This window comes from Sycon ciliatum, chromosome 1, assembly GCF_964019385.1.
Source record: "Sycon ciliatum chromosome 1, ocSycCili1.1, whole genome shotgun sequence".
Lineage (NCBI taxonomy): Eukaryota > Metazoa > Porifera > Calcarea > Leucosolenida > Sycettidae > Sycon > Sycon ciliatum.
The window spans coordinates 96,639,420-96,779,556 of NC_088643.1; the positions used below are offsets into that span (position 1 = coordinate 96,639,420).

General features: G+C 48.0%; 5 protein-coding genes across 6 annotated transcripts; 1 reads left to right on the forward strand and 4 right to left on the reverse strand.

Moving 5' to 3' along the window:
• Positions 1-10,077: 10,077 nt before the first annotated feature.
• On the reverse strand, positions 10,078-16,694 carry LOC135807189 (uncharacterized). 2 transcript variants are annotated; one of them, XM_065321203.1, is made up of 12 exons: positions 16,338-16,694; positions 15,898-16,027; positions 15,333-15,689; positions 14,888-15,044; positions 14,220-14,593; positions 13,764-14,066; positions 13,462-13,558; positions 12,567-13,117; positions 12,104-12,328; positions 11,687-11,853; positions 11,097-11,426; positions 10,078-10,881 (listed from the first exon to the last, which is right to left on the reverse strand). In XM_065321203.1, exons 1-12 carry the CDS (start codon positions 16,679-16,681, stop codon positions 10,602-10,604), a joined length of 3,315 nt encoding a protein of 1,104 aa, XP_065177275.1. In that variant the 5' UTR covers positions 16,682-16,694; the 3' UTR covers positions 10,078-10,601. The 2 variants fall into 2 exon arrangements, with proteins under 2 accessions (XP_065177275.1, XP_065177276.1); XM_065321204.1 differs by lacking the exon at positions 15,333-15,689.
• Positions 16,695-28,266: 11,572 nt separating this feature from the next.
• On the reverse strand, positions 28,267-30,633 carry LOC135807190 (uncharacterized). The gene is made up of 2 exons (XM_065321205.1): positions 30,111-30,633; positions 28,267-28,776 (listed from the first exon to the last, which is right to left on the reverse strand). Exons 1-2 carry the CDS (start codon positions 30,622-30,624, stop codon positions 28,766-28,768), a joined length of 525 nt encoding a protein of 174 aa, XP_065177277.1. The 5' UTR covers positions 30,625-30,633; the 3' UTR covers positions 28,267-28,765.
• A 6,923-nt stretch (positions 30,634-37,556) lies between these two features.
• On the reverse strand, positions 37,557-107,885 carry LOC135807192 (uncharacterized). Its single transcript, XM_065321206.1, has 6 exons — positions 107,315-107,885; positions 96,725-97,090; positions 57,644-57,955; positions 53,226-53,318; positions 41,289-41,437; positions 37,557-38,567 (listed from the first exon to the last, which is right to left on the reverse strand). Exons 1-6 carry the CDS (start codon positions 107,424-107,426, stop codon positions 38,559-38,561), a joined length of 1,041 nt encoding a protein of 346 aa, XP_065177278.1. The 5' UTR covers positions 107,427-107,885; the 3' UTR covers positions 37,557-38,558.
• An 18,728-nt stretch (positions 107,886-126,613) lies between these two features.
• LOC135809214 (uncharacterized) lies at positions 126,614-131,863 on the reverse strand. The gene is made up of 2 exons (XM_065322510.1): positions 130,910-131,863; positions 126,614-126,619 (listed from the first exon to the last, which is right to left on the reverse strand). Exons 1-2 carry the CDS (start codon positions 131,861-131,863, stop codon positions 126,614-126,616), a joined length of 960 nt encoding a protein of 319 aa, XP_065178582.1.
• A 4,325-nt stretch (positions 131,864-136,188) lies between these two features.
• Positions 136,189-139,029, forward strand: LOC135809222 (uncharacterized). Its single transcript, XM_065322521.1, has 5 exons — positions 136,189-136,706; positions 136,799-137,294; positions 137,769-138,053; positions 138,281-138,583; positions 138,760-139,029. The coding sequence occupies exons 1-5, from the start codon at positions 136,189-136,191 to the stop codon at positions 139,027-139,029; spliced, it is 1,872 nt and encodes a 623-aa protein (XP_065178593.1).
• The last annotated feature ends 1,108 nt before the right edge of the window (positions 139,030-140,137 follow it).

Genomic DNA, 140,137 nt, shown 5'->3' on the forward strand with positions numbered 1-140,137 from the left:
CGGTTGTTGGGTGTTGTTGTCGGTTGTTGGGTGCTGTTGTCGATTGTTGGGTGTTGTTGTCGGTTGTTGGGTGTTGTTGTTGGTTGGTGTTGGTTGGTGTTGGTTGTTGTTGGTTGTTGTCGGTTGTTGTCCGTTGTTGTTGGTTGTTGTTGGTTGTTGTTGGCTGTTGTTGGTTGTTGTTGTTTGTTGTTGTCGGTTGTTGGTTGTTGTTGTGTGTTGTTGTTGGTTGTAGTTGGTTGTTGTCAGTTGTTGTTGGTTGTTGGATGTTGTTGTCGGTTGTTGTCGGTTGTTGTTGGTTGTTGTTGGTTGTTGTTGGCTGTTGTTGGCTGTTGTTGGTTGTTGTTGGTTGTTGTTGTTTGTTGTTGTCGGTTGTTGGTTGTTGTTGTTTGTTGTTGTTGTTGGTTGTAGTTGGTTGTTGTCAGTTGTTGTTGGTTGGTGGATGTTGTTGTCAGTTGTTGTCGGTTGTTGTCGGTTGTTGTCGGTTGTTGTTGGTTGTTGTTGGCTGTTGTTGGCTGTTTTTGGTTGTTGTTGGTTGTTGTCGGTTGTTGTCGGTTATTGTGTTTTAATCGTTATTTTGTTCATTATCCAGGAGGATGTTGCTATGATCCAGTACCATTTTTTCGCATATATGAGACAAGTTTGTGTAACGTTAGTGTGACGTGGGGTATGCTGATTGGATGTGAGGTGGTGAGAGTATGCTGATTGGCCGATAACAATTAGTGGAAGGGATAAAGTAATGCGCTGCTCGTGCAGCGTAACCAAACACATGGTCTGTGGGAAACACCCTAGTAAAATAAAAATAATAATAATAACATGAATTGCCACCAGCACTTGAGAGACTCGAGCCTCGCCACCTTGTTCAAATCGGACTTGGTAGCTTCATACTGGAACTTAATCTTCTTCTTTTTGAGGTATGACCGTACAAAACGCGCTTGGATTTTTTCATTTTATTTTATTTTTTTATTTTTATTTTATTTTTTTTCATTGCAACTTTTTAGCAGATAGCAACTTTTTTAGCAGACTCGTGAAACAACGGTGAATCTGGAACGAATAAATGGTCCATGTCAAAGGCATGACGAGTCTCGAAGTCTTCACATTCACGATGGAACCTTGTCATGATTGACGCATTCCTTGATGGTGCGCACATGAAATCACCCTGGCTCATCTTTTCCAACTCCATTCTTTTCACATCCTGCAACCCATACCCTACTAGTATCAGTGGGGATGCTAGAATCAGAAGAGGCAAGGCAGCACTCTTCCGTGTATGTATTACTCGACACAACACCACCCATACTTGTTTTCTAGAAGTTTTGACTATAATGATATAATTATTGCAGCAGGAAGTAGTATACAGTCAAATAGGATAGGATAAGAATGAATGATCAACTGTCTGATAAAGAATGCAGTTCATTAAAGACTTATTGGAAGGTCTCTACCAGCTGATCGTCATGTTGGACGGCGACACTGCATAATGATATGAAGCTCTCAGTTAGCTGTTTCAGTTCCGTGGTAGAAAGTGTCATGTGTGCGTCCAGAGAACGATGAAAACATCTGGGGTCCACGTTGATGCAGACGATTGGAGCAACAGCAAGACGTACCTTCAACGCTTGCTCGTCAATGTCGAGGGAGACTGCCCCGGGGTAGATGAAAACATCTTGTTCCACATCCAGTTCGAACCAGCTGGTCGGGACTAGCTTGCTTTCACCGTTGATGTACACCCGACATTGACCGTAGGACGAACGTGATGGGTAGAAGTTGGTCTTGATCTTCTCCACACGTCCTCTTCGGAGAGTGTCACGGAGCGATGGACAAGTCTTGATCAAGTTCGTAATGATGAACTCAGTGGACTCATTCAGTTCGATGTAAACCTGTCCTTGAGCAGCTTTGCGAGCTGTTGCCGTACTACCACAGGCTGGTAGAGCTCCTGAAGGGAAGTACATCTTATAACCAGGCTTGTAGAAGGATCTACCTGATGACTTGTAGGACAGTTGCATGTCCTCCTGAAACCCATCTACCACAATCTCTTTGTGGAGCTTGGTAGGAGCAGGTGACACATAGCGACGCTTAGCCGGTACTGCCTTCGAAGAGAGCACAACTTGAGGAGGGTCAGCAGGAAGAGCGGAATTCTTCCTCACCCGCCGCTCGTATAGGTTATCCATCTTCCAGGAAGCGAAGGGAGAACAACTCATCAGCACTGTATTCGATGAACGAATGACTCGACTACAGGACAACCACCCGTATTTATACAAGGCAGAGACGGAGGCGGGTTGAAGTGATAAAATATGTGTCAGCTAGGTCAACCAATCACCATCAAGCCCGCCAAAAACATTTGACCACTCAGCATTGAGCCCACCAAAAACATTTGACCAACCAGCATCAAACCCGCCAAAAGCATTTTGTCCAATCAGCGGCATGCCCACCAAAATCATATCTCATCTTAAAGATTCCTTACATGATACCGCCACTTTAGTGAACTGATACAGTATGGAAATAAGATCAGAGTCAAACGTGTGCAAGTTCTGAATCACGTGATCAAGTGAATAGGTTTCCCAACAATAGGCATCAATCAATGATACCATAAGAGATGTATCAGATGCAGATAAAATCAGCAAATTCGTACGCAACGTGGACAGTTGAGAAGAAGACACCATCCTGGTCGACTCCATGAGACGCAGTACATATAGGAGTGGAAAATGCTGAGGAAGAGGTTTCATGATTCGACTGAACCTCAACCATGATACATTGCTACGAGGTAAGTAGGAACGCAGTTTACGTAGTACATCCACATTCGTATCGTATACTATGCAGGATAATGCTATAGCATAGTTTATACTCTTGTACAAACAGGATTTTTTCATCGCAAGTATCTGCTCCCGAAGAGTGAGTACGCAAAGCTGATCGGATAAGAGTTCAGTTTTCGAAAGAAAATGCAAAAGATGACGATCCACACCGCTTAACCGCTCATGTACCGCGTAAGGCTTCTTCATCAAACTACATCTCCTATGCACATCATCTTCAGGGAAGTAAATCACCGCCATGACAAGTCCACACGAAGAACACACGTATCTTCCTTCATGTAAAACATGATCAAGATGTTGACACTGTTTTTCCTCCACGTATTGCTCTTCTTCTTCTTCTTCTTCTTCTTCTTCTTCTTCTTCTTCTTCTTCTTCTTCGCGTTTTGTACGGTCATACCTCAAAAAGAAGAAGATTAAGTTCCAGTATGAAGCTACCAAGTCCGATTTGAACAAGGTGGCGGGGCTCGAGTCTCTCAAGTGCCGGTGGCAATTCATGTTCTTATTATTTTTATTTATTTTACTAGGGTGTTTCCCACAGACCATGTGTTTGGTTACGCTGCACGAGCAGCGCATTACTTTATCCCTTCCACTAATTGTTATCGGCCAATCAGCATACTCTCACCACCTCACATCCAATCAGCATACCCCACGTCACACTAACGTTACACAAACTTGTCTCATATATGCGAAAAAATGGTACTGGATCATAGCAACATCCTCCTGGACAATGAACAAAATAATGATTAAAACACAATAACCGACAACCACCGACAACAACCAACAACAACCAAAAACAGCCAACAACAGCCAACAACAACCAACAACAACAGACAACAACCGACAACAACCGACAACAACTGACAACAACATCCAACAACCAACAACAACTGACAACAACCAACTACAACCAACAACAACAACAAACAACAACAACCAACAACCGACAACAACAACAACCAACAACAACCAACAACAGCCAACAACAGCCAACAACAACCAACAACAACCAACAACAACCGACAACAACCGACAACAACATCCAACAACTGACAACAACTGACAACAACCAACTACAACCAACAACAACACACAACAACAACCAACAACCGACAACAACAAACAACAACAACCAACAACAGCCAACAACAACCAACAACAACCAACAACAACGGACAACAACCGACAACAACCAACAACAACCAACACCAACCAACAACAACCAACAACAACACCCAACAACCGACAACAACACCCAACAATCGACAACAGCACCCAACAACCGACAACAACCGACAACAACAACCAACAACAACCAACAACACCTGACAACAACCGACAACAACCAACAACGCCCAACAACAACCAACAACAACCAACAATAACCAACAACAACCGACAACAACCGACAACAACATCCAACAGCCAACAACAACCCACAATAATCAACAATAACAACCAACAACCGACAGCAACAACCAATAACAACCAACAACCGACAGCAACAACTAATAACAACATCAACAACGACGACGATAACGACGACAAGAACTGACAACAACATCAACAACAACCAACAACAACCAACGGCAAACGACAACAACCGACAACAACCGACAGCAACAGCCACCAACAAAATCAACAACAACGACGATAACGACGACAACAACATCAACAATGACGACGACGATAACGACGACAACCACAACAGTGTCCGGTAATGTGTGGTAGAGAATGGCAGTCAGCCAGACTGAGTACAGTTGAACATGTATAATAATAATAACACATTTCGCGTAGTTGAGCACTAAATAAAGAAATTCAGTGTTTTTCCCACTTCTGTCTTGTGAGCATCATCAGCAAGGTGTAGTAGCTGCTGATACTGATTTGTCCTCGAGTGTCGAGCTGCACAGTTTCTTCCAGTCTGTCTTGTCCTCTGCTTGTTGCCGGCACCTGGAAAGGTCTTCCATGGTCTTCATGGGCACACCCAGCTTATTCAACTGAGCGACCAGACTTGTGGCTAGTGTCAACCTTGGCCGCCCACGGGGTGCTTTGTTGCCCTTGTCCAAAGAGCCGCTCATGGCTACTTAGGGTGGCGTGTCCGTGTCCGTCTGTAGCACATGACTGGTCATTCGTAGTCGCCTACATGCAGCTGTGTCATGTATTACTACAAGAACTCAACCAAGTCCTCAGCAGTCATGGAGTAGCGGCAGGTTAGGCAAGTAGGGCTGGGGGCAGAACTGATCCACTCCTTGATGCAGTGGAAGTGAAATTCATGACCGCACTCCAACTTGGATAGAGGACGGTCCAGGGTATCCTGACAAATCACACAAATGGACTCATGACTTATTGCTGACGAGTCTACCTTAGTAGGCACTATATTGATGTACTGCAGCTCCATGGGGTGTATTGCCTGGTCTTGATGGTGGCTACCGTAATACACCCCGTTGAGGTACCACTGATAGATACCCTCCTCCTCCTGAGAGATGAAAGCAGGTCCATCTTCCCTATGCCGAAGGTTGTATCGGTACCACTCCCGTACACGATTGTTACCTTCCCTGCGTATCACCGCTGGCGCATTCTCCCTGTGGAGCCTTCCGTGGTGATACCACCGTAGAATACAGCATGTGGCGTCACAATAACTGACTGCAGGACCGCCGGCTCTAGACGCCGTTGAGGTAGTACTCGATGCTACCCCGTCCTATCCAAGCAGGTTCATTAACGCGATGAAGGCGACCTCCATAGCACCAGGCGGACACTCCCCTACTATCAACAAGAGCTGGTCCGTCCTCCCGATGGAGTCTACCATCGACGTGCCAAATTTCTTGCTGCGCGTTTTGATCTGCCAAGTCCACAACAGTTCTTATTAGCGTCCGCCTTTCTATTAGTAAAGGACCCGTGGTGAGAGACCACGACCGGTCGTCCACGTCTACACCGAATGTATCAGCCATATCTATTTACTGAGAATAATGTAACAACTCCTCCACAAACGCTTCTACAACTGACGTCTTCTTCATCCCCAGATAGGCGTTAGCCTTTGGGTAATCCTGAAACAAAGATTATTATTATTATCCTGGTTTTTTTTTCTTCCTCTTGGTGGTTTTGGATAAGAGTTGAAAAGTCCAAAAGGTCAACTGATGACCTTTGCATTACTTGGTATGATTGGATTTTAGCGGATGATGTCGGTATGCAGCTGGGGAGCGAATTCGACAGGAAGAAGGTAAAGGCCTTGCTTTGCGGTTCACACCTTCACTTCAGTATCATTACCCTGAAAAGAGTCCAAATGACGTTCACTTGTCACTGCGGTATCCGACTGACAGGGGTAATACCCCTATTCCAGCATCTGAGGCGGTGCGTCAAGCGCCGCCTCTTTCTCATAATATATTGTGACAAATGGTAAGTGTGCAGTGCTCCTAGCTCTCTCCCCCAACAAAAGAGCTCTATGACACTGTGCTTTCTGCGGTTTCTTTCGTTTTTACAGTGGAGAAAGGCTGGTGGGAGGCCAAGCCGTGGCCGCACATCTGGCGGGTGCGGCCCATCGAACCCGTTACTGGGAGGGCCGGCAGGTCGGGCTGCTGTTGCAGTCCGACTACCGGGACGCCATGGAGCGTATCAGGACCCTGTAAGTAAGCACTGCTCTGTCTACATGTATACTTATCCCCCTCGTTATAGCGATACTTACTTGTTTCGTATCCTCTTGTCTTACCCTGCTTCCGTATTCGTGACACTAATAGTGTTTGTGTGCGCTCATGCTTGGTTTTACAGATGATGATGATGTATGTATGAAGGTCTGGAGCTAGCTGCCGTCTTCGGGATGTGCCATTTGTTTCAAAATTATTTGTAAGTACTTGTAACAGGCGTAGTGTAGTAACTGTGTGTGTAGTGTAGTAACAGTGTGTAGTGTTTTGTGATGGTCCTGTGCTATAGCAGTCGTAATGTGTTGGGCTACTGAAGTACACTGCATGAAGGGGTATGTGTGGGTGCTTCGACACATTCTCGTGCTTCCTAAACCCTAGATACGTGTATAGCACTATAACCTAGATGTGTGTGCGCGCGTGCGTGTGTGTGTGTGTGTGTGCGTCCGCGCATGCGTGCGTGTGCGTGCATTGTGTTCTCTTCTACAGACTCATCCAAGTCCATTTACTTAGTAAATAAAAGTGTATTATAGTAAACAGTATTGTGTTTTGTTACGGTGAATATGTGGGGAATGGTGGACATGCCTTAGTGTGACTGGATACCCGCGGGTTGTGACTCTTTGCTGGCCACTCTGGATTCTCCAGTATAGATTCGGTACAGTGCAGAGGGGATTTGTGGTGCGTAGCAACACTGCTTCACTGTGACACCCCTTCAATAATTGTTTTGATGCATGATACTGCGGGCGTCGCCGGTTGATTCTAACTGAATTCCGATCAAAATAGAAATATGCATCTATTGCACCTGCATGGACAGTAGGCATTTCCCAAATCGGCCGGCCGAAAAATTCGCCGAAAAAAGTGGTTTTGAAGAAATTACCCATCTTTTCGCCGAATGTTCAAAAATTCGCATGTTGAATTCGCCGAAAACCGATGCTTCAGTGCTTCAACAGGGTGTATGTAAATGTACATGACGTAATGGGACCGGTGACTTCAAGTACTATGTCGAGCCGAATTCTGATCTTGGAGCTCATAATATGGCCGAATTTGAACATTCTCTTAACCGATCGAAAAACCGATTAGGCATGCTCTGTATGGGCAACTTGTCAGTGCACATCTACGATGTGCGAATAAAACGAGTGCATGGCACGTGAACTAACTAACACTTACTTGTTTGCTGCACATCTACGAAGTGCGAATCAGGAAGTAGTATAATGACACGTGTACTAGTACACCTTGTGTTGTACTGCGTCTTTCCCGCAAGCAGGGTCTCTGAAGGGTCACACGCTCCGCGTGCGTATGCACGCATGCGCAATATGTCATGCAATGCACATCTACGATGTGCAAATCAGGGAATAGTACGTATTTTACTACTCCCCGGTGCGAATGCACCGAACGTGCACAAGTGCACGTTCGCCACGGAAAAGAACCTTTATGGCACATTTATGGCATGCCAGGGGTCAAAGGTCAAACTCTGGGGGTCCCGGGGCCAGACCAAGCACGACCGACACAGTGTGCCTTATTTAACCCAAAGGTCAAAGGTCAAACCCTGGGGGAGTCCCGGGGCCAGACCCAGCACGACCGACACAGTGTGCCTTATTTGGCCCAAAGGTCAAAGGTCAAAAAGTGGCCCAGAACCTGCCCCGCACCTACTACTGACGTTACCCTACGGTCAAGGTGAGCCAGGCTAGGTTGGCGTCTTCGAGAGAATTGCTCGTGTGGCTGTTCAAAGTTGGCTCTACTAACACGGACAGAGAGGCCAATAAGATGGTGGTCGGACAGGCCATCGACGCTGTGAACAAATGTACTATGAAGAGACATGGGAGAGGAAGACGGAGCAGCCGTTGTCATTGTTGTCGGTATGAGTGCAAGGTCTAGGCATGACTGACTAGGAACTCTGGTGGGCTGTAGTATGACGTTTTGTAAGCTGTGGTCAGCGCAGAGGCCTTGTACATAGCGGGCGTTTGGGTGAGGTGGGACAGAGAGCATGTTGACATTGTAATCACCGAGGAGGAGGATGTCCGGACATGTTGCGGAGGCCATCTGCACGCTATTGTCGAGCTGCTCCCAGAAATCCACATGGCTGTCGGGAGCGCGGTATACGCAGCCGATGGATAGAAATGGATTCGTTCGGCTATGGGTGTGCAACCCAACGAATATGGTCTCGAGCCTGTCGTTTACTTGAAGTTGCCTGGATTTCAGTTGTTCCTGCACATACATGGCAACGCCGCCACCCTTTCTGCGATCAGCTCGGTCCCGGCGATAGAGAGTGTAGGCTGGTATAGCAAGATCGCAATTCATCACAGTAGAGTCCAAGCATGTTTCACTGATTGCTAGCACATCGATTCTCTACTTGTACATTATGCAATGGATTTCATGAGTTTTATTTCTTAGGCTACAGATGTTGATGTGGGCGATGGTTAAGCTCTTGATGGGTGAAGACGGACAATCAGGCACTGTTTGACTGGATGGATAGTTACAAGGATTTCTTAAAATGTGAGGTGCTGGGTCAGCGACGACATCTGTTGCTCGGAGATGAGGTGAAATAGCTGAGAGGGAGTGTTGCTGGTGATTACTTGGAGTAGTATAGTGCCGTAGGGGTTCTGATCCAAAAGTCACCTTTGACCCCTGGCTGCCTAATAAGGAAGAATAGTCCATATATGGCAGATGACCTTTGACCTTTGAGTTGACCTTTGACCTTTGAGGTACCATATAAGGCAGAATAGTCCATATATGGAAGATGTCATTTGACCTTTGACCTTTGGTGTTGACCTTTGACCTTTCCATATAAGGATGAATAGTCCATATATGGAAGATGACCTTTGACCTTTGACCTTTGGTGTTGACCTTTGACCCTTCCATATAAGGATGAATAGTCCATATATGGAAGATGACATTTGACCTTTGACCTTTGCTGTGACCTTTGACCTTTCCAAATACGGATGATTGGTCCATAGAAGGAATGTGACCTTTGACCTTTGGGATTGACCTCTGTGCTTGATAGAAGTGTCCTTATAAGGGAGGTGCACGTGGTTCAGGTCATATAAGGCATCTTCCATAGTGGGGAGAAGTGTCCTTATAAGGAAGTTGTACACGGATGACGTCATATAAGGCATGTGCCATAGTGGGGTGAAGTGTCCTTATAGGGAAGGTGTACACGGATAATGTCATAGAAGGCATGTGCCATAAAGGGGTGAAGTGTCCTTATAGGGAAGGTGTACACGGATGATGTCCTATAAGGCATATTCCATAGTAGGGTGAAGTGTCCTTATAGGGAAGGTGTACATGCTGTAGTTTTTAAATAAGGCATATTCCATAGTGGGTGGAAGATGCCTTATATGGCATGCGTATCCTGGCCAGGTCATATAAGGCATGCAGTTGAAACAATCATTGAGGTCCTTTCTGTCTGAGGCTTTGAAGAAAAGAAGCATCATGTAACAAAGCTGGGTTCGTACCCGCAACCTCTCGTACGGAAGGCATGAACTGTACCAAACGACCAGGACGACTACACACAAGACCCAAGGCTCAAATCGCCTATTTATACCCGGACCGTAAAGAAGAAAAAACGCATCATGTAACAAAGCTGGATTCGTACCCGCAACCTCTCGTACTGAAAGCACCAACTGTACCAAACCACCACGGACGACTATGCATAAGAGGGAAGGCTCAAATTGACTAGTTATACTAGGACGTATACATACATGTACATCCTCAGAACACTCGTTAACTATAATGTAGGGAATAAAAGAGGCAGAATGAATTGGCTACAAAAAAAAGTAACCCACACATACACACGCGCGCATGCGCGCACTCTGAAGCAACTGAATATACCATATATCATCTATCAAATAAATGAGGCAGACACACATACACATACACACACACACATACACATACACACACACACACACACACACACATACACACGCGCGCGTGCGCGCACTCTCAAGCAACTGAATATCCCATACATCACCTATTAAATAAATGAGACACACACACACACACACACACACACACACACACACACACATACACACACGCGCGTGCGCGCACTCTCAAGCAACTGAATATCCCATACATCACCTATTAAATAAATGAGACACACACACACACACACACACACACACACATACACACGCGCGCGTGCGCGCACTCTCAAGCAACTGAATTTACCAAGTCACTTAGGGATTAGCCGATGGCCGTAGGCTAAAGTTGTGATCCCATCATCAGCAATGTACCTTTTAGAATCAAAAGGAGACAGTGCCGTTTTCTTCATAGTCTGACCATAAATGTGGTGATGGTCACTTCGAAGACTTGGCATTGCTCTTGATATCGATGCCCCCTCCGTCAGGCACCTTCTGTAGTCTTCAATCGTCACCGTATCTCGCAACACATTCGTCTTCACTCCTTTTGCACGTTTGCCGCTTTCTTCGCCGTCGTAGGCATACATTTTCGAACTGCCGAAAAAAAAAAAAAAAAAAAAAAGAAGAGAAGAAAGAAAAATAGCATTTAATAGAAAATCTTTCAAACCCCCCAAAAAAGAAAAAAAAAGGCATTCTTATACCGAAATACATCGTGCACGACAGAGAGAGAGAGAGAGAGAGAGAGAGAGAGAGAGAGAGAGAGAGAGAGAGAGAGAGAGAGAGACAGAGTGAAAGAGACTTTAACTCACCGCAATCCGACAAATTCCGTGAGAAGTTTCCCGCCCATCTCATCCTTGAATTTTCCCAGCACTTTCTTATTTTTTTCTGTGTGGAGTGGGTGATCAGCCTTGAAGTTCGAGGTGTCGTAGTGATGTAGGTCTGTCATCATATCGTCCTGCATGCTCTGGGTCTGAATCTCAATGATCACACTATCAGTATCAGTGTAGAGCAGACGAATATCCTCACCATACCTCTTCTTCAGTACATGGTAGTAGAATGAAAACATGAGACACTTAGATAGGTCTAGAACACTCATGCCAACGTAAACCGGCTTATCCAACCGGACGCTCACTCGGTGGCTGAAGAGCGATATGAAAAGAAAGAAGAAACAAACACAAACACATACACACACACACACACACACACACACACACACACACACACACACACACACACACACACACACACACATATACGCACATAGGTGAACACCTGCTTGAATAGTATTCTTAAAGATGAAAAATATGAAAAAGAAAGAAGGAACTACAAGTTGGTGTAAGCATTATAAATATTCAATAAAGATCTAGTTTTTTCTTTCAGATGCATCAGAAATCCTCACCTACACACCCCCAGAAGATCATTGTCGTAGATAACGACACGGTCGAAACTAGGCTTAGCGACAGCTTTCAAGAGCCGGTGTTTCTCGTCTTCGGCTCTCATCAGATTCAAATTGACACGTTTCCTAACGTTCTCCATAGTCTTCCCGAATACTGCATTATTTAGCAACTGCAGTTGACACACACACACACACACACACACACGGAGAACAAAACTATTTTAGAAAAGCAGCATCAAAGAGAGAGAGAGCGAGATAGAGAGAGAGAGAGAGAGAGAGAGCGAGAGAGAGTTAGCGAGAGAGAGAGAGAGAGAGAGAGAGAGAGAGAGAGAGAGAGAGAGAGAGAGAGAGAGAGAGAGAGAGAGAGAGAGAGAAAGAGAGAGAGAGACAGAGACAGAAAGACATGCAGAGAGCACCCACCTTATACAAGTCTTTCTCGAAATCACTTGACGCCTGTTTTCTAAGCTCCGTATTCTTGCGGATGTAAGGCTCCATCCAAGGCTCTTGTTGGAACGATAGCACTTGACTCACACTAGTCACCTTCAGACCAAGCTCGATATACAGCTGGAGGTTTCTATAATGTAGTACATAGCTGGCTTTGTTGCATAAGTTTGGTACGAGCTTTGGCACGTTCAACCCCGTCACCTATACGGCATCACATGAGATAAAGAAAAGAAAAAGAAAAGACCCATCAGCACATGAACTCACGCGCATACATCATATATCCTGTATCATATCCAGGCAACAGACGTACAAACAACCTCAGTCATGAAAGCTATATAGTATCGATACAGTAGCACACGCACACACACACACACACACACACACACACACACACACACACACACACACACACACACACACGCACACACAACTATTTTACCTTCAACTTCTCAATCAATGTCCGCTGATATGGCGACATCATGTCTTCCGTCACAATCATTCGCTCTGGTGCTGGTGGATAATCGTTCAGATAGTCATGAACCTCCTCTGGCACGACTAGATCAACTTGCAGGAAGTAGCCGCGAGGTGAATCTATCGGTGACTTCAGGATAGTGTCCAGGAGTTCCTCTGTGGGCTCTTCCCACTGGAAGTCGGACACGGGCAAGTGCTGGGACATGGCCCAGCCATAGAGATTATTAGCATCTAAATACTGGATGTATGTCGTTGGTTTCGAATCATCGTATTCTTTCACTTCAGGGTTGTTCGCCCTGACATGACGGTGACTGACCATGCTGATTCCTCCTCGCATTCCACTTTCGACAAAGTTATGCATATCCACGTCTGTTAGTAGCTCCAACGACGTTTTTGTTGTCTTCAGCAAGGCATCCCATGCAAACCCAGGGAGCGTGAAATAATGTACGGGGTCCAACCCGTATGTCTCAAGAGCCATATCCCTGAAATGTTCGAAAACATCGCAGAGCAGAAGTACATCTGAAACATAAACACACACACACACACACACACACACGCACACACATACATACACAGAAGCAGATCATCTTTTTTAGTCTCCATGTCTTAAACAAGCCATGGGCGACCTATTTTCCAAGAGTCCTGGAATCAGGGTCTATATCAAACCTGTAAAGTATCAACTGGATCACAGGTGACTCTGTACTATATTTTCAACCCGGTCCAATCACCACCCAGCCGAGTCAATTACCCGGCTCACCCACCTCTGGAGCAGATACTGGGTAAGTGGAGAAGTAGACTATGACAACAAACAATTTTTTTTTTTTTCAAAATAATCGGTATTGTAATCGCTATTGTACTCTCACCTGTTGTCAAGTACAGATCATGATAATCTCCAAAGTTGTTGCAGTTGAAAACATCCCACACACTCCTGGCATGTGCATACTCATCATCGCTGACTCCCTGGATTTATACACATACGCACATACACATATACAGACACACGCACGCACGCACGCAAACACAGATGTGCGCATACACAGAGCCATATCAATATTCAAAGACCAGTCCATGGATAGGAACAAAGAACGACCACCAAACAAGAGAGCAGAGAAAAAGCAGGAAAAAACAAGTATCTTAGTTCATATGAAAACTTAATAATCTTTACCTTTCCAGAAAGAGTCGAGTGAAATGCTTCTTTCGGTGGTAAGGATAGCTCTTCGAAAGTGTCGAATGATGTGACATGTTCATATGGGTACACTCCTTTTCTCATCACCAGGGCGCGCTGCTCAGCTTGAGTAAAGTAGGCCTCTGTATGATGAAATGCATCCGTCGGAGTGGACTGTACGAGTTTGTCCAATGATGCATTCAGAAATGCTAGACTATCAAGGAATGTGAACTGACGCCACGTAAATGCAATATACTTCTCCGTGTTGGATGGAATTACATCAATCTTGCCGAGGTGTCTCGTCTAATTTTCAAAAAACAAGAAAGAAAGAAAAAACAACACGAGAAGAAGGACAAGCATGAGGTTGAGAGAAAGGTTTTTGATGAATGTCATCAAGAGCAACAACCATGAGAATAAGGAATTTTTTTCCAGCACAAAGGTATTCAATCAACTTACACGAATGCGTCCTTTACTGTCCGGATACGTTACAATGTCCGTCGTAGTCTTTCCGAGAGTTGATATGATGTGGTGAGCATCATAACCCTTGAGGTTGTGAAAGATGACTGGGATTCTAATCGTTTGAGGGCAAATTCTAAGTCTCAAGTTGCATCTATTATGAGCAGCTCCACGAAATTCACCCGTGATATGATCATGATCGGCCACACGATCGGCCAGGAGAGGCTCATCGCAAATCCAGCAATTAGCAGCTTCTTGGAACTGTTGTCTCTGCGCTTCAGTCATAGTCATAGGTAGAGGAGTGGATAAGTCATCTCTGATAGTTTCCTCATCACTTTCTAGCTCGAGGAGAAATCGTTCAATTGCATCAACGCCTGAGATGCACAAAAGCACATGCACGAACAAATACACACACACACACGCGCGCACGCACACGCACGAACACACACGACCGCACGAACACACGAATGCATACACACACACACACACACACACAGATCATTTGATCATTAACCATTTAACACCCATCGTCGGAGGTGATGATAGCGATGCTACAGCAGAGAGAGAGAGAGAGAGAGAGAGAGAGAGAGAGAGAGAGAGAGAGAGAGAGAGAGAGAGAGAGAAAGAGAGAGAGAGAGAGGCAAAAGAACATAAAGAAATAATGTTACCTCTGTAGAAGAAGCGTTTCGTTTGAAGTCCATCAGATCTGACAATGACATAACTGATTGAACACGGATGATGTTCGCTTTCACGCACCGTCTTTGCACCATGCTGGGTGTGAGGTATGATCGGAGTAATCAACGACTCACAATCTGCATAGATGACCTAGGATAGTAGTGTTCACATCACATCACATCGCATCATACACCCACACACACACACGCACACGCACACACACGCGCGCACACACACAAACACACACACACACACGCACACACACACACAAGAATCTGTGTTTGTAACCACATCAATTGCACTGGAAAGTGTCCATCTATATCAAGAACATATCTAGGGATTATAATGTACTTGCATGTCTATACTATGTGCATGTTGACTCAAGGAACTAGATGATACTAAACAATAGCACATGCAAGGCTTTAAAGAATAACTTACATAGGGGCATTTCAGTTGCTTGTGATAATTCTTGAAGCAAACGTGTTCGCCTTTCTCTGGCAATATCGTCCTTGCAATGTGATGATTCGAGCAATAATTGAGATGCTTGGCCAGCATTTCCTCAGAACCATGGCCCGATAGGCAGCGCATACAGTAGTGTGTTTGACTGTTATACTTGGTGCGATCAGAACACAGGCTGTTGAAGTTCTTGATCCATACCCAATGTCTTTTCGTGCCACTACTTATCAACATCAGGTTCACAGCTAGTTCCGGGCTTTTGCTTAGTTGCAGAGGATACACCTTTTCATCATCGTCCACCCCGAACACATTGATGAGCAGCCCATTCATCTTCTCTACCTGCATGCATGAAAATAGAAGTATGTTCATGCACCAAACAAACACACACACACACACACGCACCGCACGCGCGCTCGCGCACACACACACACACACGCACGCACACACAAACACACGCACACACACATGCATATCAATGAATAGTACTCTTACACTCCTCATGAACTATAAAAAAAAAACACCTCAGCTAAGTTTGATATTAACTCACCTTCTTGATATCTGACAATTTTGCAGGGAAATCCACACCTGTAAAGTCGAGATCTTGCGCATAGGGAGCATACTGGCTGACACGCTCAGTATGTAGCTCTACTGGATGCAGCGCTGAAAGTAGGGCCCACCTTCAAATAGCAATGCACGCACACACACACACACACACACGCACACATGCATACACGTGCGCATGCACACACATATACACATACACACACACACACACACACACACACACACACACACACACGTAGGTGTACAAGCATGAGTAGTTACAGTAAATCTGATGTAGTACTTGGACTTGACCATCATCACAACCACATACATTACGAAGAAACTCTTCTGGTCACAATTGCATTGGGAAGAACAGCTCGTACTCGGATTTATCATGTACACCAGGTAGTGATCACGTGTTTACATATTCCTACTCGTACTCACTTTAGACACTGCTCATCATCATTTCTCACGTTTACAATGGCCTTCTTCAACTGGAGATAGCGTGGTAGAGGGAAGTAGGAACTACCTCGAAGTGGGCTGTATTTAGCCAAGTCGACAAACATCCTGATAACTCCATCTATCACCCACCCAGATCCCTCATTCACCCACGTATCGAGCTGTAAGAATAACAGGATAAGAAAAAAGAAAAAGACATACGAACAACGATCCACCAGAAAATATGTCGAGCACACTGCGAGAACTGATTCCGAACAATCGCTCTCTCTCTCTCCGTCTCTCTCTCTCGCATAGTACATCAGCATCCATAGAGTGGAGAGCACAAGCATGCACACTGTTATTATTCACACTCAGCTCAAGTCGAGAAACAGCTGGAAACAAACAACCCATAATGTTTTTGTTCACTGCAAACTATCAACAGCATGCAAGATACCATGCACACGCATACAGAACTAGAAGTAATTTTTGAATTTCTTTTGAATTTTATTTCTCTCTTTCTTTCTTTTTGCGGATCGTTCGATGAGTAACATTACGTAATTACGTGTCGCCCGTCGGCGTGACGGTGACGTCGCGATCTCCCATGCGCAAACATATCGAAACCAAAAACAACGGTGAAAGAAAAACAACAGCTCCAGAACGAATGCCCATTTTGGCTCTGCGTACGACATACAAGCCAGCCGGTTGTACAAACAACTACAACTAGAACGGATACGGTCTGTGTGTGTGTGTGTGGGTGATCCTTTCTTCTTCATCATAGATTATGCATATATGACAATCCGGTATCTCCGGTATAGACGGTACCGTACTCACTCGTCTTTCGATGTCGGCATAGGACGAGTCTAGCGCATCACGAATCTCGTGAGTGTTCAGCACGGTTATCGTCGTGTTTCTGAGATACGGCTGTGCATGTTTAACACCTTCTTCGCCCTTGTCTAGTTTCAGCAGAATCTGTAACAGTTCCCTGTTAGCGCTAACCTTATCTGCCCTCTAGCTCTGTATCTTGCACCTTTCCCTATCCTGTCAGCACGCGCGTTATCACCTTAGGGCACGAAGTGCCCTATATCAGTTGTGTTGCCTTGAGCAAGCATTGTCTTTTCCAAGAATACCTTCAAACGGTTACACTGGTAGCGGAGGATGGTTAACATGGTGTTCTTGGAGCTCGCCATTGTCGTGGCGATCCTTGTTTTTTCTGTGTTGCTATTCAGGTTGGCCAGCGAGGTCCGTGAAGCCAGTCGCCAAGTCAGCGCCCGTCTGAGCAACCGACAACAACCGCTCCCTGTGCCGCCCGCTCATTCGTCCGGGAAGCCTCGGCACGCTAAGGAGCCGCCGATCTTCGATGGCAAGCCCTCGCAGTTCAAGGAGTGGGCTTTCTCCATTGAGCTGGCGATTCGGTCACTGGGAATCACCGACTCATCGGTGATGGTGGATTACGCAGCGGGCTTCCTGAGCGGCAACGCCAAGCTATGGCTCATCGCATCGTTGGATACGGGTGTGGAGTTCTCGACGTGGCCAGCGCTGCGTGAAGCCCTCGCCAAGGTGTACGGTCCGTTGCATCATCAAGAGCGGGTGCGACTGGATCTCTTCGCTGTCAGGCAGCACTCAAGCTTGGAGAGCTATGTCACCGAGTTCTCGCGCCTAAGCCTACAAGTGCCTGAGATCGACGAGCTGACCCGAGGACTGCTGTTCGTAAATGGACTGCACCCATCTGTCAAGACCCGGGTGCTGCGAGAGCACCCCACTGATCTGAGCCAAGCGATCAGGTCAGCGCAAACGGCGGACCAACAGCCGAACCTGATTCAGCACCGAAGTCAGCCCGTACGACCCCAAAGGCTAACACCGGAGGAGAGGCGTCACCTGAGTCGGCAGGGTGGATGCTTCGCTTGTCGGAAGCCAGGTCACCTAGCTCGGGATTGTCCCAGCAATCAACACCCAAACGCTGGTCGCCAGTGAAAAATGGCGTGCGCTCGCTGGCGACCAAGCGGAAAGCACCCAACGGTTACCCGGTTGACATACGCAACCGTTACAGCGTACTAGAGCTGGAAGAACCGACGCTGCAAGCTGATTCGGAAGATGTTGCCGAACAGGAATCCCATGTCAGCAACGTTGATATCGCAGTACAGGACACGGAGCTTCCTTTGGAGCATGACCTTCTCCGTGTTGAGGGCAGGATCAACGGCCGCCGGGCAATTATGCTTATTGACTCGGGATCGACGCACGACTTCATATCGGAAGCTTTCGTGCAAAGAAACGGCCTTGTTACGGAGAGCAAGGACGAAACACTGAAGGTAACCCTGGCTGATGGCTCATCGACATCATCGGAACTGCAGAGGACCGGTCCGGTAAAGGTTATCGTGAAAGACTTCAGCGACACCCAATCTTTCACAGTTTTTCCGTTGAGCCGCTATGATGCTATCCTGGGCAAGCCATGGCTGACCAGACACAACCCGGATATCAACTTTCAGACCAACGAAGTCAAACTGAACGGAGAGCCGCTCATTGCTAAACCCCCTTCCAGCCAAAATAGTGATACGGAGCGTCAGGAGTCGCCGCCAATTGAGAGCATGCTCATATCTGGTTCTCAGGCTCGCCGCGAGTTGAGGAAAGGCGCGCAGGGAATCCTGGCGTGGGTCAACGCTACTGACGACGAGGAGGAGGACAGCAAGCCATCAGCCGCCAGACAACACCCAGATCATCAAGAGCAGCTGGCTAACCTTCTGCGGCGGTACTCGGACATCTTTCCAGACGACCTGCCGACCGAGCTTCCGCCAGAGAGGGATGTCGACCATGAGATTGTGACTGAGGAGGGTGCCGTTCCTCCATCACGGGCTGCCTACCGTCTCCCCAAACCCGAGATGGACGAATTGCAAGCCCAGCTCACGGAACTCCTCCGCAAGGGCTTCATCGAACCCAGCAAGTCACCATACGGTGCCCCAGTCTTTTTCGTTAAAAAGTCTGATGGCTCATTGCGCATGGTTTGTGATTGGCGGAATTTGAACAGGATCACCATCAAAAACAAAGCTTGCCTCCCAAACATTGATGACCTGTTTGATACCATTCAAGGTAGCTCATACTTCAGTAAGCTGGATTTACGCTCGGGATATAATCAGCTTAGGATCCGTCAGGAAGATGTACCTAAGACGGCTATCAATACTCCCTTCGGTCATTTCCAGTTCCGGGTTATGGGCTTTGGATTAACTAACGCCCCTGCCACGTTTCAGTCATTGATGAACAGTATTCTCCAACCGTACTTACGGCGGTTTGTGGTAGTGTTTCTGGATGATATTCTTATCTTCAGCAAATCCTGGCAGGATCATCTTGAACATATCCAGACAGTTCTTGAGACGCTCCGGAAAAATAGGCTATTCTGTAAGCAGTCGAAATGTGAGTTTGGTGTCAAGGATGTTCTGTTTCTAGGGCATCGCATCGACGGTGAATGTATCGCTCCAGATCCAAAGAAGCTTAAAGCAGTGAGGGAATGGCAGCCACCGACGACAGTTACGGAGGTGAGACAGTTCCTTGGTTTTGCGAACTACTTTAGAAGATTTATTGAGCACTACTCTACTATATCGCGGCCATTAGAGGAGATCACTGGCAAACATGCCAGGTTCGAATGGAGTGGCCCCCGTCAGCATGCATTCGAATCCCTGAGACAGGCCTTGTTGAGTGCACCGCTGTTGAAACTAGCAAACGTGCAGAAGCCTTTCAGAGTTGCAACAGACGCAAGTGATTTTGCAATAGCAGGCGTCCTTCTCCAACAGGGGGAAAGCGATAGTGCTTGGCATCCTGTGGCATATGCCAGTCGTAAGCTGTCACAAGCGGAGCGAAATTACACTGCTGCAGAACGCGAAACCCTGGCGGTGGTGTTTGCACTGCGATCCTGGAGAATTTATCTATTCCAGCATTTTGAAGTGTTCAGTGACAGCATGGCCGTAGTCTACTTGAGCACAAAAGCCAATCTCACTAAGCGCGAAGCTAGATGGGTTGAATTTCTTGCAGACTATGACTTCACAGTTAATCACAAACCCGGCAAGGAAAATATGGCTGATGCGTTATCCCGCCGCCCTGATCTGCGCGGGTCAGCAATTGGCAATGTAGTTGAGGAAAAGGATTGCCCACCCATCCTACCAGCACCCCATCTGAATACGATTGAGTTTGCTTTGGAACTGAGTGATAGGGTTGCTGAGATGATTTCGGAAGCATATCAGAATGACGAGCAGCTTTCCCCAATAATTCAGCGGCTGCGCGGCGATTCCTCTGATAATCTACACGAGCGGTACTATTGGGATGAAGAGTCCAGGTACCTATACCTCCGTGCAGCACCAAACAATCGCTTGTGTGTACCCAAGTGTGCAGTAAGGCTTCAGCTCCTGCAGGAGTACCACGACTGTGTTACGGCAGGCCATCAGGGACGGGATCGTACATATTTCCGGCTTCGTCAATTCTTCTACTGGCCCAAGATGGGCCTTGACGTGAAGAAATTTGTTAAGTCTTGCGGCATATGTCAGCGCACTAAGGGTGGGTTGCCTAGATCCGGTTTGCTGCAATCGCTCCCAGTACCAGACACCCCCTGGAAAGATATTTCCATGGACTTTATCGTTGGCTTACCCCAGACCCCTCAGGGCTTTGATGCAATTTATACATTTGTTGACCGGCTTACAAAATGTGTCCATTTAGTCCCCACGACTTCCAAAATTGACGCTAAGGGTTCTGCTGATTTGTATCTCCAGAATGTGTTTAGATTACACGGTTTGAGTTCCACTATTGTTTGTGATCGGGACCCAAGATTTACTTCTGAATTTTTCCGGGAATTGTTTCATCAATTGGGTACCACCTTGTCGTTTAGTACTGCCAATCACCCACAGACCGATGGGCAGACTGAGAGAATGAATAGAGTAATTGAGGATGTGCTTAGAGCGTTTGTTAACCACAAACAAGATAATTGGGACAAGCTTCTGCCTCTTTGCGAATTTGCAATTAATAGTTCATATCAGTCTTCCACTTCTAGCACGCCGTTTTATCTAAATTATGGACTTAATCCCAAGTCCCCGCCAGATTTCCTGGCACGGAGGGGAGGAGGGAGTGCCCCAGACTGGCTCCAGGATCGGGCGGATGCCGTCAAGTTGGCAAAGGACGCCATGATTGCCGCTCAGGCTAGACAAGCTCAGTATGCAGACAGGGGAAGGGTGCCCAGCAACCTGAAGGTTGGCGACATGGTGCTGGTGTACAAGGATTTCCTAACAACCGCAGAAGCCCGGGATCAGCCTTCACAGAAGCTACGCCCTAAGTGGTTCGGGCCCTACCCAATCATCAAGAAGATCGGACCCAACGCCTATCAGCTGGATCTACCCAGCGCTATTCGGTGCCACCCTGTCTTCAATGTCACTGCTCTGCGCCGGTATGAGCAGAATACTATTCCCGGCAGGCGGCAGCCACCCCCGCCACCGTTCACTGACTTGCATGGTCAGACCAGATACATGGTGGAGAAGATTCTTGACGATCGCCAGCGAAGGCATCAGACTCAGTACCTTGTCAAGTGGCAAGGGTACCCAGACGACGAAGCGACCTGGGAGCCAGAAGAGAACTTGCTGGACGAGGCCGGTAGGCCGATAGTTGCTCTGAGGCATTACAGGGCGTCCAGGGCATGTTAGTGACACTATGGTTACAGCGAAATGTTACTCGCTCAAATTCAATTGCACGTGTACCTTGAGAATTCCCACTTGATCCTTGTTGTGTTAAGCAATCCATTCCCCTCCTGTTTTAGATTTTCCCCATTTCCGTTATCTTCACTCGCCTGACTGTCCTTGGTTACCTTGCACGGTGCTTCAATTAGATGAGCGTTGTTGGGTTGACACGATTTCATTTTGATTATTCCCTTTCCACATATTCCTCGACTCCCTGGAGGCACATGTGCCTCGCTTAGGAGGGAGGGATGGTGTAACAGTTCCCTGTTAGCGCTAACCTTATCTGCCCTCTAGCTCTGTATCTTGCACCTTTCCCTATCCTGTCAGCACGCGCGTTATCACCTTAGGGCACGAAGTGCCCTATATCAGTTGTGTTGCCTTGAGCAAGCATTGTCTTTTCCAAGAATACCTTCAAACGGTTACAGAATCTGTACGGTCAGACCCAATTTGAATTGCATCGTGTCCAACTCTTGCTCGAGCAGAGAGACAAGCGTCGCATCCATGTGGCTGAAGAATTGGGAAAGATCTTTCCAGTCATCATTAGGTCTATACACTAAAGACTTGATACTGCTGCTACGATGCAGTTCAATGAAAGTTGGGGGTCTCCTCTTAGCTGGAGGTCCCCCGGGCTCATAGTCAGGCTCCATGATTCATATGAGCGCTGACGAGCGTGTGGTTCATATTAAGTAGTGTAACTGTAGACTCGTAAAGGTATGGCTTGTGGTGGAGACGTGTATCAACTTGTCTCAATACGTTTCAACATGCCATCAAGGCTATGGACTCTTGATGTCATGAGAGTTAGATCAAGTCGTCAGTTTATGGAGAGGGACTGGCGCCGATCCTCTGGGAAGAGATAGTGCACTATGTGCATGGTACAATAGTTCAACAGCGGCTGATGAACTCAATGTATGGTAAGAGTTAGTGCACTATGTGCATAGTGCAATAGTTCAACAGCGGCTGATGAACTCACGAAGAATGTAGCTGCTTCTCGCTGATTGGTGGAGAAGAAATGATCACCGCATGGAAGAAATAGGGCTATGTATAGTGCAATACTTCAGAACAGCATAGTCATTCTATTACAGTTATTACGAGAGTTGTTACAGTGTTTTTCCCATATTTCTCATTATGCTTCAGTGTTATATTGTTCATACCATGCCTGTGGGCGATGGGAAACTGGCCACAACACTGTCGAGGGCAAGTGATGATGCTCGTAGACGGATTCTGGAGCGTGCCGAGCAAATTAGAACGGCACAATTGCTGAGTGCGAGTGAGGCGGAGGAGATGTTCTGCGGTTTGAGCAGAGGCGTATTGGAGTTAGAGGACAGGAGCGCGTACGTCCCGCGTGTCAGTCTAGGTTCCGGCAGGTTTGCGCAGTTCGATGAGAGATGGACCTTCATGATTTTAGTATCGCAACCTGCCGGAGCCAGGGAATGGCGGGCGTATGCGCTTCATGGCTCTTTGGAGCAACGGATTAGAGAAGTAATGGATGAAGATGGAAGCGGGACACTATGTTCCCCAATCTACTATGTGGAGATGGCAGCAAGGTTGAGCAACTCGAAGTACTGTCTGAGTGATAGTCAGAAATGTAGCACGGCAATCATGGCACCATCAGGGTGCCTGATAGTGAAGAAGACCCTGATGGTGCAAACCATACAAGTCAGAGAAGATGGCACAACGGTGAGCGACATGACCAGCGTGCAGGTGGAGAGCACTGAGCTTCTGGAGGCTCCACAGGATACGGAAGATGTTCGCGTTGATTTCTTTGTGGAGCCTTCAGGAGAACCACTTGCACGCTGGTATCCGGTTCTGGAACCGGAAGAAGATGATGTCGAAGAAGAAGAAGAAATGGAACAAGAAGAAGGATACGAAACAGAGTAAGACTATATGATAGAAATTGTTTTTTTCTTCTTCTTCTTCATCATCTTCACTCACCGTTGTACCATCTTCTCGAACATGTATGCCGTGCTACATTTCTTGCTTACACTCAGACAGTACAGTCGTTTTCCTTGCTGTTATTCTCCACATAGTAGATCACTTCCTTGTTCATCCATTATTTCTCCAATCCGTTTCCCTACCTCCAACACGCCTCTGTTTATTCCGCATCTCTTCTGCCTCATTTGCACTCAGCAATCGTGTCGTTCTAAACGACACGCTCCAGAATCCGTCTACGTGCATCATCACTTGTTCTCGATAGTCTGGACACCAGTTTCCTATCGTCCACTTTTTTTTTTTTTTTCTTTTTTAAATTTACATTTGTGTGTGTGTGTGTGTGTGTGTGTGTGTGTGTGTGTGTGTGTGTGTGTGTGTGTGTGCGATTTCTCTCTTCTTGTCGTTGTCTCCCGCTTCTGGGAGCGGCGTGATCCGATAGGGTAGCTGTATATAGTAGTAGTAGTGTGTGTGTGTATGTGCATGTGTGTGCATTTGTGTGTTTGTACATATTATGTATGTTGTTTTTATTCGAGTTTGTGCTGAAGAGAATAGTAATATAAAACCTAAGAACAAAGGCATACAAAGAGAGAGAGAGACACACACACACACATACGAATACGGATGTGGTTTATTGGGATATACAGATACCACGATGTTTGGTGTTGTTATAGGGAGATATCAGTTGAGGAAGCACATTGATGTAGGCGTTAGTGGAGGGTGCTGTGAAATGCTTCCACAAGAGTGATTTTAGCATTCGGTTGAAACGCTCCACCACTACGGCTTTGTCTTGATTGTACGTCCTGTACATCTCGACGTCGTTCTCCAACAACTATCATTTCATGGGTTGATTATAGTAGTCTTGTGCTTACCGTATTATCTCTAATATAAGGACAGGCTGCAATAATAGCACGTCTCCAATACTACTACTAGTAGAACACCTTGGGGACAGCATTTCAAAATAAATAAATAAAGTTCTCAGTCTCCATCATAAGCACATTGTGCAGTGCTGTGAAAACAACCGGAGGGATCCAATAAAGGACATCGTACAGTAGTATATATCCGCATATGGTATATGCATGTACATGTTATCACTATCACTTGCGCGATCGCGCGCGCGCGGTGCACGAACTCTGAAATGAGTGTGAACTAATAATAGAACAGATCCCAATAAGGACCGTCTCCATTAGATAGCACGGGGCAGCGCGTGGAGGTACATTGAAAAAATAAAATAAAATAAAGGACCGTGCTTATTAGAGATTACGATAGTTTTGCGCTTAGTTTTGCGCTTAGTTTTAGGCTTAGTTTTGCGCTTACTTTTGCGCTTAGTTTTAGGCTTAGTTTTGGGCTTAGTTTTAGGCTTAGTTTTGCGCTTAGTTTTAGGCTTAGTTTTGCGCTTAGTTTTAGGCTTAGTTTCAATCTTGGTGAGCTTTTTTCTTATTTCTTTTTTCTTTTTCTTTTTTTCTTTGTAGGAATATTATAATCTCAAACTCTTCTTCCATCCTTATAGTCCGCAGAACTCAATTACCAACTGAACACTCAACCAGTGTTTATCTTTCATTTTATAACCTACTGCTGCATCTCTACAGATCCAGAAAGTGTCACAACAAGACAACCATTTATCATTTGAACAGCCTCTTGTACGGGCAAGGAAAAAAAAAAGAAATATATCAAAATTCAATTAGAATTATCATCATAGAGAAGGGCCTGTTTTACGACCACTTCAGAGAACATCATAATATGATTGTATAATCACCCTCACATTTGAATAAGTAATGGCCAATGTTTGAGACGTGAAATAGAGTAACAAAAAAAAAAAAAAAAAAAAATCAAGTGAAATACATACTGTCATCATCGTCTTCAGAGTGGACATCTTTGGAACAGGTATGCCACTTCTTCATGAAGATGGAATTCAGAAGTGCTAACTCTCGTGGAGGGATGTGTAGGAAAGAGTCGTTCTCATCATCATCATCTTCACACAAACGACTGTCCACAAATCCTTCCGGGACAGCTGCCAGTCGAATCTTGCCCACTTTCGTGTCATGGTTGTAGGAGAATGTGCTTGGGAAGATGAAGACATTCCTTTCAACATCCAGTTCGAACGCTGATAATGGCACAGACGATGTGTCGGGAAGATAAATCTTGCTTCCACCTCCTGATGCTGGGTAGCAGTTGGTTTGGAGTTTTAGGACTATGTCGTTCTTGATAGCCCGGCGTAGCAGGGGGGAAGTCTTGATAGCATTCAATATCAACTCTTCATTTGAACATGATACGTTTAGAATAAGATGACCATATCGTCCTTTCTCCGGTGTAGCCAGGACACGCGATGCTGGTAGAGAGTCTTGGGTGTAGTAGAAACGAACACCTGGCGCCACGTTGTTGTATTCACGAAAACGACGACCATATTTCACTTGCATACCTCGATCTGCACCATCACTGACGATTTCCATCTTGTGCAGAGTTGTAGGAGCAGGAGATACCTTCTTCTTCGTGAACATCTCAGTTGAAGTGGAGGAGGAGGAGGAGGAGGAGAGGTAGGATGAGGTCGCCATCTCGAAAAGAAAAGGGGTTGCAAATGATCATCAAACAGGACATCTTATCCTTTTTTAATGTAACGCCATTTACCTTCCAGTATCTGTCAAAACATGTCAGAACGTGTCCCTAACAAGTGACGACCTGCCCAGATAAGTCAGAACGTGTCAGGAAAGAAACAAGAAAAGTGACGACCTTGGAGAACACGTCATCTCGCTGCTGATTGGTCGATTCTAGAATTGCAGGAAACAGAGGGTGCTGATTGATGAATGTATCTATCAAAACATGCCAGAACGTGTCCCTAACAAGTGACGACCTGCTGAGATAAGTCAGAATGTGTCCGGAAAGAAACAAGAAAGGTGACGACCTTGGAGAACACGTCATCTCGCTGCTGATTGGTCGATTCTAAGACTAAAGGAAACAGAGGGTGCTGATTGGTGAATGATAAAACAAAAATTACACAGCATAGAAGATATATAAAAAAGAAGATAGCCCATCAACCATCATTTCTTGTTGTTTGTCAGCTATCAACTTAGCCATCATCATCATCCGCTGTTCATCGTCGTCATCATCGGCTTCATGAAAAATGGATCTCCAGCTAGACGCCGACTATGACCTGCTGATCACCTATGCAGCAAGACGGGCGATCAGACGCGGGAATACAGAAATGCTGGAGTATTTCTGTGAATGCTGGTTGTGTGAATGCTGGTGGTTGAAAACATCGATCGACAAGAACGAACAGCTTTCGAGAATTTGGAAAGAAGCAGAAAAACAAGCTATTGACAACAGAGAGGAGTATAGACAAGCAACGGACTACTTGATGGGACACGAGAGGAACTTCGCAACGCTAGAGAGACATCTAAAGACCGTGCTGGAGAGGGTTCATCAAAAAAAAGGCATCGTTCGGCACAATACTCGTGATGATCGCACTGGCCATCGTCCTTTTCGACGAAATGCATTCGGAGGAGAACATGGACGATGAGTACATCTGGGAAGCAGCTCGCATCGTCAAGAAAGAGCTAAGCGAAACAATAAACAAGATGATTCAAGCTGAGAGGAGGAAGAGTATGAAGAGGAACATCATCACAGCCGGCATCGCAACACTTGGTGTAATTCTTGTAATCAAAACCTACGTGTGAAATCGCAAGATATACTGTAAGTCTCTGTAAGTCTCATGTTACTCTTTTTTCTTCTTTTTTTTTTTCTTCTCTTTCTTCTTTCTTTATTTTATTTTATTTTATTTTATAGCCAATTCACTGTGTCTCCTTTATTAGCTCCATTTCAATATATTTTTTCGACTTTTCAATGAGGATAATTATCTCATATAATGGTATGTGCCTTATACAAACCTTTTCTATAAAGACTATCCTACTATACATTAATTCAGCATTAAATGAACTAATCAATTTAAAAAAAAATAAATAAATAAACATTTCCTTATAAGGACAAGTCTGACATGTGTGAAATGGGACCTGTCTAGACAAGTGAGAACGTGTCCGGAAAAGAAAAGAAAAAAGTTAAAAACGACCTTGGAGAACACGTCATCTCGCTGCTGATTGGCCAATTCAAACAATACAGGAACCAGAGGGTGCTGATTGGTGAATGAGAAAAAAACCCACACACACACACAAATATAGAAGATATAAGAAGAATATAGACCATCAGCTAACATTCCTTCTTGTTTGTCAGCCCTCAACTTAGCCATCATCGTCTCCTATTGAACATCATCTGCTTCATGAAAAATGAACCCCGGGCAAGACGCCGACTTTGACCTGCTGATCACCTATGCAGCAAGACGGGCGATCAAACGCAGGCCACCAAGGAATACAGACATGATGGATCATTTCTGTGAATGCTGGTGGCTGAAAAGATTGATCGACAAGAATGAACAGCTTTCGACAATTTGGAAAGAAGCAGAAAAAGAAGCTATTGACAACAGAGAGGAGTATAGACAAGCAGCGCACTACTTGATGGGATACGAGAGAAACTTCTCAACGCTAGAGAGACAGCTAAAGACCGTGCTGGAGAGGGTTCACCAAAGAAATGCATCGATCGGCACAATACGAGGGATGATCGCACTAGCCATCGTCCTTTTCGACGAAATGCATTCAGAGGAGAACATGAACGATGAGTACATCTGGGAAGCAGCTCGCATCGTCAAGAAAGAGCTAAGCGAAACAATAAACAAGATGATTCAAGCCGAGAGGAGGAGGATGAGTATGGCGAGGAACATCATGACCGTCGGCATCGCAACACTTGGTGTAATTCTTGTAATCAAAACATACCTGTGAAATCACAAGATACACAGAGACAAGTATGTGTAAGTCTCATGTTTTTTTTTTGTAGCCAATTCATTCTGCCTCTTTTATTCCCTACATTATAGTTAACGAGTGTTCTGAGGATGTACATGTATGTATACGTCCTAGTATAACTAGTCAATTTGAGCCTTCCCTCTTATGCATAGTCGTCCGTGGTGGTTTGGTACAGTTGGTGCTTTCAGTACGAGAGGTTGCGGGTACGAATCCAGCTTTGTTACATGATGCGTTTTTTCTTCTTTACGGTCCGGGTATAAATAGGCGATTTGAGCCTTGGGTCTTGTGTGTAGTCGTCCTGGTCGTTTGGTACAGTTCATGCCTTCCGTACGAGAGGTTGCGGGTACGAACCCAGCTTTGTTACATGATGCTTCTTTTCTTCAAAGCCTCAGACAGAAAGGACCTCAATGATTGTTTCAACTGCATGCCTTATATGACCTGGCCAGGATACGCATGCCATATAAGGCATCTTCCACCCACTATGGAATATGCCTTATTTAAAAACTACAGCATGTACACCTTCCCTATAAGGACACTTCACCCTACTATGGAATATGCCTTATAGGACATCATCCGTGTACACCTTCCCTATAAGGACACTTCACCCCTTTATGGCACATGCCTTCTATGACATTATCCGTGTACACCTTCCCTATAAGGACACTTCACCCCACTATGGCACATGCCTTATATGACGTCATCCGTGTACAACTTCCTTATAAGGACACTTCTCCCCACTATGGAAGATGCCTTATATGACCTGAACCACGTGCACCTCCCTTATAAGGACACTTCTATCAAGCACAGAGGTCAATCCCAAAGGTCAAAGGTCACATTCCTTCTATGGACCAATCATCCGTATTTGGAAAGGTCAAAGGTCACAGCAAAGGTCAAAGGTCAAATGTCATCTTCCATATATGGACTATTCATCCTTATATGGAAGGGTCAAAGGTCAACACCAAAGGTCAAAGGTCAAATGTCATCTTCCATATATGGACTATTCATCCTTATATGGAAAGGTCAAAGGTCAACACCAAAGGTCAAAGGTCAAATGACATCTTCCATATATGGACTATTCTGCCTTATATGGTACCTCAAAGGTCAAAGGTCAACTCAAAGGTCAAAGGTCATCTGCCATATATGGACTATTCTTCCTTATTAGGCAGCCAGGGGTCAAAGGTGACTTTTGGATCAGAACCCCTACGGCACTATACTACTACTTGGACACCCTGATGAAACCTATTGTGTTGCTAGCTCATCGATTTCAGTTGCACTGTATGGGGTGCCATCTGGGTTCAAAATCTCACCATACGGTAGCGAGCAACGGATCTCCTTTTGGCGGAGTTCCTTATACCTAGGCAGGGCCTGTCGTCTAGCAATCTGCTGTTGCTTGGTCAGGTCGTTGTTCACGTACACATCTTGATCATTCAGTTTCAAATTCAGACGTTTACGGTACACTGACAGCTTGGCCTCGTGGCTTTTCATGCGTAGCCTCACTGGCCTGGCCTTGTCCTGTACGGCTTTGCTGGCGGAACCAATGCGCTCTGCAGAGAGTATTTGGTCAGCACTAATCTGGAGGAGCTGCTCACATCTGGATGACAGTGCTACGCTGTCCTCATTGTCCGCTTCGGGGATGCCCCTGAGTATAAGGTTTTCCGACCTCTTCCCCCTCTCTACCTCCTCTGCTATGACCTCGGCAAGCTGCGTTGCACTGTGGCTCCCAGCTGTCTGCCACGCGTTTCCACGTGGTGCATTGCTTTGCACCGCACTCCTGGTACGGTACGCAGGGTCATCATCTCGAGTACGGAAAGTCCTCTTCATCTCCTCCACTCTCACTTCAAACTTCGTCAGCTTCTCTCTCAAAGAGCGATTTTCCGCCATTACACTTTCTAGCTTCAGGGAGATTTCTTGAAAGATGCTGTTTACTCTCATACTCATATCCTTCTGCTCCCGCAATATCTCGTTTAACGTGCTGCGCATTGACGCAGTGTCGTCCTGTTCCGCCTGGCTCCCGTTATAACAGGTGTTGTCAATTTGCTGTCGCAGGCCGTCAGGAGGCGAGCGATCCGCCGCGAGAGACTTTCTGCTCAACCTCTCAGGAGTTTGGCGAAGGGAAGACGACTTCACACCTGTACCTGCTACTGGCAGCCTGCTCGGCTGACTGGCTGGCATGCTGGGGGAGAACAAGGGGGGACTTTGACCAGAGCTCAAAAACCTGCAACCAGTTCCTACGTCACGTTTGTATGCCACACAGATGTATGTGAATGTCTGCCGGCAAAGGACGGAAGCCATGGAGACACACGTGGCCTACAGCAGGATGCTGTTCTCTGTAATGACTACCGGTATGTGTATGCACATGTACATCTATGTGGTCTGTAGTCAGGTACGATGCCAGGAAATACATCCGGTCATCGTCCAAATCATGTCAATACCCTGACTCAGGCCCGCACCACAGCCTCTCACTCTCACTCCCAGGCTAGTCTTGCCTGTGAGCAGGCATCCCCTTCATTGGCACGAGCCTGCCAGCGTACGTGTATATTCTCGGAAGTGAAACACAATCGGAAAAAGTAACTCGTTTTTAAAGGAAACAATGGAGATAAGATTATAATGTGGCCACAGAAACCTAGCCTGGGGTTTGTCTCAAGAACACACCCCTGACATAGCGAAGTATTGAAAATCATGCTGAGCGACGGAGCCAGTATTGGTGCCGAGTTTCTAAGGACAATACCTGGCAAGTCATCACGTACAGCATCAGCATCAGCATCTCTTTTTCCGAAATCATTTTGCACATTTTCTCCTTTTCTCAACTCCAATGTTCATTGTATATACACAAATAGGAGATATGCGTCAGCCTTTGGGTAATCCCGAAATAAAGATTATTATCACATGTCACGTGAGTGTTTCCTTGGATGGGGCCAATCACTGGTCTGTATGAGCGGGCAATAGGGACCTTTCGCATTTGCTACGAAACGAATGCGAAACGAAAGTTTGATTCGGCTCGTAATCGTTTCGTTGAAAACAGATTTCAGGTTTCGCAAGTCGTCATGCAAAAGTGCATGGCAACTATGAATACGGCCGCGGGCGCCGGTAGCTTGGCGTACGGGTTTTTACACGCACACGTGCATGGATCATGGAATCAAGGGAAAAATGTGTACCTTGCAAAACATGTGTACCTATCCAAATAAATGTGTACCTGACGGATTCGGAGCGTGCCACGAATGAAGAGGCCTCCATTCGTGAAAACGAGTTCTCCGCAGGGACTCTGACGAATCCTCGAATCCAGGTGACGAATCAGCATTCGTTTCGTATCCGTCAGCGGGGTGCGAAAGGTCCCTAATAAATCAGTCCAACGCCCGCGTCCAAAGCCCGTCGTCAGTGACAACCCTGACTGAGACTGTACGCGTGAAATCTACGGGATGTGAACATGGTGGGCATGGTGAGTGTACGGCGCAGTGTGACATGTGAACGCGTGGTCGAAAGTGGCGATCTCAGCTTTTTATTTCCTCGCGTGACTACGACGACTCTGTAGAAGGTACGACTCTACGACGAGTCGCAGTGTAGCATTGAGACGAAGATGGAATTCTTTTTGGAGATGGACATCCCGGCAATGGACATGGCCTCGGACGTCTGCCGTGTGGTGCTTGCAGGGATCATTTGTTCAGTCATGTTGGCAGCCTGACCGTCGGTAAGCTTTTGGATAAGATTCAGTTCTGCTCGAAGTGGTACTGTGATCACAAACAATTATTTGAAATAACACAAATTCAACTCAGTGTCGTGCGTTTTCAGATCCTCGCAAAGTCACTGCCTGTGTGTGGTCTTCATGTGCCACGCAAAACTCTTACCAGGCTCATCTGTCCTCTGCCTTCACCTTTGCTTGAACAACAAACACAACAATTCAGGAATGTTTTGCAATGAAAAATACAGCTATCTGGAGCTGAAAAAAGAAGAAGAAAAATTGTCCTCAGAATTACACACCAGGGAGTCGTCAAATACTTGCACTTGTTGCAGTACTGTATTTGACAACTTCCTGATACACATGTAAACATGAAGAAACTCTTTGTGGTAGCACTCTTAATTTTTCAACTGAAAATTATGATTCTGCTGTATATATTGTCGTTGCCATGCTATGACGATGCGGTGCCGGCACTTTTTTCTGTCTCCGTCTTTCAGTACTGTATACTCTCTGATGGCCTGTAGCAGACTTTTTGTTAGGGTGTAGGAGAAATATCTTTATTTTTCCTGTTTTGATAATGATAGCACATCAATATACTGTTGAGTTCGAAACAGGACGACTGACAACGGGATACCCGGGAACAAGTTAGTGGGAACGACATTTATTATAGACGACGAGACAAGAGACCAAGACGAACGAAACGACTACATGGTGATTATTGACGAGTGAGAAAAGAGAGAGCGAGATCAAGTCTAAACGGCAAGATAAAGGGCCTGGGTAGCTATGGCAAATATGGGCGCGCAAGTAGCTACCCAGGCCAACGGAGGAAAAGGAGACAAAAGGTGCGTACGCAAGTGCATGCAGGCCAGCTAGAAAAGGTACGGGAGGAGGTACCTAACATACAACCCCTCCATGAAAAAAAATCCCGCGTCCTCGCGGAGAGAAAAAAAAAGAGAGAAAAAGATTTTTTAAAAATGAACTGGAGGAGAAAACACACACACACACACACACATACTGCACGCGCGCATGGATCTCACGAAAGTGTGTACTAAAAATGCACTCGTACACATCATTCCTGTACTACTTATTGTGTGTAATAACTATTGGAGTTTGACGAGGAACGTGAATTACTAGTATTTTGCACGGCTAATACAGCCTAGTTACACTTTTGCTAAACATCCAAAAATTAGAGCGTGGCTCACCATGATCGGACCCCTAACTTGGTTATGTTTTACGAACACACGCGCGCGCACACACTACAAAAAAATTCACGAAAATAAATTTGACGAAGAAGCATGCAAAAAAAAGAAAGAGAGAAAGGTAGCTGACCTGCATGGCTTGAACGAGAATAGACGAGGTAAGGTTGGCGTAGGAGAGACGAGGTTGATAGAGACGAGACGAGGTAAGGTTGGCGTAGGAGAGACGAGGTTGATAGAGACGAGACGAGGTTGGCGTAGGAGAGACGAGACTGACATGGACGAGACGAATGGTGGTTGAGGACGGCTGGGCATGGGATGATCTCAGGGTCGTGGGTCGATCAATAATCGGGCGCCAATGTTGAGTTCGAAACAGGACGACTGACAACGGGATACCCGGGAACAAGTTAGTGGGAATGACATTTATTATAGACGACGAGACAAGAGACCAAGACGAACGAAACGACTACATGGTGATTATTGACGAGTGAGAAAAGAGAGAGCGAGATCAAGTCTAAACGGCAAGATAAAGGGCCTGGGTAGCTATGGCAAATATGGGCGCGCAAGTAGCTACCCAGGCCAACGGAGGAAAAGGAGACAAAAGGTGCGTACGCAAGTGCATGCAGGCCAGCTAGAAAAGGTACGGGAGGAGGTACCTAACAATACATTGTGGTCATAATGTGTTGGCATTTGGGCTAATTTCAACAGCAGCCCAACGGTCTGCTCTGTGGGCCATGTGATAAATTTGTTATCGCATGGTTGCTGCGGGCCTTATGGCATATTATTGCCCCTCGAGGTTAGCCCTCGGGCCTACGGCCCTCGGGCTAACCTCTCGGGGCAATAATATGCCATAAGGCCCTTGCAACCATGCGATAACATATACTTATTATTATCATGTCCAGTCGCCTTTGACGCGTCAATGGAATGGAGAAGGGCCATAGCGTCCCCCGTCGAAACAGGCGCAAATTCCGTGAACGCTGGTGCTTCACGTTCGGCTGGTGCGTTGGCGCACAGCGTGGCTGGTCGTCCAGGGTCATGCATAACTTTACCAAAAGTTCGGGACAGGATTTTAACAGGTACTTGTGGGGGGCTTGAACTTTTCGCTCATCCAGTCACCACGTTTATCGTATTCCAGAGCTTCCGTCCGTCCTTTCCGGCCGACTGCAGGCGAGCTTGGAAATACTGATCCTTTAGCCTCCGATCCAGCTTGCGCGTGGCTACGCGGAGAGTGCGGTGTTGCTCTCGCAGGCGGACATCGTTTGGAGAGCGTGAAAGAAGTCGGTGGGCCTTGTTTCGTTGCCGCACAGCAGATACAAGTTCAGGACACAACCCTGGACAGGTCGGCGCCTCGGCTTTCGAGGAGGTTTTAATGGGGCGTTACGATCTAGATCAGTAAATACCCTTGAGTACCATTCGGCGCCAGGGGCGTAGGAACAGGTCCGGCAGGTCTGGCGGCCGCCGGACCAATGTTTCGCCAAAAAAAAAGGAAAAAGGAAGAGGAAGCTCGTTTTCAACCATGCGGAGGGTCAAGTCCTACTTACGCAGTACAACTCTCGAGGAAAGGCTCAATCACCTGATGTTCCAGATTATCCACAAGAACCTGCTGGACGGCTGGTGCTAGACTTTCCCCAAATCGGCCCGTTTTTCGCCTATTCGGCTCGCTTATCATCGCATCAACATCATTCGACTCGCTGAAGATCTCAAGATTGCAGTCCTGCAAGTCTTAAAGTGCTCGCAGTTTTTCCTCCACACCCGCCTCTTTCGAGATGCAACTCTTCGAACTGCCGGGTGACGACGATAATGTTGGCCACAAATTCGTAGTGATCGCTGATGTCACACTGGATGACCTTGCGCGCCCCAACTAGAGACTGAGGGGCGAGGAGAAGATCTATTCGGGTGGAACTCAATGCGTCACTCTTGTCGGTGTCTGGATGTAGTTTTCCAGATCAAACCGCTGAAGCATGGTGTGCATACGACTGCCTCCCGAGCACATGTCAGAATTGAAGTCACCTGTGGCGTACACGCGGTTGCTATTTCGCAGGCTTAGATTGTTCAGACTGATTTCTACGTCTTGCCATACTGCAGCAGAAGTGGAAGGTGGAAGGTAGAATGTAGCGAGGGTGATGGGTTCACCGGATTCTGTCTTCAAGGTGAGTATCAGATTTTCGATTGTTTCACTCTCGAGTTCATCGTGTCTGGAAACAGCCAGGGTATCTCGACTGTATACAGCTATACCGCCACCAGGTCTGTGCCCGGAATCGCGCCTAAAGAGTCTATAATGAGGTATATAAATGGATGTGTCAGAAAACGTACTATCAAGCCAAGTTTCAGCAATGCCCAAGATGTCTACACAGTGATAGTTCATAAAGTTTTTGATTTCTCCTAACTTCTTCTTAAGGCAGCATCTACCCGCCTTCTTCCTCCCATTGTTCATTGTTTACATGTGAGCCGCAATCAGCGAAAACGACCCTTAGAGATTTCGTAATTTTTTCGAGAAAAAGGTCGATTTGTGACGTTCAACGTTTTTTGATCGCGCTGCGAACAGCGCGCGACGACTTCTTGAACTCCTTGCTTGAAGTTAATTAATTTTTATTTTGAAGTTGAAGTGGTGTCGAGTGGCGACTCCAGTGTTCCTTGATCTTGTTGCGATGGCTGCGGACGCCAGAGTTGTTCGCAGAGCACACACGGCAGTCATTGTCTACAGCTAGCTCGAGCCTGGTGGGGAGTGGATGCTGAAGTAGCCGCTGAAGTTCAGAATGAGGATGAAACGTTCTTTGGTTCCGACATCGATGTCGACAGCGAGGCGGAATCGCAGCCGTCATCTCCTGCTGCGATGCGGCTCAAGGTGGCCGATGACTCGTCAGAGTCGGAAGATGAGGAGTCGTCAACTGAGATAAATTCTGAGTCTGGGGCTAGTGACGGCAGCGACGTCGTGTCTTCAGCTACGGACGAAGAAATGGAAGACGAGATTGTGGAGCGACTCCACGCAGGATGCAGCTGCGAATATGTCGATCATTTCTCCGCACTCATCAACTATTCTTTGTCATTATAGCTGCTTACTTCACTATTTCAAAAGTATTCAAGCTGCCCACCCAACTTCGAATGCTGAATATTCATTGTATACATACATCGTATACATACATGTACATTGCACCAATTTGGAGTACATATTGTATATTGGTGTATACACCCGTTTAGAATGGGAATAGTGAACTTTTTCTTGGCTGAGGTCCTTCAGTAGATGTGGTTCAACAAATTTATAACCAAAAAGGAATTTCGAAAATGTTGACCCTAAGGGCTGTTTTCGCTGGTTGAGGCCCATGTAATTCTCCAGCGAAGTTGACTGTACATCTCTTTCGATTTGCGACCTCCTTGCTCTTTTAAAGTAAAGCTGAGCAGATTACGTTTTACATACTGCTTTCGGCACACAATCTCTCTTGCTTTGTTGGTTGCATAATAAATGCTACAGCTTGATTGGTGGATTCACTATTGCCAAGATCCGGCAACGGAATTTCTTGCAATGCCTGGATACATCGTGTTCAATTCAATCATTTGTGTCCTTCCTTTTTTTGTCTGAAGCACTGCCAACACCTCTCTTTTCAAACTGTTTTCTGGGATTGCACTTGTGAACAATTACTGCATACACCATCTCCTGCTTACATCATGTGTGTGCTTAAATTAGGTGTCTGCTAAATTTCTCTTTTACTGGTAAGTGTTTAACCTCTACCAGGTACATGTAGTCGTCAAAGTACTGTACATGTGCCATTATTTGACGACTCCCTAATCTCAACAACAAGACTCCCTGGCAACAGCATTGTATTGTGTTGTGTTGTATTGATTTATTTGAATTCGCAGCATGAATCAATGGTTTGCTGGTCTTGACTCCACCATGCATAGTATTCACAATTACAAACAAGTACAAAAGAGCATGCATATATCAAAACAACACATGCAAAACTGCGAAATTTCAAAATGGACAACTTGCAGTCTTGTACCATCCTGTAGCTAAAGTGAGCATGGAGGGTTGAGGCGTATACCTACTGCCTACGTCGCAGATGCAATGTACTTAAAACAATTATGTGATACAAGCCTCAATGGATTAAAATGCAATACAACATACACTGGAGAAGAAATCAGGAAAATGCATGTGTAAAATAAAGATTGTCAAACCCAAACCGTAATACAATTTACATCAAAACTATTATAAAATAAATGATTATCCTATGAACGCATCAACGTATCAATGTACCAATCAATGTATCAATAGGTACAGTGTACTGCATATCAATTTGAAGAGACGTTAACTACCATTGATGAAGTACATGCGATATTTTAGCAACTTATTTTATCACTTTATACCAAAGGATGTACCCAGAGTGCTTGACAGTGCTCAACACCACAAAGGCAGAGCGTAATACACAACAGAACAACAAGGACAATCAAGGCTTGTTTGCTGCTACTTTAAGTTTCATGCTTACGCAATCATCAGGCAACAAACTTTATACCATAATATGACAAACACAATGAGACCAACTGAAACAACAAAAGATTTACGGAGTACTCTTACATTTGTGACTATTATGAGATACTGGGAAAAAAGGGATATAAAGAAAAAGAGAACAAAAGTGCAGGAATTGCGATTGTAACTAAGACCTAGTTTCTTGCCTGGTATGTTATGTATATCAGTGTGATGGCTGCAAAGATCTCCGTCATTAACAATGCTGTTACGAGAGTGGAATAAATGATCGCCTTGTTCACCCGGGACGTACATGTAGTTATTGTAGAATCAGTACCATTCTCACTGCGGGCCGATAGCGTGAAGTTGATGGATGTACCTGTATCTGTGATGCAACTACTACGATCTATGGTGACTGCGGATGAAGAGGTTACGGAAGCTGGAGAAGAATGTGTACAAGTTGGCAAGATTCAAACAAGTTTAAACAACGAGTGTTATACAATTGCCATAATTGTTTAAACTGTCACCAAACACATCAATATCCTAGGACATGCATCGGTTTGATGTAGTAAGCACTATTGGCACATCCATCGCACAACAACTGAATTCAATATAAACATCATAGAAGTAAGAATGGCTGATGGCAACTCCTTCATGCAAGAGAGCATAGTTACTTTTCATGATGCATTGTCATTACAGAAGTAGAACAACACCTCCAAGTTTCAAGCTGAGTCACCATCAGGTGGCTTGCATGATGATTGATTACTGTGAAGCTTGGAGTCGGAGAGAACGACTTCGACTTCTGTGCTGGAGAAGTCTACTTCTGTGTACTAATCACTATTATTCCCGTAGCTATGCAAAATACGTTACTTTAGCAGCGGCGGATCCAGAGTTCACCTGAGGGGAGGGCACGGGTAATATTCATGACAGGGGAACCTACATGTATGCAGTACCTGTATTTTGTACACATTACGACATAGCGGCTATTTTACGTCATAGGCTTAGTGATGTCTGGCGCTAGCCAGGGTCCACGTAGCTTTAATTTGTTGTTGTTGTAGAAGTTTATTTAACGTCGCACCACAAACAGGCGATTTCGCCTCCTTTGATACATGTGGACGACAGAAGGAATGAGAGAGAGGGGGGAGGACAGAAGTATGGAGAGAGGAAGGTTAGAAATAAATAAGCAATCAACCTCAGGGCTACACCAAAGCAAAAATGGAATGGGAACATACTATATACAAAATAGCTTCATACATATATTGCAAAACACGTTTACTATTCTTCAGTCCGCTATACCACAGAAACACACTAGCCGAAAAGCATTTAAACGGAGCCATGATGCGCTTTTAGCAGGGCACAGAACTGAAGGTGGCTGGGCTCGGAACGGAGATCAGGCGGGAGCTGGTTCCACAGGACTGCGCCGATGAACTGCATGGTCGCTCGACCCGCAGGACCGGGCCAAAATGGTACTCGAACGAGGTGATGTGCTGCTCCCCGAGTGCGGGTAATTAGAATAAGTTCTATCTCTCACTCTACGTCACTGGTGTGACTTAAGTAGTCACCTGCCTGCCGCCACCAGGCGCAGGGCTTGCCTACCGTCACTGTAACCTGACTGTCAACTCTCCTTCTCTCCCTCATTCTCACCTCCTTGTAAAACTGACACCATCTGCACCATGTCTCAAGTACATGAAATGTCACACTAATGTCGCGCTTTTCTACCTCTGCGCCCTTTGTTTTGCTATCTGGCTGCGTATAATATTGTACCCAGATGATGTGCAGGTTATCAGTTGTGTTGAGTTCGAAAAGGACGATTACTCTCCAAGACATTTTGGAAAACGGGAACTGGTAGATGGGACGACAGTTTTTAGAGACAAAGAGACAGAGACCAAGACGAACGAAACGACTACATTATGGAAGAGAGAGAGAGATCAAGTGAGGGCAGCAAGATAAAGGGCCTGGGTAGCTATGGCAAATATGGGCGCGCAAGTAGCCACCCAGGCCAACGGAACAAAAAGTGACAAAAGGTGAGTACGAGGGCGCATGCAGGTCAGCTTTGAAAAGGTTGTACAACGTACGGGAGGAGGTACGTAACAGTTGTCTTAAGATTGCCTTAGCTTTGCAATGTGCCGGATGAACCCAGCGTTACAGCAATCAACTAGCCGGTTGTCTCTGTTCTCTTCTGCCTTTTAGGCAATGCTCCATCGTTGTGGTGTTGAGTACTCTAGGCAATCTGGGAACTCTCGTTATTGTGTACTCCATGTGTCATAAATGTACTCTGTGCGTTGTGTCTGTACTCCGAGGGGCATGTCTCTGTTATAATAAGTACACTTAGCAAAAAACGCTAACGCTATTTTCGATGCTATCTACCCCAGACCAGGGAAATGATGATAAAGTTCTGCGTTGAAACCTTATTTGGTCGAAAATAGCGTGAGGCTTGACGATATCTGTTTTATCAGCATTTTTACTGGATGCGTGAGTTTTGACAGGACCCTGGGATAAATTTTGTACTGCCGCGGAAGTTCTAATATTGAGCCACGCGTGTGTGGAGGAAAGGCCTCTTCCTCTTTCACTTTGCTTTCACTTTGCTTGTTGTCGCGTCAAGCTAGACTAGCTGTCTGTCATCATGCGTGACCTCGTTTTTTTGCCAGGTTCCCCAGCTGAACAGCCTGCTGTTGCTCAGCACCACTCGCCAGCCAGCTCATCTTCTTCTGCCTCCAGCACCGGAGAGGTAACAACGCCAACGCGGGAGGTCTCCAGAACTCGCTTCTCGGAAAAAAATTGAAAAATTTCGAATCGTGCCAGGCTGGCAAGGACTGTTGCCATATCCACCATGGCAACGGTTCACGTTGAAGTAGCGTCAGATTGCTAAGGCATAAATTCCATTTGACGCAAAATTCAACGTTCACTTTATCCGTTATCGTCTCAATGCTAAGGGTACCTTACCATATTATTATACCTCGCGTCCTCCGTCAATACACCATGTTTATTGTGTGCATATTTCATCCTCTCTGTTTTTCTTCACGTCTATGTTAGGCATGTAGACCTCTCTCACATACACTGCTAATGGGATGTGTGAAGATTCAGACAGAAAGACACATCATCCAAACATGAACACACTCAATACTTGCCATTGACCTGGCATGTCTGGCATCAGACGTACCGTGGTAGTCGGTCTTGGGCTAAGTGTATTCTGTGTGAACACACGTTGCACCCTCCACTCTGAATCAATCAAGCTGAAAACAGTGACGTTTGAACTCCCAAGCCCTTCGCCAGTAACGTTTATATTTAGCTTGTCGACAATGGATTCACCTGTACAAAGGGCAGTCCAGCACATTACAATCCGTCATGTGATTAGGTGAGTATTACCTATACATAGTTCTGGTACTGTATTTCCCCGTAAATAAGTTCTCCCCAATGACTTAGTACCCCTTATAAAAAAAAATACACTTTCCACTGCCGAGGTTATCACCCCGAAAGACAGTTCCCCCCGAAAGATAGTAAGTTCGTACCCGTCCTACATGTACAGAAACCGTACAGTACATACATCATATGCACGGTCAGTAGAGTTGCGAAAGATAGTACCACCAGGGAATATAGGCCAATATGGAGGGGGGGGGGCGATAGCCAGCCATGGGCTGTAAGCAAAACAATGCAAACAAATTACAAATTGCAGGAGGCAATAACTTACACGGGCCGAGGAAAAGAGAAACAAAATCTGAATGAAGAATTAGCAGTTATTAGAACTCAAGCCTCATGTTGACCTTGAAATCATTTAGCGTACAAGACGATTTTACTGATAGAGGCAGGGCCAGCCAGAGAGAATAGGCAGTGAAAAACGGAGATCTGGTATAAGCTGATGTTCCGGCTTTAGGCAAAGTGCAGGAATTGCGTGTAGGACGAGTGGGAAGAAACCAGTTATATTTACGCAAGTGTGGCGGGGCTTTGTCAAGACGAATGGAATGAACGAACAATGCACAGTTTTCGATCCGTTTGACTTGAGATGGGGAAGGTGTGAACATAATTATCATACAGCTCGACAGAAGGAAAGTATGATGGTTTGCGGAAAAGGACTTTCAGCATCCTCTTACTGTGGACTTCCAGGGTACTCATTAACGATTTACTTAGTAGGGATGACCAGGCGGTTGAGCAATAGAGAAAAAAGGGGAGAATATAGCAATGAAAAAAGGCGAATTCAAGCGGTAGGTGGGAGCAGTGAGAGACGAAGTAGCCAACAGCTTTACTGACTTTGCTACAGATATAGTCGACATGTCTACTAAACGATAAGTCTGAGTCAATGACCAAACCAAGATGCTTGTGTTGCTTTACCACTATGAGGTCTGTGATGGATCCGGGAAGAGTGAATGCAGGGGTTGGCTCTGGTGCGTGTTTTTGGCCGTGATGCCAAGACCTCAGGTCGGCAGAGCCATCAATGCCCCAGCATCACTGCTGCGTCTTGGTGCAGCCCCTACACCGTTGTTGTCACGTTTGTCATAGTACTATAGTCTCAGTTTTATGAAGAATTTGGCATTCAATTGACCGTAACTTTGGTGTCTCTCAATGGATTTGAGTGAATTTTTCACCACACACTCCTGCCACTATGCTGGCCCTCTGGACATGATTTAAAAATTCTTGCGCCTCACTGACAGGCTTTCCAGGCCGGAAAAACTCAAAATTGCGGCATAGTGCCACGGTGTGCGAGCCACCTAGGAGCCAAAAAAAGCATTTACATTTTTTTCACATGTTCTTGCCCATTCTGTCCGTACGCGGGATCCCAACCTAACAAAAGTCCAGAAGCAGCCATGGGTGGTGGGATAGGGCCCCTCAACGTGGCCCTGGAGTGTAAAGTAACGATTTTCCTCAGTACTTTCGTATCTCATAACTAACTAACATTACTTGCATCGTCCAAGTCATGAAATACTGACTCAAAGGCATGCATTACGCATGCATACCAGTAAACTAGCGGTACAACAAAAGATTTTTGAAAAAAATGCCAATACTAAAAAAAACCAAAACGATCAAGTACAAAATTTCGAATATATGTATTTTTTTATTTATATCATTATCTCATGGCACATCATGATGACAGCCAGTAAAACTGAGACAAGGGTGAAAGCCAACCACAGCAGTAAAACAGATAAAATAATACAAATTAGAGGCAAAGAAGGCAAAGGAGGAGACAAACCAGCAGGATATACATGAAACCTATAATTGAGCAGAGATTTTAGCAACAAAATTATCCATCGACGTGCTGGTCTTGGCCTGCGTTGGCAATGTTGCCCAAAACACATAGCCAGCAAAGGTCGGGGATCTAGTGAATAGGGTGGAGGCAGCGCGTGGCAGACTGAATGGGTTCCGGGTATTCCGTGTTTCGGAGAACCAATTATAAGCCTGCATATGCAAGGGTATTTTATTTTGTAATATTTTATGCATGAGAACACAGAGGTGGTACTTATGTCGAGTGGAAAGGGGACTGATCTTGGCAATTTCGTAAAGACTAGCGGAGGGAAAGCGACGATCTTTGCTAAATAAGATTTTAAGGAGCATGCGGTTATGGGTTTCTAGCTTGTTCAATACAGTAGTAGTTATGCCAGACCAAGCAGTATCACAGTAGTCAAGTAAGGGCAATATGTAGCAACGATAAAACAAGCGTTTGCAAGAAAGAGGAAGATGTCTACAGTGGGCTTGAAGAGCCCAAAGAATGGAGCTTGTGCGCTTGCAGACATACTGCACTTGGGATGACCACGACAATTTAGAGTCAATAATAACGCCAAGATGCTTATGCTCTTCAACAATACGAATAGCAACACTTGAAGAAGGAAAACAAAGTGGCAGGGAAGGGGGAGAAGGGGAAATATACATAGCTGCCGTTTTATCAACGTTTGGCTGCAATTTCCAATCATGCATCCAGGTTATAACCTTGCCAATGCTATCATGGCTTCGTGCAGTCGTATAGGGCAAGCATTGGAGCAAAGCAGAGCTGTGTCGTCAGCGAAAAGGCTGACACCAGGGGCAATATCGGGGAGGTCATTAATATACAGGAGAAATAGCAGTGGCCCGAGGATTGAACCCTGGGGGACTCCAGAAGTAACGGGTAAAGGCTCCGATAACACAGTTGAGAGGCGTACAAGCTGATGTCGGTTAGAGAGATACGATGAGACCCAGCCGATAGCCTTGCCATCAATGCAATATACTGTTCGCAGCTTAGCTAAGAGACCCCTGTGCCAAACAGTGTCGAAGGCCTTTGCGAGATCGAAGAAAACTAAACCAACATGGTTATGGGCGTTCCGGGCGGTGTGGATGTCTTGCACGAGGCGGGTAACCTGGTACCTGGTGGAGTCACCCCGACAAAAGCCCGACTGTGCTGGCGAAAGTGAAATGCGAACATGATCATAAATGATGTCATATACAACACGTTCGCACACTTTTGATAAAGTAGAGAGCAATGAGATAGGGCGATAGTTGCTGGGGGTGGTGCGTGGTCCTCTATTTTTGTAGGTGGCCACGACTACCGCAGTTTTCCACATGGCTGGGAATTTCCCTTCGCGAAATGACAGATTCAAGATAATTGACACAGGATAGGCAACAGACGGAGCAAGAGCTCTCCAAACTTCGTTGGTAATTCCGTCTTGACCAGGGGACTTGCCAGTTTTCAGATTACGGAGATATTTCCTCACTTGGGCTGTACCAGTCGACAATGATAGGAGGGACGCAGGTATTGAGGGTGAAGGGGTGAGTGGTGGTATAGGCCACGTAGGGTCGTCAGGAAGTCCAAACGACGTAAACTGCGTGTTCAATATGTCTGCTATGTCTGCGGGATCTGTTGCTACCGGGCCGTCTGAAGCTGTCATTGATCGGATCGGCTCCCGACCACAGTTCTTACGGAGATGGCGGAGAAATTGATGGAGACTAGGGCGATCATGGGAAGACAGGGTGGCATGAACCGACTGTACATCCTGACGATGGAGGGTACGTGACAAACAGTTCACTTTGTTACGCTTGCGCTTAAAGGCAATGAAGTTTTCACTGGTTGGATACTTCCTATAAATGCTATACAAATCTCGCTTCAGTTTCACAGCCCACTTGAGGTCCGGAGTGATCCAGGGTCGGGATGCATCCCGCATAGTAGGACGAGGCCTAATGTAGTCTCCTGTCCGCGAAATAACTTTGGAAGGCAACAGATGACGATGGAATGCTGACTGTAGTAAAGCATCAAACAGGACAATGGCATCATCAACATCAGAATGCCGATGAAGTAATGACCTGTCCAACCTAGACAAGTCTTCATTCACAACTTGCCAGACACGGGTAGGCACTTGTTTATACCTGTACTGAGCCTGGGGATGGAGGGACGATTTAGCAGTCGCTTGTGGTGTCGAGCACGATGCATAGTTGAGCGTACAAACAACCTGCAGATGATCAGATGTGCCAAGAGGAGCTGCGTGGTCGACTGAGAGGACATGTCGGGGTTTGTTGGTTACCAACAAGTCAAGACACGAGTTGGCACCTGCTGATGAAGTGTATGTTGGGAAACTCACTAGTTGTTGGAGCCCAAGCATTGAAAAAACTATCTGTAGGTTGGTACCGGCTGTAGAGGTGGAGTCAGAAGAGCACCAATCATTATATTTGGCATTAAAATCCCCCGTCAGGAAGAAGTCACACTCGTCATAGCAAGAGGACTGTATAGCATCGACCAGCATATCCGAGAAGAAGGACAATTGTTCCGCCGATTGGGAAGGGGGTCGATACATACAACATACAAGAATAGGGTTAGGGGTGCATTGAGACTTAACTTCCACCCAGGCAGATTCACAGCCCTGACGCTGCAGGTCGGGTCTGTGCAGAATATGTTGAAAAGCATCAGTCCGGACAAGCACGGCGACACCACCATATCCTCTAGTGAAAGAGTGTGCATTTCTGTTCTCGTGTGCTGGTCTGTCTCTTCTGAAACAGGAATAGCCCAGTACATGCACGGAAATAGATGGGCACAGCCAGGTCTCTGTGAAGCAACCAATACTTGGCTTAGTGCTCTCCAGAACAATCGAAAGTTCAGCTAATTTATTGACGAGAGACCGACAATTCATGGTTATCAGCTTTAGGTCGGATTCTGATCTGGGGTAGAATGGGGTAGCATGCAAGTTGAGGGAAGACATAGACAACATGATTATGATGGGGAACTATCACCACCACGTTCAGTCACGTTGGTACCGTCGACAAAGCGCCACTTACGGATGGTGTGGCTAATTGTTGCTGGCCAAAATCCTGTACTGAGTATTTTGTATTCATCCGTCGCTAGGACAGTCAGTCGTGCATATGCTGTGCCAAAGGTCCGGGATTCGCTAATACTGCAATTGAGCACCTCAACCTCACGGTCCTTGCACCAGTCCGTGGTTGCGTTAGCGCTACACTCCATGTGGACATTGCCCACGTAGAACACAGATTTCGCGACTTTTTCTACGCCTGTGAGGATGTTGGGGTTAGCTGGGGCCACAGGCTTCACGTACCGGAACGTGACCCGACGCCGTACAACTTCGGCCCAGCCATCCGAACTGCTTCCCGTATATTCACCTGTACTAGTTGTAGCCAATGTTATTATTATTATTAGACACCCTTAGCAAACAACGGTAACGCTATTTTTTACGGTACTCGTACCTTGATCACCCAGATAGCGTTGAAGCTGCAGCGTATAAACGTTATGGGGGCTGATTTATCGTTGTGACCAACGGTACGTGTTTTGGCCAAATATTGCATAGTCCGTACGCATTTCACCTTGTATCGCGTATATGGTGACAAAAATGGTTGTACGGCGCGAAATCAAAGCTACTCTCGTGGCAACAGCGTACTAAAAATAGCGTGCATCTTGCTAAAGGTCGAACCCAAATCACGGTATTTTCCCCCTTACGATAATACCGTTACAATATAACGTTTTTTGCTAAGGGTGTCTATTATTACCGTAAAGTACCGTTGATCCGCCCCCACGCCATGTCGCTTCCCAGCTGGGTTTTCGGCAGGGGGCGGGAATTAGATCAAGGCTGTCAAGTGCAGTACGATGTACAACAACGTAGAGGATCAGACTCAATGTGCTGGATTGTGCACATTTTGATCCTGGATTGGCAAGTATTGTGTACAGCAGTGCATGCGTCGGTTCAACATCGTATTTCGTTGTATACGCCGAAGTCGCTTCACAAGGAGAAAATCGACAGGGGGCGGGAATTAGAGAGGGGGCGTATCAACGGTACTTTACGGTATTATGAAATGACCCAAAGGCAATGTGCCTATCGAGGGGTTCATTTGATTGAAAGAACAGTAGATGTAGATGTATGTACAAAGAGAAGTAGGGATTGATGAGGAGAGAAATGGGGAAAATCAACTGCAAGGTGGCGGAATTCCGTTGATTGCATAAGCATAGTCAGCTGTAAATTTCCTGAGAGCAGCTTTGAACTTATAGAGCGAGGCTTCCGATGTTAGACTGGGGGGTAAACAGTTCCATAGAATAGCAGTTCGGAACATGAAGAGAGACTTAGACAATGATTTAAATTTGGGAAGAATGATTTTATTTGGTCGTCGCTCACTATTCGTAATCTTGAAATGGAAATCAGCAAGGTAATCACGATGATGGAAAACATATCTGTGAAAAGTAGTGAGACTGATGATTTGACGACGATAGGCTAGTGACTCTAGGGAGCATTTAGAATTTAAGACAGATTTGGAAGGAGTGTAATCAAATGTAATTTTTTTCTTTTTCAGTAGAGCTCTAGCAAACCTTGCCTGTAATTGATCAAGAGTGGTCATGGGTTTCTTATTAGATCCAAACGACCACACCGTACAGCTATATTCGATCACAGGTCTTACGAACCCTTTGTACAGTATGATCATTGCCGAAGGCGTAAGTTGCTGGGACATAATTGACAGCAGGTGCACTCGATATCTGAACTTCGAAGTTATTGAGGCGACATGTTTGCGGAAATCCAGGTTGTCGGTCAAGGTGATGCCAAGATGTTGCAGTTCAGGAACCACCGTTAATGGCTCATTGTACATTTGGTATTGGATTCCTGCAGGTGGTGTATCATTGATAGCTCTATGGCACAGCACGGATGTCTTGCTCGCTGAGAATTCACCTCCATTGTTCCTGCCCCATGTTTGACATGCATCGAGATCAGACTGCATGTTCGCTCTACTGGCGAGGGTGTCTTCAGGTTTGTAAGCCAGTAGGAGAGTGACATCATCTGCAAATAGATATTGCGTGCAATGTTGCATAGCGTTGGGCAGGTCATTTATATAGAGTAGGAATAGGAGTGGTGAAAGGTGGGAACCTTGAGGCACTCCGCAGTTGATGCTCCGCTTCTTCGATTTAGTGCTATGTACCTTCACTTCAATTTGTCGATCCCCTAAGAAGCTCTTCAGCCATTTTACTGACGAAGCTGTAGCAATCTTACCGAATTTCTTTAGGAGTATAGAGTGGTCGACCCGGTCGAAAGCTTTCCTGAAATCTAGAGATATCAGGTCAAAATTAGTGCCATTATCAATATTTACAGCCATTGATTGGGTTAGCAAGATAAGTTGGTCCGTTACAGACTTGTTGCGTACATATGCGAATTGACCTTTACAAATTACACCATGGGTCATCAAGTATCGAAGTAGACGTTCCGAGAGAATCTTTTCCATTAGTTTCGCTATGCATGGGAGAAGGGATATAGGTCTGTAATTGGTAGGCTCTTTGGCGCAACCTCTATTCTTGTACACCGGTATTACAGTGGATGATTTCCAGGAGGACGGGAACACACCATCATCAAGGCTGTAGTTGAACAATACTGATAGTGATTGGGAAAGGATGTCGGCGAATTCCTTTAGTATACGGTTTGTCAGGTTGATGTCTGATGATGATTTATGTTGTTGCAGCCTTTTTGCTGCATCGAAGACTTCAACAGGGCGTATGTTTCCGAATCCAAATTTGTTTCCATCGACGTCGGCTTCATTGATTGTTATACTAGTTGCTACAGTATTTGGCGGCGTTGACTGAGTGGTGCATTGGCGGGCAAAGAAGGTACACAGCGTTTCGGCCTTCGCTTGATCTGTTTTGTGAATTTCATTGCCGTTCTGCAGGTCTGGAATTGCCTTTTTATTTGTTTGGTCAATATTGCATATTGCTTTGGCACGTTTCCACCACGCATAGCCACCCTTTCTTTCCTTGCCAAGCATTGTGTATCCGAGCGTTGACAAGTATGTGTCCTTGGCGGCTCTTAATGACCGGTGGTACAGGTTGCGCGAGAGTTTGTATGCAGCTCGTAAGGAATCGTTGAGTGGCTCCTTTCGGTGGAGCACATAGAGGCGGTTAGTTCGCTGACGTTGCGTCTTAAGTTTTTTTGTGAACCATGGTTGGTTCGACTGGGTGTTTTTCCGGCGTGTGATGGTCGTTGCTGCCTGAATTGCCTGGTCCAGCAGTGCAGAGTAGGCCATGCATCTGAAACTGATGTGCACGTTGGTGCCCTGCATGCATTCGGTCAATGGTAGTGTGCTCAGTTTCTGCCTGAGGAGGTGCATGTCAACCTTTCTGGAGACTGCGGCTGCGTTGACAGTTCTTCTAGAGTGGCGTTTCTCTGGTGGAGAATATGCGCAAAATAGAGGACAGTGGTCTGCAATGGGCATGGATGTGTAACATGAAGTGACAAGATGGGGCATATTAGTTAAAATCAGGTCTAGGGACGGATTAGAATCTTTAGTTGGCCTCGTTCCATGGTTCTTGGAGACCATAGTGAAGCCATAGTCGTCAAAGGCGGACTGCATGTGTCTACCTGCAGTGTTCGTAGGGTCTGCGTTGTTCCACTCATTGTTCTTGGAGTTAAAGTCTCCCACGACAATTACTGGACGGTTGTCAACGAGGGGGTGAAGAGGACTGAATGAGTTGCAGAATGCAAGACTATCGTGTCTTGGAGGACGGTACATACAGGACATGATTGTAGCTCCTGTTTCGACAGTTATCATCTCTGAATTGTTGCACTCTAGATCCCGGCGGCGCATAGCACAAAGGGCGGACGAAGAGAAGACTGCTACCCCACCACCACCCAAGTCGCTCCATGTAGTGCTGCACTGGGACCGGTCACGACGGAACAGGTCGTAACCCGGTATCTTAATGATCTCGTCTGGGATACACGAATTTAGCCATGTTTCCGTTATACACAAAATGTCTACTTTATGGTGGTCAAGGAGGTCTGTAATATCAGCCAATTTATGTTTCATACTACGACAGTTCAGGGTACATATCCGAATGCAAGAATTATTGTTATTGTTGTGGGGGGATGCGTTTACTGGTGTGGTATCAGGTGGAGGTTGTTCTCTTACAAACGTTGAGTGGGGTTGGGCACGATAGGTGCGAGGCATGAAAACTGGTGCATGGGGATTGAGTGGGAACACGGTCGTGGCTGCTGTTGAGCGGGGTTGGGCACGATAGGTGCAAGGTATGAAGACTGGTGCATGGGGGTTGAGTGGGAACAAGGTCGTGGCTGCTGTAGAGCAGGGTTGGGCGCGATAGATGCGAGGTAAGAAGACTGGTGCATGGGGATTGAGTGGGAACACGGTCGATTAGTTGGTGGCTGTGGGCCCATTTGCCTCGCTGAAGTCCCATGGCCGAACCTGAATGGGCGCTGGCCAAAACCCATCTGCTTCGATGGCTGCACATTGGTCTTCACGGACTGTAAGCCTTGCAGCTTTTGTGCCTACATGCTTGCGAGAAGGAAAGGTGCGGCAAGCTGTGGGTGTGATGCCATTCTGGACACAGTGGGACGTTATGGAGTCTGCGTCGCAACTGTCATCAATATTGCCAACAAAGTATACTTTTCGCAGGGAGCCAAGAGAACCTCTCAGTTTGCGGCTGGTAACTGTAGTCCATTGCTCGTCGTGTTGGTGGTGTTGGTGGTGTTGGTGGTGCTGTTGTTGCTGCTGCTGCTGCTGCTTCTGGCGCTGTTGTTGTTGTTGTTGTTGTTGTTGTTGTTGTTGTTGTTGTTGTCGCTGTTGGGGTCGTTGGTGCTGGTTAGTTTGCTGGTGGTGCCCCTGTGGGAGAGGTGGCTGCGCAGTGACCGATGGCTTGGAGGAGGGCCGAAGTGCTCGGTTGTCACTGGAGCTATTGAGCACGGATGCCCATACGCGCTGCTGGGTCGCGGATCTGCAAGTGCTACAACTTGTAGTGGTATCCATGTGGTTGGCTTGCTGCATTTGCAGCCCATGTGCACCCGGCTTGGATACGGTATCGCCCGCCTTTTTGAATGGGGTCGGTGCAGTGTGTTGTACATGCTCTACTGGCTTGAGGCGCCCTTGGTTGGCTTGCTGCATTTGCAGCCCACGTGCACCTGGCTTGGATACGGTATCGCCAGCCTTTTTGAGTGGGGTCGGTTCAGTGTACATGTGTTGCATATGCTCTACTGACTTGAGGCGCGCTTCTTGTTCCTTACACTTGTCCTCCAGCGCAGATATACGGGAATCTGATTGCACCGTACTAATAGGCGTATGCGTGTGTGCAAGGTCAGCTTGCTCTTTTCTAATCATGGAGAGTTCCCCTTGCATGTTGGCGATTGCCGAGGAGATCCCTGAAAAGACTTCCTGAAGGGCGGCCAATTCAGCCTTGACTGTCCCAACTATTTCGGTCTTGATGCTTTCGATCAGGCCATTGACATCTAATATGGAGTCTTCGGGAGGCGAGATAACCTCTAAGTCACTTACCGGTGACTTGCTGCCTGCATCTCGACCGCATTCCGTAGGGTGTGTGGTTCTGCCCGCAGAACACACGTTCGCCTCTCCAGTAGAGTCACCAGCAGACCGAGAGTCTGTGTCGTCCTCCTCAACGTAGAGATCAAAGCATGGCTTCCCAAATGCCTGCTTTGGGGTTACCGATCCTTGCTTGTAGCTATCGTTTGGATATGAATAGTCGATCAACGGCATGTTCACAGCTCAAAAAGTGCAACCGCACTCTACGTTGACACAGAATTCCGTTGATCTGGTTGGTGCAGCCGGTGGTGTTTCAGTGCGTGATGAGGTCTGGTGTACATGTGGCGATGTTTGGGAAGTGCGGGTACGGTTGGTAGAGTGTGCGTTGGGGGGAGTCCGAGTGACGGTTTCCCTCACCCCAGCCCCTCTAGTACTAGTACCTGAACTACTTGCTCGTTCGAAATTTTCGAACGAATTACTCGAACTAATCGTTTCACCCCTACAATCATAAGCAACAAACATCGCATTCCGCATTGTACGCTTTGCGAAACCTGTGTCCAGTCTTTCTAAATTCTGTTAAATCTTCCACACTGTTAAGTGTTAGGAAACTAGAGGCCATATTCCCCGTACTGCTCCTTTTCTCTCCGAAACTCAACACTCGCAAGCCAGATATAAAAGAAAGAAAAAATCATCAGTCACACCACCGGGACTCGAACCAGGGACCTTGCTATTCGCGAGCAATGCTCTAACCAACTGAGCTACAGTATGACTCTTATCCACAGTGATGGTAAATCTATCCTTCTTCAATCAATCAATATCTGGCTTGCAACATACTGGCAACTCACACCAATCAAGAGGGCCCTCGGCCATTCGCTTGATATCATGGGGAGCGGATCAAGCTATGTCCACAGCGAGCAAATACAAAGTTGGTTAGCGCATTGCTCGCGAATAGCAAGGTCCCTGGTTCGAGTGCCGGTGGTGTGACTGATGAATTTTCTTTCTTTCATATCTGGCTTGCGAGTGTTGAGTTTCGGAGAGAAAAAGAGCAGTACGGGGCATGTGGCCGCTAATTTTCTAACAAAGTGAAATTCTCCTTGAAGGTCAGATTTGAAACCTTCCGGACTGTTCCGCCAGTGTTAACATCATGGCCACCTCGCGGTGACTACTCCCCAGTTTGCCTATTTTTCACGTCAGTCAGCACACACCAGGATCAAGCAATCAAGGTATACCAGTCAGGCACAAGTTTTCATATCCTTCGAAATTTTGAAAAATGGTTCAGTGAAATGAAATGAGTTGTGAATTTGCAGTGCGCAGGGAATGAGCATGTGTGCTCACCAATTCTCTTCGAAATTTGTCAGTCAAACAGAATGAGAATGTGTTAGGATGGGACCATATCACTTACATCTGTGTGCGGATGTCCTGATATAACCAGGTCTACACATACACCGGTCTTCATTACGTGCTGCTACCAAGTTGTTGCTGTCGTTGCAGTAGACTGTGATAATAAACACAGAAGCACATTAAACTGCAACAATGAACAGAGAAGCATAATACACTGCAGGAAAAACAAATATACTGCTGTCTGGGTTGACAACACTGGTAACGCCAATTGAGCAGTGCCCGTATTGACAGAATTTTAAAAACTTGCTCTACATATTACTATTGTGATTACACACGAAAATCCTGTGGAACAAAAAGTGATAAAATGTCTCTACTCACGAGTTTCATGCTGAAAAGCAATCATCAGGAGACTGGGGCTATAGTCGGGGTTGTATGGTCTTATTCACTATAGGTGTTGTCCCATGGCAGGTATGCAATGCTAGTGTTTCAGCGCGAAGGCAGTATAAGCGATCAGTATAGTGTTATGCGGGGGGGGGGGCATGGGAGTATTATGAAGGCAGTGTAAGTGATCAGTTCAGTACTATGCTGGTGGCGTGGGGATATTATGACACCGGCCATGGCGCTACCGGGCCGCGGGGCAAAGGAGAATACAGGCAAGATGCTACTCATGCCATTTTGGCTTGGTGAGAGTTGGCACCAACTGGGGGTGCTACTGACTCGGGGAGGGCGCTAAGTTATAGAATTGCAGAGGTAGAACTTTGATTCGTGTCGGAACTTTGACACCAGCTCTGTGCGCTTGTTGAGGGACGTTTCCTTGTCTGCATTGCTGATGTATAGCTTCTCTGTTAGGCACAGGTCGCACCGCTTGGTGGTGTTGGTGTAGGGACGCGCCCTGCATCGGATCGACCAGTCGACTATTGTCACTACATGTCTACCCTCGTTAGTACGACATCAACTACTAGACAAACCTCATTAGTAGACAACGATCACAAATCCCCAGACTCCTGAAGTGTGTACATTCACGACAGGATAGTAGATAATACTGGTTATAAGACAAGAATTTGAAACTAGCGGGGTTATTTACTAACGACGGTAGACCTGTATATGTACTAAGATGAGCCATACCAAGGCAAGCATGTTGGCTTTAGCCTACTCTAGATTACCTGATCTCTTGTCAAATAATAACAAGCATACATGTACTTAGTACAATTTCATGCCTTTGTACTATAAAAGGCCATGTCCATGATTAGGCCCATCACTGCCCCAGCCAGATAAGCCCACGCTTCTATCGACGAATTCTACAGTCAGTGATGTTGTTGCAAAGCAGACCACGATATCTGTTTGAGCACACACACACAGAATCAATAGTATTGTCTTTGGGGTTGGTGAAATAGTCTTTTGGCATCCCTGAAACGAACATCGTTCATTTGAGGGCAAGTGGTTTCAGCTAAAATCTCAAGTCGACTGACAATGTTCATACATATTAATTAACATGCTATTTTCGTCGTCCAGCATAGCAAGCTGCGTTCATTTCAGAGGGTGGGGAGGGGATCCGAGTACAAAATGAACCATGTTCGTTTCAAGGACGACTAAAAACTATTACTCTGATCAATGTGATAGAAAACAACTGCTGAGATTGCTCAGTCCACTGTGTGTGGAAATCCTGAGCAGAATTTGTCACCCTGGGCTGCAGGAATGGCCCAGCGACATTTCAGCGCGTAATGGAAGCAGTCCTGAGTGGCTTATGTAACACACCGTCTCAGCCATTCTGCCGTGTGTTCTTTGATGATGTCCTGAATACCAGCGAAACGCTGTCTGGCCAACTCCAGATTCTGCTGCCCGTGTTCGCGCGAGTTCGGTCCGCTGGACTGCGGTTCAATCTGAAGAAATGCTCCTTCTTCCAGGAGGAGGTCACTTTCTTAGGACACCGCGTGTCAGCGGAGGGCATCTCCCCGAATGAGGCCAAACTCATTGCGGTCAGGAACTGGAAGACTCCGAAATCTGTCACAGCTGTCCGCGAGTTCCTTGGCTTCGCTAGATATTATCGCCGCTTCATCCGTGGGTTCGCCCAGCGTGCTGCTCCGCTGACTGCTCTGACAAGCAAGAATGCTCGCTTTGCGTGGTCGAAAGCTTGCGAAGCGGCGTCCCAGGCTCTGAAGCGTTCGCTTGCCAGTGCGCCGGTGATGGCGTACCCCCAGTTTGAAGATTCAGCAGGTGCATTCATTCTGGACACCGATGCGAGCAATGTGTCGATTGGTGCAGTCCTCAGCCAGATCCAGGATGGAACTGAGCGACCCATTGGGTACGGCAGCCGTGTACTGACGAAAGCTGAGCGCAACTACGATGCTAGCGATCGTGAGGCCCTTGCTCTGGTCTATTTTGCGGAGTATTTCAGGCACTACTTGTTGGCACGACCATTTGTTGCCAGGACGGACAATACTGCGTTGACTGCACTCCGGAACCTGAAGGAACCCCGCGGACGGAAAGCACGTTGGCTTGACTGTTTATCCGAATATGAATTCCGAGTCGTCCACCGTCCAGGTCGCCAACATCTGAATGCCGATGCTATGTCCCGCGTGGTGACCGATGTGCCGTCTCCTCCGCCGAGTCCGCCGCCTCTTGCCCGTGATGTTCCGCTGTCAGCTGCTGCTGAAGTGCCAGTTGCTGGAGCCACTTTCGTCAGTTCTCCTGATCCGCCGCCTGATTGTTTTCGGCCGCAGGATATTCTGAGTGCCCAGTCTGCTGATCCTGATCTCGCTGCGGTTTTGTCTTGGTACGATGCTGCCAGTGGGAAATTTGTCCGTCCACCTGAAGAGGATATCCGTCCCTTCAGCCGTCTTCAGAAATTCCTTTGGTCTTCTGTTTCTCAGTTGCGTCTTATCGATAAGGTGTTGTATCTTGATCCCCCGTTCGCTCATGTTGTTGATGTCGAACATCCTGTTCTGATTGTCCCTGTCGTTTTGCAGTCTGCTGCGCTCGCGTCTGTTCATTCTCTGCCCGGTGCTGGTCACTTTTGCATTGAGAAAACGTTACATCTGGCCCGTCAACGTTTCTTTTGGCAGGGTATGGCATCCGATGTCCAGATTTATGTGCAGAGTTGTCCCACTTGTGCTCAGTTGGCTTCTAAGAATCCAGTGCACCGTGCTCCGTTGCAGTCCATGGCTGCTGGTTTTCCGTTTGAGTTTGTCGCATTGGATATCGTTGGTCCACTTCCTGTGACTCCAACCGGTAACAGGTATGTCCTTGTCATCGTCGACTACTTCACTCGCTGGGCTGAAGCCGTTCCTTTGTCTGCCATTACTGCTGAGGCTGTCGCTCTGGCATTTGTTCATGGTTGGGTGTCTCGCTTTGGAGCGCCACGTCGCCTCCACTCTGACCAAGGCTCTCAGTTCGAAGCTCGGTTGTTCCAGTCGTTGTGCACCATCCTTGGCATCTGGAAATCCCGCACAACCAGTTACCACCCCGAGGGCAATGGACTTGTTGAACGCCTCAATCGTACATTAATCCATCACCTGAAGGCTTTTGTTGGCCCTACAGATGTCCATTGGGATATTCACCTTCCGCTTGTTCTTCTCGCCTACCGTGCTGCTGTACACAGTAGTACTGGTTTTACGCCTTCCCGTTTGTTGTATGGTGCTGAGCTTCGCCTGCCTGTTTATCTGGTCTTTCCTCCTCCTGATCCTCCCGAGCTCTCCCCATTTGCCTATGTTCAGCTCGTACGTGATCGTTTAGCTCAGGCTCATTCTCTTGCTCGTGTTCAGTTAGCTGCTGTCCATCGTCACCAGAAGTCAGTGTATGATGCTCACTGCAGTGGTGCTTCGTTTGTCGTTGGCGGTTTAGTCTGGCTGCATGATAAGGTGATTCATGCCGGCGAGTCTGCCAAGTTCCACCGTTATTGGTCCGGTCCGTTTCGTGTTGTTCGTGTGAATGGTCCTACGTCGTATACCTTGTTTATGCCTGGGTGTGAACGTACCGTCCATTTCAATCGCCTCAAGAAAGCTGTAACTGTGTCCGGTCCGTACTTCTTCTCCTGTTTCTCGTCGTTCTGGCCGTGTTCGCACTGCACCTGCTCGACTAGCTGACTATGTCCTGGGCTGAGTTTATTATTTGGTTTGTTTTCTTTTGTTTGTTTCCTAGGTATTTCGTTCATTCCCGTGGACGTGAATTTTAGCTAGGGGGGCACAGTGTAATAGGTGTATGTATGCTACGACCTGAATACTCACTATTCGTATTTCCCGCTCGTTCCCCTTGGCAATGAGCCACTCACATAGAAGAGCGCATGCTCCAGGTTCTGTTCTGTTGTAGTCTAGTCTTGAGTGGTCGTTGTCCTGTTCTCCTTCTGTTTACACTCTTATCGAATACTTCTAATTATCCAATCATAATACCCTTGAATTCCGGTGTGAGGGGGCATCATTAGCCGGGAGCAGCCAACACATACATAGAGTACGTCACTTGATGCTAGCAGAGCGGGGCACTTACGAGACACACAGATTGTTGGTCGTGCCATGGTGCAGGAGTCTTGACCTACTGTGTTGGTTGATGGTTGGTAGGTAGTGCAATGAGACCCATTAGTGGCGTTGGTGTATACCGGTATGTAGCTGATGTTGTTGTCATGCAAGACTTGCGATGTGTTCAGCAGTTGTGAGGCACAGCTGAGTTCCTGCCCGTCTGTAGACAATGGACGACCACCATATTGTTGATAGCACGTCTGGTTTGCATGATCTGCTGAGAATGAGATGCTATGGTATGTATACATGTGTGAGTCACACACTATAGAAGCTGCTTGTGTATCTACAGCAACAAACAAGAGTAGAACAGATATACAATCATGTCGTCTCAGACAGTGACATACTTTACGCAGAGTTATGGTTTCTGCCAAGAGCTGTGTATAACACTTGTTTATACCTGAGACACTTTATAAAACTCGCTATACCTACTTAAGTACAGAACTGGGGAAGCCAAGCAAAAACGAACTGTCGCAAACCGAAAGTCATTATCCTCCAGCTGAGTCTAACACGTGCCGTGACCTTTTTTTGGTGGACTGTTCTTTCATAACTCATAACTTACTGGTCCTTTCTCTTTACTTACAATATTGGCTTAACATTCGAGTCTTGGCTTAATTTTTCATAGTGTCTTTCAATTTCAGAGTGACTTTCACTATGTTTGGCCATTCTACAATATCTACCTTCACTGATGAGAGTTTTGTAATCAAAACAGCTGAATGAAGGAATTCAGTACCAACAGATGTGTCGCTTTGCTGGTGGCGTGCTGTGGCAACGTCGTGTCGAGGTCGGCTGGCGAGTGCAGTTATGCTGTGGTGGTTGATGAAAATTACTTCCCCTTTACACAATTAACCCTTTCTATGTGAGCCATATTCCCCAGTTATCTGCAATTTTAGAGCAATTGTACACTTGAACTAGTTTTGCATACACTGCCGCAACCAGCTCAATCCCGATTTCACTTCACCTTGGTGGATTTTCATGATCCATGGCTCGTTTGAAAGATCAGGATCAAATGAAGCTATTCGTAACGTTTTCAGAACAATAAGCATGTCAGGGTTATTTCCATGTCCTCTCCAAGCTGCCCGACGATGCCTCAGATTCACAACTTCATCTCACCCTTTCATTCACCTCCTTTCTCAAAGTCAACGGATTTTCACCATTCAAAGTGCAATGGAAAGCAGAGATCCAAACGCTCATTTCCCCACCCATTACACATGTACTGGGACCATGGGAGATCCAAAAGCACCTGAAGAGCCTCCCGGTTACTTGTTGATCGCCAGAGAACACATTTTCTAGGTTCCTCTTGTTGCAGCTCGTTCAAACTTTGACCTATTGCAAAAACTTGGCATTTGGCCCCTAAAGCCTTACTAATCTGTAGAAAGGTCATGTCCACCCGCCTCTGGAACATGCCACCTCAGCCTGGTCCTATATCCTTACCAAAGCTGAACTGGAGTGGTTATACTATTATCTTGAAAGCTAGGGTAGTAACTTACTAGTAAGGATGTTTTAGCTGAGTAAGAAAGTAACCTTCTGTACATATGCTACCAGTCAGCCCTTTCGAATAGGTGCACCCCGCTCCTGCCTCACCACAAGTCTCCAGCGAGACGTCCGCCTCACACCTATCTGCATTTTTAAGCCCAGCTGCCTTCGTGATCTCGGCACCTATGCCCGCGACAGAAAACAATGGAGTAACCTCTGCTCAGCCATTTAGTCTAGTACTGCTCTTCTTAAATTTGACCTTATTACAAGACTTCTTTTCTTTTTCATTTCGTTCTCCCACTCTCACACACACACATGCTCACGGTTAATTCTGCCGTCGTGAGTCCCATTCAGGACGGATACGAGAATAATAATAATAATAAGAAAGTAACCGTGATTAGATAGGTATGAAACAAAATCACAATCAAGTGACCTCTGTGACCTTGAGTTCTTACATTTTTTTACACAAATCTCCTCTTTAGTTACATTGCATTGAACCTTCCTCCATGTCTCTGTCTTTGAGTCCCAGAAGACCGAACAAACTGAATGTTCTTGAGGAGGCTCCAACCCTTTGGGGTGATTTTTTCTTCATAACCCCCCCCTCCTTTTTGGGGGTGAGTGTGCTCTGTATCATCCCATGTTACTCCCCAAAAAAATTCAGGGGGTGTTTCCGCAGAGATAAGGCTGTTTGAGCCTCACTTTGAGGTGTATTTCTGGGGGGAGGGGGTGTATTATCGATTTCGGCCTAAATATGCTTGTTTTGGGGTCATATTTCAGATTAACCAGTTGTCTGGCTTCCCTTTGTGATTGCAAGTCCTTTCACACATCACAGTGAAGCATTTGAGCAAGAAAATCTGGCAATCAGCATTGACTACTTAGAAAAATAGTAATTTTGGTACAAAAAATGACCTTCGCAGAAATGCCCGTCCGCAAAGTACAATTGAGTGCACAGCTTCATAATTTCTTCATGGACATGCCCTTTTTATTTTATTTTTGGGATCCTCATACTTCATTGAAACTAGAAATATATAATTTTAGGGGGGTTACCTTGCATTTTAGACCTCCAGAAATAGAAATTATTATTATTATTATTATGGAGTTGGCTTTATTTCACTCACGTTGTCATGACATGAGGTAAGAACCCCATCAGCGGGCCAAAAGAGACCAAGGGTAATGAGAGAAAAAAATAGATAAATGGCCAACGCAATGAAGGCCGAAGCAAAAAGGATTGTAAAAACCAAAGCGAAAATATTGAAAGCCGACGCAGAAACTGAGAGACGGACAGAAATAAGCAGAACGATGGAGGAGGCCAGGACATATTCGAATACAAAAAGATGGAGGAGGACAGGACATATTCGAATACAAAAAGAGTAATCACAAAAATGGACTACCAGTACAGGAATAGAAATAAAGGAAGAGATGAATGCCGGACATACTCAAATGGCAAGAGAAAAATCAGGTTGTGAGGACCGTCATACTGCACATTCATGGATGTCAAAGCAAATGCGGTATTGGAGGTTTATACGGACTAACTCTACCCGTAACATGAGGAGCCTAATGCCGAATGCCAAGAACGGACTTGACAATATTCAGCGTGCCCAGGATAGCACATTGCTGAGCCCTTTCAATGCGCAGAGTGCCTGCCAATGCCAACACAAAGTGTGACAGGGACACACCAGTCAGTCCACCAAGCGCCCCAACAACCAGGGGCACAACGCGGACATCATCCACATGCCAGATGCGCCGCAGCTCTTGGCAAAGGGGAGCGTACTTTGTTATTTTTTCGGCGATTTTTGTGGGAACATTCTGGTCCAATGGAACACTGACATCCATCAGCAGCACCTGTGTGCTGGACCGCAACACCAGGTCTGGACGGTTGTGGCGCACTTGCGTATCCGTTGGGATATTGAACTCCCACAGGAGCTTCATGTCAAGATTCTCGGTGACAGGCACAAGATGATGCTTCAGCGGGTTGCTTCCCGGCCTACCCAGACCATGCCGCTTGCATAGTGCCCAATGCACCAACTTGACGAGCGTGTCATGCCGTTCGATATACAGTGTTTTGGCTAGGGCTGGGCAACAGGCCACAATGTGATCAACTGTTTCTCCGCGAGTGCCGCAAACTCGACAAATGTCCACAACGTCTCCCCGTCCAATGACCGTGACCTGATAGTGCCTGGTCGCAATGGCCTGATCCTGTACAGCCAGCAAGAGTCCCTCTGTCACAGGCCTGATCGTTGGCGATTTCAGCCAGCGAAAACTCAAGCCCAGGTCCAAGCCAGCATCAGAAGCTCGTCTCCAGAACTGGCCATGGAGAGGCTTACCTTGGATAACGGCCAGGCACCGGAGAGCAACGGCCTTCTTGACAATGACTTTTGTGGCAGTCTCCAAGTCGGGTAGGTCAAGTTCACCCAGAAGTCTGGAGGCTTGACGTGTAACTGATTTTGACGGTGCCACATCATTGTCGTGATGGCGCTTAACAGCAGCCAACAGTGGCACGTTTAGGTGGGCTTGTAGGTACCGCGCCACCCGGACACGGGTTCTATCCAGGAGGTCCCGGAATGATAGAATTCCTCGACCACCCATGTCACGAGGCAGGTGGACCCTGGCGGCAGAGTCCTTGGGGTGGCGGGCGTGTTCTTTAAACAGTGCTTGGCGGGTCTGTCGGTCGAGTTCCTCTATCTCTGCCCTTGTCCACTCGACGATGCACAGAGAGTAGAGGATGACTGGAATGGCAAAGGTGTTGATGGCTTTGACCAAGTTCCTGGCGTTCAATTGAGACGAGCATATCAATTGAAGGCGGCGGACGAACTCAGACTTTGCTGTGGTCTTCAATTCGGTGGCGTGAAAATGTGCTGATTCTGGGACACCAAGGTACCTGTAGGACTCCTCCGCCTGCAGCTTAGCAATAGCGTGACCCTGGAGTGTCTGGAGAGCAGACTGCTGATCGCTCTGGGCTCTCCCCCGTTTCAAAGTGAGCCAGCTAGACTTTGACGGGTTGAAATGCATACCAATGCAGTCGCCCATTGACTCCACAATTATTATTATTATTATTATTATTATTATTATTATTATTATTATTATTATTATTATTATTATTATTATTATTATTATTATTATTATTATTATTATTATTATTATTATTATTATTATTATTATTATTATTATTATTATTATTATTATTATTATTATTATTATTATTATTATTATTATTATTATTATTATTATTATTATTATTATTAAAAAGTAGAAAGGAAAAGGACATATGGAAACGAGTTAGGAGTAACTCTCCACCACTGTAACTAGATACTATATACAGTCAGAAAGTGCAACAACTAGGCACAAAACTGACAGAGTACTGAGACATTCGACGTCCTGACACCTAGCTTCAACACATCCTTTTCCTTTCTACTTTTATTATTGGCTCAATACCCGAGTTTCAAATTATTATTATTATTATTATTATTATTATTATTATTATTATTATTATTATTATTTGCATTCCCGCGGCAGCGTCAACAGTGCGAGTGCAAGTCGCCCATGCACAAACACAGTCCACACGTTCGCTTATGCTGGACATGGTAAGAGAAGCAGTTGATATAGGAGACATAAAGACAACAAGCACAAACGTAGCTGTAAATTCTTTGTGTATAGAATGTTTAAAGTGTATTGAGCGATATTTCCGTGATCTGGGAAGAAGGTGACGGCGCGGTTTCATCGCCGCAACCTCTACTTGCAGATCATATCCAGTAGCTGCCTCCATTCCCTTCGAACTGCAGCTACGTCTGATAGGCGCTCCAGATCTTCCAGGCTCTGCAATCGCCCGCACGCAGCTCGGTGGAGGTCGTCGTCGAGCTTCACCGGCAGGGTGATGCGAGGGCGGCCTCTCCACTTGTGGTCATCCCATTGAAAGTAGCTGACCATGCTTAGGACGGCGGGGGCATCACTGGGAAGTCGAAGGATATGGCCAAATAGCCTCCACCGAGCTCTGGTGATGATCCGGCTGATCGGCTCTGCCTGGCACCTGTCGTAGAGTGCTGTTGTTGTGATCTTCTGCGGCCAGACAAAGCCGATCAGTGAACGGAGCTGGCCGCGGTGGAATGCGTCGAGTCCACCCTCGGCAGCTGCCGTAAGTCCCCATGTGCCGGCGTTGTATACTAGCACTGGTAGTACAAACGCATTGTAGAGACGAAGCCTCAGTTCTTCTCCAACGGTACTGCGCCGGCTCCATAGTGACTAGAGCGATCGAAACGCTGCAGTGGCTAGTTGTTTCCTCCAAGAGACATCCTCGCTATCCCCGAGGAGTGAGCCGAGCTTCTTGGTGGTGCGCCACTGTTCCGCCACCCTGTCCAGGGATCGGCCCAGAACGGTAATTTCTGTTTTATCCGGGTTTACCTTCAGAGCCCATCCGTTGAGGACGTCACCGATAACCGGCTCCAGGTCACCCAACCAGCCAGACTCTGTGCTGATGAAATCCGCGTCGTCGGCGTACGCAATTTCAAATGGCAAGCCGAGATCCGATGATGGCCGAGCCCTGGCAGTAGCAGTGCTTCTTACATCCCGCAAAGCTGCCTCGAGATATACCACAAATAGAACAGGGGACAAGGAATCGCCCTGGGGCGTCCCGATAGTGGTGTCGGCGGATTCGGATGTTGCTGTGCCGATGCGTGCACAGAAGGACGTGTTGGCTAGTAGGACACGGATGAGACGGATCTCGTCCTCGTCCAGGAAGGAATTGAGAACTGCCAGTAGACGGTCTCTGCGGATGCAGGCAAATGCCTTTGACATGTCAATGCCGAGGACCACCAATTGCTTCTTGTATTTCTGACAGGCTGCAGCATACCAACGGTGGCTCCAGACCACATCCGCCGTTGACCTGCCTCTGCGGAAACCGCTGTGCGTTGAAGAGAGATATTGTTCTACTTGTGATGATATTCTCTGAAGAGTAATGATGGAGAGGGCTTTGCGCAGTGCCGTCAGCAGGACAATTGGTCGAAGGTTACTCGGAGGTCCAACTGGCTAGCCGGGTTTCTGGAGCGGGATTAATGTCCCCTTTCCCAGGTCGATGTGCTCGTGCATCTCAAACATTCCATTCAAGATCGTGGCAAATATTGGCGCCAGAGCATCCCCTCCATACTTGAGCAGCTCCGCCGGGACCAGATCGGGGCCCACTGCTCTGCCGTTGTTGAGTTTCTTAAAGCTGGTAATCACTTCTGCAGATGTAATGGGCTTGTTGAGATGCCTAGGCGCTCCATCAAATGGGTCCATGCCATGGCTGACATCGCCTTGAAACTGCTTCATGAAGTGACTTCTGACGACAGCTGCCGCTTGACCGTCGCTGCCAGCAAACCGTCCAGTCTCGTCCGCCACAGCCGGTTTCTGGGCTTTCCGTCGTCTCATGAGGTGCACAGCCTTAAACATGCGTGCCCCGTCCTTCAGCCTCTCAATCTCTGCTGCTTTGGCCTCCAGAAGCGCCTCAGCGTTGGCTCGACACTTGTCTCTGATGGTGTGTTGAAGGTCATTTCGCTGTCTCTTCAGATTGGCCTTGACTGCTGGGTTGGTGGAGTTGTTGATACTCAGACGAATATTCTTTTGCTTGAGTGATAGCTCTTGTATCGCAGGGTCTGGTTTCTGGTGTCTGCTACAGTTGACGTATGCCAAAACGTCCTTGGCCACGCTGTTCACCGTCTGCAGCACATTGTTGCACGTGTCGAATGGCTTTGTTTTATCCCAGGTACAAGCTGCTGTGTCCAGCTCGTTCGCCAGTCTCTCTCTGTATGTGGTCCGGATTGCAGGATCGGAAAGCTTCGATGTATCTATGCACGTACGTTCCCGTTTTGCCACGGCACTCTTCTCGCGACCGAAGATACCGAAAATTCTTTGCATGTCCATTCTGACGGCTACGAGCCGATGGTCCGATGAGGTTTCGCACCCGCCATAGCTCCTGCAATCGGCCATCAGCCTTTTCTGTTGTAATCGACATACGATGGAATCTATCTGGTTGTAGATAGGTACGGTGGTGTTGGTTTTCTGGTCTTTGCGCCAGCCAGTCCATGTCGTCTTGTGCCGAGCATTGTGCTGGAATGCGGTGTTGCACAGAAAAAGATTATTGCTATTGCAGAAGTCGACGAGGCTCTGTCCAGTGAGGTTCCCCTTGCCTCGCCTGTGCCTCCACGCACATGAGTCTTGAGAGTTACGGACACCGCCAACCTTGGCATTGAAGTCGCCAGCCAGCAGAACTACTGACGATGATTTCACTTGGCTGTACGCCTTGGCTAGGGTGACGTAAAATTTATCCAACTCCTCGGCATCACGAGCACAGATAGTTGAAGTTGGAGCGTATATATTTACTACAGCTATCAGGGACGACGAACCACGGCTGGGCAGAAGCGGAGTAGCGGATGGCGCCGGGCCACCAGCGGTCGCGTCGTCGACCCGTAGCGTGAGCACTGCGACTCTATCGGATAACGTCCAAAATTGATGGATTCTGCTCGACAGGGACGACGAAACAGCGAAGCCCAAGCCATAGTGCCTACACTCCGGCGCTGGGCATATCAAGCGAAACCCGTCCAGCTGTTCGTCAAGCCCAGCCGATAGCTTCGTCTCCTGCAAAGCCCAAATGTCGATTCGGTAATTTTGGAGGTCTCGTCGGAGTGCTTCTCGCTTCAATGTGGACGTCAGTCCGCGGACGTTGAAGCTCGCTACTGAAAATTCAGAACATTTGAATATTCCCATCGTTCATGTCTCGCTGCCACCCAAACCAAACCAGACCAACCATGTCCAATAAATACCAACCTTTCCGAAGAAAGAGAGAAAGAGTAACCTTCCTCAACCAAACTAAAAATAAAAATAGGACAGAAAATTGGCCGATTTTCCACCATTCTTGGAATTGCTATTTTTCAGGTAAGGTGATCATTCCATGCATTCCTTGTGGTATTACTCAATTTTTTGTTTCAAAAGCATTGAATGGTCTGTAATGGAATTGCATGATTTGCAGTTCATTATAAAGTAATCAATCTTCTCCTTCGATCTTGTTCAAATAATTCTATAAATGTACTGATGTTTTGACATCATAGTTTTTCGAAAGATTCAAATAATTTAGTTATCATAGTCTGACTCGCTTTGAATCGCTGATCAGAGCATGATCATGTGATCTGATCATGCTGTGCGCCATTTTTGCTATGGTTCTTTGATGCGCGTGAGGGCATGAACCTCGCGGCATCAGGCTGGCTTTTGTGGATCTTTTTACTCTCCTTTTAGACTAATTCCTGTAAACAAGCCGTATTTGGGGGCTTGAGTGTGTGGTCGTGAGGGATCAAGGGAGCCTACAGACGGAATGGTAGTGCTCTAGGGTCCGACCTAAAGTAGAAAGGAATTCGATTACAGATTTGGTACCGAAACCCACGTGGATGCCCCGGAAAAGTCGTCGCGGTCGTGGAAATACAGTCCAAAAACAGCAACGTGGACCGGTGGTGTTGGTAGTGAGCAGACTGATCAAAGTTCGAGTGTCAGTGCTGTCAGTGTGACAAATTTGGACGTCGCGGACGATAAAGGAACTGTTGCGCGTGCTGGTGAACATCATGTCCTCCAAATTTGATTCGTATTTGAAACAGTATCGTGGAGCTCGCGATGACTTTGATGTCTTTTGGAGAAAGTTTATGGTGGCTGCTCAACTTCAACAATGGACAACAGAGGAAAAGTGTATGGCACAACTTCCGTTATTCTTGGATGGAGATGCCTTTTTAGTGTGGGATGAGCTCTCTGATGAGGATAAGAAAAAAGAGAACAGTGTGAAACAACGGCTGCGTGATGCCTTCACGCTGTCGACAGGCCAGGCGTATGGCCAGTTTGTTACGCGCACCCTTGGTCGCGCCGAGAGTGTGGATGCCTACGCTGCGGATCTGCGCCGGTTGTTGATCGCAGCCGGACATAAAGTCGAAGCGGACGGCAAGTCACCCATGCTCATCGAGCAGTTCATAAGGGGCTTGCCGTCGACAGAAGCCAACCAATTGACATCGAATGGTGACACGTCATCAATTGGAGCCTGCATGGCGTATGTTCGTCGCCTGCGCACTTCGGTGTCGCACATGTCGGGTGGTGTGTCGGCCGTAGCAGCGTCTTCGGTGAAGTCGTCATCCTCATCCAGCGGGCGAGGACGATCCAGTTCAATGCTGTGCTTCGAGTGTCATGAAGTCGGGCATATTTCGCGGAACTGCCCGAGTAAATTAAAGAAACGACGAGATGGTGCTAGTGGTAACTCAGGTTGGCGTCCGATCTGTCACTTTTGTGATGCGGAGGGACACCTCAAGAAAGATTGTCCCGAGAGAGAAGCGTGGAAGAAGTCCCGCAGTAGTAAGACGTCAGCATCTGCTGCTGCTCCAGTTTCTGATGAATCCGTTCATCACGTTCTGTGTGTGCCATCGACAAATGTTCATCTGCCTCGCGTGTACGTCGATGCAAAATTGCCTGGCGGGGAGGAACATCGTGCTGTTGCAGTGGTAGACAAGGGATCCTCCCAAACGTTGCTGTCTGCCCAGTTGGTTAATGCCTTGCACTGCCAGCTGACCCCCTCCAATGCGCAGATTTTTGCAGTCGATGGACGGCGCCAGTCTTGGGCGCTACCAGAGTCACACTATCACCACAAGACTCGGCGAATGTTGTGCTGCCGCAGACAGAGGTGGAGGCGCTCGTTGTAGCAGATCTCAAGTCAGTGTGTGCAGATGTACTAATTGGCTTGACCCTGATATCAGCTGTGGGTAAGGTTCGCGTACGCTACGATGGCGATGATCTGGCGTCAGCGGTCTTTACAGCTGCTGAACCTGTCTGTGCTGCCGCAGCAAAGAAGTCAGAGCATCCACTACCGTATGTGTCAGTGGATGAGGATGAGGTCGGTAACGTCACACTTTCAACGAGTGATGGCAGCGTACGCTGGAATAATGTACTGAGCCAGTGGGAACTGACATGGCAATGGAATGATGGCGTCGGTCCTAACGCCAATGTTGGGTCGGGTATCGGAGAATACTCGCGCCATAAGTTGACGGCAGAGCAAGAGAATTTGTTCCAAGATGAAGTTGATCTGTGGATCCACAATGGCTGGCTGGCCCCGCACGATACATCAGTCCATGATCCCCCACAGTGTGTTCTGCCGCTCATCCCGCAAGTCCAAGAGCACAAACAGTCTACTCCAGTGCGACTGTGCTTGGAATACCGGTCGCTGAATCGTCTTGTGAAGTCCGAGCCTGGCAGAAAGGCCCCTATCTGTGGAGACAGGCTGCGCAAGTGGCGCCAGGCTGGTCCTGCACACGAGTATGTCCTCATGGACATCCGGAAGGCCTACCTACAAGTTCATGTAGCAGAGCAGCTTCAGTGCTTCCAGATTGTGTTGTGGAAGGGCAAACGATTCTTAATGCAGCGCATGGGTTTTGGATTATCTGTCGCTCCAAAGATGATGGACGTCATAGTCAAGTGGGTCCTGCGTGATGTTCCGGGAGCCGACAATTACGTCGACTATGTGTTTGTTTCGAAGAATCACCAGGTGGAAGCCGAGGCAAAGTTGGCACAGTACGGCCTCGCAACTAAACCTGCTGAACAGCTGCCTGAAGCTCGAGTGCTGGGCTTACAGTTGCAGCAGGATGCAACCGGCGAAGTGACATGGGTTTGCCGTGACATCGATGTGTCTCTACCAGCGCGTATCACCAAGCGCAGTCTGTTTAGCTGGTGCGGCCGCGTCATTGGTCACTACCCGTGTATTCGATATTTCTGAAGACTGTATTATTGTACCACAAGGAGCGTAACGATTCCACAAAAGGCGATCGTTCAAAGCAGGTACCAAACAAAGAGCAAACTAAACTCAAAACCAAAACAACAACTGCACCAGCAAGCTCTTTCCTTGCACTAACTACAAATACATCAAAACCAACCAGTAAAATGCAAATCCGCACGCATGTTTGCCGGAACTGAACCTCCGTAGCGCAGCTGATCATTGTGGCTGCATGGGACGACCTTCCCGCCACAGTAGGGCAAAGAGCTATGCATGGAACTAGCAATAAATGCATGCAGCACCCCAGCAAGCTGTCCTTACGCAGACGTCTAGTGTAGCGTGTGCAAGGATGAATAGCATGAGAAACATGATATGACACACGACTCCTATGATGCATGTAATGTATACAACACACCTTGAACGAACCAGGGGAGAGTGAAACTACACCAAAGAAAGATACTAGTATGTAGCACACAGCACATAGAGGAATAAGTGCCTACTGCTCTAGAAAGCAGTGAGAAAATGAGGTGACGAAAGTGTACTGTGTCACTAACTAACGTCTGTTCCATTAGTGTCTTACTGCAACTCATCCAAGTCAAGGGCTGACGACTGAGATACCGCAGTGGCTGCTTCAGCTGTCAGGATATCGAGCGACACTAGGTATCGAACACCACGCCGATATTTCTTGCCGTTGACCTGGATGTCCATGACGCGAACAATGCCGTCCTTGCCAGGGAACGTGGCCTTCACGCGTCCTAGCGGCCATCTGTAGCGTGATAACGCATCGTCCATGACGAGGAAGACGTCTCCAATCTCGACCGTGCCCGATTGGCGGCGCCACTTAGTCATGATGTTCATAGCAGAGACCATTTCTCTTAGCCACCGCTTCCAAACATCTCTGAGGAGCTGCTGGATAACTTTCCAGCAATGGTATGGGTGAACTGGCGTCGACTCTGAGTCCGCCGCCGTCTCCAGAGCTGTTGCGACGTTGACATGAGCCACGACGAAGTTTGCAGCTCTTCGTCGGTCAGGCTAGCCCTGTACAGGACTGACTGGAGTGCCTTTTTCAAGGCCCCGACCACCCTCTCAAATGCTCCGCCAAAGTGCGGCCGAGCTCTTCCCCGCATTGGTACAGGAGGTAGCGGCCATGGAGGTTTCCGTGGCGGCGGCAGAGGTGGCGGTGATCGCGGTGGATTAAACTGCCATCTGATGCCTTGAATCGCCAACCCAGCTGTGATGTTGGCTTGATCCAAATCCCTCAGCGCTTCCCGCAGTTCACGATCGGTAGCAACGAAGTTACTGCCATTGTCGGAGAGGATCAGTGTTGGTCGACCTCGGCGATGGCACAACCTTGCCAAAGCCATCTCCATGCCCTCGACATCCAGAGAACGCACTACCTCCAGGGGGCACGCACGGGTCTGCAGACATGAGAACGCGGCTATATAGCGCTTCTCTTGAGATCGTCCGCGTCCCATCTTGACCAGGAAAGGCCCAGCGTAGTCTACTCCAGTGTGAGCGAACGGTCCGCTTGTCCGGATGTTTGGCACGTTCCCCATATTGGGCTCAGCGGCACGTCTCCACAGCTTCTGGCAACGGACACAGCTGTGACGGTAGGATTTAACGACCTGGCGACCCTTGATGATCCTATACCGATCGGCCAGGTTAGAGAGCAGATGGTTTGTGCCTGCTCCGTGTTGACAGCGTTCATCCTCATGCCCAACAATTAGCTGAGTGACGCGATGATTGGCGGGCAGTATCACAGGGGACCGGAACTGGTCAGACAGGTGGTGTGAAGTCCGGAGCCGTCCACCAACTCGGAGCAGCGGTGGACCGTCAGTGTCCAGGAACGGCTGTAGCTTCGTTAGTGGTGCACTGGGTGGAAGAGGCTTCTTGTCCTTCAGCGTTGACACTACCTCTCCGTAGCACTGCCTCTGCGCATAGCTTATCCAGAGCTGCTCGGCGCCTTGGAGTTCTGTGACCGTCAATTCGGGAACCGAAACAGCGTTAGCACTCTTGAGAGATACTTGCACGGTAGCACCTGCGTTGCTGTCACACTGCTGAGGTCGGCCTCTGGTGTTCTGAAGGAACCGTTTACACCAGGCTGTGACCCGCAGAAGATAGCTCCAGGAGGAGACGTTGTCTGGGTGCAGGCGGCACGTCGTCTGCTCTGCCTGGATCTGGCTAGTGAGAGTCATCGGGTGCGGCCGCTGAAGCAGTGCCGGAAGAACCTGGGGCACTATGATGTCTTTGTTCGGCCATCGCTCCGGACGCTCTTGCAAGAACTCTGGGCCACTCCACCATTTGCCGTCATCCTGCAAGTGCGAGGCCGCAACTCCACGACCTGGTAGATCAGCCGGGTTCAATCGGCCGCTGACGTGCTCTTGCCTTCTGCTGCCGCTGCTGCTACGCTCTTGCCTTCTGCTGCCGCTGCTGCTGCTGCGCTGTTGCCTTCTCCTGCCGCTGCTGCTGCGCTCTTGCCTTCTGCTGCCGCTGCTGCTGCGCTCTTGCCTTCTGCTGCCGCTGCTGCTGCGCTCTTGCCTTCTGCTGCCGCTGCTGCTGCGCTCTTGCCTTCTGCTGCCGCTGCTGCTGCGCTCTTGCCTTCTGCTGCCGCTGGACCTACTAAACCTGGCTAGTCTGGGTTCCACGCGAGTTCGAGGCGCAGGTGAAGGTGCAAGAGGCGCATATGACACACGTTGAAGTTGAACTCCTGCCGTTCCAGGCGCTCCTACTCCATCAAGTGCAGGCTGATCAAAACTACAACTAGTTTGTTCTGCTGCCGAGATCGACATTCGGCTGTCCAATCTTCTGACAACACCTCCTGGACTACCACAAGTAGCACTCGTCTTCCGCGATCGCGGTGCAGGCGTTGGTCGTCTCGGCACTGCCACTGGTACTGGCACGGGACTCGGCTCTGCCGTAGATGTACGTCCATGACGCTCACTCAATCCACGCGCGATCCAGGCTGCATGCAGCGCTTCCATAGAAGCGGTCTCCTCTGCGATCAGGAGTTTTAGTTCCTCCGCTCGCCTATTCAATTTCGCTAAACTCAATTCGAGCTCCTCTTTATCTGACTCCTCAAACCCATATCGAGCCGAGTGCCAGCCTTTAGTCTTTCTTCCACTACGCCTCGGTCCGATCGCCCGCGACTCACTCATCCTTGTGAGGTTATAAAATGAACCGCGACTAGATCCGGCTCGAAGGACCACTATGTATTCGATATTTCTGAAGACTGTATTATTGTACCACAAGGAGCGTAACGATTCCACAAAAGGCGATCGTTCAAAGCAGGTACCAAACAAAGAGCAAACTAAACTCAAAACCAAAACCAAAACAACAACTGCACCAGCAAGCTCTTTTCTTGCACTAACTACAAATACATCAAAACCAACCAGTAAAATGCAAATCCGCACGCATGTTTGCCGGAACTGAACCTCCGTAGCGCAGCTGATCATTGTGGCTGCACGGGACGACCTTCCCGCCACAGTAGGGCAAAGAGCTATGCATGGAACTAGCAATAAATGCATGCAGCACCCCAGCAAGCTGTCCTTACGCAGACGTCTAGTGTAGCGTGTGCAAGGATGAATAGCATGAGAAACATATGACACACGACTCCTATGATGCATGTAATGTATACAACAACCCGATCTGTGCACCGAGGATCCAGTGCGTGGCCAGTGGCATTTTTCAGTCAGTACCGGTAGAGTGCAAGTGTGGTGTGACGCATCTGACCTGGCGTATGGTGTTGTCCTGGAAGCAGGCGGTGTAACAGTGGAAGACCGCGCGTGGCTCAGGGCCAAGGACGACAAGCGGCATATCAATGTGGCAGAGCTTGAAGCCGCCATCCGAGCTCTGGAATTGGCTGTTGACTGGAACGTCAGTGAAGTGCACCTCCTGACCGACTCTAAGACTGTACACGGGTGGATTCAAGCTACGTTACGGAACGCGTCCCGTGTCAAAGTGTCGGGTCTGCAAGCCCTTCTGGTGCAACGTCGTTTGGCTATCCTGTCGGACATGATCGCTGTTGCTGGGCTCAAGGTCACCATCGCGTGGGTGAAAAGTGAGCAGAATTGTGCCGATTGCCTGACCCGTGTTCCACACCGATGGACAGCTCTCGCCAAGACTGTTCTCAAGTCTGCAGATGAGCGTCGCCATGAGGGTACGTGTGGTATCTCTGTTTCTGTGACGTTGCCATCATTGTCATCGGTTTTTGTCTCACTTGACAAGATAGCTGCTGAACAGCAACGTGATGAATTGATTTGTGCCACTATCTCTGACTTGGTAGCTGGTAAGCCTGTGTCTGTGGCTGCATTCAAGCGTGTGCAGCATCAGCTTGTAGTCGTTGAAGGTGTATTGTACCGCAGTGTAAAGGACCCGATAGATGGTGAAGACGCAGTGCCCGTTTTACCTATGTCGCTCCGTGAAGAGGTATTGTCGTCTGCACATTCTGCTACTGCCCATGGCAATTGGGATGCCATGTGGCGCAGTCTCCGACGTCGGTGCTATTTTCCCAAGCTAGCTGTCAGCAGTATGTCCAGGACTGCAGCCCTTGTCGTTGTGCCAGCTCTATGTCTGCTGGCCCAGTTCCGAAAGTGCGTTCCGACTCGCCGAGCCGACCGTGGGAAGTAGTCCACACTGATACCCTTGAGTTGGGTGCGTGTCATAGTGGCAGGTATCATTGTGTGTTGGTCTGTATTGACTCTTTCACAAAGTGGGCAGAAATTATTCCGCTTCAGAGACATGACGCGTCGAGTGTTGCTGCCGGCCTGGTGGAGTTGTGTACCCGATGGGGTCCTCTACATGTCATTCGCAGCGACAATGGGTCAGAGTTTTGTAATGCCATGGTCTCTGCATTGTTTGATCTCTTCGGTGTGCATGTTCGCCACGGCGCAGTTCGCCACCCGCAGTCGCAGGGCAGCGCTGAGCGCTTTAACCGTACCCTGCTGAATATGATCCGTAAGACCATTGACTCGTCGTCTGATTGGTTGACCGAGCTCCAGGTCTTACTGTATTACTACCGTACTCGCCCCCATGCTGCCATCCAGATGTCGCCAATGATGGCCATGGTCAACTGGGAGCCATGTGACCTGATCGGCTCGGCTGTTGTCGAAGGTTCGCTTATGTCCTGGTCAGCTGAACTATCACTGAAGTGCGCTTGGATTCGCGACTTTGTCAATGATGCTGTGGCCGAGTCTGATGCTGTTTTGGCTGAAGAGAGTGAGTGTCCGTTTGTCGTTGGTGCCCCAGTTCTTGTCCGTCGCCCAGAACGTCACCAGAAACGGATGATTCCATATGAACCTGGTTGGTCTGTAGTGCATATCGTGTCACCGTCTACCGTTGTCATCAGCAGCGCCAACTCCAGTACCGGCCGGATTAGTGAGAAAACGGTCAATGTGGAACTGTTGAAGCCTAATGCGTTGCCTACAGAGCCAGCCCCAGCAGCACCTGCAGATGGTGCCGCTGCAGAGAATGACAGTGACAGTGCACCGTATGTCCGTGTGTTGCCAGCAGCCGAGCCCTCTGTTATGTGGGCATATGGCTTGCGTGATAGGGCTGCTATTGTACCACCAGCACGGTATAGTCACTAACTTTCCGTTGTTGGCCTGCGTGTGCGTGTCTGTGTGGGTATGTGTGCGTGCTTGCGTGTGTGCGAATGTGTGTATATTCAAGTCATGTGTATGTTCGTGACATCTTCTTTGCCTTACTTGTTTCTGTTTTATTATTCTCGTGCTTTTATTTATAATGTCATCAGGCGGTGAGGTGTAGTATAAGTTTGTTGATGACATTCAGGTATCCATTGCATGAATGGTTATGTCATCAGGCGGTGAGGTGTAATGGAATTGCATGATTTGCAGTTCATTATAAAGTAATCAATCTTCTCCTTCGATCTTAGCCTACTCAAGCTCAACTGATGAGGGGTGAATTCCCCGAAACACTGTGTATTGAGCAGGGAGTGGTGCTTTCTTGCAGGTTTGCCGAGTCGAAGGTTCGATGGACTTCTCGTGTGCTCTGGATGGCAGTCGTGAGTCAGTCAAGTGTCAAGTAAAGTCGGCGGAATAGCGCGAGCTCCGGTGTGGGGAGCAAACCTTTCTTACAAATCTTCTCCTTCGATCTTGTTCAAATAATTCTCTAAATGTACTGATGTTTTGACATCATATTTTTTCGAAAGACTCAAATAATTTAGTTATCATATGCTGACTCGCTTTGAATCGCTCATCAGAGCACGATCATGTGATCTGATCATGCTGTGCACCATTTTTGCTATGGTTCTTTGATGCGCGTGAGGGCATGAACCTCGCGGTATCAGGCTGGCTTTTGTGGATCTTTTTACTCTCCTTTTAGACTAATTCCTGTAAACAAGCCGTATTAGGGGGCTTGAGTGTGTGGTCGTGAGGGATCGAGGGAGCCTACAGACGGAATGGTAGTGCTCTAGGATCAGACCTAAAGTAGAAAGGAATTCGATTACAGGTCCCCCAGATTGTTATAGTATACATGGATACTAGATGAGGCCATGGTTCCTGGGCATTTTAGCCCTTGATCTGAGTATCGGCATGATCCATGCACAACGTTATTCATGATCCAGGCCGAGGCCTACTGACCCTGAACGCAGTTCACACCAGCTTTGCATCACAACTCTTGCAATAGTTCACTCCTAGTATTTCCATATAGCTACAAAGACAACTAATTGCACAGTAAGCATTTTATATATGACGACATGTATGTGTAAAATGTTGTACGATTATCGCAAGGCACACAAGGAAGGGAAAGCGAGGATTCGTTCAGAACTGTATTCTTGTTACAATCATCAGTGAATCTACGTTACAATGGAATGGGGACTACTTGAAACTTATCTTGTATGGACAAATAAAAGTGAAAGAAGGTGAAAAAGAGCGAAACAAAAAGGTGATAATACTACATCTATTCAGTGGGGGGGGGGGGGCAACCTCAGCAGGTAAGAACAATGCATATGTGAATCACCAGCATCAGCAAAACAAAGAAAGAACCTGAACAGACGGAAGGAAGTGTGAACGGAGGGGGGGGGGGAGGGGGTTGGACAATCATACTCACCACACTCGCACCATACACCACGTAAACAATTTGAGGGTGATAACACTTACCTTCTGTACACACAACACCGGCTTGTACAAGTGAATGAAGATTGCCTCTAAAACTTTAAGCTGCATAATATGAGTATGACTCGCACGGCACAACAAAGTGAAAGAAGAATCCGAGTACGAATGACAACAATCAGGATGACCCACCAAATGCCTGTAAACTGCCGATTTCTTCACATCCAACTCCAGGCCACAATCACACCCGACATCACCAGCCTCATCGCCATCCGCTTCATCCTCGGTATCAACTTCTCCAACTGACTCATCTGAACGCTCCTCCTCTTCTCCCCCATCCACCGACCTCCGTGTTAGCACCTGGTCACCTCCTCCCTGCTCCAGCGACTCATTATCATGCTCCGCATCCTCCTCTTCGTCCGTTGACCTCCGTGCTCGCTTCCGGTTGCCTACTCCAACCGGCCCCGTAGCCCGCGCGCCACCACCACTGAAGAAAACCGTATAGTCCACAGCTGTACAACGCGGTCGTAAACACATGGAGCTGGTAAGTGGTAGCCACTGGTCCTGAGGTTTTCTGTGACGAGCCGGCCATTGGTATCAGAGCTACGTCATTGCATGTTGACTGTGTATCCGCCACATCAACCATGGATGGTTCCACGCCAGGTGCTCTAATAGTTGCCCGTCCTGATCGCAACACGAGTGTAGGAGACACCACTAGCAAAGGAGCGTTCCTCGGCCTGTCACACCCACTGTGCTGCGGAGCTGATGTAGACATAGGTGCAGTCGAAATGCTGTCAGTCGATTCCGAAATCTGCATTGGAGGCTGCACTGGATTCTTTCTAGGCCGGCCGCGTCTAGGTCGCGTAGAGCGCTGGGATTCCGGTAGAATCTTCAATGGTACGTGTTGTTTGATGCCAGTTTTCTGTCCTATTTTTATTTTTGGAGGTCTAAAATGCACGGTAACCCCTAAAATTATATATTTCTAGTTTCTATGAAGTATGAGGATCCCAAAAATAAAATTATATATTATATTCTGGGCCAATAACTTCACAGTTTCATGTTTGTAGTACATGTGCAATGTAGATGCAGGTTCAACTCAATATTGGCAATGAACGACTGCTAGTAATTGTAGCACCCATTAGGTATAATCATGACACTATTCCCAATAATGGCATGGAACAACCACAAGTGTATGTAGGTGCATGCGCATTGCCCACGTTGATACATACATGTACGTTTACATGCACACACTCACAAACAAGTACCCCTTGCACACACAAATACATGTACGTCATATAAGCGCAATAGCATACACCCACATGTAAAATGCATGCTCTTGAGCTTAGTTACCATATTCTGCTGTCCATGCGCTTGTGCACCGGTGCGCGCGTGCACACACACACACAACAACATGTACTCCGCGCACGCGCCCACACACACACATAACATGTAGGCTCACACGTGTGCCTGCGTATGTGCATGCACATGGTGCTTATGGGCACAGGTGCATGCATTTATCATAATAGGACTGGTGCGAGTAGTGTAGGAATATTTTCAAAACACTGGTGCTGTACAACACAACATTTGCAAAATGCTTCACACTCTGACAATAGAGAATAGTACTGCAAAACAACACTCAATTTTCAGTGCTGCATTTTATGCACTTTATATTACTCAAGTGGACGCAGGTGATGACTTACTGCTGGCGACCTTAGTCACTGAGCAGTGGCTCACCCACGATTTACCACTCACTCAAGACTGCAATGTTTTCAGCGTAGCAATATATTTCGCTACTTGAGAATTAGAAGTGGATCCACTTACCAGAGCCTGTGCACCCACTTCAGTCTCTCTCTCCAAAACGCGCTTACAGTAGGTTTTGGTCCCTGGTGTTACACAGCCATCGAGACGCTTGGCTCCGTTCTCCTTGGTCATTTTTTCGTCAAGTAAAATTATTCAGGATCTCGAGAAATCGAGCTGTGAAGTCAACTTCTTACTCACACCAGCGATGCTTTTGAAAACATGCCCTGCTATACCCACTGACACAACGGAAGAGAGAACAACTTTCGAAACTATAGCTACAGGGCAGTTAGCTTTTTTCGAGCTCCGTAGTTTTTCGCAGGTTTTGTAGGAGCCAGCCGGCAGCAGGCCGGTCTGGGGCAGGGTAGGGACTGGATAGTTTAAAATTAGGTAGTAGATAGTTAGAGCGTTCTAAAATGCCCACGTCCGGTGAAAATCGCAGTTGGAATTCGGTCTCTCCGAAAGTTCTAAAGAGGAACACGGGTACTTTCCACGTTCCACTGCACACGAAAACCCTCGAAGTTGCTGAGGCCCTGATTGAACATGGCTACACCGACTTTATATGCGTGCTGCTGACTAGTAACTTGAGCTGCAAGGCCACGTTTCTTTCCCGAGACACTCTGACACGACTTTGCCGAAACGGTTTCCATCTCATGTCAGTGGAAGTGCGCGTCACTCAACTGGTGCCTGATTCCGTGGAAATCCAAATCCACGATGTGCCCATCTGGGTCCAAGACGACGTTATTATCGAAAGCCTGGGTGTCTTTGGATCGGCCGTTGGGCCTCTTCGCCATGGATTTGTCAAGACGAAGTCAGGGCTCGCCATTGCCACTGGTATCCGCTTCGCCACATTCTCTCTTCGCCCCAACATGCAGATTCCGTCGTATGTGAAAACATCTACGAACAACTTGTTTCGTGTACGCTACGATGGCCAGCCTGCAACCTGTCGTAAATGCTCCCAACCGGGACACATCGCTGCAGATTGCAAACTCGCCACAGGAACGACATACGCCAAGCGAACCGTGCACACCAGAACAAGCGCAACTGAAACTGTCGTAGTGCAACCTGGTGAACCTACCGTACGAACCGGAGTCAAAAACGAGTCGCCAGACTCGGCACGCTCGAGCAGCAGCACTGCCAGCACTGGCAGCAGGCCCAGCACCAGCCCGAGTACTCTCTCGAGTACTGGATGTAGCACGAGTGCAACTCCTGTGGGGTCAAATGTTGGAGAACCCGCAGTCAGCACTGAAGTGTTCGAAACGGATTTGAATTTGAAAACTATGAAAGTCGATGAGGGGACTACTGAGTTTACTTCAGCGTTGAAAAACCTGACAGATACTGAGCCAGACATGTCGTCCGCACAGGGATCGCTGTCAAGCATGACAGCACACCCAAGAACTCCCCTCGCAGACGTCGAAGTAGACATTGCAGAGCGAGATCTAGAACGGACAGAGCGACTCCTATCAGAAGTGGCATCAAACATCAACACCGAAGCGTTCCACACTTGGTTCACGCCTGGACGTCGAGGCAGGAATGCCAGCACTGAGTCCTCACCAGAGTTGGCAACTGGGGTGAAGAAGAAGGATTCCCGGAAACCAACAAATCTAGCTCCAGGCTCACGATTTAGTCCGCTTGCCAGAGTCTAATCGTGACTTGAAAAAAAAATGCAGAACTATACCTATAATTATAACACCCACAGCACCACTTACCTCCTCGACCCAGTCACTCAGTGTGGGATTTCTGAATGTGTGTAGTGTTCGGCGGAAGGTAGCAGAAGTTCAAACGTTCATCTCAACACGAGGCATTCACGTGCTTGCAATAGCAGAGACATGGTTTCGCGCCGAACAACTCCTGCAGAAGCTCAATGCAGCGGAGGAAGAATGGAAACTCTACACCGGACGTCGCAGACGCAGAGAGCAACAACATCGACCCTGGCCAAAGCCAACCCCTTGCCCCAGCACAGGGCTCACGCTTCAGCCCACTGGCACTGGTGTCACAGGATACTCAATCCTAGCGCTGTCTGCACACAATATCAGTGAGAACAATACCTTCAATTGTGTAAATACCAAAAAAACGAAACAAATTACAAAAATAAATAAAAAATAATGGAAGTCGCGAATTTCATCAGCTCGAACGTCAGGTGCCTGTTCAACAAGATGGACGAGCTTAGCCACGTGGCAGAGTTGCAACAACCGTCAATAATCGCCATCCAGGAAACCTGGGCGGATCCATCGGACAGCGACGGGATGTACGCCATCAACGGCTACAAACTCATAAGAGCGGACCGGGACACCTTTGGTGGAGGAGTCGCCACATACATACCACACAGCTGCCAACACGAGACAATTACCATTCCCATGACTCAAGCAGAATGTATTTGGATTAGAATAACAACCGGCCAAGCCTCCCTTGTGGTAGGGAACATCTACCGTCCTCCGCGGTCCGACCCGGCAGAGTTCGTGATGGAACTGGAGAGAGCCATAAAGCTAGTTGAAAGACCCCAGGATGAGATACTTCTCCTTGGCGACTTCAACGCCAAGAACTGCTTGTGGCACCCCAGCAACACCACTGATGCTTCAGGTGAGGACCTGCATTGGCTGTGCGAGACTCGTGGCCTCACACAACACGTCTCCTTTGCCACCCACCTACGCCAACACACACCTACATCGTGCCTGGACCTGGCCATCTCTAGCCTCAGCTGCAATAACATCACCATCACAAGCCCTACCCTGAACGGACTACATCCTGCATTAAAATTCACTGCAGAAGGTGAACGGGACGGTGTGATATCCTTCTTAGAAGTCAATATCACCCGCAACAGCGACACCAAGAGTTTAGACATGACGGTTTACAGAAAACCCACCTTTACTGGCTTGTATATTCCATGGGGAAGCTACACACCGACTAAATCCAAAGTTCACCTTGTCAAAGCATTAGTATATCGTGCCCATCGAATCTGCTCTCCTCACCTTCTACAAGAAGAACTGAGACGGCTCACATCAATTTTGACAAACAATGGATACCCCTCGTCACTACTAACAAAACTTATTAATAACAAACCAATCATGCAGGATCCGAAACCATTTGGACCGGACAGGTGCCCCGTGGTACTCCGCTTACCCTGGGTGGGTGCTGGTTCTGCGCGCTTAGAGAAGGAGGTGCGCAGCATTGTCTGTTCGTCTTACCCGTGCGTGAAATTGTATGTAGAATTTGGAACGACGCGTGCGTTCAGTGTGAAGAAGGACGTTCCACCTACCCTTAGTAGAAGCAATCTTATCTATTTTTTTCAGTGCCGAGAATGTAAAAATCGGTACGTAGGTAGAACTCTTCAGCCCCTGGGCGCACGCATCCGTCAACACGTGCCGTTAGGTCTTGTCCCTGTTGACGCTCGTGGTACTCGTCCTCGTCGTGGCCGTCCTCCAAAATGTGCTGTGCAGTCCGATACTGGAGCGCCTGTGTCTGCGTCCAGTGTTGATGTACGCATGTGCGCCTCCGCCTCGACGGGCGGGGAGCTTGACCCATCTCAGACTAGCGTGAGGAAGCGAGGAAGACCATCCTGAAAACCGCCCAATGTGACACTGGAGCTCACGTACACCGGAAGAGTTACCAGAAGCAAGGTGAAGAGACGAAGTACTGGAGATTTGAATACGTCGGTACTGGAAGTGACAACAACGATCAACAAGAGGAAACGAGGAAGACCGAAGAGTCAAACGAAAACGACCATGAATTCAAAGGACGTTGGAGGTGTCAACAAGCCCAACGGAAGAGAACAACGGCAAACGTCGAAGGTGACAGAGCTAAATGATCGGACATCGTCCATCAAGCGTCATTTGTTGGGAAGTGCTAATTGTCGTGAGTTGTATAGTGATGATGTCTTTTCGGTTTTAACTCGTGGAAGGTCTAAGTTACATCTTGCTGAAGCTCTGTATATTCGTAAACTAGATCCAGAACTATGTGTACAGAAGGAGAATGTGTTATCGTTGTAGTTGTTTGGTGTCACACCTCGTGAAAGTGTGACAAGTGCTTCTTGATGTGTTCAACGTGTTTGTCTACAACTTGCTGCTATTGTTTTCGAGATTTTTATAACACTTTAGTCATTTTATTGCCTATGTTGAAGTGTTGACTTTTTCTCTATTTTTCTATATAGTTATGTGTTTTTCCAAATTTCCAACATTCCCTGTACTATCCTGAAGAGAAGGGAAAGAAAACGTTTGATAGAAAAGAAGTGTCTACTGAATTGTGTGGATTTGCGTCGTTGCATGCGAATACTTATTTATTTTAATACGAAACTGTTTTCCCACCGCCTCCAAACTACTGTTTGAATAATAATAATAACAATATAAATGAGAGCAGTACTACACAGCAGAGCACCTTCAGCACATACTGGTTGTGGAGCGAGGAACGCATTGCGTCCCTGCGTAAAGCTCTTGCTACCTGCAATCTGCAGTACGATCCACATCCCACTGACCCTCAGCCAGTAACCTCATTCAGGAACTTCTGGAGAGACCAGATACTGAAACTAGCCGTGCACCACTGCCAAGTGACCAGAAGTAAATCCCCCAAAAATACTACGCCCACTCGTCACTGGATGACGAAGGATCTCCTCAGCCAGATCGAAACAAAGCACAAAGAGTTCCGCACCTACAAGGCGACCCAACTAGACTCAGATTGGAAACTGTACACAGCCCAGTGTAACCGAGTAACCGCTCTTTTGCGACAGGCTAAGTCCGATTTTGTCCAGCAAACAACGTCAACGGGTACAAACCTCCACCGTCTACTGAAGCACCTGAAGAAACTGCCTAAGCAAACAATTCCCACACTATCGACAGCCAACTCCACTGCAGCCACGGCTTAGGAGAAGGCAAAAGCTCTCAACAATTTCTTTATCTCCCAAAGCCAACAGTCCATCGACAAGACTGCCTGTACTACACCAGACATCAACACTACCCCTGACATCAGTCATACTCTAAATACAATCGCAGCAACAGTGGAAGAGGTCGAGAAGCTTCTAAGCAGTCTAGACACTGGCAAGAGCCAGGCTTTGACAACATCCCAACTCGGCTCCTGAAAGAAACTGCAAAGGACATCTCCCCATCTCTCACTAGTCTCTACAATCTGTCCTTCAGAACCGGAGAAATACCACAGGATTGGAAAGACGCAACTATTACACCCATCCCCAAGTCGGGCAACCCCTCCCATCCTACCAACTACCGACCCATCTCCCTGCTCAGTATAATATCAAAAACACAAGAAAAAATAGTCCACTCTCGTCTGTACAATCACATAGCACCGCACTTACCCTCCAACCAATCCGGCTTCAGGAAACAAGACGGGACCGAACTGCAACTCGCACGGATCGTCCACCATATATCCACAGCCAGGGATGCGGGGAAGCATGTTGTTACGTGTTTCTTCGATCTTAGTAAAGCCTTTTATCGTGTATGGCATCAAGGCTTGCTGAAAAAGCTGAGCCACTACGGTGTCGACGGCAAGGCTCACAAGTGGTTCGAAGCCTACTTAGCAGGACGCGGACAGCGGGTGCAGGTTGAAGGCACAACATCCGCCTTCATACCAATACCAGCGGGAGTGCCCCAGGGCTCGGTCCTGGGACCACTTCTGTTCCTGGCGTACACCATTGACCTGCCCACTGCGTGTGAAAATGCTACAACCTCGCGTAGCCAGTTCGCGGACGACACCGAACTAATTGCCATTGCAGGCAGCTACATTGAGTGTGAGGCTGCGCTACAAAGAAGCGTCGATGCCGCAGCAGAATGGCTAGAGCGCTGGCACCTGCTAGTCAATAAAACGAAAACCGTCATCCTCCCGTTCTACCATGCTAATCGACCCCCACCACGACTACCCGAAATAAAACTTGGGCAAACCTTACTAGAAACAGTAACACAACATCGTCACCTCGGCATCATCTTTCAGCACGACCTAAGATGGTCAGCCCACCTTGACTTTGTGCTGAAGAAAGCCGTAAAATCTTTCAATATTCTCTTTAGGCTCAAATCAACTCTACACACTAAATCACTCTCTCTCATTTACAAAACATATATCCTGCCTATAATTGAATATGCATGCATTGCTGTCACCCGGCTCTCAATCGCAGCCCTTGACCGACTTGAGCGAATCCAGCGCAAGGCGGCCAGAATCTGCCTCCGTCTTCCCTCTACACTCCTCTGAATCATTCAACACTGCTCCATCGGCTCAAATGGCCGACAATGTTCTCTCGCCGCAAAGTGAAGCTCACCCTTCTTGCCCACTCCATAAAATACCAATATGCCCCACAACACATACGCATGCTCAACACCCCCGCTCAAGTTACGGCCCAGTACAGCCTTCGACACGCACGCACTTGGCACCTCCCACCCTCCAGAACCGATCGCTGTAAAGACTCCCCACTGTACAAGTCCCTAGAATACTACAATGCCCTTCCTGCTAGCATTCGTGACGTCTCCTCCCGACCTGCTTTCAAACAAGAAATCTGCTCACTGCTGATTAACTCAATCTGCTCCTGCAGCGCTCACCCTCTCCCATACTTGTAAAGTTCAAAGTGATGTAAATCACTTTCCAACTGTTTAACCCACAATCTCACCTTCTCATATATTTATCTCTTATTGGCGATGGTGCCATCGTGAGAATAAAGAATTCAAAAACAGGAACCTCGATGGGGCCCAGGGAAAACTACAGGTGAAGAATGAAACAATATTCTCCGATATGTCTGTCAATCGCGGAGTTCAAAATGTTACTAAGTTTAAATGGGAATTTCCGAACTTTTCGCACTTATCGGCAAAAACAAGACTTATGCCTGCAAAAATACAGAGCGCCAGACCGGCTGCGCAGCGCAGAAGGTTGGAGCCTCCTTAACTACCGTCATGTATGTGTTTTCCTCTCTGGTTTCCCACAAAGCCAGTGTCGCGGCGACCTTGTCGCGCGATTTGTATCATGTTTGTGCCTGTTCTTGTTTCAGTACAAAACGCTAGTTCCATGCCCACGTTCCCGTGCTTTGTATGACTTGTTCTGGCCCACGTATGCATGACTGTACATGTACTTGTCAAGGCACGTGCATGCAGCACAGTTTGGCGCGCTTTTGCGAATGTGTTTTTCTTCTCCCACGAGGGTGGGTTATGCTGCGTTTCTTGGACACGAGTGGTTTTCAATTTTGTTGTTCTCTAGTATTATTCTGGAAAGAGCGATTACTACAGACTCCTTTGTCCTATGATGTGTGCCACCTGTAGAGGTGAGATCGGACTTGTGACCTGTGTTGATAAATCGAGAGATTGGGAATTCTAATCTTTCGACATGGTGCTTTAGTGACCAGAGATTTTCCTCAGTTTATTTAGTAAATTCCGACCAGAGTGATGGAGACTATCGCCCAGCTTGTAAAGTGTAGGGCAAACACGAAGCGACGACTCACACGCCTTCGCCACAATTTAACCCGGGAGCTTGCCAAAGACGCTCCATCACCACACTACCTGCTACGAGATTGGCAGTAGGCTGAACGCCTTGCAGCTGAAATCAATGCCACACAGGCTAGACTCCGCGATCTGACCGAACAGGCGACTTCCTCGGATGTCGAGGACCGCCTGGAGCAACTCGACAAGTGGGAGTTCGAGTTCGACGATGACCTGGAAGTCCTGAGGGACGCACGTACCGTTCTACAGAGGGAGAACCCGTCCGGACTCGCCACAGCAGATGCGGAACTGGAGGCAATCGCCAACTCGAGTCGATCCAGTGCCCCACAGCCCTCCCCCACGACGTCCCCAGCCGCTGCCTTGACCAGCGTATCCTTCAGCCCATCAGCAGTGGTGGTCCACTCCAAGGGTCCACCTTCCGCTCCTGCGAGCTCTCCTGTGACTGCTGTTAGTCCTGTCCCTGCTACTGGCTCTCCAGCCACTCCAGCCACTCCAGTCGTCCCGTCTCCGAATGTTCGCTTCCGCATTCCCATGACACCCGATCCCGTATCAGATACAGACAGTGACTCCGACTGGTCCAGTTCCAGTTCCGCCGGCACTCGGTCTTCTGGCGGGACATCTCGTAAACCGAAGCGATCACCCTCTTCCAGGGTGCCTGGTACCTCAGTGCGAACTGGGGGTAGTGCCGCCACGAGTGCCACTCCTCCTCCACCATCTGCCAAACCAGCAGTGACAGCAATTCACTTGCCGAAGCTGACCGTGCCCACCTTCAGTGGTGACACACTTGCCTGGCCCGCATTCTGGGACATGTTTTCTGAGTCTGTAGACGCCCAGCCACTTCCGGATGTGTCCAAGTTCACATATCTGCACACAGCGTTAAGCGGTCCACCGAACCGCTTGATTGCAGGCTTAGCGGTCACGAACGACAACTATCCCATCGCCCTGCAAGCCCTGAGGGAGGAGTATGGGAAGCCGGAGGTCATCGTCACCAAGCTCTACCGACACCTGCAACAACTCCCTCCATAGTCCTCCCAATTGGCGTCTATCAAGGTCACGCAGGAGACCGTTCACAACCTCCTCAGACAGCTGGACGCACAGGGCGAAAACCTCCGTGGTCAGAACCTGGTCAGCCAGCAGATCCTGTCAAAGCTCCCCCTCGAGGTGACCACCAAGCTGGAGGAGTGGCGTCCTCTTTCTGAAGCCTCAATGGTGTGGGATGTCAAGACACTGATGCAGGCTCTCAAACGGTACGTCACCCTGCATGAGCGTGCCCAACAACGCTCCAGCTTTTCCGACCACCCGATGACCGCTGTATCTGATCATGTTGCTAGCGGAAGTGCTCTATTGGTGTCAGCAGCGCAACAGCAAACAACCTCGCCGGCCCCTTCACAGCTGCGTCACTCAAGTGCATCACAAAAGTCCTCTGGATTTCGCTCACCCTGCGTCTACTGCGGCGGTAACCACGGTCATGATGACTGTCTGGCGTACGGCACAGAGCAAACCCGCAAGGCCCAGCTTCTCAAAACACAACGCTGCTTCCGGTGTCTTGTCAAGGGTCATCAAGCTGCTGCTTGCACTCGGGCACGGACATGCCGCCACTGTCAGATCACCAACCGCCACCACGCGTCTATTTGTCCAACACTGTTCGCTAGCCAGCATACCACTCAAGCTGCTGTCCACAACCCTCCCCTCGGTAGTCAGCAGCCAGAGCACGCTTCAGATCCTCCGGGAAGCCCCACCACTGTAGCTTCCGGTCACGGTGTCTCTACTGCTAACGTCTACCTGCAGACGGCCAAGGTGACACTCCACAATGGCGGGCAATCACTTTCCGCTCGTGTACTTCTTGACAGCGGCAGTCAACGTACCTTTCTCACAAGTTCCGCCGCGGAGTCACTTGGACTTCCTGTTCGGTGTACGGAGTATCTGCACGTGTCCACATTTGCCAGTAGTGGGCCGCAGCGACTACAGGCCAATGTTGTCGACTTCGAGCTGGCACTACAAGATGGCTCCCTGCTCCCTCTGACAGCCCATGTTCTGCCAAAAATCACCGACCCTGTCCATCGCAGTGCGATTCCTGATCAAGACCGACAGTTCCTGCAGTCGCTATCTTCTAGTCTGGCTGACAACCTTCCAGACACATCTGAGAAGGCATCCGTTGACCTGTTAATCGGCACGGATTACTTCTGGAGCATTATTCAACAGGACCGGATCGTGTTGCCGTCGGGTCTGTTGCTCCTCCCATCGCGTCTGGGTTACATCCTTACTGGCTGCTGTGCTCTGTCACATGATGACTCCAGCAAAACATCCACACTGCTGTGTCACACCGCTGTACGCCTTGCCTCCCATCAGCTCCAAGTAATGGATTCCACGCCGCGGTCGACACTCACACCCAATCTGACCGAGATGTGGAATTTGGATCGGATTGGTATCCACGACTGCCACGACGTCACTGCTGATGACCTGGCGCTCCGCCATTTCCAGGACCACATCCAGTTCACTGGTGGCCGGTACGAAGTGGCCTGGCCATGGAAATCGGAACCACCTGACCTGCCAACCAACTATGGCCTCGCATTTGGCCGGTTGTCTACGTTGTTCCGTCGCTTAGCCAATGATTCCGACCTCCGACAGCAGTACGACAAGGTCATCCAATCGCAAGTTGACCTGGGGATCATCGAGCCTGTCGCAAACCCACCGCCTACGGGCACGCCACAGCACTATTTGCCCCATCAGCCAGTTATAACGCCGTCGAAACAGACCACGAAGCTACGCATTGTCTACGATGCCTCGGCGAAGACAACGAAGCAGTCGAAAAGCCTGAACGAATGCATGCACCGGGGCCCTATCCGTCTGCCCAACCTCTGTGGTATGCTCCTGCGCTTTCGATGCTACAACGTTGCCATTGTTGCTGACATCGAGAAGGCGTTTCTTCAACTGCGTATCCGGAAGGAAGACCGCGATGTGACACGTTTTCTCTGGCTCAGGGATGCTACGAATCCTCACCTGACCAAGGACAACCTTGCGGTTTACCGGTTCTGCAGAATGCCCTTTGGTGTAATTGCTAGCCCATTTCTATTGGAAGCCACAATCCGCCATCACCTACAGCGCCACCCGTCGCCATTGTCTGAAACGATTGCCAGGAATATCTACGTCGACAACGTTGTCATTGGCGTCCGGACCGATGAAGAAGCATTGCCCGTCCACGACCACGCCAAGAGTATCTTTGCCGAGGCGTCAATGAACTTACGTGAATGGACCAGCAGCTCGGCCGTGGTTCGTGCCGCTCTCCCTGAAGATGATCTTCTCACCTCCCGTCGCACCAAGGTTCTCGGTCTCCTCTGGGATACACATGCCGATGTTCTTACCATCCCAGAGGGTAAGGTGCTGCGGTGTCCGTCTCAGCCTGTCACCAAGCGCACTATCCTGAGCGGTCTCTCTAGCCTGTATGACCCACTTGGCCTGCTACTACCCATCACTCTTCAGGCCCGACTCCTCCTGAGAGAATTATGGCAAGTTCAGCTCGATTGGGACTCGCCGCTACCAGCACATCTGGCCGACAGGTGGGCAGCTATCTCGACTATGATGTCAACCGCTACGTCATTACCTGTCCCTCGACTCTGTGGTCCGGTTGCCACCGCGACAGATGTTCAACTACACATCTTCACAGACGCATCAGCCGAGGTATATGCTGCTGTTGCGTATTTACGGATCTCCGTTGGTGAGGTGCATCACAGCGGACTCATCTACAGCAAGTTGCGCTTGGCTCCGATGCCCAAACTCGATGCAGGCGGCACTGCTTCGTTGACCATCCCGAGTCTGGAGTTACTTGGTGTGACAATCGGTGCTCGACTATCCCGATTTCTCCATGACCAACTTCATCTGCCGATCTCGTCCACAACGTTATGGACGGACTCCAAGTGTGTTCTCCACTCGCTGGCCTCCCGACGTGACCTGTCAACCTTTGTCCAGAACCGAATTAGGGTGTTGCGCTCCCACACGTCAATCTCGTACTGCTATGTACCAACCTTCGATAACCCAGCCGACTTGGCGACACACCCTCAGACAATGGAGCAACTCACAGCTAGCACACTCTGGTGGAAGGGTCCACGCTGGCTTCTTCAGGAGCCTTCCCAGTGGCCACAGAAAGTAGTCGTCACACCTGACGTTATGGAACTTGCTGCTACTGAGGTTCGTGGACCGAAGGTGTTGCATGGTGCCACGCTAATCGCCACAGCATTCCCCCAGTCACGGCCTGCCATCGCCACCACTATCTGTGACCGGGTGTCATCGCTAGAGCGACTTATTCGCATCAGCTTCTACGTCTGTAACTTCATCCAGCAGCGGCTCTGGTCCCGTTTGTTGCCGGTCAGTCAGTCTCGCCTACGAACCACTCACCCCCTCCTCTGTTCATTGCTGACCGCTCTAGCCTCATCTTCGCATCTCAATGCGGCCTCTCGGCGTCTCATTCTAGCTGTACTCATTCGGATGGCTCAGCTTGAATGCTTTGCTGATGTGTTTCAGAGCTTCGCAACCAACAACCATTGCCCCATCCGCGGACAAATTGGCGTCGCCATTGATGATCACGGCCTACTACATTGTCATGGGCGACTTGCATTGGCTGGTCATCCAGCCCTGGCTCTCTTACCAGCTACTCACCGGCTTACCCGACTCGTCATTACTGACGTTCACTGCCGCCTCTTGCATGCCGGCACAGCCCACACGCTAGCCCATTTGCGACTCAACTTCTGGGTGCCGCAGGGCCGCCGAGCGGTTCGTTCCATCCTCCGAAATTGCACCGTTTGCCGCAGGCATGAAGGACCACCGTACAAGCTGCCGTCCCCTCCAGCCCTACCGAAGGAACGAGTGGTTCCAGCAGCCCCATTCGAGTATGTTGGCCTCGATTATTTTGGTCCGATACTGGTGAAGCAAGCCGATGGCACTACAACATCCAGGGTCTGGGTTTGCCTCTTGACATGTCTTGCGGTACGTGCTGTGCATCTCGAGTGGGTCATTGATATAACAGCGCTTCAGTTCATTGCCTGTTTCCGGAGATTCGTGGCCAGGAGAGGGGTACCCCGCCTGTTGTATTCAGACAACGCATCGCAATTCAAAGCAGCCAGTGGTGTGCTCGACCAGCTGTGGAGCACAGTCGCCACGGACCATGGTGTTGCCAACTACTTCACCAGCCAGGGTATCACCTGGAAATTCACAACCGCCTTCGCACCTTGGCAGGGAGGAGTGTACGAAAGAATGGTGGGGCTAGTGAAGCGGAGCCTACGGAAGGGACTGGGGCGTCATCACCTCCGTCTTGATCAGCTCGCCACTCTTCTAGCGGAAGCCGAAGCGGCAGTCAACAGCAGACCCCTTACCTCCGTCACCGCCGACTACGAGGGCAGGGATGTCGAGATACTGACTCCTGCTCACTTCCTCCTTGGAAGTCGTCCAGCTGCTCTGCCACTTTCAACTGCGCTGGATGACCCCGAGTATACACCTCCAAGTACCGACCCGGCATTATCCCTGCTCACCGAGTGGCGTCACAGGCAGACTCAAAGCGAACTGTTCTGGAGCTTGTGGCAAACAGACTACCTCCAAGTGCTCCAAGAGCGGATGGCTCACACGTCCAAACGGCAACATTGCCCCAACCCCCCACCGAAACCTAGTGTGGGCGAAGTTGTCCTCGTTGACGAAGAGATGGCTCCAAGATGCATGTGGAAGCTGGCCCGTGTTGTCGCACTAGAGAAGAGCCAGACCGACGGCGCCGTCCGGGCTGCCCGCATTATAACCAGCACAGGCAAGGAGGTCAATCGACCAGTATGCAAATTGTACGGCCTTGAGTGTCGCCAAGTCCCAACGGAACTCCCGGAAACTGCAAGTGAGGTGCCAGTTACTGCACCAGCATCTGACAACCCCCAGCGACCAACTCGTGCGGCAGCTGACAAGGCCCGGCAGAATATTGCAATATGGACAGCTGTATCGTTGCTGCACGTACACATCCCACACGCCTGATAAGTTTGACCGTGTCAGAGTGTGAGGATTAGGTGGTGCTTGGTCCAATTGGCAGTGACCTCACAAGCACATAAAACTCTCTGTATGCCTGTTTAACTGCTTGCTGTGTGTGTGTGTGTGTGTGTGTGTGTGTGTGTGTGTGTGTGCGTGTGCGTGTGCGTGTGTATCTGCATTGCATATGCTCTATAAGTTACCTCCCGGTGTACATTCCCGGTCGGCTGGAGTGTCGCGGCGACCTTGTCGCGCGATTTGTATCATGTTTGTGCCTGTTCTTGTTTCAGTACAAAACGCTAGTTCCATGCCCACGTTCCCGTGCTTTGTATGACTTGTTCTGGCCCACGTATGCATGACTGTACATGTACTTGTCAAAGCACGTGCATGCAGCACAGTTTGGCGCGCTTTTGCGAATGTGTTTTTCTTCTCCCACGAGGGTGGGTTATGCTGCGTTTCTTGGACACGAGTGGTTTTCAATTTTGTTGTTCTCTAGTATTATTCTGGAAAGAGCGATTACTACAGACTCCTTTGTCCTATGATGTGTGCCACCTGTAGAGGTGAGATCGGACTTGTGACCTGTGTTGATAAATCGAGAGATTGGGAATTCTAATCTTTCGACAGCCAGCATTGGCTATGAAACTGTTTACCGCCATCTCTCACTTCTATAACCTGTCTCCCCGAATTCAATCATCCCCTCTTCCAGTACTTTTGCCCATACACTCACTACATTGATGGCATACCAACCCCTGACTTTCGCGATCGTTGGATCTGCTTCTTTTCTTTGTTTCCTTTCTTTGTAACCTTGTACTCTTCTCTAAACACATGACATTTCTTCTAGTAGGAGATCCCCTTGACATGCCTAGAGCACTATTCTCCACATATATTGAGTTCAGTAGAAAAAGGGTTACCACTTAAAAATCATTATTTATTTTTATTTATTTATTTCTGCACCTCGTGGCATGTCAAGACAGCCAATTGAATTGAGGAGAGGGTGAGACCAACCACGGAAGAAGAGAAAAAAGAAAATGAAGAGCACGTACACAAAGTGGGAAGGGATTAGCAACTTACAAAGCAATGGGATGCTCAGCGAGCTATGCAGCGGAAGTGGTGACTGTGACTTTGTTTACTGGGAGATACTGAAGTGCTGTCTGACGAGGGGACGGGATTTGGGCATTCTGGAGCTTGTCTAACACTCGGAGGCAGTTGGAGCCACGTGGAGTAGGAGGAAAAGAAAGGAGAATTTACGAATAGGGTAGACCTAGCTAGGGGGAGACGAACGCAGCTTCGGGTGGTGCCACCTGAATTGAACCAATTAAGAGACTGTAAATGAGCAGGGTGCTGGTCAAGGAAAATTGAATGTGCCAGGGTGCACTTGGAAGCATCAAGGTAATGTTGCAGAGTGGTAGTGGATGCAGCAGCATACAAGTCTAGATTTGAGATATAACGATCAGTACGGAATATGATTTGCAGTATATGGCGATGGAGAACTTCTAATTTACCTATATGGGTTTTGTTAATGGTGGACCAGGCAGGGAAGCCGTACGTGAAGAGGGGAAGAATGTATGATTTATAAAAATTAATCCGGCAATTTTTGGGCAAATGGGACAAGTGACTTGACATTATGCCGACAGATCGGCATACTTTGGACGACACATGATCAGCATGGTGAGACCAGGAGAGGGCGGAATCTATGACAATGCCAAGGTGTTTATGGTGGGGCGCTACAGAGATAGGGTGACCGGGACCATCGGGAAAGTGGAAGATGGGCACTGGATCTGTGGGAGGGGGGAAAAGGAGGAGCTCGGTTTTGGTCACATTTGGCTTAAGGTACCAAGTGCTCATCCAGTGAACAATGTCGTTGATACAGGTCTGAACTTTGGGGTACAGGGTGGCGTGAGATGGGGAGGAAGCAAGGACAGTGGTATCATCTGCAAACAAATATTGCAAATATTCGGAATTGAATAGGGGAGGTCATTAACGTATGTGAGGAAGAGCAGGGGACCTAAAATGGAGCCCTGGGGCACTTCGGATGTCACAGACTCGGGGTCAGATAAGGTTCCATTTACTGTGACGCACTGATTTCGGTCCAAGAGGTAGCTAGTTATCCAGGCGAGTAGGGAGCCGGAGACACCATGGGCACGAAGTTTGGCGATCAGGCCCTTGTGCCACACGGTGTCGAAGGCCTTGGAGAGGTCGAAGAAACAGATGCAGGAGACCTGCCGCTGGTCTTTTAGGGAGCTGAGGTCTTGGATTATGCGGGACAATTGCAGGGATGTGTTGTCCTTACGACGGAAGCCAGATTGTGCGGGGTGAAGAAGAGGGGAGATATGGTCGTACAAGCGGTCGTACACTATTTTCTCTAGCAGTTTGGAGACGCAGGACAGGAGGGAGATTGGCCGGTAATTAGACGGGTTGTTCTTGTCGCCTTTATTTTTGTACACTGGAATGACAGTGGCTGACTTCCATCGTGACGGGAATGTGCCGGAGGAGAGGGAAAGGTTAAAAAGAATGGAGAGTGGGCGGGCAATTGAGTAGCTCAGTTTCCTGAGGATCTCATTGGTGATCCTATCAGCTCCGAGGGATTTGTTCAGAGGCAGTCTTGCAATATACTTGTGAACAGTCGATGAGGTGATGATCAGGGAGTGCAATGTAGTTGCTGGTGGAGGTAGGGAGTAAATAGTGGGAATAGGAGCATCGGGGTCAACCTGTAAGCCAGCACTGACGAAGTGGCGGTTCAATAAGTTACCAGTGGATGCCGGAGAGGTGCTTGTTCGACCATTGGGGCCCACCATCTTCGAAGGTATGACCCGGGCGCTGGTAGGATTTCGCAGTTGACGAATGAGCACAGGGAGGGATGGGAGGCGAGGGTTTGTGGGAGATATCGTGGCACGGAGGTTGTGGATGTAGCAGCGATGGCAGGATCTGGAAAGGCATTTTACATAGTTACGTTGGTGTTTGTATTTGTTGAAATTTATAGGGGATGGGTATTTCCGGTAGATGCTGTAGAGATCGCTCTTGACTTTAATAGCTGCTTTCCGTGATGGAGTCATCCAGGGGCAGGGTTTGTGGCGTGATTTCCGACGAGGAGGTGAGGATCTTCCTATAAATAGGTCCAAGGCACCTTCAAGGATGTCAGTGAATGCGGAGACAGCCGTGTCGATGCAATGGGTGGCAAGGACCTGAGACCAGGGTACATCTGCGAGAAAAACATTCATGGCATTCCACATGTTATCCGTGGCACTCAGGACATTGTATTTTTGTGTAGATGGTGGGCTACGGCAGGTGCTGGCTGTTGTGGGGGAAGACTTTGAGGAGAAGAACTCAGCCAGCAGGACGGCATGGTCTTGTGCGCCAAGAGGAGCCGGGTGTTGAATGTGGTTGAGTTGGTTAGGGATGTTGCTCGCGATAAGGTCTAGACAGCTGCCAAGTCCATTCGAGCGGAGGTGGGTGGGAAAGGTTACCGATTGGGTCAAATTATAGCATGAGAAGAGGTTGTCAAGACTCAGACCCTGTGCATCCGTTTGGTCAGTTGAGCACCAGCTGGAATATCTACAGTTGAAGTCGCCTGATATCACAAGGGCTTCGGGCTTCCTTTGAGTTGATTGCAGGGCTATTTGGAGGCGGTCGAGAAAAGTCGAGAAGTCATCCGTCGACGGGGAAGGAGCACGGTAGAAACAGGCTACTGTTAGGTGGGTTGTTGGCAGGTCAGAAGGTGAGACAAGGTTATGTTCAGCGAGTGTAAGCCGATATTATAATTATTACTGTATGTCAGCGCCTTTAATTAAAGCCATGGCCTTATATTTGAAATACCGCTGCTTTCCTAGCTATGTAGATGCAAAATGACTCACCCACTACGCCATGCCATAAAAGTCAAAGTCCACACAGAAATTTCAATCTAAATCCACCTGTTCACCCTTCCTCCTGGGCTGTAAGTTTGTTAGCATAGTACGTATTCCTTCATTTTTTCAAAATATATATCATCTCATTTATGAAGCCCATCGCTTTATAACTGAGACTGGCTTTATAATCGAATATAAGTCCATGGCTTTATAACTGAGACTGGTTTTATAATCGAATATAAGTCCATGGTTTTATAACTGAGACTGGATTTATACTTGGTCCGACTTATTAGAATGTGCGTTTCGCTTCGAACGTCAGCCAAACAAATTCAAATAATCTCAGGACGGAACAAACTTTCCAGCTACCTAACACTATCCTTCAGTTGTCGATTTGTGATGTTGAAGAAGAAATGACTCCAACCCCAAAGGAGGCAGCGCCTCAGGATCCTAGTCGACTCGAGAATTTTGCGTGCAAATTTTGTCGTCAGAGGACTCCTGTTGCTTCTTGCGCAACACAGAGAAGGCCTGGTGCTGAAATCAAAACCCCACTGCGATGGGGAATTGTCACGGAGTACCAGAAACTCCTGGGCGATCGTTCTTGAGTGCTTCCTGGCGGATTGAAATCGCTGCAGTCGCTGTTTCCTTGGAAGAATCAAGTAAGTTCAGCAAACGCGTCATCCAGAAACTCGTGCAGAAAGCACCTGCATCGCTCCGTCCAGTTTGTGCTGATCTCTCTCGCATTCGTTCACGATGTGGCGGCCGACGAATCAAGATCACAGAAGAGATCGTCGAGAAGTTGATCGATGTAAACAACCGCCCTTGAGGTCGACTTTCAGGCGACAACCTGGCTGGAAAACTGAAGCGCAGAAAGGGTGAATACGGTGCGTGAATGGTGCGGAGTCGAACTAGTCCTCGCCGACTCCTCGATCCTCGGAGCCGCGATCGCGATCGATGCGTATCGATGCGTCACAAGATCGCCAGTCTCCGGGGCCAGTGGATTCGTGAAACAGGCAGGGGAGAGCACGCATGGTCTGATGCAGCTGACTGTGTGACAGTCATGACTCATGTCGACACAGATCAGTCAGTACTACATTGTAGTACTAGTTCTACGCGCGCGGCACACGGTGATGAGAAGTGATTTTTTTATGCGTGGTGGTTTACTTGTTCGCCTCATTTGAAAGTCTCGTTGGAGCGTCAGGCGAAAACACCTACAGCCACCATGCTGGCAGTCGTACTGCACGAGGAGGAGGCGAAGTCGACCGTCTAAATCGTGCCTATGGAGTGAAAAAATCAAGGAAGCGCAGTGTAGCTTGGAGAAGATGAAAAAAATGTCGACGTTTTGCAGGTTGACGCACTTGAAGAAGCGCCCTGAGACACCAGCAGAGATGGAAACTAGAAGGTCAGGCCAAGAAACGACACAGTAGTTATCTATCTATCGTCTCTTGGTCGATTTTTTAGTACAGGTGCTCCTTTGGACATAGGCTTGAGTTTTGAAGCGAAGCGCACATTTTAATAAGTCGGACCAAGTAATCGAATATAAGTCCATGGCTTTATAACTGAGACTGGTTTTATAATCGAATATAAGCCCATGGCTTTATAACTGAGACTGGCTTTATAATCGAATATAACTCCATGGCTTTTTAAAGGTGCGGACATACGGTATTAGTATCTTTCTCACAACACCAATTATTAGTATCTTACTGGTATTCCTTCCGCAAACGATAGGACGCGATGTACTGCAATGCCCGTCCTGTGGCTGTGAATCATCGCCAAGGTATTGACTGGAACAATCATCCAAGCCTTGATAGATGGTAACGGTATTGTCAGAAATTTTTAAATTGTTCCCAACATCGCGGAAGTGAAGTTTATCAAGCAATCTTGTGTAGCTGACATAGACTGTCACCTTTCCAAGTATTCCCACTAGCATAGCTTTGCAGGCTGTAACTTGAGGAGAACTGACCAGGTGGCTGCTGAGTGTCTGGCAGAACTCTTCACCGCCATCCCAGGTTTTGGGGGTACTTGTAACGAACACTTCACCTTCATTGCCACAATCCACCCACGTGTTCACTGTATTAACACATAGAAAATGTATGAACAGCAATGAACACAACAGCAATGAATAACAAGATATGCACACTCGTGTAACAAAACAAAGTAGCAAAGGTGTAACAGATTCACTGTTACTACTAACACTAGGAATAGGATACACTTATCACCTGCTATTATCACGCTGCTGCTGTTAGGTGTTATGTCCATCATTGCTTGTTCATGTATATAAGAGTGCATTATGGCAAGGATCATTGCTTATTCCAAGAATGACTACTGAAGTTAGTTGGACTGTTACACTGGTAGCAAGAGGATGGTTTTTCTTTTCGTCGTGTTCGGGCTATGCGCAGTGGCCGCATTAGTCGCCTACGGTATATTCGAGATTCAGAAGCGTCTGAATCACCTTATCGCACTCGGTCAGTGCGATGGATCAGATCAAACGCCAAGACGTGCTCAAGCTCCCAGCGGAGAGAGGCCACGCATGCGCCATGTTAAGTCTCCGCCTGTGTTTCGTGGAGATACAAGAGAGTTCAAGGAGTGGGCCTTCGCCATCGAACTCGCCATGAAGTCCCTACGGCTGGACAACGCGGAGGAGCGCTTGAGCTACGCGGCGAGTTTTCTGGAGGGCAACACGACGTGTGCACTGACGATGATGAACCCGGTGGTCAGTTGCTGGGAGAGCCGACGACAGGTGAAGGTGGCAGCGATGATGAAGAGGACGGTGACGATGATGACGATGATGGTGCAGATGGTGTGAAGGACGGTGGCGGTCAGAAACCAAGTGAAGGCGGAGGCGGTGAGAAGAAGAAGAATACATCGGCAATTAAATTGCATTTGTTGTCTAACCCCGTGTGTCGTGAAAGTTATGATGATTCTTGGTTCAGTGTTGTTCGTTCTGCAAGTAGTTTCAAGCAGTTGAAAGTTCTAGAAGCAGTCTACATTCGCATTCGCGATCCAAATCTTTGTAAACAAAAAGAAAATGTCATCGCACTTACGCTATTCCAGTAAATTCGCACTCACACACACTTGCACATGCATGTCCATTGTCACACTGCACTTGCTGAATTTCCTATCATTTCTCACCTCACCTATAGTTTATTACCTGTGCAAATTGTTCCTAGGTTTGTGCTATTTTTCTTACTATGCTTGTATCCTCGCTGTTCCACTGCAAGTGTATAAATCCTATTGTAGTTTCATCATTCTCTTTAGTCACGAATTCCATTGATAATTGTGACAAGAAAACGTTCTGGAATACATGATTCGTCCCCATGGTTGTGATATGAGTGCGCATTTAGTTATATTCATTGCATTATTAAGATTATTGTCTCCACGTCGCCTTAAAACCAATGTGGTAAAACTTTGCAAACCCAGCATACTACCGCTGACGGCATTAGACACAGGTGCACTCACTCACTGTCACCTTCAATATAGCCTTCATCTTTGTTAGATGATGAGCCTGTGACAACGCGATCTTCACCACCGGCATTCTCACCAAGCAGAACAGCACTATGCTCGAGTTCATCCTGCACCTCGTCGTCGGCCACATCACCAATGTTAGGCGGAGTGAGTTCAGTAGGAGGCAGAGTGCACATGTCCTCGAGATGTTGCCTCTCCTCTGCTGCTGGACGGCCCTCTTTGAAGCAAGAGATGTCGGCTGGAGTTGCGTCCCGGGTCTGCCCACTGCAGAGGAAGGATTTCGCAATGAGGTCCGGTGACAGGCTGGTCCAAGCCTTCACGACCATACCGCATAGCGTGGTTTTCGTGACAGCGCGCATGTTGCCTGCTGCAGTGTAGTTATTTTTCGCCAACTCGAAGCCACTCGTCATACTGGTCGCGAAGGCTGGCTTTGAACGGCTTGTTCCATGAAACATCCGGTGCCTGGAGCAAACCTGCGCATCCGCCAGGTATTGTTGCGCAGTCGATGTTCTGTTGACGGCGCTGCGCCTTGACAAAGTCACTGATGTGGCACTTGTAGGAGTCCCACACCAAGAGACGCTTACCAAATGCGGGCGTACCCATAACCTGTTTGAGCCAGTCCACGGTAACATCGTTATTAAACCACCCGTTGCCTGAATAGGCAACTGCGATATCCTTCCGCGTGACTAGCAATTTGTCTTCAGCCGTTTTCCCTTTTCCTCGAAACACGATGAACAGAACCTTTTCGATTCATCTGCAGCTGCCATCATGGCAACTGTAACATTTTGCTTGTCATGCCCAGTGGTCGCCCAGGGACACCGTTTTGGATCCAATGGCGTCCACCGTTCGGTTGGTGCCACTGTCGACTCACACAGCGGTCTCGTCCATTGCATAGACACTTCCTTTCCGCAGCTGCGGATGGTCAGCGAAGTACTTGCGAAGATACACCAGAAAATCAGTAAGTTTCGGAATCAATTGTGCTGGTTGTTTCTGATCCTAGTGGGTCTTTACACGTGTGGCAAGGTTTTAGCGCTGGAAGAAATTCTTGCACCAACCGCTGCTGGCCTCAAAGGGCTGCTGAATGCCCAGTTCGCCGTGAAGAACGATCGCTTGTGAGCGAATTGATTTTCTCGTCACTCGTCGTCGGTTTTGGCGTTCTTCAACAATCCATTCGAAGAGTTGGTGCTCGAGATCCTGGAATGAAACGCTCCTTCCAGCACTAAACAACCTGGCGCGAGGATTACCTCGATACGTTTTCTGCTCGTCTGCTGCAGATAATTTGGCTTCATTTCGCCTCCAGCGCCTGATCATACTTTCATCAACGTGATGCGCCCTGGCCTTTGCAGCGTTAGTAGAGGACTTCACAGTTTTTACAACAGCTAGCTTCAAGTCTAGGTTATAGCGCTTTCGCTTAGCTGTAGTGATATGGAGCATTTTACTTTGCCCAACTACTGTAACTCTTCACGAAAAAGACAAGACAATTTCGGAGAGCGAAGTGTTTGTAAGGCTGAAACGAAAACGAAGTTTGAGGACACCTTGAACGTGCGCCAGTTTCCGTTCCAGCTGTGCCGGGAACGATACTTCTGTTGTACACGAACGACCCCCCCCCCCCCCCACCAGATCCGGTCACCCGCCTTTGCCTAATGCCGACAACCTAGGCTACAATGGGAAGTCGTGTCGCGACTCGTGCGCCAGACCAGGACTTGATGACGTCAGTACGGCGCGCTTGTTTTGAAGCCCGGCTTGTACATAAATACGGCTACAGTGCATCATGATGATCGATAATTTCGGCTACAATGCGCGACTGGCTTCTATTCGAGATCAGCTTTAATACGCGACATTACGGTACAATGAAAGACTTTAATTCTACAACAAACCAAGAAGACGCTACGGAAGGGGACAACGATTCTTCAATATTCGCCACGTTTGCGCTCAGCTGCGATCATCGCGCTTTGTTGCAGTGGGCTCCAAAAAATATGTATATTGTCCGCAAAAGTGAGGTCACCCCAGCCGCCCCGGCTGTGACGGCCTTGTGTTCTATCTCATTTGTCATGGATACACCTTTGGATTAAGCTCTCCCTTACATTGCCTCCTTGCGCATCCTTTTCCCCTGGCCTGCATGCACTTCGTACATAGCCTCCCATACTGCTGTACTCGCCTTTTGTTCCCTTACCGGCGAAGTTATCGCTGTGGACAATGAAATCCTGTGGAATGAGCAAGGCTGGCACCTTCCATACACACACTGTAGTTCATGTTTTAACACTGTAAAAACTGGACCAGCAGTGCTCACGTCTGCATGGCCAGCACCCCATGGCTGCTTCAGTTCAAAACAGATTTCAATGTGCACAACAGTACATAGGGAGTGGTTGTGTTTGCATCAGTAGGCTTTTCTATACCAGGGGTCTAGTCATAACTCATTTATACTGGGTTTCATTCCAGCCATGGACCAGAACTTTTCTTCACTATTTAACAATTTTCTTTGCTTCTTTTTGATAATTTCTTTAGTAGACTCTGCAGAAGCAAAAACAGATGGGTTGAGTTACCTTTCTTTCTTTTCTTCGGAAATTTATCCGGTGTGAAGCACGGCGCTGACCGAAATTTTGTAAAACTCGGACTTTTCGTGAAGATTTATAGAACCCTGTGACACGGACTTAGAATTCACTACAGTACTCAGAATGCAGAGCCGTCCTACCAGGTTCTTTGTTCTCATTCTTGGCCGTGCACGTGTCCACATATAGCACAAACAACAGCAGTTGAATCAGAAAAATTGCCGACGCGTCAAAAAGCCATCGTTGTTGCCACTAGTCACACTAAGCATAGCACTTGACGTACAAATGTCAGCATGGGCCCTTCCACTTCACCACCAATACTTCGTAGCCTGAAGTGGCTCTAGTTCTAGCTCCCAGCAAGGCTGCCTTTGAGTAAATCGACTAGAACATGTTAGATTTGGTGGACGGATCCAAAACTACCTGATACGATATACACTGACTCTTGCACTTCATAGCCCCTACTGTAGGCGACAACCATCTCCGTGGTTTGGAAAAGAAAAAGATTTTGCAGGATCAGATTTTACTCAAAGGGTGACCAAAATAGCTGTCTCACAAGTTGTAATAAAACTCATGAATTAGTGGACTCTACAGTGATGAGTCTATCCTGTATGCTGCAAAAGACACAGGAAACATGACTGTTCTCTGTACACTGGACGCCAACATCCCAGTCTTCTCCTGCAAGATCTGTTGGACATTGACATTAGGCCGCGGTCACACCGAGCTCGATTCAGCCATTCAGCCAAAAATGTCCTGCAAGCGACTTTCAGGGGCGTGGCTGACTCTCAGCCGTTTTTTCCGCTTGTTTCAGCCACAGCTTATACAAGCAGCTGAAAGCCGAAACTCAAAGACAAATTTGAGTGTGCTTGCAAGCTTGGAACACACCATGTAGTGGACATGAGGAAATGATATCGATGCTCTTTCTTGTTTCCGCGCTATGCCTTTGCCTTTGGTTTTGACCGTGTGACTGTGTCTATCCAACAGTTTAGTTTGAGTTTCTCCGATAACCATGGATTCCTAGACTGTGCCTATAGAGCGTAGCGTTTTGGATCTGTGGTTCGAGGCCAAGACAAGGCACCAAACTCAGGACGGAACTCATGAAGAACTTAAGCCGGATACGAAGAAAAGAGTGGATTGCGACGGAGTTGAAGAATAGCAACCGTCGGAGCAGAAAGTTCAACATCAGGAAACAGCACTCTGATCATCGCGCCCATGCACGTGCACGGCGTAGAAATAAAAAGAGCAAGACTTCGCAATTAAGGACCCGGGCTTACTTAGCTTCTTCATCTATATTGAACACTGCAAGTACAGTTGTAATTGAAGATCGCTACGGTTCTACTTTCGGGTTTTTTGCGAACGTTGCCTGGTCACTGTGCCTGCAGGGTACAACTAACAGCCTGTTAGCAGTTTGTTAGATCGTGTTCCTGTCACTCGAGTTGAACCCTTGAACCTTTGAGTTGAACCTTGGTGTGAAAGTTGTAGCCTGCAGGCACAGTGCAGTGACCAGATGACTGGGGTACGCATGAGCATGTGACTGCTCAGACCAAAACCATGTTCGACTGGGAATAAGGGTCAAACGCTGCATCGTACACGGCTGTCCCATGCATGCGACGCGCGTTCATTCAATATGGCGGCCAAATTTTAATCTTTTTCATTTTTTACGCGACCTGGCCTAGTCGTACGTTTGCAATTTCGCTCGACTTCCATCTCAAACAGGCAAGGTCAACCGAAACCACAGGTGTTTGCCAGGTCATTCGATAGAGTTTAGAGCTTGGACTGGCCTTGCCTTCGACTGTGCCGCCGCTCGAGCGATCTTCTTGGGTTACCCACGCGCTACGCATGGTTTCTTTCTCGACGTGGGTGCAATTATTTTTGCATCGTCGCTCGATTTCAAGGGCTCGCCAACGTCGTCAGCGAATTTTCTCCGCCTCGCAGGCAATTTTCTAATATACCTTGTAGCGACCTGACTCACTGAGTATTACGTCATTCTACATAAGCATGCGCAGGAAATAAAATCATTATCTTTGGTCACAACTTCTTCGTTGTCCGGTTGGCCAAAGTAGCCGTCGTCTAGGGCCCGACGTAAAATCCTAAATTGGTGACTCCTGACGCTGCGCTCTTCGGAGTTTTGAGCATGCCATCCCCGAGCTCGGCCCGCCGCAGTTTCCTGCTCGCCTCAACTCTCGGGATCCCGTCAATCGCCGGCTGTTGACGTAAAACTTGAGCCTCACCATCACTGGATCCGCCTCGGAGCTGCTGTGGCCCCTGCCACCCTCCCCGGCCCACCTGGATACCCCGCTATCCTGCCACGGCATTGTCCAGTCGTCCGTATTTGTCCATATTCGTCCTGGCCTCAAGCTGGAAATTGGCCACCTCCACCCGTCGTACCAGCTCACTCACCATGCACGCACGCAGGCACACGCCAGGCACCGGACCCCATGGAGCTGCGCTCGCCTCCATCTGTCCCCGCCTCAGTCGCTAGTCGGCACGCCTCGCCCCAGTGCAGCGCTCCTGCATGCTGGTATCCCGCCAAGCCTGCAACATGCAGCCGCCTCTGACATGATACTACTTCTCTGTCATGCGTACATTTCCTTTCTTTCCGCCTCTGACACGATAACACTCCTCTGTCATGCGTGCGTTTCCTTTCTCTTCTCTTTCTTTTTTCTTGTTCATCGTGCTTCGCTCCTCCCGACCTCACCACTGGCGGGGGAGTACTGTAGCGACCTGACTCACTGAGTATTACGTCATTCTACATAAGGATGCGCAGGAAATATAATCATTCTCTTTGGTGACAACTTCTTCGTTGTCCGGTTGGCCAAAGTAGCCGTCGTCTAGGGCCCGACGTAAAATCCTAAAACCTCGATGTCCTAGCCTTTCGATTTCGTGTATTCCTAAGCTTGACGTGCATCACTGTAGCTTTTCGTGGCCATTTTAGAGACATTATTTTGTTCAGAAATGGAGGCTCGTGTTAGCATCCTGTTGTCGTGTTGTCGTATTGGAGGGGAGAAATTCGCGTCAAGGAGTGGACGGACGAAGTATCGTGTGGCAGATCATACTGAATCCATTTTGGCAGTGTTTCATCTCAATGTGGATGAAACCAAATACACCCTGAACATTTTTGCCACACTTGCAAATTGGCCATGGAATGCACTGCTACTGCCAGGGGCCCAACATTCTCTAGAGCTCCAGAGGTGGATGTACACCGCTCTAAGACTGGGAGCCACACAGTGGGATAGGCCTTGACAGATTATGCTAATATTTTCGTGAAATTATGCTTTTCGCATTGCTGAAAAAATTGCAGAATTATGCTATTTTTATGCTAAAAGTTATCACATTATGCCGCATCATGCTCACATATGCTGCTAATGAACATGTATAATTATGATACATGTAGCTACGACCGTCACCCTGGTCACTGATTGTAGTGGACTGGACATGTTATCAAGGGAGTCGTAAACCTACGCCTTCCTGGTGCGTCTACTTGTACTTGTAGAACATGTACAACTGTATACTATGGAATTTGATGCGAACAGGCGGATTATACCAATTTTATGCGATTCGTATGCAATTTGCCTTGAATTATGCGATTATTCGATTTTGGTAGGAATTATGCGAAAAATTATGCTAGCATAATCTGTCAAGGCCTACAGACAAACAGACAAACTGTTTGAAATGCAAGCCTTCCAAGCCTTGCAGGAAGTCCAAATGCAAAACACAAACGCAAGACAAACTTGCGGCATGGGAGAAAACGCGGGCCATCGCCCGCAAGCACGAGCACATGCACGCCGCCAACACTGACAGCAGCATCGCCAACAAAACCTCGCCCCACCGCACCAGTACCTGATCACTGGATACTGAAAAGCGTGAAATTTTCGCGGCGTTTTTAGTTCACGTTTTCAGAATCCGGACAGGTTTGCGAGGTTTTTTTTGCGATTGCAGAATGGCATTCTTGCTAAACCTGTAGCATTCTTGCTAAACCTTTCATGGATCTCCTTTTCGCGCTGTCTAAATTTCGCGATTTCCACGCGGTCGCGAATTTCGCAGAAATTAGACCATCAGGCAATAAGTTCACGGTTTACAGTAGTTTAGTCAGTTTGGTTTACGAATTCCGAAAAAGGCAGACAAACAAAACGAACAACAAGAGAGTCTCATGGACTGAATCTGATGAGCAGCAGCACGTCACACCCACATACCAAGCTTAGTAGTAGTAGTAGTAGTAGTAGTAGTAGTAGTAGTAGTAGTAGTAGTAGTAGTAGTAGTAGTAGTAGTAGTAGTAGTATAGTATTTATTCATATTTCTCTAAAGCTTAGTGGGTAAATCTCTGCATCCAGAACAGTTCAGATAGGAATGCCATAACACACGCACAATGTCCACTATGTCACAGTGTGGTAGGGAGAGAAGTGTTTGCAGCTTGCTGGTAGACGTTCAGCCGTGCATGCTTTGGCAAATGGCTAGAGCAGATGGCCCGCTGCCCTTAATGTAAGGCACACACGCAAGCGTCAGAGCTACAGCAGCCAAACAGCATAGTTTATGGATTCATGAAAGACTGCACCATACACTGCGCCAGCTCTGGTAGGGTACCCTATTCGAGCATCGTCACTGGTCGGTGACGTTTTGCAGGCCTCACCATCAAAGATACGAGGTGATTCTGCTGATCGACTTGCTGGCATGATACTTCAGTAGTCACAAGCATAACTAACAAAGGATGGCTGGAAGTCAAAACCAGCTCTAGATGCAGATTCCAGGTATACCAGAGAATTACTGACGCCAGCACTTTATCCGATGCCCCATCAGCGTCAACTGTACGCCGATGGTCACAGGACCGTGACAGCCTTTCGATCCGTCTACCGTTGGGAGACGGGTCTGCAAGCCCAAAGCAGCGGGTATATAGTGTTCGTCACCAGCTGAGCACTGAGAAAGCTTGCTGAGAGATTTAGGTGTGCACTGTTCAGCAACCAGTCCCAATATAGGTTTATCCATGAAGGCTGGTGATCCTCAGCTATCATACAACAAATTCTTACTCGCTGCGCATATGCGCATATGGCTTGTGAAACAGCAGCAGAAACTGCACTGCCTTGACAAACGCACCAGTTACCATGATGGAGCAGATATGCCCAGCCCTGGAAGCCAACACCAAATCTCCAATCGCCTGTACAAGTAGCTCTTCACCAAATTATGCCTAGTACTTGCAGTGATATTTTCAGCAAGAGCGCTGCAGTTACTGCTGAGGAGATATATTGCGTCCTTGAAGTTGAAGGCGCTCATCAAAGATTTCTTGCCATGAATTCTTGGCCTTATGCAGGCACGAGGTGGTCTCCCGTAGCATTGGCCATATTACCCCGAGCTGCACTTGCTCGAGGAGCACGTTGTTTCGCTCATGGAAGTCCTTCGTGTTGGAGTAGGTTTGCTGAGAGAACAAAGCGCTGAATCCATCCACGTCCACAACTACGAATAATTTACAAAAACATTCCTACTGCAGATCAGCGCTTGAAAACGGCGATGCAAATCAGCGACGTTGGGCTTCTCCATTCAAAAGGAGAGCCTTTCCTAACAAAGCAATTCTCATGTGACACTACATAGTCTCTGAAGCACTCTAGTTGTTGTTGTTGTTGTTTATTTTACTTCGCAGATTCTAACGGGCAAGTTGCCCAATAACAAGAAAGCGAAGGTCTTCAGGTCTTCAGGTCCTCAGGTCTTCAGGTCTTCTTCTCTCCACTCCATTATCATTTTTCGATCTTCACTCGGTCGACGTGATGGTAGTAGCTATGTAAATAATTATGATGGATTCCTCCCGATCCTCGTCGCGGCTAAAATTTGTTCGGTGTTTGTCTAATTTCTCAAACTGACAGGGTTTACAGGAGAAAGGTACCTAATTTTGTGCGATTGATGCAAATAAATCGGAATATGTCCGACTTCATAAATCCGTGCGGTAAACCGCATGAAAGGACGCCATGTCATTAGTTGGTGCACATGAAGTCACCGTGCGTAGCCTTTCGGACCAAAACCAGTCGACTCAGCACGCAAAAGACTACAACATATGGGCCAATTGCGGTCAACCGTGCTTTCATAAGAACGAAATGGCCGCTTTTAGTGACATTTTGCATACAAATCCCCATCCAGTAGGGCGCAGTCACCCAGTTTCATTGGAAGTGGCGAGTTCTATTGGGAATAAAGGAGGACGGGCGCGTCTCAGCTTCTTCGGACAAAGGCCATTCGACTCAGCACCCTGAACGGATGAAAATTTGATTTTAGGCTTCCCCTTTAATACCAGTTATTTTCTTACCATTCGTGGCCGTACACGTCCCAGCATATAACACGAACAACAGCAGCTGAATCAGAAAAATTGCCGACGTGTCGAAACGCCATCGTTGTTGGCCACTAGTCACATTTAGCATTCTGACTTTTCCACTTCACCACCAATACTTCGTACCCTGAAGTGGATCTAGTTCTAGCTCTCAGCAAGGCTGCCTATGAGTCAATGGACTAGAACATGTTCGATTTGGTGGACGGATCCAAAACTACCTGATACGATATACACTGTTTCTTGCACTACATAGCCCCTACTGTTGGCGACAACCACCTCCGTGGTTTGGAAAAGAAAAAGATTTTGCCGGATCAGATTTTACTCAAAGGCTGACCAAATAGCTGTGTCACTAGTAACTGTTGTTGGTCTTGGCCCTGTCAGTGTCAGGCCTTCTCCTCTAGCCTACTCTGTAGAGACTGTACTCTCTATCGTTCACGATGAGAAAATGCTCACTCGTCTTGCCAAACAACCCACACGAAGTGGAACATTTATTTTTGTTGTGTCTGAACGTGGTCTACGTGACAGTACAAACAGCTAAAGCAGAACTTGCAGTCCACTGTTTGAGAGTTGCGTGTTGTTGGCCCCTCTCAGTCTCACTCAGTCTCCAATGTTGCATGCAGTCACGCATTCAACAGAACAGTAGCCTAGCCTGTGTACTGGTGTGGACTTGGTGCCGGTGGTAGTTGTGGCCTAGACTAGACTGCATGCAGTTCTGGAGTAGATCATAGAGATACGGGCCACAGCTGCTTGTGAGTCCTCAACACATCAGGAGCAATCTGTGACGCGCATATCCCGTTCCTTTGATCCTCTGTTTTAGTCCATCGGCCAAATCTCAGAAAAGCCCTCTTTCGGAGAAGGTGGTGCACTGAAGCTCCAAGTAAACGCCCTTTGGCACACTAGCTCATGAGACCCCATAGAATACGAATCCGATAGTTGGACGTTGCCAATCCAGTCCAGGATAGTCGAACTGGGTCGAATACCTTCTTCCGTTTTTCGTAATTTCGTCCACCATTACATCTTTCTCATCGACTTTTTTTGGCGTGGCGAATGTTCTTGACCCGCTGAGCAAAATCTGCGCACGCTCGAACACTTGAAATGCCTGCATGTTGACGGTTCGCAAGATTCTAGCGAGCTTGGTGGAATCTATTATTTATTTGGACATTTTGGGAAATCTGAATTAGAACGGTAGAATTATATAGAAGCTCATTCGGAGAAGACGGCGTGTCGCCGCTGTCGGATTGTCGATACTGTGTTTCAGACGTATTTGCTTGAACGTGCTATTGAGGATGGACAGAAGATGAAGTGACGGCTTTCTTGAACACCGACGTTTTGTCTACATTGTAGGTGAAACATCTCATCTGGCGTCTAGAACGCAATTATTATGAGTTGTGAGTGCCAGCTGTACACCATTCGTCAGCTGGGAATTTGCATCGAAGCTCTTGATAGCCACTGTGACATATTCCACCAGCATTGAGTTAGTGCTTATACTCACATTTCCATTCACACCGTATTCCCACACTTACATCATCTACACTTGCATTGTGTTACTTATCACCTATGCTCTCCCCCCTATATATACCATGCTATCTACTCCCATTGAGTATCTATTACTCAGCTCAAGAAGCTGTTAAATGGTGTCAGAAGTAGGATTCGAACCCACGCCTACATAAGTAGAAATGTGAGTATATGCACTAACTCAATGCTGGTGGAATATGTCACCTCTTTCCTTTCCCTAATGATTAGTAGTGTTACATGGTGTCAGACGTCGGATGCTGCAGATTCTGCAAATTCAAGAACCATGGACCAGCTCAAGCCGCCAGAACAGCTCCTGATCAACAGTCCCACCAAGGCGGACGCGTGGAGGCGGTTCAAACAGGCGTTTGAATTTTATTCAATTGCCTCTGGACTCAAGGACAAGGATGGCGCTATCCAAGCCGCGGTATTCCTCCATATCATAGGAGAAGATAGTCAGAAAGTGTACCAAGCATTGCAGTTTGACACAGAGGAGGACAAGAAGGACATCGACAAGCTGAAGGAGAAATTCGAAGAGTTCTGCGTCCCGAAAGCAAATGCAACAATGGAACGATACTTATTGTTCACCCGGAAACAGCAAGAAAATGAAGACATTGACTCGTATACCATGGAGCTCCGTAGAATAGCGGAGAGGTGCGAGTTTCCAGGTACGAAGGACAGCATCTTACGGGATTGCATCATTCTGGGTGTGCGGGATGACGGACTCCGCAAGGAACTTCTTCGACGAGACGAGAGTCTAGAGAAAGTGCTGTCCTCCTGCAGATGCAGAAAAGCTGCTCAACGACATATTATTATTATACATTTGACCCACGAAGCGGTTGGTTTAGAGACAGACAAACGTGACATTGACGCTGAATGGTCACAGAAGAAAATACAAGCTAGACCTTCAGTGAAATCCTGCGGATACTGTGGGGGAACACATCTTCCAAGGCAGTGTCCGGCGTACGGTAAAACATGCACAAAGTGTAGCAAGGTCGGTCACTTTGCTAAGGTGTGCAGAAAACAGCCAAAATTACCAGCAGTCACAGCAATGGAGCAGACAGCAGTACAAGCGGAAGACGTTCAGACCCGGTCGTTTGGAACGATCCTGGTCAGTGAACTATCAGCAGACAGATGGAAGGAGACCATTCTCCTCGATCAAAGACCAACGTTGTTCAAGCTAGTCACCGGTGCAGTGGCATCCGTATTGCCATTTTCAGTCTTCAGGAGCATACGGGCAGACCAGCAGCTTGACACAACTACTACCATTCTCTCTGGTTTTGATCAGAGCACGGTTCGACCAGAGGGAACGGCCACTATCAAGACAACTTACCAAGACAAATGCATACCAGTTACCTATTATGTCAGCCGGAAAGTAACCTGCCCGATTCTTGGGCAGAAAGAATGCGAAGCTCTACACCTCGTTCAACGCATATTCAAATCAAGCTCGAAAGCTGTGAGAAAGTCATCGAGCAATACCAGGACGTAGAGACCGTAGTTGGAGAGTTTGAAGTGAGGTACCCTGTAAAATGATTCCTAGTTGATTTTGGCGCGTTTGTTCGGTCACGTGATTCCTGCCGATTCCCATTCCAGAATGGTTGTCATTAATTTATATTCTGAAAATGCCCAACCAAACGCAACCTACCAGGTAAGTGTCGAGCAGAAGGTGTACTGGCAGTTTATGCCTGTCTTATTAGTCTAGACATACTGATATGGTATGTTTACGGTATCCAAAACAGCTCTTCCCAGCTGTGCGTCGACCACGGTGTGGGAGAGTGAGCAAGCCTGGTCAGCTGCTCCCATCAAATAAGGGAAGTACAAGCGCAGTATACGTGTATATTGAGCAATTATTTCAATAGCGGAACTTGCCATGTACATGTACATGTACATATCCGCTGTCTGAGAATTTAAAATAAGTCCATGACAGAAGACAGTCTCAGTTATAGCAGGAATAACGTCGTCTCCTGTGAGTGCATCCATTGCCTTTGACTCTAGGGCTCTGAATCCGACACTGTGAACACTTTATTTCAGCTGACCGGACTGCATGGCCATGAGGCATGACTCTGCCCCGCTGTACATGGCACTGCACACTGTACATACATGTACATGTATATGATCACAGTCTACCCAATGCTGTAGACGGCTAGCTGATTCAGCCATAAACTAAAGGCCTCATCACCGACATCAGTACAGCTACGAGGGTATGTGAGCCGACAAAGCAGGGCTCCATTTGAGCCATTCTGACTGCACCGATAGTTATTCATATACAATGTATTCTGAATAACAATCCATTTGACTCATTTTGAGATGTCCTGTCTTCCCCTGATTGCTCGCGTATGTCGTTATGTAAAAAGGTATGCAAACAATACTGCAATGGCAATGATCTAGACAACAGACTGCTGCCTGCCACTCTATTAGTACTTTACACTACAGTCATGTCATGTACAAGTAGATGTAATAAATTATGTGAATGCCTGCCGGCAAAGGACGGAAGCCATGGAGACACATGTGCCCTACAGCAGGATGCTGTTCTCTGTAATGACTACCGGTGCGTGTACATGCACATAATGTACATCTATGTGGTCTGTAGTCAGGTACGATGCCAAGAAATACATCCGGTCATCGTCCATATCATGTCAATACACTGACTCAGGCCCGCACCTCAGCCTCTCACTCTCACTTTCAGGCTAGTCTTGCCTGTGAGCAGGCATCCCCTTCATTTGCACGAGCCTGCCAGCGTACGTGTATATTCTCGGAAGTGAAACACAATCGGAAAAAAGTTACTCGTTTAAAAAAAAGGAAACAATGGAGATAATTATTATAATGTGGCCACAGAAACCTGGCCTGGGGTTTGTCTCAAGTATGACAGTATTCGGTTCCCCGACTCACCCACAGGCTCTACGGAACGATACAGTTCCGTCGAAGCGGCAGGAGGGACAATTGTGGTGGTGATGGAAGCTCTCTGCTCGACCCGGATGCTTGTTGACCCATTGCGGAGACAGCGATACAGCACTGACCAGCCAGGCTCAAATTACTAACACAGTAAACCCAGTATTACTAATACACACAGTCGTCTAAGCATTTTTTGGCGTTTGAAAATGTGTATTTTACTGATGCATTATTTCCTGCTTTCTTCTCTAGTTTTGTATTGCATTTTAATGCATTGGACTCAGATGGCGAGCCAAGGAAAATATTAACTAAATGGAAGAATAAAAGAGGAACACGGTGGGGCACAAGTTATCTCCTTGTTTCCATATACACAAGAGAGAGTTTGGAAGCTTTGTCACAACTCCGAGTTTCACGTATCTCTACGATCATCAGGCAACTGATGGATCCAAAACGGGCAGCCAGAACATAAGGGGGAGCAAGGTGGGAAATTCCGAGGGGTGTCATAGGCGACGCGTATCATAGCGCAAGAGTCAGGTGCAGGCGTGAAGTTGCCAAGTCTTCAGACTTGGGGCTATGCAGCAGTAGTTCCGGCATGAATGATATAGAATAGAGCTATATTAATCCATTGTGGGTGTTGTGAACCCTCTGGTTCTCTAAAGTGTCAGGAACGAACGACCCCACACGGCACGAGGACAACTATTTATTCTCAACAGTATATTTCACTTCCATCGATTAACAACAATGAATGAAAGAATGAATGTACAACTGAAAGAATGAATAACTAACACTAAAACCACCAGGTAGTTATAGCGTGAAAATGACAGCGTATATGAGAAAAGCATTCACATACAGCATACAACTACAGCGCACACAGCAAACCGCACATAGCGCATGTAGCGTATACGTTGTAAACATCAGCGGTACCGCGGTGTCGGGATACAACTGCATTGACACGAACACAATGTCACAAGCGAGAAGGCCTTTCACTCTCCAGAACTTGGGGTTTCACAACATTCTCCCCACCAAAGGGCTTCTCACCGCCGTACTACAACTCACGAGTCAAAAGCGACCAGGGCTCTGACTACACGCCCAGAACGAGTCATCCGCTGCTGTGGGGGTGGCCAAGGTGGAATATTACCAGTGCTCACCATTTCTGCCAACTGAGCAACGGTCTGCGGACTTGCGCACTTCAGATGAAGCTCTAACGTTGGCTTCACGAGAGCACATACCAGAATGACTGCGGAGCTACCCAGGATCGTGATGGCGAACTTATCCATCCGCTGTTTGGTTGATTCCGCACTGAACTGCTTCACCTCAACATTCTCAACTCCAACGTGCTCTGCATCGATTGCGGACACCAATGCTGCAGTCACAGATGACGCCTTGGCACCCGAGTCCAGCAACACGCCAAGCCTGCCGCTGTGGGATGTCACACACAACACAGTCACTGGGTCACTGCCTCGTGGGGCGGACGCTGGACCAGATAACATACATCCGATCCCCGTGTTCCACACAGTCTCGCCGTTGATCTCTTCCGTGCTAACCAGTATCACCCTTCTCAATTCCTTAGCTTCTACTCCTTTCGCCTCTACGTCTTGCGCCTCTACGTCTTGCGCCTCTACGTCTTGCGTCTCTTCGTCTTGCGCCTCTACGTCTTGCGCCTCTACGTCTTGCGCCTCTACTTCTTGCGCCTCTACCTCTTTCGCCTCTAACTCTTGCGCCTCTCCGTCTTGCGCCTCTCCGTCTTGCGCCTCTACGTCTTGCGCCTCTACGTCTTGCGCTTCTACGTCGTTCGGCCGAGACTCCAGCTGCTTCTGAGCGTCTCCGACCGATGTCGCCATGCACTGTACCAACGCAGTGGGCCTTGGATCTGATCCTCCCACTGGCTTCAAATACTCCTCTGACCGCTGCTTGTCTGTAAGCAAACTCTTCCACGCCTTATCCGGCGTCCTTTCGCGTGAGGCAAGCAAATCTTGCTTTGCTCCCTCATATTTACTGCTGGCGATGCGCTCGTTAATCTTCTTGAGCTTTTCGTTAAACTCTGTGCGGAGTGCACCCTCTTGCCGTCTAGCACTGCGCTCTTCAAACTCCTCGCTCTGTCGGAGCCTCTTCACCACATATTCTCTCAACCTATCGCCTTCAAATCCATACCGAATTCGGTTAGCGATAAAGCTGGCTTCAATGATCCATAGTTCCTGTGCCATGCTCGCTTCGTATCCTGGCGTGGTCGCCAAATGTTTGTGAACCCTCTGGTTCTCTAAAGTGTCAGGAACGAACGACCCTTCGCTGGTCACCGCAAGTCACCTCTATCGTCCTACGCACGGCTATGAAGCTGCGGATCCTCCGCCAGATCCGGCACTGCCTAACAGTGCGGCAGGCGATGCTGTATTACTCTGCCCTTGTCATACCGGATATTCTATATGCGTCGAATGCGTTTCTCCCAGGACTGTCCGCTGAGCAGCGGAACACAGTAGCCAAACTGGATAAACGTTGCATCCTTTGCGTGGCCGATGAGCACCCATTGGCCCACACTCTTCCCCTGTACACCAGGCTGGGTGTCTGCCCAGTGCTGGAACGAGGGGAATGCAAGCTCCGACTCCTGACATTTAGAATCCGTTCTGGAATCGTCAGTGAGCTGTTGTCGTCCCGAATTGTATTGCAAGGCCCGCCGACAGGCATGACCACTCGAGGTCAATTGGGACGCAACCTTCCCCTCCCCCTGGCCCACAGTGCTTCTGGCGCATGCCGACCGCTTCTAGCCAGCTGCCGACTCTGGAATGGCCTGCCCGACTGTATGAAGTCCATAGTATCTGTCCGTGAATTCAAACGCATGCTACGCGTATTCTAGTTCGGTTAAATGTAATGGCTTTCGTAACCTGCTGATGAGACTCGATAGAATCATGCTACGATGACCCGACTTGTAAATTTGAGATCCATTTTTTCTGCTCGTCTTGACCCTGCCTCCCCTCATTGCTACTTCCGTTTTCGTATTTTTATTTTCATTTATTTTCTCTTCATTTCTGACTCTTAACTGGTTGTCATCGCTTTCATAATATTGGGCAGAACTGCCCGTTTGCCATGCGATGTAAAATAAATAAACAACAACAACAACAACCCCACACGGCACGAGGACAACTATTTATTCTCAAGGTTCAAAAAGAACGAAACAGCATGCTGTCCGCAGATTGAGTATTTCGCTCCTGCTCTTGTAGCAGTTGAGCACTCTTGCGTGGGGTAGTGCCTTTGCAGTTTGCGTTATGCAGAGCTCACTGACTTGTCAGTTTGAGCACTCTGGCAAGGTACGTTCGGGCCTGATTGGAAATTTTTATTTCCATTGCTATCAGGTTCGGCCTCATTTCCTCTGTGCTGCGCTGATGAGTTCAAAAAGAACGAAACAGCATGCTGTCCGCAGATTGAGTATTTCGCTCCTGCTCTTGTAGCGGTTGAGCACTCTTGCGTGGGGTAGTGCCTTTGCTGTTTGCGTTATGCAGAGCTCACTGACTTGTCAGTTTGAGCACTCTGGCAAGGTACGTTCGGGCCTGATTGGAAATTTTTATTTCCATTGCTATCAGGTTCGGCCTCATTTCCTCTGTGCTGCGCTGATGAGTTCAAAAAGAATGAAACAGCATGCTGTCCGCAGATTGAGTATTTCGCTCCTGCTCTTGTAGCAGTTGAGCACTCTTGCGTGGGGTAGTGCCTTTGCTGTTTGCGTTATGCAGAGCTCACTGACTTGTCAGTTTGAGCACTCTGGCAAGGTACGTTCGGGCCTGATTGGAAATTTTTATTTCCATTGCTATCAGGTTCGGCCTCATTTCCTCTGTGCTGCGCTGATGAGTTCAAAAAGAACGAAACAGCATGCTGTCCGCAGATTGAGTATTTCGCTCCTGCTCTTGTAGCAGTTGAGCACTCTTGCGTGGGGCAGTGCCTTTGCTGTTTGCGTTATGCAGAGCTCACTGACTTGTCAGTTTGAGCACTCTGGCAAGGTACGTTCGGGCCTGATTGGAAATTTTTATTTCCATTGCTATCAGGTTCGGCCTCATTTCCTCTGTGCTGCGCTGATGAGTTCAAAAAGAACGAAACAGCATGCTGTCCGCAGATTGAGTATTTCGCTCCTGCTCTTGTAGCAGTTGAGCACTCTTGCGTGGGGTAGTGCCTTTGCTGTTTGCGTTATGCAGAGCTCACTGACTTGTCAGTTTGAGCACTCTGGCAAGGTACGTTCGGGCCTGATTGGAAATTTTTATTTCCATTGCTATCAGGTTCGGCCTCATTTCCTCTGTGCTGCGCTGATGAGTTCAAAAAGAACGAAACAGCATGCTGTCCGCAGATTGAGTATTTCGCTCCTGCTCTTGTAGCAGTTGAGCACTCTTGCGTGGAGTAGTGCCTTTGCTGTTTGCGTTATGCAGAGCTCACTGACTTGTCAGTTTGAGCACTCTGGCAAGGTACGTTCGGGCCTGATTGGAAATTTTTATTTCCATTGCTATCAGGTTCGGCCTCATTTCCTCTGTGCTGCGCTGATGAGTTCAAAAAGAACGAAACAGCATGCTGTCCGCAGATTGAGTATTCTCAACAGTATATTTCACTTCCATCGATTAACAACAATGAATGAAAGAATGAATGTACAACTGAAAGAATGAATAACTAACACTAAAACCACCAGGTAGTAATAGCGTAAAAATGACAGCGTATATGAGAAAAGCATACACATACAACATACAACTACAGCGCACACAGCAAACCGCACATAGCGCATGTAGCCTATACGTTGTAAACATCAGCGGTACGGCGGAGTCGTGCATTGACACGAACACAATGTCACAAGCGAGAAGGCCTTTCACTCTCGAGAACTTGGGGTTTCACAACAGTGGGTATTTTGCCAGCTTTTGACATTGGGCCACCCTTTGTTAATTCATTGTTTAACGTCCTTTTATTCGCGAAAAGGTACGCGGGAGGGCGAAAAAAAAACAAAAGCCCATTCCAAAAACTGGAAACCCCAATCAAACATTTTGACCAGTAAAGCATGTGATATATACAATATTTCTGGGTCTAACGGCACTTGCAGGCATAGAACAACACTCTTTGATGGTACATTGGAGCACATGCCTGATGAATCCAACAAAACAGGTACATAGCATGGAGTTAGCATGTCATGAATTCATTACATCTGGATTTTTACTAGGACACACACCGTACGATATTTAAAAGCCAACAAAAAAGAAAAAGAACACAAGACAAAGGCATGCCCGGGAGGCAAGATTATAAGTTTAAGGTCATGATCGGCACACTGTGAAACTACACAATCATGTATTTACAACTTCGCATATTATTGGTACTACTACTTTCTTGTTTTTTTTTCCGGTCGGAGGCAAAAGTGTACGCGGGCGCGGACGTTAAACAACGAAAAAAGAAAGGGTGGCCTTGTCTAGAAAAACGGAGAAAAAGAGTCATACAAATACCGGTAACCTACGAGGAGATACATGTACATGTACTTCGAAGTACATGTACACCAATTTAAAGAATGCTATGAATAAAATAATCTGAGCACTGAGTGTGTGTGTGTGTGTGTATGTGTATGTGTGTGTGTGTGTGCGTGCGTGCGTGCGTGCGTGCGTGCGTGCGTGTGTGTGTGTGTGTGTGTGTGTGTGTCCTGTGTTCACTGGGGACGGTTGTGCTTTTTTGAGCTCCTGCCTACTGAAAGTCCTCGACCTTTGTCAACTTCACGGAGGCCTGAGGTGGCCCTCTTTGGGCCGCCTCTAGGCCAGGGAAAGCGCATGACGGAGGGAAGCATACAGCTGAGATACGGGACGGCAATAGACCAATCCCCTTATTATTGTCTGGGTTCGAGCAAGGGGGCAACTCCGCAGTCGCGTGGGATCCTGCTGCACACACGCGACCAACCTCACCGCGGCTGTGCGTGACATCTGGCATGCGAAGTGCAGAGCACACGAGATCTACATGCAGTGCAAGCCTGTCTACAAAAAAATGCCACAAGCTGCAAGGACTTTTGATTTGAGCTGTTTTGTTTTTGTTTAGACGTCTTCCTTTTACGACTTCAGGATGCCTTCTCAGAACATTGCTGCGTTCCTCACTGTCAGAACAGGAGGACGAAGGAAACAAATCATTTCACTCCTTTCCTCGTGTGGAGCCACAGCGGCCTGGAGCAAGGGGATCCAGGCTATTCCCCGTGAGGAAGGACGTAGTTTTAGGGTCACTCTGAATATTTGAGTTGCAGCGATCATTTCGATCCCGAAATCGAAATCGTTTTGCCCAGCTCTACAAGGACAGGATGAGTCCAGGAAACCAAACAGCTGTCCTACGGTACCAGGTTTGCTTTTCGCAAGAGAGTGGAGTCTGGACGCCCTGCTCCCCATGATCGCAAAACAGTATTTGCTGAGCCTAGTGCAGCTCGGTCATGGAAGTGCAGCGTCTGCATCACGAGCTCCCCATGCTCGCAAACCAGTATTTTGCTGAGAGGCAACGGCACTTTGAGTTGGAAAGGAACCTGGCTTAGTGCAGTTTGGTCCTGTAATGGAAGTGCAGCATCTGCATCAGGATTTGGCAGCAAGTAGAGCTCGTGTACAGAGTCTCGTGGAGCAGTTGGACGATGTGAGGACTGGGGTGAAGAAAGCCGAAAAACAGCTTACGTACAATAACATAAAGAAAGACTCTGAGCCGCTCCAGTTTCTGACTGGTTTGCCTTCAGGTGTTTGGACCGCTCTGTGGGACTTCTTTGAGCCTAGCCGAGAAAATGTACTGCGCCGCGCCAGATCTGCGAAGACGGAAGCTGAGGGACGGCGGATACAGTTGGAGGTGGCCGTAAATCGCCAATGAGCATGTAATGGAGGATCAGCTGCTACTGGCATTGATGTGTCTAAGCCTGGGCCGAATGGAACAGAAGCTGGCATGCGTGGCACAAGTTAACCAGCCGTTTCACGGTATATAGCTAGCTGAGCTGGAAAGATGTCTTGTTCCTCCGTTTGGGCATGATCCCCATCTGGGTGAGCTGGCGAGATGTTCAGTCATCAATGCCATGTACCGCAAGACATTCTGCAATGGGGATGAAACAGTTCTATTTTGCCATGCACTTAGGGTTCTCGCACCGGCACGGCACAACAAGACCTAACAGATCCTTGCGCTCTTATTTTCTCCCATGGTAACATTGCCGGTCACAACACCCGGTAGCCAGTCGCAGATGCAACCAAATCAACCAGGTTCTTTTTTTCCAATACTGAAACCAAAGGTATACCAATATTTGCATCGAATGCAGTGATGATTTCAATACCGTTCACTAGTACTATGCATTACCAGACTGGCATATAATCATGATAATATTATCCATTTCGCAATCACTGTCATTGCTTTCTTAGATCTCCAATCATCAATATCGGACCATAAACCGTCTACTAGTATCATCTTATATTCCTGCTACTATCCTCCTGTAACGATGAGCTTGAAGAAACGAAACAGCTGTCTAGAGGCGTAAATAATATCTGTCAACGGAAGTGTCCTTGCTGTGCTGGTGTGTTTATGCTTCGTGCATTAGTTCGGCCAAGAGCGCATGGTGGTGGCGGGTTGAGGATGTAGTACAGCGGAGTATGACCGAAAGCTCCGTCACGATGTATTTTATTAGGAAGGTATAGAAACGGAAAAAAACCCCTGTATCTTCATCTTGGGCGTAAACAGCCCGTCTCACATTTAATATACTAGAAAATAGTTCACTCTGAACATGCAGTCTTCCTAAGAGAGAGGGGGGGGGGGTATATTCATAGGTTCGAAAGAACCGCACACACACTTTGCTGCAGACAGCGGCAAGCTTTCGCCCTCGTGCTTCGATGAGGGAGCACCACTGCGCTACGCTTGCGATTAACAGCAAGCTTCAACTTTTCAAAGGTACGACTCATCACTGGCTCTGGGGTAATGTTCCTGGAACAAATGCCCCATTGCCGACTGAGGGCCAGGAGCACGCAATCTGCCTTCCTGGGCGAGAAGTGTTCCAGCATAAGAAGCAGCACGAATACATGCTGACAAAGACCACCATCACCACCAGCCGGCACACAGCACACTGTTCTTCAAAAACCATCCACTCCATCCCCACCATCCACTCCATCCATGTGTTTGCACTGTCCTCCTCTAGCTCTTCACGCTCAACAAATACCACGCACTGCTCATGGTTTTTTTTTTGCTTCCTCTGGGTTGGCTAGCCCTTCGACTTGACAAAACAGCGATCACCACTGCACTGCTATCGTCACCTCATAGCAGTCGCTTCCACCAGTGGCTTTTCCTGTCTTTGCAAGGTGTCCAAGGATGGCTGCTGTTGTCACTACAGGCAAATCAGAAGTACTTTAGTGGCTGATGTCCAACCAGATCGTTCAGTGGAAAATCGATTTTTCCACTTCAGGGCTGCTGATCGCGATCGCGACTTGGTGACTTGGCAGCACCACAGTTACCTTCATAGAAGATGGCTCTGGAGAGGAAAAGGCAGACCAGAAAAAGGTTACTATTGTCTTCAGCACCGATCTCAAGGAGAAAGAAATACGGTCTGCTAAAGCCTAGGCACAAAATAAATCTCAAAACACGACTCACGATTCGAATATTTCAACAACAAAAAAACTCACCTCTGGAGTAACTCCTGTTCGTGGCCCGAGATCGTTCCCTCCCGCGCCTTGAAAAAATCCTACAGCTGCATCACAGTCCATGTCTTTCTCAGAGACTCTGCTCCTACCAGCAGGAGGTTCAGCACCGCTCGAAGCCATCGCAAACTACTTGAACTAAGCAGAAGACATTCCAAAACAAACCTGAAACACACTGTCAAAGATGCTGTCACGTTCAAAAACTAGCTCGATCGCGAGTGAGGTTGCCCCCGTGCTCGAACCCAGTATAATAAGGGGATCGGTCTATTTGGTGCCGTCACTTTTAGTTGTACCCGACGTCGCCGCTCGCGGAGGTTTGACAAGCCCCCGAGCGGATTTCCACAACATCGCGCGATGAAATCTGTCAGAGAGAAGAGAGGGAGATGGAGACGTTGCCTGCTGTGTTTGGGCTCATGGAACGTGAGATCCTTGGTGGAGCGGGACGGCGACATCGACACTGCTTGTGTTTCTGGACGCGTCGTGGAAGACAAAAAAATTCACCGAGTTATTTCTGAACTGAAAAGGCTGAAAGTGGCGGAGGCAGGCCTGCAGGAAACCCACTGGTTTGGACAAAATATCTACGCTGTCAACGGATTTACTGTGATCTGTTCGGGCCGCCCCACTCCTGGCGAAGAGGATAATCGACGTCGAGCTAGGTGAGGGAGTTGCTCTTGTTTTGAATCGTGATACAACTTCGGCGTGGAGGGCTGGCGGCTGCGTATGGAACGCGGTGATCGTGAGTTCTCGGATTGTGAGTGTACGTTTGAAGTACTGTGCAGCTGATGGACCGGATGTTTGGCTCACTCTGGTCAGCGTTTATGCTCCAACGTTTGCTGCGTCGCGGGCATGCAAGGAACTATTTTATGACGATCTACAACGCACTCTGTACGATGTACCCCAGACTGACCATTGTGTAGTGCTTGGCGATTTCAATGCTCGAGTTGGATCTAGTGAGCAGGGTGATGAGTGGTCCACTGTACGTGGTCCGCATGGATTTGGTGCACTGAACTCTTCAGGAGCTGACCTGCTATCATTTGCTGCATTCAATCAGTTGAGTATTTGTAACACCTGGTTCCCCAAGCGAGACCTCTTCAAGCGGACTTGGCAGCACCCAGGCACTTTGAACTGGCACTGTATCGACTACATTCTAGTGCGCCAGGAGGACCGCCGTTGGTGTATGGACACTGCGGTCGCGCGCAGTGCTGAGTGTGGAAGTGACCACCAACTCCTCTGTTTAACTTTTGCACTCCCGTGTGGACGATTAGTTCGGGAGCGCGACCGGGCAAATGTGCGACGCCGCCGTTATGATGTTGCCCAGCTGCGGGTGCGCACCTCGGACCCGGACTCACCTTCGCCTGCAGAAAGGTACCAAGCTACCATTGCAACCGAGCTTGTAGATACATGGCAAGAACAGCACGACATAGATCAGAAATGGTCCAACGTCAAGGCGGCTATCGACAAGTCTGCTGCGTCTGTCTTGGGCTTCTCCCAGCGTCGCCAACCAGACTGGTTTCGGGAGGCAGAGTCAGCCATCCAGCCATTGCTAGATGAACGGAATCGGTGCTATACCGACTGGCTATGTAGTGGCCAGAGCCGCGACTGCTCGCACTACACAGCGTTTAAGGTGGCTAGATCCAGGGCGCGTGCTTCCATATCCTCGGCTAGGGTAGACTGGATAAAGGCAAAGGCACAGGCGGCCACAGAGTCGAGATTCAATGGAGCGGTCGTATGGAAGTGCATCCATGACCTCCAGTCTTGTACCCGGGGCCTCGCCCCTGTGCGCACTTCCGCCGTGCTGGATGAGAACGGTAACATCTGTAGTTCACCAGAGGAGCAGAGCCACCGGTGGGGAAGACACTTTGACGGTGTTCTCAACGTGGCAAGTGCATGGAATCGCAATGCCCTGGACGACATCCCACAGCGACAGGAGGCTGATCATCTTGCTGAGGCGCCGACTCTCCGTGAAGTCAGCCGCGCTATCTCCCGCCTACAGAACGGCAAGTCCGCTGGAGCCTCTGGCATCCTCCCTGAGATGCTGAAGAGGGGTGGCCCTGACCTCACCGCCAAGCTTGTGGAGCTGTTTGGCGATGTGTGGCGTGCTGGGGTGGTCCCGCAGGAGTGGGTGGACGCCACGTTGGTCCCCATCCCAAAGAAAGGGGATTTATCTCGCTGTGATAATTGGCGGGGTATCTCACTGCTGGATGTTGTGGGCAAGGTTCTGGCGAGCGTCATCCAGACTCGTCTCCAGTCCGTGGCTGCAGATTTTCTCCCAGAGTCTCAGTGTGGCTTCAGGCGTGGCCGATCTTGTACAGATATGGTTTTCAGTGTTCGGCAGTTCCTCGAGAAGACCATTGAGCACGACTGCAAAGGCTTCTTTGTATTTATAGACCTCAAGAAAGCCTATGATTCCGTGCCTCGGGATTGCCTGTGGGAAGTCTTATCCCGAGCGAGTATCCCTGCTCCCATTCTTGCCGTGATCCGTTCCTTTCACACTGACATGTCGGCGGTGGTTCGGGTAGAGAACACGACAACTGACCCTATCCGCGTCACGAATGGTCTCCGTCAGGGGTGCACCATGGCACCTGTGCTGTTTAACATCTTCATGTGGGCGGTGGTGACTGTGTGGCAGCGACGAGTCCGAGATGTACCCGGTGTTGGTTTTGAGTTCCGGCATTGTGATGGTGACAATAACCTTTACCGCAAGCCTACCAGGACGGATCCGGTTGCCATTGCCACTGAGTCACAGTTTGCAGACGACTCAGCACTTTTCGCGATGACTCGTGCAGGGGCGGAGACGGCACTTGCAGTGTTTGACACGACCGCAGCTGAGTTTGGGCTTAAAGTTAGCGCTACCAAGACACAGTTCTTGGTTGCAGGTAGGGATGTTTCGCCTGGGGACTGCGCTCCAATCGAGCTAGCTGGCACGGTCATCGAGTGTGTTTCGGAGTTCCGGCATCTGGGATCTCTCATTCATCGCGGTGGCCGGTCGACACAGGACATCACTGCTCGGATTGCGCATGCCTCTCGTGCTTGTGGCGCCTTGCAAGGAACCATCTTCAGCAATCCTGACCTTGATTTGCATATCAAGAGGTGTGTGTTTAATGCATGTGTGCTGTCGCTCCTCCTCTATGGGTCAGAGTGTTGGACACCATTGCAACACGATCTCAGACGTTTGTCAGTCTTTCATATGCGGTGCATCCGTTCCATCCTGGGTGTGTCCCGCAGAGATTGCTGGAATAATCACACGACCGACGCCCAACTGTTGGAGATGTGGGGTGACTCTGATACCATCTGCGTGAAGGTCGCACAGCGTCGCCTAGAGTGGCTGGGCCATGTTGCTCGAATGGACAGTAGCCGGATGCCGAGACAGATCCTGTTTGGCTCACTTCTCACACGTCGCCCAGCACATGGCCCTCGCAAGCGCTGGAAGGATTGCGTTGTCTCCGACTTAAGAGTTCGTGGCCTCACCAAGGAATGGTACCCTATCGCCTGTGAGTCCCGTGCTGACTGGCGGACTATGTACGCCGAGCCTGTGGAGAATGTGCCTCAGCCTGACCCAGTGGTATGTGCGGATTGCAATCGGTCATTCTCGCGCCCTGGAGATCCTGCTCGCCACAAATGTGTGGTTGAGCGGGCAAAGCCGATTGCTGAGCAGCGAGGGGCTTTCCACTGTGGAGATTGTGGGCGTTGGTTTCGCAGCAAGGGTGGTCTAGCTGTTCACCGCTGTTCCGCACCTCAGCCTCAGCCTCCCGAGCCCCGGCAAGTCTATGTGCAGGATGCCTGCTGTGCTGCGCACTGTGCTGTGTGTGCCCGCTGCTTTCGGTCTGTGCAAGGCCGCGGTCGTCACCGGTGCTCGAGGACTGGCCCGCGCCCGACTGCCCAGCAGCGTAATTCGTTCAGCCATGTATGCGTGTGTTCTCGCCGGTTCCGTTTGCCCCACCATCTCCGGCGTCATCAGGCTGCGTGCTCCATCTTCCTCTCTGATGCCCCTCCGGGGCCCACGTGACCCCTGTGGCAGTGGCTCTACAGGACAGGACAGGTGTGTGTGTGTGTGTGTGTGTGTGTGTGACTCATACTTCAAACACAAAAGGCAAGGTAGGTAGGTCTCAAGGTTCCAAGGTTTTCTTGTGACGATCATCAGTTGGAAAATACATCACAATAGAGAATACAAAAAAGGAAACATGCTCATACATGTACTTTTTTTTTTTATTTATTATTATTATTTCACAATCACGATGACATAGTGCCAATAAGCATGTGATGCGGGCGATTTTAACCAGCCATGGTGGGGACAACTGAGAAAAAGAAGGAGAAGAAAAAGAGAAAAGAAAACAAAACAAAAGGAGTACTATAGGAACCTGGAGAGAGCAGTATGAAGATTAGGCTAGCAATGGAAAACAACGAATTCAATTCAATTCAACTTAGGCGCGGGCAGAATGGAACAAAATGCAGCGAAGGTGTCACGAGACTTTACCTCCTGCGGAAGCCGAGACCAATGAGAATAGGACTTGAACAGAGGGGATTTTAAAAGGATCGATGACCTGGCAAGTGGGAAATGGAGAGAACATCTAGTACGCGAGCTATTATTGAACCAGCTTAAATGCGCAAGTGCATGAGGAGGAGCAAGTTGAAGCTTAATACGGTGAATGAATTTGCATGCCGAGTGGGGAAAGCGTTCTGAGAGAGGGGAAGAGGAAGCCAAAATGTATAGCGTCTGAGAGGAGGTCAGAGGGGGCATGCGAAATATTAATCGAAGTAATTTACGGTGGGTGACTTCTAACCGATGCATAAGAGCGGAGGATAGACCGGAGGACCAAACGAGAGAGCAGTAATCAAACAAAGGAAGAACATAAGAGTGATAAATTTGTATTCGACAACCATGGTGTAGATGGGAGATGTGAGGAGAAATGCAGCCTATCGCGGAGCAAACTCGCTTTTCAATATAGGTTACGTGCGAATCCCAGGACAAGTGTTCATCAAGAAATATACCAAGGTGTTTGTGATTTTTAACAATGTTGATAGCAATGGGATCATCAGGGAAAGTAAAAAGCCGAGTCGTAAGGAGGGTGAGGTCACTGGAGGGTCGTGGGGGATACAAAGGATTGCCGTTTTCGACACATTGGGGCGGAGTTTCCACTTCGACATCCAGCGCACAACTTGATTAATGTGATACTGTAGCGATTCGCAGGCTTGCAATAAGCCTGGCTCGGTTATATGGAGCGCTGTATCGTCCGCGTAGAGTGAGGTATGATCCAAACCTGCCAAATCATTAACGTATACGATGAACAATAGAGGCCCCAAGATAGAGCCCTGGGGCACTCCAGAGTGGACTGTTAGAGGGGCGGACAGGGCATGTCCAATTCGGACACTCTGTCGACGTTCAGTGAGATAGCTGGTGAGCCACTGCAGACACGTCCCGGCTACGCCAAACGCTGCTAACTTATGGAGGAGACCCCTTGTCCATACAGTGTCAAATGCTTTGCTGAGGTCGAAAAAACATAGGAGGCTAAATTGCTTCTGATCCTTGCATTCATATAGCTTCTGCACAAGCCTCAGCAACTGCCAGGCGGTCGAATCGCCTCGCCGAAATCCAGACTGTGACGGGTCAAGGACCGGGTTCACATGTTGGTATAAGTGGCCAAATGCCACACGTTCACAGAGCTTTGAAATGGTGGAAAGGAGTGAAATCGGCCGGTAATTGGATGCAGACAGTTTACTGCCTTTATACTTGAAGTAAATGCAGAGAAGGTGAAACATTTTTTTAAAGTTCAATATTTATAAGCGTGTTTCCTAAGACGCCCTCGTGAAGTCAGCGCTGAATCCAAACAATACGAAACTAATCTGCAGTCTCTTGGGATCTGGAAATTACATTGAGAACCGTATTAATGTCAATAACCGAGCGTTTGGCACTATCCTGGAAGAGACACACTTTAAGTGTGACTTTAGTATCTAGAATCATTACGTATACCACACTTATCCTTCTGTTTCTATTATACAACTGTGGTCTGTGGTCTGTGGACCTTGACAACAGCACTGGGCAACAGGCTTGACACGTGGCATCGCCGGAAACTACGATCCATCCTTGGCGTACTGTATCCACAAAACAATATGGAATAAAAACTAATACAAGCTGTCAAACTAATGACCTATTACCACTATTTCCACTATCACCATAACATGCAGAGAAAGGCGCTTGTTATGGTTCGGTCATGTAATCAGAGAAGGCATTGACTCAACATTCTACAAAGCTCTAAGACTAACAATCGACAGCAAAGACATGAAGAAGCACATGCTAAAAATATCTGCGCTTACTCACTGATCTTTTTGGTAAATAATATTCTGTACGAGAAGGGTTTGCTCCCCACATTGGAGCTCGCGCTACGCCGCCGACTTGACTTGACAATTCTTTGTTGCCATCTTCAATAGGTCCGTCAAATAGTAGTAATAGGTTTTTCATTGACCCGACGAGACCACACGACGCCTGCAGACAACAGCACGAACAGTTCACCAGCCACACTCCACGAAAGCAAGTAGTTTTACTCCTGTCAAGTCTTGTTTCGTTCCATAAAGATGACGGGGATCTCATCAGAGGAGAAGCAGTTGTTGAGTGAAGGGGTTAAGCTAAAATAGAGAGATACCGGCGCAAGGTGTAAACACTCAACTAACTCATATATGTGACAAATCAACACCAAAAGGAATAGTGCAGAATGGAGGTGTTATGAACCCTACCAGACATAACTATCATAAGTGCTAAATCAATCACAATGAGAAGGAGAGGTACACAGCAATAGGTTGCGCTAGTTTACACGTCACAAGAGTACTGAGGTGGTGACAAAGATAGGTGAAAAGTAGACGCCAAGAGAAAGCCAACAAATCATCACGGACATCTAACGTCACATCTGAACATTGTTGCTAACTGCACAAGACAAATACTTCACGAACCTCAATGATTGAAATTCAGCCAACGGTAGGTGGAAGGAAGGCTGCTGGGTGAATAGAGAGAATAGCAACTAAATAGAGCGTTTGTCAGTTGGCAACCCCCCTTTTAGAAACAAGACTTGACAGGAGTAATACTACTTGCTTTCGTGGAGTGTGGCTGGTGAACTGTTCGTGCTGTTGTCTGCAAGCGTCGTGTGGTCTCTTCGGGTCAAATGAAAAACCTATTACTTTACTTGACACTTGACTGAATCACGATTGCCTATCTAGAGCACACGAGAAGTACATCAAACCTTCGACTCGGCAAACCTGCAAGAAAGCACCACTCCCTGCTCAATACACAGTTTTTCGGGGAATTCACCCCTCATCGGTTGAGCTTGAGTAGGTTGAGGAAGATTGTGCCTGAAGAGCACCACTTATATAGTGCTCTCCAGGCACAAACATCACCAGGGATACAAACTTATAGAGACGGAGCAAACACTTTTCAAACAAACCATGGCCGAAGTCGCAACCACTATTTTATACTGTTGTGCCCAGCGCGGGCTTGCGACTAGCTGGTTTGGAGGTGACACTGACAGCGTTGTGAATGACTTACGGTCCTCGACGTCTGTTCTCACCGTCCAGGAGCGACACTTTTTGTTGTATTGCAAGGCCCACCGACAGGCATGACCACTCGAGGTCAGTTGGGACGCAGCCTTCCCCTCCCCCTGGCCCACAGTGCTTCTGGCGCATGCCGACCGCTTCTAGCCAGCTGCCGACTCTGGAATGGCCTGCCCGACTGTATGAAGTCCATAGTATCTGTCCGTGAATTCAAACGCATGCTATGCGTATTTTACTTCGGTTAAATGTAATGGCTTTCGTAACCTGCTGATGAGGCTCAAATGTTCAAAAAAAGGCAAAACACGACGCCATGTTTTTTGCACCGTAGCTCGTACAGTGCAACAGCCATGAGGCACGGCACAAACTACAGTACGGATCCACTATGGTGTTTCCCCAACGGCGTAGGTTCGTGGGAAAAGGTAGCACGTCCAGGGTTCTGGTTGACGCGGGAAGAAATTTCAAATCCTTACCAGTACCACCGTACAACCGAACAAAAGGGATTTGTATGTATGTTTTTATTTGAATTCTCAAGTACACACGGGCTACAAGCCCAATTACATGGAAGCGAATGTGATAATGAGGTTAATTAAGAAAGGGTGGAGGAAGGAGGAGGACGGTAGCAAAGCAAAAGGGAGGACAATTCAGGAGCAAAATTAACAATTGCACAAATATGAGAGTACCTGAGACTGACGGTACCTGTGGAGCGATAAAATGCTAAATCAAACAGAAGAAAGAAAATCACAAGCCAATATACGCTAAAATGCGCTTGGGTTTTAATAAAGGGGGAAAACTGGAGCTCAAGAAAATTTTAACACACAAAGTCATAATAACAATTTAACTGGATGAAGAGTAGCATAAGCAAACATTTCCTGACAACGCGAGGGACTGTAACTACAGCCACGGCAGAAGCTGCTGTAGCAGCAGCAGCAGCAGCCGCAACAACAACATCAACAGCAGCAGCGCCGTGCAGACTGCTCCAAGGAGTATGGGCCCTTCCACGACAGGTCCTGCCACATCACCGATGTCCATTCCAACCACTTGCCTTGCACCTGAAGAGTCTTCAGCCTCAAAATCTGCTCCTGCGCGTTGATCTCCTCAACTGTTTGAAGGAGATCCTTCCTCGGGGGTTTGGAATGCTCCTTCGGAGCACGAGCACCCAACCCTGCACGATGACTTGACGATGACGGTGGACGGAGAGTCCCTGAACCTACTGATGCCTCTGCACACTCCAGCTCTATTGGCGCCGCATACCGCTTTGTCAGCTTCGCATTCTTACTCCGACGCAGAGTGTACAGCGCTCTCATGCGCGCGTCCCCACTCGATCGAAGAATGTGCCATTTGATGGACTGGCACTTTTTCAACACCGTAGGAAGGTAGTGGAGGCGTAAGCCGAAGAGAGAGAGAGAGAGAGAGAGAGAGAGAGAGAGAGAGAGAAAGAGAGAGAGAGAGAGAGAGAGAGAGAGAGAGGGAGAAAGAGAGAGAGAGAGAGAGAGAGAGAGAGAGAGAGACAGAGACAGAGAGAGAAAGACAGAGACAGAGACATACAGAGAGAGAGAGAGAGAGAGAGAGAGAGAGAGAGAGAGAGAGAGAGAGAGAGAGAGAGAGAGAGAGAGAGAGAGAGAGAGAGAGAGAGAGAGAGAGAGAGACAGACAGAGAGAGAGAGAGAGACAGAGACAGAGAGAGAGACAGACAGACAGAGAGAGAGACACAGACAGAGACACAGAGAGAGAGAGAGGGACAGAGAGAGAGCGGTATACCTGCGTCTTGAATGCCTGCATTCGGCTGCGAGGGGGTGGATGCAGGAGCAGATCACAGGGCAATGTATTCAACTGGTGGAGCACACAGTAGGGAAATGATCGCTTCAGGACTAACGGGGTAGAGGCTGGCAGGCTGGCGTCCAGTTGAAACTGGTGGCCAGCAGCGCTGGCATGGTCGCTCTGGGTTCGCAGTTTGGCCGACTGCTGACGGCGAGCCGCTGACAGAACCGCGAGAAGTTGAGGTGGGCCCGTAATTACTTGTAGCTTGTATAAACAAGCTAGGGCAGCTACTGTCCGTCTGATTGCCAGACTGGGCAGGATCGCTCCCGGACCAATGATTTCGAGGGCGCTGTGCTGGACTCGGTCCAGTCGGCTGAGGTGGCTGGATGACGCTCCAATCCAGATAAGTGGGGCGTACTCCAGCAGCGGACGAACGAATGCCTTGTACACGGTTATGCGCCCAGCCGGAGGGAGAAGATGAGCAGACCGGCGCAAAAGACCAAGTCGCTACCTTGCCCGGGTTGCAACAGACTGGAGGTGTTCCCCAAAAGACAGCTTCTGGTCAAAGAGGACGCCTAGGAGGGTGATCAAGTTTGCCTCGGGGACTTGTATTCCGCCAAACATGATTGGTGGGAGGTGTAAGTCAGCTCTTCGGAGCGTTGCAGTCACTGCCTGGGACCTTGTGGGCTCAAATGCAATCTTCCATTTCTGGCCCCAGTTATGCAGCCGATCGATTGACAGTTGCAGTGAGTGCGCTGCACCTGCCGCGCTTGCTGGGGTGGCTCAAGACGGAAATGAAGGGCCTCGACTGCGTCGGAAAGGTTAATGTCAGGCGTGTGAGTTAGGATTTCGGGAAACATCTCGTGAGCTGTACCAACAAGGCGAGCAGGTAGTAGCCGTAGCTTTTGGTCGTCGTCGTACCCACTCAACTCGCATGTGTGGACGAAATGCCTCATGTACGTGGTGAAATCTTGGCCTGGCTGATTTCCGAATGTCTCAGGAAACAAGACTGGCTTCGGCAGTGGACGTGCATGTGGCCGTGGTGTGTCTGTGTCCGGCAAGCGAAAACGATGGGACAACCCTCACACAATCCAGCAGGTGCGGAAGTCAGTAGGTGCGCTGTGGCGGAGCCGCCGAAGCCTCACCCTAGCGTCAAAGACCCTGTTTTACAGGTCGATGATCCAGGGTAGGTTGTCGTACGCTTCCAACGCCTTTTATCCGTCACTTCAAATTGGCAACATGGAGCCCCTCACACGTCTAACGAAGTGCGCTATCCGCTGCTTCTTCGGTCTGCCACCGTGGTCGCGCACGAGCCCGATCTTTGCGGTATTGAAGAATGCAATCAGCTGGCGGAGAAGCGCGGCCCCCAGTGTCCACAGCATAATGATGTCATCAATATAATGCTTGTAGAGTACGGGAGCACCAGGCGAGTTTAGCAACAGCGAGGTTTCGAGGTCATGCATGAAAATAATCGCAAACGGTGGCGCTAGGTTGTTACCCATGGCGATGCCTTCCCTCTGGTGGTAGACCTTCTCACCAAATCTGAAATAATTGGATCTTAGAACGAAGGTTAACAGCTCTTCGATCTGCTCCACGCTTAAACCAAATGTGTCAACAGACTCGATGTGCTGCTGCAGGACTCTAGCAACCGCCTCCACCCCTTCAGCGATAGGGATACTTGGGTAAAGAGCGACCACGTCCATTGTAACGATGATCGTCCCCGCTGGGGCTTGTAGATCGGGATACACTTGCCGGATATCTTCCAGCGCTTCCAGCGTGTTTTTCAGATGTGCTGGGACATATCTCAGGCATTGGTTGAGTATGCGCTCCAGGACAATAGAAATATTGGTCACCGGGCTATCAACAGCTGACACAACTGGCCGAAGCAGTACCGTGGCTTTGTGGTCTTTAGGCAGGCCATACATCTCCGGAAACCTGTTGTCGCCAGTGAGTATGGCTTGGTACAGGTTCTTCTCTAGTGTACCACCACAGACGCGTTGAAGGATGGTGCGCGTTTGCTTCTCCCAATCATCGATGGTGACATTGACGGGTGTGAACTTTGTCTCATCTGACCGGATAGTCTCGGCCTTATCAAGGTACGTTGCCATCTTCATCGCCACAAACTTATTGCTCTTGTCGGACCTCTTGACGACCACGGAATCATCGTCGCGGAGGTTTGTAAGCCGCTCGCGGTCTGTTCGAGACATGTTAGGCCGGGGAGCTGACGCTGTTCAGTAGATATTCATGACCTCGCGCTTTAAACTGGCCAAGCCGAATTCTTCTTCCCTCGGCAGCTTCACAAACTATAATACAAAATAGCTTCATACATATATTATATGTATGAAGCTATTTTGTATATAGTTTGTTTTCTGATGATCGCTTAGTGCGTGAAACTCGGAGTAAAAACACTTTCTCTGTCCTCCTATTGTTTGAACCAGCTCTACCACTCGGTATTGAGCACTCTCTTGGACAGCCTGGAACCTCTCTGTTTTATAGTATGTTCCCATTCCGTTTTTGCTTTGGTGCAGCCCTGAGGTTGATTTGCTGATTTATTTCTTCCCTTCCTCTCTCCGTACTTCTGCCCCGCCCCTCTCTCATTCCTTCTGTCGTCCACATGTATCAAAGGAGGCGAAATCGCCTGTTTGTGGTGCGACGTTAAATAAACTTCTACAACAACAACAACAACAACCCTTGTACCGGTGAACTCTCGCGCTATTCAGCAATGCTCATGTCGCAACCAGCTTCAGCGAAGCTACGCTCTATCTTTTCTTGTCTCTTGGATTTCGCTGAACGGCCCATTGTGAAAAAAAATTGTTTTTGTAATTTTTGAATTTTCGAAAAAAATCTGCAAAAATATTTCCCGTGGACTCGATCGATCTAAATCTACAATTACGTAACCTATCGTGCGTAACGCTAGCGACAAACAACTAAATTTGGCAGAGAAATTCCAAATAGGTAACTACTCTACTCTATCTACGGACACAGTGTAGACTCTATGTGTAGACTCTACCCAGCTAGCAGCTAGCAGATATCCTAACAACAGACAGCAGTCAGTATGCGATCATGCACAAAACACGGACACAGAAAATGTTCTGAAAAAATGTTTGGCCACACAGGTTGGCGCCAATGCGTGACCTATGGACTGTGAACAATGCATGCAACAAGAAAACGACGAGCAGAAAGAAACACAATACAGAAAGTAAAAAATCGACGAAGAGAGTGGATGAGGATATGGTAGTTCACTTGCGTGGGCCTCCGTGGTTCTTCGTAGCAGACGATCTCCGAAGGCGTACACACTCCGCCAGCGATGTAGACGTGGACGTTTTCCGCTGCCACCAGTGTTAGCTCCCGGCTAAATGAAGTCCCCTCACACCAGAATACAGGGGTTTTATACTATTGAGTATGGAAAGTATTTCGACAAGAGTGTAGACAGCAAGGAGAATAGGACAACGACAACTCAAGACTCGACAGAACTGGAGACCCACTGGAGCATGCGCTCTTCTATAATATTATGTGAGTGGCTATCATTGCCAAGGGGACGAGCGGGAAATACGAATAGTGAGTATGTACAGGTCGTAGCTTAAAAACACCTATTACAATATCAACAGTAAACTTCGTTAGAGAGAGCTAGAGAGAGAGGGGGGGGGGGAGGGGGGGAGAGCCTAGAATAAAATTTGTTTCTTCTCTTCTGTCTGTTCTAAAACTAAAGTAAAAAAACAGGAAAGACAAGACAGATGTCAAGCGCGCACCAGTAGTAGGTAACGAGCGGGTTCTGTGCCAGGGGGCGCCCTGCCCCAAAAATGGGGTATTATTGAAAATATGTATTACATGTATATACATGTACATGTGGGTTCGAATCTCACTTTTTTTTTAGGGGCGGGGTTTTATGCCCTGCCCTACATCATGTTGCATTATGATGTCTAAAAATATCACCATTTCTAATTTCTATTTTATCTCACTTTTTTCAATTTTATATTACTCAGAACTCATAGTTTTGCAGTATTTTGACTTGTAATTTCAATTTCTCGGATCATTGTTTCCAGCGGGAGATGAGTGGATTGGTTAATTGAAAAACAACAAGTTATTCCGAATTCATCTATTACGAAAATAGCACATTAGAGCTTGCGGTAATGTAGGTTAAAGGGGAAGTCCGGTGAAAAATTTAAATTTCACAGTCCGTAGAGTTCGGGGCGCTGAGTCGAATGGTCTTTGTCCGAGGAGGCTGCGGCCTATGGTTCGTCAGATACGCCCAATCGAACATGTGCGGATTTGAGCGCGCCTCACCCAGATCCAGGTGATGACGTCACAGCGTGCAGCCAGGTGGCCACACCATCTAGATGTGTACAAAAACGGCCATATTCGGAGCGGGTTCGATTGGGGAACCGTTTGTCGCAGCTTCTTCGGACCAAGACCATTCGATTCAGTGTTACAAACACTACGTACCCTGTGATTTTCAGCTCGGTAAACCTCGAGGTTATACCGTATTTTAGCCGTTTCCGAGTTGGACTTTTTCCGTCGACATGCACTGGCCTCTATCTACGTAGCTACGGCTCTAGCAATGCGCTGCGTGCATGCTACCTGTAGTGTAGTCAACAAACTCATCACACACGGAACTACTCCCGCACTGCCATGCTGGGGTAGGTACAACAAGACTCGATCGAGTCACAAGACTCAGAAAACTAGTCAACACACGGACTTGTCATGTACTACACTCGTATCAGTCGTGTAGTCAGAGAACGAGCGTTTCTCCTTGCCGGTGGTGGTTGTGCTTTGAGAAAGAAAATTTTAGTTTTCCGCTCCCGCCTCATTATTAAATATGCTACAGCGATGAGTGCACAACAGTGACAAGTGACAAAACAGCGAACAGCTCCCGGACCTAGAACTTTCAGATCCCGTAGCGTTGCGAGCGAAGAGTCGTGCCCGTAGTTCAAAGAGCCTGCACTTTTCTCCAATTGAGTGTCCGAAATACGCCAAGTTCGCACCAAAACATCACCATGTGGCAGGTTACTAGAGTCTAAGCGAATCGGTATGGAACAACATTAATTTTAGTCTTAGAGCACTCGCATCACTCTTCTCCATTTTGGCGACTCTGCTCTCCAGGAGCTGATAATTATATCAGCTTCGTCTGCAATAGCTGCTGCTTCTTCATCAGTCGGAAACTCAGTAGCGCTCACTCTTGACGGGCCCGCGCGGCCATTTCTTCAGCTGAATACCGAGGTTCTCAGCCCCAGACCGAACTCATGAAGGTCAGCCATGGCTGCATCCTCACCCTCACAAGGAGTTACGTCTTCGGAGTCGCTTGCACCACCTACTATGGGTCGCCAAATCATTTGAAATAGCACTGACACTATTGCTTTCACGCACTCCTTTTAAACTAGCTGCACGCTATGACGTTGCGGAGGGTGTGGCGCGGCCGCATGACGTCATGGCGCAGCCCCCGAAACTCAGTTTTTCAAACGGAAATATCTCGAGAACGCTTTGTCGGGGACATGTGGGACCAACACCATTCGACTCAGCGGCCGAAACTCTACCAACCCTGAAATTTAAATTTTTCACCGGACTTCCCCTTTAACACATTGCACAAGCCACCACTTCACACGTGCTCCAGCGGCTTCCAAAGAGCCCGCAGATCCCACGCTATTCATTGATGCATGTCAAGTAACACGTACATGCACGCTGTGGGGGCATGTAACATGCGTACGCCGGAACTCACCTGAACTCGCCAGCCAACCAGCCATATGCGGCTGCAGCACACATCGGAGCTTGAACCCATAACGCATACACCATACTTCGCGCTGGCCGTATTGCTACTTCATATTTGCTTTGCTTGGGTAGTGAGAAGAACACCGGTTTGTTCCTTTCTCACCCACCCACCTCTTCCCATCTATGAATAATATTGATATCCTTGATTCAACACAGGTATCATAATTCATACAAGACGAAAATAAATAGGAGTGCTGGGCCAGCTATCTCCTCTCATCTGGCAATTATCACGGCCTTCGGCCATCACACTCATACTCCCACACTCCTGCCTCCTAACGGGCATTGCACTTCGTGCGTGGGCCGTCCACACTCCGTCCATTTCATGGGCGCCCATCTCATGGGCTGCACTTTGTGCGTGGACATACATACACACTATCATACAGGCCGCCCACACTCCGCCCAGTTCATGGGTGCCCATTTCATGGGCTGCACCTCGTGTGCGTGGGCCGTCCACACTCCGTCCATTTCATGGGCGCCCATCTCATGGGCTGCACTTTGTGCGTGGACATACATACACACTATCATACAGGCCGTCCACACTCCGCCCAGTTCATGGGTGCCCATTTCATGGGCTGCACCTCTCGCGTGGACTATCCTACATGATTATCACATGCCAGATTCGGTTGCCCAGCACTCCATGAATCCTCCATATGATGTGTGCTCTCCACTGGTCTGCAATAGCGAGTGCATGCGTGTTAACCCTATAAAAATAGGTTCTCGGTAACTTGTCAAGCCATTGTGTGGTTGTCCACCACCACCTCTGCTCAGGATGGAAACCCCTCGGAAGAAACCTCGTCAGTCTTTGGATGTGGTGAGATCATCTGATCTGTTGCAATTCTTTAGTTATTGTCCTGATCAAGAGTTTGCAGATGTACTAAAGTTTTTCTCTCATGTTCTACCGTCGCTGGAGCTGCTTCTTGAAGAGAATATTGAGCAATGGGGTCAGTACAAGTGTTCTTTGGTAGTTCAGGTGGTGATGCAGAAACTGAATCCTGCTACAGGACAAGTGGTTTCCAGCACATTCTTCTTCCGATCGAGTACAACGCTGGTGCTCAACACCACTGAGCTGAGGGACCTTCTCAGTACGATGGTAGCTCAGATCAACGCCCGTCGTGATGATTTCGTTCGTCATGGATCAGGTTGGGTAGTTGAACGGATTTCCTGTTTACACATCGAAATGTCACGCTACTGTGTACTTGGAGGAAGTTCGTACATCCCCTTGCCACCGGAGTTGAAGTCGAAGAAGGCCATTGTTAACGTGCAGAACACTGACAACAAGTGTTTACTGTAAGTATAGCAGTGGGGTTTCAGTGTGGTGATATGGTGTATGGATTGAACTGTATGCCGCCTGTCCATGTCTTATGTCATCCGTACTTTAGATGGTCAATACTGGCTGCTAAATTTTCGGTAGACAAGTCTCATCCATGTCGTCAATCGTCGTACGCAGAACATGTGGATACTGTGGATGTGAGCGGCATCGAGTTTCCAGCAAAACTGGAATACATAGCAGTCATCGAAAGACTGAACGACGGTCTTTACATCAACGTCTTCGGATATGAAGAGAAAGTCATATATCCGTTAAGAATTTCTCAGCAACCGCAGACCGCTATCAATGTTTTGTTCATTCAAGACGAACGCAATAACGTGGATGTCCAGCACTGGGTGTGGAAAAAGTCATTCAGTCGTCTTGTTGCTACCGGAGCACGTCGAGCACATTTCGTTTGCTTCAGCTGTCTCTCAACTCACGTCACGGAGAAGACATTGAACAATCATATGATGTACTGCAGCGAACATCCTGAAGCCACGGTGGAGATGCCAAAGGCTGGCGATAGAGTTATGTTCAAGAATGTGAACAAGCAGCTTCAAGCCCCATTTGTAAGTAGAACACTTGATCAGGGTGAATACACTGTGGTCTGTTTTCTTCTTTCCTGCACATGTTTCTTGACTCTGATTGATCTCCTTTCTGCTGTTTTACTCGGTGTTGTCTCTCAGTGCTGCTATTCCTAATTCTCTATCTGTCTTTTCTGCTGTTTTACTCGGTGTTGTCTCTGCTGCTATTCCTACTTCTCTCTCTCTCTCTCTCAAATGCAGTGATCTATGCCGATTGTGAGGCCTTCATAGAACCTCTGTCCGCTGTCAATAAAATCGGCCATTCGACATTCCAAAAGAACAAGCATGTAGCCTGTTCCTGTTCGTACATTGTAGTATGATCTGATGGCGTCGTCACGAACCGTTTCTTCTACCGTGGAGAAGATTCTATGTTCCGTTTTCTGCTGTCACTTGAGCAAGAGGAGGAGACTATCCGTGATGCGCTTCTAGCATGTAATGCTGGTCAAATGATCATTTCAGAAAGTCAGCAATGCTGGTCAAATGATCATTTCAGAAAGTCAGCAACGTGAGTTTGAAACGGTAGTCTCCTGTTGGATCTGTGGTGAAGCGTTGGGTAGCGATCGTGTACGTGACCACTGTCACATCACCGGTGCTTACCGTGGTGCAGCACACAACCATTGTAACCTGAACATGCGGATTGAGCCATTCAAGATCAAGATTCCTGTGTTCTTTCATAACTTGAAGGGATACGATTCTCATCACATCATATCTGCCATTGGGAGAACGTCCATTGATGAGAATTACGTATGAGAACGAGAAAGGACAAGAACGGGTACGTTACATATGCGTGTGTGTGTGTGTGTGTGTGTGTGTTTGTGTGTTTGTGTGTGTGCGTGTGCGTGGATCATGATGTTTTTCTAAGAAGGAAGATCATTACTATGTTGGTACTCATATTCACGTTTATATGATTGATATTCATCTTTACAGCTGCACCTTAAAACTGTGTCTCCTCTTTTCTTTCTTCTTCTCAGACCAAGCGTCTCGGTGCTATCAATGTGATTCCCATCAACAGTGAAAAATATGTCACATTCGGATGGAGACAGTTCCAGTTCATTGACAGCCTGGTATTCTTGAACACCTCCCTAGACCGGTTGGTTTCGGCTACACCACCAAATGCATTCACCCTTCTATCCGTACGATTTCCAGACGAGGATGAACGCAAACTGTTGACACGAAAGGGTGTCTACCCGTATGAATATATGGGGTCGTACGACCAATTCGAAGAAACGCGTCTACCACCCAAGGATGCATTCCACTCAACGCTAACGGACACGGTGAGTAGTTTGTATGGTACATGATTTGGGATTGGATTTGAAATCATATAATTCTGTATGTTTGTGTGTATGTGTGCGTGTCTAACAGACAGATAGTATATCTTTCTCTCTTTCTTTTCTTCGCATCTTACTAACATAAGTTCTTTGTCCTTTGGTGCACATTTTCTATTCTCTAGGATATAAGTGATGAAGGCTATGCCTATGCACAAACAGTATGGACTGCGTTTGACTGTGAAGATCTAGGTGACTATCACGATCTCTACCTGGAGACCGATGTGCTGCTGTTGGCTGACGTTTTCGAAAACTTCAGAAGAACTGCTCACACAAGCTATGGATTGGATCCTGCCAATTACCTCACCTTACCCGGATTTGCTTGGGATTCGCTGCTCAAAATGACGAAGGTGTCCCTTCATCTCATTTCCGACATGGCAAAAGAGGTGGTATAAGCATGGTGTCCGCTAGACACGCCACTGCCAACAACAGATATCTACCGGAGTACAATCCAGACGAGCCGACAAGCTTCATCCAATATTTAGATGCGAACAATCTATATGGATGGGCCATGTCTCAACCCTTACCCGTGTCGGACTTCTGTTTTGTAGCAGTGACGGACGACCTACTGGAGACGATACTCGACCATCCAATGGACTCCTCGACGGGATACATGGTGGAGTGTGATCTAAGGATTCCAGAGGGTGTGCATGACATGATGAATGAATATCCTTTAGCTCCAGAGCAGATGAAGGTGACACGAGATATGCTTTCTCCATATCAGACACACATGGCAGAGAAACTAAAGGTAAGTCATGGTCTATCTCATAGATAAGCTTGTATTACTCTTTTAACGTTTACGTGTGTATGTATATCTTTACTGTACTCTTGTAGGTGAGCGGTTTGGAAGCAAAGACACTGGTGCCAAATCTACTACCGAAAGAGCGCTATGTGCTGCACTACAGAAACTTGCAGCAGTATGTGTCCTTGGGTGTGGAGATTACAGATGTGCATCGTGTGCTCTCCTTCACACAACACCCATGGATGAAGCCATACATCGACACTAATACTCACCTGAGAAAGCTATCAACTTCTGATTTCGAGAAAGACTTCTATAAGGTGGGTACTCCACATCATGTGTGTGTGTGTGTGTGTGTGTGTGTGTGTGTGCGTGTGTGTGTGTGTGTGTGCGTGTGTGTGTGTGTGTGTGTGTGTGTGTGTACATGTGTGTAGTAGGTAACGAGCGGGTTCTGTGCCAGGGGGCGCCCTGCCCCAAAAATGGGGTATTATTGAAAATATGTATTATATACATGTGGTTACGAATCTCAGTTTTTTTCAGGGGCGGGGTTTTATTCCCTGCCCTACATCATGTTGCATTATGATGTCTAAAAATATCACCATTTCTAAATTCAATTTTATCTCACTTTTTCAATTTTATATTACTCAGAACTCATAGTTTTGCAGTATTTTGACTTATTATTAATGCAGCGAAACCGGTCGGGACATGGACCTACTCCACGCACTCTAAATAGTTCAACAAACTGCCATGCTGCCCTACCGTGA

Bases quoted from the DNA above. Each gene is read 5' to 3' on its own strand.
- LOC135809222 (XM_065322521.1), top strand. From the start codon at position 136,189: ATGGAAACCCCTCGGAAGAAACCTCGTCAGTCTTTGGATGTGGTGAGA. The intron at 137,295-137,768 runs GTAAGTAGAACA...TGATCATTTCAG, and splicing joins AGCAGCTTCAAGCCCCATTT to AAAGTCAGCAATGCTGGTCA. The intron at 138,054-138,280 runs GTATGAGAACGA...TCTTCTTCTCAG, and splicing joins CGTCCATTGATGAGAATTAC to ACCAAGCGTCTCGGTGCTAT.
- LOC135809214 (XM_065322510.1), bottom strand. From the start codon at position 131,863: ATGTCTCGAACAGACCGCGAGCGGCTTACAAACCTCCGCGACGATGAT.
- LOC135807189 (XM_065321203.1), bottom strand. From the start codon at position 16,681: ATGCTTGTGCTCTCCACTCTATGGATGCTGATGTACTATGCGAGAGAG. The intron at 13,559-13,763 runs GTAAAGATTATT...GTATAAATCCAG, and splicing joins ACTCGACTCTTTCTGGAAAG to GGAGTCAGCGATGATGAGTA. The intron at 11,854-12,103 runs GTGGGTGCTCTC...TGTCAACTGCAG, and splicing joins TCGAGAAAGACTTGTATAAG to TTGCTAAATAATGCAGTATT.
- LOC135807190 (XM_065321205.1), bottom strand. From the start codon at position 30,624: ATGAAGAGGACTTTCCGTACTCGAGATGATGACCCTGCGTACCGTACC.
- LOC135807192 (XM_065321206.1), bottom strand. From the start codon at position 107,426: ATGCTAAATGTGACTAGTGGCCAACAACGATGGCGTTTCGACACGTCG. The intron at 53,319-57,643 runs GTAAGTGCCCCG...TTATTATCACAG, and splicing joins ACCAACAATCTGTGTGTCTC to TCTACTGCAACGACAGCAAC. The intron at 41,438-53,225 runs GTAAGTGATATG...CCCTTTGTACAG, and splicing joins CAGGACATCCGCACACAGAT to GTGAATCCATTGTCGACAAG.